The 143,755-nt window shown below is 46.2% G+C and overlaps 3 protein-coding genes and 1 non-coding gene across 4 annotated transcripts in view; 1 reads left to right on the top strand and 3 right to left on the bottom strand.

The window, feature by feature from the left end:
• Msh2 (mutS homolog 2) overlaps positions 1 to 17,636 on the top strand; it is a 37,978-nt gene extending 20,342 nt beyond the window's left edge. The window contains exons 5-12 of the mRNA XM_050146172.1: positions 3,833 to 3,956; positions 4,942 to 5,092; positions 6,251 to 6,348; positions 9,761 to 10,006; positions 11,085 to 11,289; positions 13,113 to 13,360; positions 14,641 to 14,816; positions 17,244 to 17,636. Of these exons, the coding sequence (XP_050002129.1) occupies positions 3,833 to 3,956; positions 4,942 to 5,092; positions 6,251 to 6,348; positions 9,761 to 10,006; positions 11,085 to 11,289; positions 13,113 to 13,360; positions 14,641 to 14,816; positions 17,244 to 17,411 (1,416 nt within the window). The 3' untranslated portion in view covers positions 17,412 to 17,636. The remainder of the gene's footprint in view (positions 1 to 3,832; positions 3,957 to 4,941; positions 5,093 to 6,250; positions 6,349 to 9,760; positions 10,007 to 11,084; positions 11,290 to 13,112; positions 13,361 to 14,640; positions 14,817 to 17,243) is intronic.
• Positions 17,637 to 54,261: 36,625 nt separating this feature from the next.
• Positions 54,262 to 99,485, bottom strand: Kcnk12 (potassium two pore domain channel subfamily K member 12). Its single transcript, XM_050146179.1, has 2 exons — positions 99,095 to 99,485; positions 54,262 to 55,163 (listed from the first exon to the last, which is right to left on the bottom strand). Exons 1-2 carry the CDS (start codon positions 99,483 to 99,485, stop codon positions 54,262 to 54,264), a joined length of 1,293 nt encoding a protein of 430 aa, XP_050002136.1.
• On the bottom strand, positions 78,430 to 78,502 carry Trnak-cuu (transfer RNA lysine (anticodon CUU)). The gene has a single exon. It is a non-coding gene; the product is annotated as a tRNA-Lys (tRNA).
• Positions 99,486 to 107,518: 8,033 nt separating the features above from the next.
• LOC126504018 (glyceraldehyde-3-phosphate dehydrogenase-like) lies at positions 107,519 to 108,430 on the bottom strand. Its single transcript, XM_050145996.1, has 2 exons — positions 108,300 to 108,430; positions 107,519 to 108,224 (listed from the first exon to the last, which is right to left on the bottom strand). Exons 1-2 carry the CDS (start codon positions 108,428 to 108,430, stop codon positions 107,519 to 107,521), a joined length of 837 nt encoding a protein of 278 aa, XP_050001953.1.
• Between the last annotated feature and the right edge of the window lie 35,325 nt (positions 108,431 to 143,755).

Here is a 143,755-nt window from a genome sequence, read left to right as displayed (position 1 = left end):
GAGATCCACCTGCCTCTGCCACCTGAGGGCTGGGATTAAAGGTGTGTTCCACCACCACCCAGCTTTTTGGGGGGGGGGTGTACAAATCTTATTTTAAAAATTCATGTATTTACTTAATTTAGGTGTACATATGTGTCTGAATTTTATGTGACATGTGTGTTCAGGTGCTTGAGGAGGCCAGAAGAGGGCTTTCCATCCCTTAGAAATGAAGTTAGAAGTAGGTGGCTGTGCCTTATCCGATGTGGGTGCTCCAGACTAAACCAGGCTCACCTAGAGGGCAGTCCTGAGGTTCCCACAGATGACACACGCTTGTGTCAAGGTGAGAAACTAAGCCACACAGCTGTCATGTATTGAACACTGTTCCTCCTTCTCATTTCTGGACTTCCACGGGAACAGGGTGGACTGTCCCTGCCCTTGCCAGTGACGTGTGTAGTCCAGCAGTTAGTGTTTCAATTCACTTTAGCTTCCTACCATCTGCAGCAGTAGCTGCTCTCTTACTGTTGCCCTAAATGTCTTAATATTTAATTTCCCTTAAAGTGTGTGTTTGGTGCAGGGGAAGTGCATTGTAGATGCTCTGTGTGATGCGCTCTCCCCGCAGTGGTGCCTGTAGCCTTCTCTTGGGTCTTGGATCTTAGGCTGTACACAGTTTCCTGTTGAATCTCTGTACGTGTGTGTTCGCGTGTGTGTGTGCATATGTGTGTACATGGTTGTCCTGTTGGTTTTTTCTTCATGCATTTCACAAGTGTAGTTGGTAAATTTGTATTTAGCTGGATTATGTATCAATTGTGTATATCTTCCCTGATTTCCTGGAAGTCACCCGCCCCGAGTTGCCCACCTGTGCTCCTGAGAGTGACTAAAGGCACGTACCACCACGCCCATCCCCAGAGAAGCTTTCAAGCTTTCCTCTCAGCCTGGGCGTCCAGATTTACTCGGGTGAAGATTTAGCTGTGACTGAAATAAGAACAGTGTGTGCGGCAGTGGGGACAGGCGGCTTAAACAGTGGCAGTGTGGTGGTGCTAAGATTAGGGCTTCAGTTTCATGATAGTGTCAGCACCGCCCAGTGGGGCAGACTGCACTCCTGTGGCAGGACCTGGCTCCTGTCTTGTGGCCCCACCACTGTTGAGCTTGTGTCCATCTTCAGGTGCAAGGGGACTCACTGTCTTTCCAGCCCGTCAATGTGCCGTTTATTTTGGAAATGGTATTCATGGCTTTTGCTCACATTCTCTTGGTCTGGATTGATTCAGAACCCCACACCTGGTTCTGAGGGAAGCTAGGAAAGATTATTTTTGATCTCAGTTATATGTTTTACTAAAAAAAAAAAGATCATTTCGACCACAATAGAAGCAGGGGCAGTAAAAAAGCCAGCAGCTAACATGGTTTTGTTTGCCGGCATAAATTGTAGGCGGTTGTTATCCAGACCCCATTATTGGTAGAAGGGGTTCTGCCTTCACTCTCCTCATTGTTGAGTATTAGTCAGGGCTGCTATCACTGTATGAAACACCATGACCAAAGCAGTTTGGGGAGCTTCATCATCAAAGGGAGGCAGGACAGGAACTCAAGTAGGGCAGCATCTTGGAGGGAGGCAGGAGCTGATGCCATGGAGGGGGCTGCTTTACTGGCTTGCTTGCTATGACTTGCCCAGCCCATCTTATTATAGAACCCAGGACCTCTTGGCCACCACAGTGGGCCGGGCCCTCCCACATCAATCACTAATTCCCTACAGCTGGATCTTATGGAGGCTTTTCTCAGTTGAGGTTTCCTCTTAGAGGACTCTAGCTTGTGTCAAATTGATGGGAACCTAGTTAGTAGTCAGGACTTACTATTATTATTTTGGTTTTTTTGAGAAAGGGTTTCTCTGTAGTCATGGGGGGGGCAGGCTGTGGTGGAAGGCTGCGCAGCGGGAGTTTAAACACTCAACCCCATTACAGCGCTCCCCTCTCCCTTGCTTTGCTGCTCATTTTAGGTCTTATGCCTACTCATTTAATGACCTTAATGCATGATATGCAAGAACTGCCTTGACAAAAAGGAATCTTACCCTTTATGTTTTTATATTTTTAGTAAAACTATAGTATATCTTTCATCTTTAAAAATATTCAGAATTTTAGCTTTTAGTATTTTATATAGTTGAAACATTTTGTTTTAAAAGTTTTATCCATTTTCTGCTAGCTTTCTGTAATTTGATTTTTATTTCTTATGTAGTTCACTTTCGGAATGTGCAGATGTGCTCTGATTAAGTGGATAATAATTAGGAGCAATTTGTTTCAGTCTTATTTAGTGAATATGTTTTTGTCGTCTTGTTTTAGAAAGTTGACTCACTCTCCTATTAAGCTTTTATGTGTAATCGTCTATTTAATAATTCTAATTCCTGGTGCAGATAGACTGCTTTTTAAAATGTTCCTTTGTAATTTTATTTGTTGAAATTTTAGTCATTTGTTTTTTTAAAAAAGAACAGTCATTAGGGTTGACGAGCTCTTAGCATCTGATTTAAGTGCCCGTTTCCATGGGGCCCATCACTTGAAACCAGTTCTACTTAATCTTCAAACAAATTGCCTTTATAAAGGTCTCTCACAATAAAGATTTGACAGTTTGATGTAGGTCTTGATAGTCATTTTTCATTACAGTTTCTTGTTAGTTAATAATAGGTGCAAAAGCCAGGCACGGTGGTGCACACCTTTCATCCCAGTCCTCTGGAGCAGAGGCAGGCAGAGCTCCACGGTGAGACTCAGTCTCCAAAGAAGTAATGTAGGAGCAGCGTACAGCAACGGTATTTAACAATGCCGTACTGGGTTTGACCCAGCATTCACTCACTCTCTCCCCACCCCAAAATGTGTTTTTAAATAATGAAATCCGGATGAACTTTTGGGACTTGTTTTGAGCTGAGGTCTCGTTTAGCCAGATTGCCCTCCATCACAGGTGTGCACTGCCGTGTCCAGCTGCACCGTATCTTTTTCCTGATTTTGTGTGTATGGTGTGGTATGTGTTGATGAGCTCCAGGGCTGCTTCTGGCCCTGCCCTCGGGTTGTAGGCACACATGCGGGGACTGGGGACTCAGATGTGTTTTTATAACTTGAGTCATCCCTCTAGTGCCTCAGCGGAACTTCAATGTGAAGAAAACCGGTTTTTAGTTTTTTTGAGATAAGAGTCTCACTGTGAAACTTTGTCTGGCCTGGAGCTCACTGTGTAGACCAAGCTGGCTTTGAACTCACAGAAATCTTCCTGTCTCTGCCTTCTGAGTGTTAGGAATAAAGACCAGTGCCACCATACCTGGCAATTCTAAAGGTTGTGGGGAGGGGGAGAGAGTATTTATCTGCGGGAGGGCAGCACCAGTGTGCTGATCAGAGGTCAGCTTCTGAGTGGAATCCAGGAGTGGAGCTCAGGTCTCCAGGTTTGGCCTGTAACTTGTAGCAGTTCTTTTACCCACCGAGCCATCTCGCCGGCACTCGCTTAGAAACAGTTTTCTAAGCGTGGTTGTTGTGGGTGATTGGGAGTGGGGTGCTGTGCCGAGTTAGAACTGTTAGTTGAGATTCTTCAGATCTTTGGTTTGGGAAAAGCTGCAATTTGACGATGGTTCGGAAATTGAGCATCCTTTAGTAGTAAGGGGAGCATTGGATGTGTGTCACCTTGTTATGTAGCTGTTAATATGGGTAATGCCTGTGTGTCTAGAACTCTTAGGCTACTAAAATGTTAATGAGTAGAAGGTTCTCAGTGTTGTCTGAGTGACTCAGGGGTGGCCAGTCACACCTTTACGTAGGTGGAAGAAATGACATGTCTCCTAAAATCTGTCCTCACCCATTTGTTTGTATGACTTGGCGACTCCTTGTTCTGTTTGTAGGTGGAAAACCATGAGTTTCTTGTAAAGCCCTCATTTGATCCTAACCTGAGTGAACTAAGGGAAGTGATGGACGGCCTGGAGAAGAAGATGCAGTCCACGTTAATAAGCGCAGCCCGGGGGCTTGGTAAGAATGATTCTTAAAGTGTTCACACTGGTGCCTGAGTCTTTGCGTTGTCACCCCGAGAGTCCCTGCTGATGCAGCTGGTGACTGTTGGGCACTGGAACATTCTGAAATGCTGTAGTGACCTAACTTTTACTTACGCACTGCTGTCTGCTGTCCTTTCTCTGCAGATGAGATCTGTCCATCGTTGTTGCTAGTAAATTCGGTTGCTGTTCTTCAGCCAACAAATTCCTGTATAGTATTTTTGGTTTTTAGTGTGGTTTAATAATCACTTTGAGTAAAATTGTGAGCAGAGGCTGTGATAGAAAATTTCACAAATCTTACATACATAATGTTTGCTTGCTCTGTGAAATTTGCTCTGCTTAACAAGAATAAAGCCTGGTTCTAGACTTTCATTGTCCAGTCGTAGTTTTGTTTAGAAGTAGCATTTGGCCACTTTCAGTTCTACCCCAATTTTCAAACATTCTTTGGTTACAGAAGCCTGGCCGAGGACGGTAGCTTAGTGATTAAAGGCACTAAACCACCAAGCAGCCTGGTGGCTGTCCTGGGACCCACATGATGGAAAGAAAAACTGACTTCCATAGTTTGTCCACTGACCTTAGCACACAAACTGTCTGACACAGTTCCATACACACGCACGTGAAAATAAGTCAGTGTGAAAAAGAGCCCTATGCGAAACTCCTAAGCACGGACTGACTGTACCATAGCCATTTCCATCGGCAGCCAACATCTGGAGCTGTGTGCTGCCCACGACTGGTCTTCTGCGCCCTTGGGTGGGTTTATCCATATAAAGAGCATCTTCTTTCATGTTAGAGGCCAGCATTCGTAAGCGTCCCAGGGAAGTGGGACGCGCATCTTTCCTGGTGAGATGATAATTTGCGGTGTGTTGCCCTGTCATGAGTGTGTTGCATTCTGATGCAGTGGTTTTGACCATCTACACTGGAAAGAGTATGTATTGATGACCTAATTGTTCTTTCTGATCATAAAGGATTGGACCCTGGCAAACAGATTAAGTTGGATTCCAGCGCACAGTTTGGATATTATTTTCGTGTAACCTGCAAGGAAGAAAAAGTCCTTCGCAACAATAAGAACTTCAGCACCGTGGATATTCAGAAGAACGGGGTTAAGTTCACCAACAGGTCCGAGAACATGATGCTCTCTCAAGCTTTTGGTAGTTGATGGGTTCTGATAAAATTGAATGCCTTCGACAAAGAGTTTTTACTTTTATTGTTCACTGTTTTTTAAACAAGAACTAAGAGTCAAGCTTTGCTTTCTTCCAAGAAGCTTATCATATATTCAGCTCTGTTAGCTGGGAAACATGCTTGTGTCTGGAGTCCCAGTTCCACAACGGCTGGGGGATCGCAGTGAGTTCAAGTGATCTCATTCAGAATGAGATCCCACCCAAAGCAACAAAAACAGAAAGACTGTTCTCCCCAACTGTCTCATTGTCTTCTAAAAAATCCAGATAGGTTGAATAATTAATTAATGTTTCTGTGTTCTTTGAGCTAGTTTCTCTTGTTCTGCTTTATTTTTGTCTTTTTTTTTAAGTTTATATCTGTTTTTTAAGTTATATTTAGGTATGTGTGACTGCACATGGATATGTACATAAGGATCCAGAGGCCTTGGATCCTGTGGAGCTGGGGTGTTAGGTGGCTATGAGCTGCCTAATGTAGGTGCCAAGAGTTAACTCTGGTCCTAGTAGAGCAGCAGGCACTCTTAAATGCTGAGCCATTCTCTGGCCCCTCATCTGTCTATTTTTCTAGGAAAGTCTCAGTATCATTTACCAAGTAGAAAGAAAAAAATCCTGAATGTATACATTAGTGAAGGGAGATATTTAACTGCATTACTGGGTCTATTCACTATGTATTATAGCTATTTTATGTTTGCTACTGAAAAAAAATTTAATTTTTTTCTTTTAACTGATCTTAGGAAGTTTTGGATAGACTTATTCATAGATAAAAAGTTTCTTGCTTTTTGCTTTTTTTTTTAAAAAAAAAATTTTATTGGATATTCAAGACAGGGTTTCTTTGTGTAGCCTGTTCAGGAAGGAGCTTACTATGTAGACCAAGCTGGTCTGAAACTCACAGAGATCCTCCTGTCCGTGCATTTTGAGTGCTGAGATTAAAGGTGTGCATCCCAACACCCTGCTTGGTTGCCCATTTTTCTACTTGTATTTCCATTTTTAATTTTCATTGTTCAGATGCTTCGTAAGACAAATATGAATATAGTTTGCGTGATGCACATTACTTCTGTCAAAGATTTTGATATTTTTAATAATGCCATGTTTTGATTTACAGTGAGCTATCTTCTTTAAATGAAGAATATACTAAAAATAAAGGCGAGTATGAGGAGGCCCAGAATGCCATTGTTAAAGAAATCGTCAATATTTCTTCAGGTAAATTTAATAGAGCATTGAATGTTTTGAATATCACCTGCTTTTTCTTGTTTAATAGAAAAGCATCAGGACGTTTGAAGATAGTTTTGCTTCTGTTTTAATTTTTTATTGTTATATTTATTTAATCTGTATTGTGGATGCATGTGTGCTTGTGGAGGCCAGAGGACAACTTGTAAGAGTTGGTTCTCTTTTCTGCTATGTGGATCCAGGGATTGAACTAGAGTGATCAGGTGGTCAGGCATTTTCTGCTCAGCTGTCTCACTGGCTCTCACAGTATCGCCTGTCACAGCTCGTTTCTTCACTCCTTAGCTGAAGTGTCCTTTTGCTGTACCTTTCGAATGCTGAGATTGACGGTGTGAGCCACTATTCAATGTTTGTGTTAAATCTATCTGTAGGTTCACACCGTAGGGTATGGGAATGAATATCACTGAAAAGTGAATACAGGTTAAACAAGACCAGCTGTTGGGAATTCATAGATTTTCATAGTCCTGTTATGCCATTGGGGGTGGTATTTTTTATTTGAAGGGGCAATGTGACTCACTATGTGTTACCAGCCTGGGAATGACGTGAGTCTGTTTAGTGTTTGGTGGGCAGTGATGTGTGTTAGTTTGAAGGCGACATAAAAAGGCTCTGTTCAAGATTAAGGGAGACCTGAAAGGACAGTCCAGCTAAGTCAAAGGCCCAGAGGGGCAGTTGAGAATAGCCGGGCAGCGGGAACACTACTGTAAGATGCTGGGACACCATCGTGGTCTAGAGCTCACGGCAGGATGGAAAAACAGGAGGATGTTTTTTTCTGAGGGCTGTGTACTGAATTGTTTAGGAATGATGAATCTTGAAAGACTGTATACATGTTTAATTCTCTAAGTTGTTTTACTTTTTGAGTGTTCATAATAAAGCAAAAGAAACAACTTAAGGTTTATTTTAATATGCTGCATGTATTGGTGCAGAAATGAATGGGGTGGTTTATGAAGATTATATTCTTGCTTGATGATATCAGGTAACTGAAGCACAGTAATTAAGTTGATTTGTGTTCTTGAGTCTAATTTGCATTTTGAAGAGCACTATAGATGCTGTTTATTTCAACCGTGAGTCTTCCTCCAAAACAGAACAGAAGCTGTTCTTCACCCAGCTGGTAAAGGTCTGGTTTTAGTCTCTGAATCTGGGGATTCGTATCATTCGCCATCAGCCTGAACTAATGTGACTTCTTTAAAATGCGGTGGACATAGAAATTCCTTTCCTGTCCCTTTCTATGGGTTCAGTTTTTGACCCAGGCTAGCCTCAAAGTTGAGAAAAGATGCTTTACAAAAAGTATAAGGCTTGTGAAATGGATAAAGATGCTTGCTTTTGGCTGTGCGACCTGGGTTTGATCCTTAGGCTCCACACGGTGGAAGGAAAGACCTGACTCACCAGAAGTTGTCCCCTGATGTCCAAATTTGTGCAGTGGATCATGGGTGCACATGCATGCTCACATAATAATAAATGCCTATTTTTTTAATTATAAAAATTTTATTTTATTTTGTTTTAAGATAGTTTAAAGTTTGAGATAGTTTATACATTGCAGGCTAGCCTTGAGTAGTTGATCACCCTCTTGCCTCCCAAGAGTTGAGATTACAGCCCTAGTCAACCCATGCATGCAGGTGTCTGCAGTGGCCGGAAGAGGGCATTAGAACCCCTGGAAATGGAGTTCCAGATAGTGTGCTACCCAGTGTGAGTGCTGGGCACTGAGCTCAGGTCCTCTGCCGGAGCAGCCATTGCTCTTAACCACAGAGTCACCTCCCCAGCCCCAGTGTGGTTGAAATCTTAACAAGTTTAAAATACTAAGGAGTGGGAGTGTAACGCAGCTGTAAAGAGAAGCTCGCCTAACACGCACAAAGCCCTGGCTTTTCCCTACCATTTCAAATTAAGTATATTTTAGTAAGTTCTACATTAATGGTTAATTAATTTCTAGAGGTTCTTACTGCTTTCTGATAATACAGTGTGACACTTTCATTTCCTTCCAAACAACAAAACAGGAGTGTAATTTTATAATACGAGATGATTATTTGATTTGGCCATTTTTAAGTTAGTTATCACCAAAACATTACTTTTATGTAGAACAAGATAATGAAAAATGTAATGTTGGGGCATGGTGGCAATGCTCTTTTTTTGTTGTTTTGTTTTTTGTTTTTCCAAGACAGGATTTCTTTGTTTAACAGCCCTGACTGTCCTGAAACTTGCTCTGTAGACCAGGTTGGCCTTGAACTTGCAAGAGATTCTCCTGTCTCTGCTTTCCAAATACTGGGATTAAAGGGGTGTGCCACTACAGACCAGTTGGCACACACTCTTAACTTCATAACTCAGGTGACAGAAGCAGGCAGATCTCCGAGTTCAAAGCCAGCCAGCCTGGCCTAATACAGGAAGAGCATAATCTAAAAAAACACAAAACTTTAAAGCAAATTTCCAGCCATTTAAACAGAAAATCTTATGTATTCTTAAAGTTGAGCTTTTTCCTGGACTCTCCAGAAGCACTGCCATTGGTAATCACATGATAGGTCATGAGACATGTGGGTTTGCTCTGTCAGCCACTCCGCTCCATTAGCATTTAGAATCCGCTGTCTTCACGTCTTTTTTCTAGCCTGTGTTAGGGAGTTGTCGTGATGGCATTTAGGTGTAGGGCTATGGCAGAGTGGGAACTTAAATGTGTGCTAATGGCTGTCGGGTCAAACTACGGAGAAATCTCCTCTGCGTGTACCAGTTGAACAATTGAAACTCAGCTAATATTCTTACAGTGGCTGGCACATTTCTTTTTTTCTTTATAAAATATTTATTTATTTATTATGTATACAATTGTCTGTGTGTATGCCTGCTGGCCAGAAGAGGGCACCAGACCCCATTACAGATGGTTGTGAGTCACCCTGTGGTTGCTGGGAATTGAACTCAGGACCTTTGGAAGAGCAGGCAATGCTCTTAACCTCTGAGCCATCTCTGCTGGCACATTTCTTGTGATCCTAACTCTGTCATCGTTGCTTTCCTAAGTTTCCCAGCATTTAGGGGAATGTAAGGCTAGAAAAACATTTAACACCACATTGAGTTTCAGACTTTTTTTTTTTTTTTTTTTAGAAAAGATATTTATTTCATGTGCATTGGTGTTTCGCCAGCATGTTTGTCTGTGTGAAGGTGTTGGGTTCCCTGGAACTGGAGTTACAGGCAGTTGTGAGCTGCCATGTGGGTGCTGGGAATTGAACCTGGGTCCTCTGGAAGAGCAGCCGGTGGTCTTCACTGCTGAGCCAATTCTCTAGCCCCAAGTTTCAGGCTCATTTCATTATAGCAGACTTGTCAATTTTTTAAATGGCCTTGAGCTAAACTTTGATCCTAAGGTGTATCTTTGCTGTTTGATAGTCCTGTGTACATGTCCCGCTTTGTGTTTTCACAGGCTACGTAGAGCCGATGCAGACGCTCAATGATGTGCTAGCTCAGTTAGACGCCGTCGTCAGCTTCGCGCACGTCTCAAATGCAGCACCCATTCCTTACGTCCGGCCGGTCATCTTGGAGAAAGGAAAAGGAAGAATTACTCTGAAAGCCTCCAGGCATGCTTGTGTTGAAGTCCAAGATGAAGTCGCGTTTATACCGAACGATGTGCACTTTGAAAAGGGTGCCCAGACGTTCCACATCATCACCGGTAAGGGGTTTGTCTTTGTGTAGCCTGGCTGTCCGGGAACACAGTTCTATGGCTTCGAACTCACAGAAATCCACCTTCCTCTGCCTCCTGAGTGCTGGGATTAAAGGCGTGCGTCACCAATACCCTGCTGGTAAAATTTCTTTAAGGAGGGGAGAAAAGTCACAAACCAAAAACCTATATTTTGGGCTTTGTGTGAAGAGTTAACACTTCCTTAAAGCCCTGGAATGGAAATAATGTGTTATAAATGATGAAGGAAGTCTCTGTTTCTGACGTTAGAGAAAGAATGCATTCTCGGGTTGGTAATGCTTTTAGATCCTGATTAGAAGGAAAACTTTGGGGTGACTAAAGTGTAGGAGACAATATTGTTCCGATAGAAACCTTCCGTTTCAGTTGTTCGGAGCATTTAAAAGAAAGGTTGTTTCACCCACAAAGCTCACCAGAGTCAGTGTGTGGAAGATTGGACCTGTTTGCTGGAAAAGCTTGTGGTAGCTCCATTTAGAATGAGCTGAGCTGTCTGGAGAGAGAGTAACCAGATGCGGAGTCTAGAAGGCAGGAGGGAAGTAAGAGTGCCACAGGTACTGGGCACGTGATGCCTGCATTCTGTCGCTCCCTGAGTGCGTATTTAAATCATGTAACCTAACCCAAACAAGGAAACCGTACGTTTGCCAAAAGAAGGGTTGTGTACACGGAGTTTAAGTGATATGAGGAGTTTGCCCAGGCTGATTATTCATTACCAGCCTACTTATTACTATTGACTATCGGTTGTGTCTACTTCTGACACCATTAAAATAGTCTGCCGGTATCTTTAGCTGTGGTAATATATGTAGATTTGCCGCAGTCAGACTCCAGGTTAGCTGTATATTTCACGAGCTTTGTGTAGGCTTGTTGGTAGAAACGGTAAGAACATTGTGTTTGGAGGCTGTGGACAGTGACTTTGTGCATGTGTTCTTGATGGCTTTTGTGTCTTCTTTGGGTATCATTGTGACTTAAGTAATCTTCAGTTATAGTTTTGAACTACTAGTGTCTTGTTAGTGAAAGAAATCAAAAGTCTTGCTTTTTGATATAATTCATTTTATAGGTCCCAACATGGGCGGTAAATCCACATACATTCGTCAGACTGGGGTGATTGTACTCATGGCCCAAATCGGGTGTTTTGTGCCATGCGAGTCAGCAGAGGTATCCATTTTGGATTGCATCCTGGCTCGAGTTGGGGCTGGTGACAGTCAGCTAAAAGGTGTCTCCACGTTCATGGCTGAAATGCTGGAGACTGCGTCTATCCTCAGGTATGTGTGTGGCCCTTGGCCCCATTCTGTGTGAACCACGTTTACGGATTCATCTGTAAATGAGATAGGCTTTCTTAGTTTGGCAATTGTTTGCCTGTGAGCTGTATGTACTTTCTATGATCTTAAAAGGGTGACTGGAGCTGGGCCGCCTGCTGTCCCGCTAATCTGGAGACAAGGGGTGACTCAATCTTGGTTGCTTGAGTCCAGCTTGGGCTCCATAGAAAGTGTCCAAAAACAGAACAGGGGAAGCAGCTTGTAATCTTTTAAAAACAAAGTTCCTGGACCAGAGAGACGGCTCACCAGTTAGGAGTACTTACTGCTCTTGCAGAGGAGCTGGTTTGGTTCCCAGCACCCACATAGCGGTTTCCAGCTGTTTGTAACTCTGGTTGCAGAGGTAATACATGTGCACATGCCTCTGGCCAGTATGTGTTCCTGTGTGTCCGTGGGGCACATAATACACCAAGCACATACAGATACACCACCTAAAATAAATGCTAAGTTCTTACTGTTCCTAGTGGTCGCCTCTGCTTTCACCTCCACTGTTCACAACATCTAGAACCTTCTTGTCCTTTATTCAAATCCTTTCTCTTCTTTAAAGTTATTTTATGCGCATGTTGTTTTGCCATTGGGTGTCCGGTCCCTCGGAACTGGAGTTACAGTTGTAAACTGCCATGTGGGTGGTGGGAATTGAACCCAGGTCGTCTGGAAGGGCAGTCAGTGCTCTTAACCACCGAGCCACCTCTCCAGCCCAGTCTTTAACATTCTAATGGTGAAAATACTTCTTCCCTGATGGTTTTTACAGTCATGGTTTTGTTTGCTGTGTTTCCTACTTTGTGAGGTTGCAGTTTAACACTGAGTGGTTTAGTAATTGATCAATACATCTATATCTACAACTTTAAAAAAGAAAATGAGATAGCAGTTGACAGAAAAAGAGGTATGTTGTGGGAGTTGCGGGCCTGCTTTTCGTCCCGCCCAGCTCCCGCCCGGCTAGCTTTACACCAGAAATAACAACACACAAACTGTATTCTTTTAAACACTGCTTGGCCCATTAGCTCTAGCCCTTACAGGCTAACTCTCATATCCCGATCAACCCATCTCTAATAATCTGTGTAGCATTAGTCTTATCGGGAAAGATTCAGCATGTCTGACCTGGCAGCTTGCTTCATGGTGTCTGCCTGGGAGAGGGGAGCATGGCCTCTGAGCTCACTTCCTCTTCCTCCCAGCATTCTGTTCTGTTTACTCCTCCCACCTATGTTTTAACCTATGAGGGCCAAGCAGTTTATTATAATTAACCAATGACCTTCCTCCATCAGAGGTAAACGCAGGGAGTGGTGGTGCACACCTTTAATCCCAGCACTTGGGAAGCAGTGGCAGGCGGATCTCTGAGTTTGAGGCCAGCCTGGTCTATATAACGAACTATAGGATAGCCAACACTACAAAGGATACCCTGTCTCAAAAAACCGAGAGAGGGGGTGTGGGGAGAGATAACACACATATCAACCCCCTGATGTGGATTCATGTGTGCTGTGTCCTGTGTTCAACAAATAATATTCTGCTGCAGACTCCCAAGACCTCTTTGTCATCCCTCTTCTGTGATGATCCCTGAGCTACATTGTGTGTGTGTGTGTGTGTGTGTGTGTGTGTGTGTTTGAGACAGAATTTCTCTGTGCAACAGCTCTGACTGTCCTGGAACTCTGTAGACCAAGCTGGCCTTGAACTCACAGGGATCTGCCTGCCTCTGCCTCCAAAGTCTGGGATTAAAGACGCGTGCCACCATGCCAGGCTTCAAACTACATTTTATGTCCTGTAATTGTGCATTTCAGATCAGCAACCAAAGATTCCTTAATAATCATTGATGAACTGGGAAGAGGAACATCGACTTACGATGGGTTTGGATTAGCATGGGCTATATCGGAGTACATTGCAACGAAGATTGATGCCTTTTGCATGTTTGCAACCCATTTTCATGAACTTACAGCTCTGGCCAGCCAGATACCAACCGTGAACAATTTGCACGTCACTGCACTAACGACTGAAGAAACCTTAACTATGCTTTACCAAGTTAAAAAAGGTGGGCACGCGCAACTCGAGGCAGGAACTTACTGCCTAAAGTGGTATCTGTCATCACATTATTTCTTCTCGATGGTTATTGTTGTTTTTTAAGGACACACTTACTGCTGGTTGTCTAGAGAAAAGAGTAGTATACATTATCTGCATTACTGCATCAGATGAAAAAGGGGAAATGGGTTTGGTTTATTCCAGTTACAGATTTAGGTTGGTGCTGTTTTTTGAAGTATGTGTGTGGAGCAGACTGTTGACATGGTTTGTTTTCAAAGGATCTACGTTCTTTTGATCTGTGTGTGTGCGCGAGCACCTTGTCTGTGTATGGGTTAGTGCACATGAATACAGGCAGAGTCCAGCAGGAGATGTTGGATGGCCTCCAGCTGGAGTTGGGACTTGTGCTGGGAACTGAGTTCATGTCCTCTGGAAGGGCTGTCCACGCTTTTAACCACTGAGCCATCTCTGGCTCTTCATGTTTTTAAGGTTGTGTTCTGGAAACATGCTCATTTGAACGTGGTGAGTCAGATTCACTGACAGTGTTAGTAGTGGCTCTGTGGTGTTTGTCTGCTGCTGTGGCATAGGTTTAGAAAAGCTGGTGGGTGTGGTCCCCCTCCATGGTGCTGACCTCCCGTGAGGCATCAGGAAGCTTCTTTATCATAGTGGGTGGTTATTTCACCAGTCACCAGAATAAGGTTTTTCACACGTCTGACTTCCCATGAACATGTTTTTGTTCTTGTTACTGCTCACGTAGTCTTGATGTCCTCTTAGTTGTTTTTGCTGAATAGGAATTACTTTGAGTTGCCGTGTTTGCATTATTGATATTTGTTAGAGAAGACAGTATTTGTAGTAGATCTAGCATTCAGCACGAAACTCTGGTTCTGCTTTTGTTGTCTGTGTGCTGTGCACTACAGAAAGAGAAGTAAGTTCACCCTTGTTGTGGGTGTTACGTCCAACTGAGCAGTCCGGCTTTAGGTAGTGTGTGAGATAAATAAGTAGACCTAGTTTTTTAAACAGTTGGTGCATAATTGAGGCGCTGCAGCTTTGTAGTGGTAGCCTCACTCGTCCTTAGTGCAGCCGCACAGCCTCTGAGCTCACTGTTCCTCAGGTCGAGTGCGCTCAGCGCCGCAGTGAGAGTGAGGATGTGAGTCACGTCATTGAAAGTTTCCTCAGAGTGTCCTGAACCGCTTGGCTATTGCATTTAAAATAATCTAAAATACATTTTCTAACAGGACAATAAAAGGACACTCCATTAGCATAGCTGCTGTGTCTTTCCACCCTGATTTCCTGCAGGTGTCTGTGATCAGAGTTTTGGGATTCATGTGGCTGAGCTTGCTGATTTCCCGCAGCATGTAATAGAGTGCGCCAGACAGAAAGCTCTCGAGCTTGAGGAGTTTCAGAACATTGGAACCTCACAGGGACGCGATGAGATGGAGCCAGCCGCCAAGAGATGCTGCCTGGACAGAGAGGTTGGTCATCTGGGCTTCAGTCACTGCACCTCTGTTGTAGATATTGGGACCACAGTGAGCTGGGCTTTCCCCCAAAGGGATTTCAGTTCTTGCTCTTTGATCGGTCTTAACTGACTCTCATATCTTAGCATAACCAAAAATATCCCAAGTTGGTTGTTGTTTGGGTCGTATTGGTTTTTGACATAGGGTCTCACCATATAGCTTTGGCTGGAATTCCCCATTTAGACTGGGCTGACCCAGAACTCACAAAGATCCACCTGCCTCTGCCTCCAGAGCGCTGGGATTAAACATGTGAACAACCATATCTGGTTCCCAGCTTTTCTCTTTATTTTCTGTGCCATCTTCCTTTGTATGGATGGACATACAGGAGCTGGAGAAAGAGTCTCTGGAGCCAGCCCCTGTCACCTCACACTGCCCCCAGCCCCTGTCACCCCACACTGCTCCCCCAGCCCCTGTCACCCAATGGCCCCAGCTCCTATCTCACCATACTGCTCCCCAGTATCATTTAAAGTACTAAATTTGATTGTAGAAATAAGGAATATAGAGAATTAATTTAAATATATGTTAGTCTAGATTAAGTTTTACAGCCGTAGATGTCCAGCTAAACTGAATAAGTAAAACAACAGAAACAGTTCCTGCCCTTCATTTTGTTTAGAATATATTTAATTAAGAGAAATGGCTGTGTCTCCGACTTATTGAGGAGCTGTTTGTGGGCAGAATGTTTGTTCCCAGAGAGGCTCTTTGTTGAGCCTTCTGAGTTGGTGGTCAGATTCAGATGCTCACGCAGTGCTGCGGCAGATGTCTGACTCATCTCCGCCCCTGCCTCCCCTGGCAGCACTACGGTGCTGTATATATTGGGGAGACTCTGACTTGGCGTGTCTGTAGTTTTACCCAGCGCATGTTTTTAGGGGTAGATGGTTGCTATACAAAAAGGACAGCCATAACTTGCTCATAATTTTAGATGTGGAAAGCTGCCACCCTGAGCATGGAGTGGTTTTGAATCCGCCTTCCCCTTGATGTATCAAACTCAGAGATTCTGATGGTTGGAACCAGGCAGTCTGCTCCATGTAATTCTGGTTTCCACGAAAACCGAAACCATGTACTTCTGTTAATAAGATATGCTTTGAAAAGTTTTAAAGCTAAAGGAGACAACATTCTTACTGCTGTTAGTATAGGGTTTGTCTTTGTTTTTTAGAAAGTACGTGCAGGAGTTTGAATTCCCCTGGGGCGGGGGTGGGTGGTGGTAGGGGGACAGAGAGAGATTGTGTGTGCCCTGGTGCACATGTGCAGGTCAGGGGACAGCTGACATGGGTGGCTCTCAGCTTCTGCCATGTAGGTCCCAGAGATCAAACTCAGGTGGCCAGGCTTGCCTCTGCCCTCTGCATCATCTTGCCAGCTCTGTCTACGTGATTTTTAGTGGAGAAGTGTTTCTTTCTTACTAGTTAGACATCTGCCGCTTACCTATAGATGCTTGCTGGTGCCTGTCTGATAAAGGCCACTGTGTGCAGCTCCAGTAAATGACACAGTGCCTCGCCTGCCTTCAGACCTGCAGTCAGTCACTTGGCTCCTCAGGACAGATGTGTGAAGTTGATAATAGCCGCGTTTTAGAGATGGAGAGTGTGACTTAAGGAGCTTGCCCTCAAAGTAACAGCCATGTCCTTTGTACAACTCTGAGCAGTAAATAGAAATGGAAAGATCCTGTGTACATGCATGTGTGCACGTGTGCATGTAAGAGAGAATTTCAGGTTTATACTAAAGTGTGCCTTATAATCCTTAAATTCTTTTTCCCTGAGATTAAATTCCATGTCAGTTAAAGCAGAGGGCTTGAAGAACTACTAAATCTCAATTCCTTATCATCTGAGAATAAAATATAAATATCACTAGGCCTTTAATCCCAGCATTCAGGAGGCAGAGGCAGAGGCAGGCGAATCTTTGTGAGTTCAAGGCCAGCCTGGTCTTCACAGCAAGTTCCAGGACTTCCAGGGCTACACAAAGAAACCCTGTTTTGAAAAACAAAAAACAAAACAAAAATCAAAAAGTATAAATATCTTATTAATGACTTGCTTTGGAGACATTCATAGCAACCAAGGGTTTTGTGAGTCTAAGAATTGCTTGCCCACTTAATATGATAAAAATGTTTGCTAAACATTGAGTAGCTCATTTAGATCAAAGTTAAAGAGTTCATTGCTCTGGCTGGCTGGAGGAAGAGTGCTTGCTGCTTTTCCAGAGGCCCCAGTTCGGTTCCCAGCACTCACATGGGTCATGATCTATAAATCTAGCTCCAGGAGACCCAACACCATCTTCTAGCCTCTAAGGGCACTCATGGACATATGTCATACAGACACATGAATAAGAAAAAAGTTCATTACTGCTGAAAGCAACTTTAAACAGACGTTTTAATGATGGTGGGACATGGGTGTTTTTCAGCAAGGTGAGAAGATTATTGTGGAGTTCCTGTCCAAGGTGAAGCAAGTGCCCTTTACTGACATGTCGGAGGAGAGCGTCATGCTGAAGCTGAAGCAGCTGAAAGCCGAGGTGGTCGCAAAGAATAATAGCTTCGTGAATGAAATCATTTCACGGGTAAAGGTCACATGAGAAAGCGCCAGCGGCACAGAGAGGGCAAGGATGAGCTCGCCATGTGTGGCTCTGCCGTGCTCACCATCGGGACTGGGAGAGCGGTGTACCCAAGTTTTTAATGATACTTTACCTGAAAATGTCTTAAAATATTCTCAAGTTGAGATCTGTAACTGGGTCTAACGGGCATGGGCAACTTTAAGCAACATGGAGAATTTTATAAATAAAGTCATATAGTTTGTAGAATTGGTGGTGCCTTGTGTTTCTTTGCAATATGACTTGTATACATTTGCCCTACTGATATTACCTATATGATGGAGGAAGGTCATTGGTTAATTAAATAAAGAAACTGCTTGCCCTGATAGGTTAGAACATAGGTGGGTGGAGTTCAGAACAGAATGCTGGGAGGAAGAGGAAGTGAGCTCAGAGACCATGCTCCCCTCTCCTGGGCAGACACGATAGCTCTGCTCTCTGAGGCAGACACGATTGAACTCTGACCCAGGATGGAAGTAGGCTAGAATCTTCCTGGTAAGCGCACCTCGTGGTGCTACATAGATTATTAGAAATGGGTTAAGAGGTTGAAACTAATGGGCCAAGCAGTGTTTAAAAGAATACAGTTTGTGTGTTGTTATTTCGGGGCATAAGCTAGCAGTGTGGGCGGCCGGGGTGCTGGGGACGTAGCCCCGCCGCTCCTATTACTACACCTATAGGCTTTGTACAAAAACATCTCAAAACAGAGGCCATGAATATCTGTACACATACATAATAATTAAAAGAAAATTAAGCCAGGCGGTGGTGGTGCACGCCTTTAATCCCAGCACTCTGGGAGTTTGAGTCAGCCTGGTCTATACAGCGAGTCCCAGGACAGCCAGGGTCACACAGAGAAACCTTGTCTTGGAAAAAAAATAATAATTTTAAGCCTAGCATGGTGGTGCACACCTTTAATTCCAGTATGTGGAGGGGGGGGCAGAGGCAGAAGGCTCTCTAGAATTAGAGGCTAGCCTGGTCTGCATAATGAAACCCTGCCTCAGAAAAATCCCTATATAACTGATTGACAACAAAATAGGCAAGAGACCTGCATAACTGTCTTTCCCGAGAAATAATAATGGAAGATAAGCCAGTGAGAAGAGACAGAGTGAGACAGTGAAAATCACGCGAATCGCCTGGACAGTCTGTGGGGCCACTGGCAGTGGGACCAGGATTTATTCCCTAGTCCTTGAACTGGCATCTTGGAGCACATACTCTTTGAAGGGATACCTTGCTCAGCCTAGATATGGGGGGAGGGCCTTGGTCCTTCCTCGAAGTGAAGTGTCAGACTTCATTGACTCCCATGGGAAGCCTTACCCTTTCTGAGGAGTAGGATGGGTAGGTGGGGAGGGGGGAAGGTGGAGGAAGCGGGAGGAGGGGAGGGAGTGGGAAGGGGAAAGCTATATAAAATTAGACAAGATTATATTATTAAAAATTCTTAACTGAAAAAAAAACATGACCCACTTGACTATGAGTTGGGATGGTTAGAGTCAGGTGAGTATTGGCAAGGGCATGAGGAGACGGAACTCTTGTACACCTGTGGGAGAGGAAAAGCTCTACCCCTTCGGAAAAGCAGTCTGGTAGGTCCCCCAAGCAGTAAAAAGCTGGTTCCTGTCCTGGGTGTCTGTCTAAGAGAAAGAAAAACATCACAACAAAATTGGCACACAAGCATCAAGATTTTCAAGAGTGGAAGCCGTCCCAGTGTCCTGGCAGAGGGTGAGTGTGTTAATAAAGTGTGGTCTGGCTGCTTGATGTTAATCTGTGTTCAGAGAAGCAGTGGTACATGGGTAAGATTGGGCGAGTCCTAAAAATGCCGAGTGTGAAGCCAGTCACAGGGGTTCACACTTGGTCTGTTTGTACATTGAGTCACCTGCCAGAAATAACTTGATAAGTAGTGGTCTGGGGCTGAGGTTTGGGCTCAGCATTTGTGAGGTGCAAGTTTAGGCTGGGGTGTACACACTTGTGAACACACGGGAACCACTGGGTTGTAGACATGAAATGGACAATCATGGTACCTGAGCAATGTGAATACAGGTCACTTCGCCCAAAAGACGAGGTAAGTAGACGGCTGTAAACATAGAAAGGTTTTCAGCTGGTCTAGGTGGCACTTGGGGACAGGCAAGTGGATCTGAGTTCACAGCCCGTCCTACATAGTGAGGCCAGAGCTACGAGATCAGACTCCCTCCCCCAGGCACAATTCCATGCCAAGTTAACTCCTGCATCCTCCTCCAGACATGACTAGTTCCAAGTGGCAGTGCCCACTATTGGTCAGGATATGAGGGGGCACTGTTGCTGGGCATAAGCTTTGTAAAATGCAAATCATGCCCCAGCATTCTCTCTAAAATGTCCTGTTCCCAGGGGGGACATTAGAATGTTCGTGCTACCTAAAAAAGGGTGATTAGCTACAGCCCACAAAGGAGCAACCACAAACCTTGAAACAGGAAAGAGTTCTTGCCCTGACTTAAATGCAATGTATTCATTATCATTTGTTTGTGTGTGTGGTGTTTCTACTGCATGGATGTCTGCATCACATCATGCATGGTGCCCATGGAGTCCTGACAAGGGTGTTGGAGCCTTTGACTCAAGCTCCAGACAGGAACCACTACGTGGGTGGGAACTGGGTCCTCTGGAAGAGCAAGTGCTTCTAACCATTGCACCATCCTCTCTAGACCAGTGTAGAATGCCTGAGTGAAGTGTGGAAGTGTACCCACTGCAGGGTACGACGAAAGAAGCAAACGGTCAAGTGAGCCCCGAGAGCCATGCTGGCAGAGTGGGCCTTTTCCCAGGGCGTCTGGAGAGAGCGTTCCCTCAAGTGCGACTTCGCAGGTCTTTTTTCATCACTGTTCAGTCGTGCAGTTTTGTTTCAGACATGTAAACTTTAGTGTGAAGAGAAATTGAAAATGAAGCCTAACCTTTAAAATAGTTTACTGTGCTCTTTTTCTTCATCGCTGACGGATGCTGGCTTTTCCTTTTTTGAATACCAAAAGCTCGGGAAGAAGGCCAACTTGGACAAAATATGTGTGTGGCTTGTATTTTGAGACGGGAGCTTCCAGGCTGGCCTGGAACTCTAGATCTCCCTGCCTCAACCTCCCGAGTATTACGCCATGACCAACTGTAGGGCTTGTTTTGTTTTGTTTTTACAACAGTCTCACTACAGTAACCCTGGCTGTCCTTGAACTCATAGAGATCCATCCACCTCTTGAATGCTGGGATTAAAGGCATGCGCCACCATGCCTGGCTCAGCCAGAAATTTTTACATAATTCGAAAAGCAATTTTTAAACTGAGCTGAAATATTTTCATCCCTTGGATGGCTGCGAAAGGGTGTTTTTAGATTGCTGTACGGAAGCATGTTGAAAATGGAAATCAGCTATGATGGTTTTAGTTGTTAGGACTACAAGAGACGGAGGAGCTGGTACTGAGTCCAAGAAAACATTTAGTCTGTCAAGCTCTAACAGCCAGGCTCCTTCCATTTATCTAAAAGAAGCTTCGTTTTTAGTTTTAAGATACTTTTGAAAAATGATTAGGATGCCAGGGACTGGGGCTGGACTCCTACACATGCTAACAAAACAACCTGGCCTTTGCTTAGAGGCCCCTTCCTTTTGGGACCTAAAACAACCCGAGTTCTCACCTGTCAAAGACTGCATTGCACCGGAGAGATGGCTCAGTGGTTAAGAGTGCTGGCTGCTCTTCCAGAGGATCTGAGTTTGACTCCCCGCACCCACATGGAGGCTCACCACTGCCAGTAATTCCAGTTCTACGAGTTCCTAGGCTTCTCGTGTCTTCATACTCTTACAGATAATGTACACACACACAATTAAAAAATCATAAAAGTAAATCTGTATTTTAAAAAGGCAATCTATACACATCTTTAGCTGTAATTTGGTGGGTTTCCTCCCCCCCCCACAGTTGAAATATTAACCAGTAATTCCAGAAGAAAGCAAATTTCTTAATGTCAAGATTACAGACCCAATGCTAGTTAGCTGGAAATCTGTTAGCATATAACCATGTCTCAGAAAACACAGTAAAATTCCTTCCTAAGAGCTGGGTGGTGGTGGCACGCTCCTTTAATCCCAGTATTTAGGAAGCAGAGGCAGGTGGATCTCTGAGTTTGAGGCCAGCTTGGTCTACAAAGCGAGTTCCAGGACCACCAGGGTTACACAGAGAAACCCTGTCTCGAATGCCCCACCAAATCCATCTAAGATGTAATTTTGTAATTGATTATACTTTTCCTCAAAAAAAATTTTTTTTGGGTTAAATATAATGAAATGGATAGTGGAAGGTGGTGTGTGTGTGTGTGTGTGTGTGTGTGTGTGTGTGTGTGTATTTAGATACATTAAGTTGCCAGCTGTACCAACTTAGCTGGCCGGGTGACAAGGGTAGGTATATTTAAAGAATAACTTGTTCCCCTCCAAGTCTCCGTGTTCCACATACTAAGCACATCCTGTGATACTTCTTGAGTATTAAATACATCTTCTATCCTTGGTCTTTCTGCATTTAGCTCTTTTGGGGAAGTGTGTTTTTACCCTTAGCATATGGTAGGAGCTGCTGATTCAGTATTGAATGGATCTGGAAGCTTGTTAGTTACATTCTGTTGATTAAAATGGTGTGCAGAATAGTCAGGAAAAGCCTGTCCCTGGTCTGAAATAAACATTGTTAATTAGCTGTGGAGAACAAATGAGTAAAGAGACTTTTCACACAGATTCTGTATGTTTGGGTTAAGGGAGGGGGTGTGTGTGGTCAGGCAAGAGAACGGAAATGCCCAGAATGGCCGAGCCTTAGCGTGAAGCTGGCATGCAGCCCAGCCTGAAAGAGCAGCTCCTGCCCGATGCCCCTTCTCTGTGTCCGACAGAGTTTTTATTGCTCTGCATTAGAACGTATACCTAGGCTGTCACCACCTGTGATCCCAGTACTGAGAAGGACCCTGAGTTTGAGGCCAGTCTGGATTTATATAGGAAGATTAGGCTAGCCTGGATTATATAGGAAGATTGAGGCCAGCCTAGACTTATACAGGAAGATTAGGCTAGCCTGGAGTATATAGGAAGATTGAGGCCAGCCTGGATTTATATAGGAATATTAGGCTAGCCTGGATTATATAGGAAGATTGAGGCCAACCTGTGCTTATACAGGAAGTTTGAGGCCTGTTGAAGACCAGCTTTGACAAAACTCACATGCTCCAGGGTAGGAGCCTGTGGATTAGAATTATTAAGCAAAAGGAACAGAGATAATAGAGAAATAAGAGACAGAAACACAGAACAGCATCAAGAGGGACAATGACTACTGAATCTGCCCTGTTTATTTTCCACACGCTCCGTACTTCACTCCAAAAGAGGAAGAGGCGGGGAGGGAGGCAACACGCTTCTTAACATGATGAAAGGAATAGACTTGGATTCTCCGACCTTTGGTCCAGGTGGATGGATCAGTCTCAACACCCAAAATACCAATTAATCACACCTCAGGTCAGAACCTCTCCTTTGTAGCCACACCTGCTGTCTACAACTTTGGAGAGGGCCGGAGAGATGGCTCAGTGGTTAAGAATATCGCCTGCTCTTCCAAAGGTCCTGAGTTCAATTCCCAGCAACCACATGATGGCTCACAACCATCTGTAATGAGGTCTGGTGCCCTCTTCTGGCCTTCAGGCATACACACAGACAGAATATTGTATACATAATAAATAAATAAATATTAAAAAAGAAGATTAAAAGGAATATTTAAAAAAAAAAAAACAACTTTGGAGAGCGAAAATAAGCCCAAACTCTCCTCCAGTCAAGATGGAACAGGCTCACTCACACACATCTGTGGGCCTCACAGAGGCCAGCCAGAGCTACTTGGTGAGACTGTCTCAAAAGACTAAAACCATCCGGGTGGTGGTGACACATGCTTTTAATCTCACCACTCGGGAGGCAGAGTTAGGCAGATCTCTGTGGGTTCGAGGCCAGCCTGGTCTACAGAGTGAGTTTCAGGACAGGCTCCAAAGCTACAGAGACACCCTCTGAAAGCCTCTCATCATCATGCACAGCCCATAAAGAATGTAGGGGTGGTAGCTCCTTTTACACAGCCGCTGTGGCGAGTCCATCTTCCTGTTTGCTCAGGAGGGAAGTAGCCTTGCCTTGCACTGGCCACAGCATTTCCTTCCATCCCTACGGGTTACGACACAGTTCAGAACACGATCAGATTCCAGTCAGCAAGGTTTTACTTGAGGATGTGGTTGACCAGCCTGAAGTGCCCCCCTGCACATAAACAGTCGTATGGGACAGTCAGGAGAGGGAGAACCTTATGATGGTGGTGGAATGTTGCCCAGCTTCATATGGACGGTCCTAACTTATTTTCTTGAGCCCAGACTGGCCTCTGACTTAAGACCCCTTCTGCTTCAGTTTCCCTAGTTCTGGGATTATAGGTGTGAAACATGCCTTTCCCTACCCAACTCACTCATTGTCTAGACTCGGTGACCAGGACACTATGTTCTAGTCTTTGATTCATCTTGATGAGGCAAAGAAAGAAAGAAAGGAAGAAAAAAAAAAAAAAAGAAAGACAGACAAAAATTCCCTTAAGTGGTTAAATTCAGAAGGAAAAAAAAACTATCTGTAAATAGTTCTGATTCTAAAGAGGATCACAGTAACAGATTTGATTGTCCAGAATCTACTGGTAAATGCAGCCCTAATAAAATCTACAAATTATCTTGGGTGGAGGTGTATCTATAGCCCAACTGAGAATAATTAAATTTAAGGCAGTTTAACTTTTCAGTTCAGTCACTGCCCTTCAGGTTTAAAATATACCGCCAGGACCCTTTTATTCATTCATTTATTATTGATCTATAGCTTCATGTAGCCCAGGCTAGCCTCAAACTTGCTGTGTAACTGAGGCTTGATAGGTTTTGAATTCCCGGTTATTCCACTGCCACTGATGTAATAAGCCGATTAAACCAAACTAATGCACCAGGCTTAATGAACAGAGCAAAGCACTCCTCGGTGACCCTCAGGAGTGCAGGAGGAATCACATGGCAAATATGGCATCTTATAAAGCCTCTAGGTGTGGTTTTGAGTAGCCCCAAGGAGGGACTGACTTTTGGCAGGCTTTCTCAGGGGTAAAGTTTGAGGAGGGCAGCTCCATGGGAGATGCTGCTCGGGGTGCGGAGGGTGGGGTCTTGATGTGGGATGCTGTAAATATGTTTTATTACCATTGGTTGATAAAGAAGCTCCTTTGGCCTATGGCAGGGCAGAATATAGCAATGCAGGAAATCCATGCAGAGATAGAGGAGAAAAGAAGATGGAGCCAGAGAGACACCATGTAGCTGCAGAAGGAGAAAGGCCCAGAACCAGTAAAGCACAGCCTTGTGGTGCTACAGAGATTAATAGAAATGGGTTAATTTAAGATATAAGAGATATCTATGTAGAAATATAGTTTCTGTGTTATTATTCAGATCTGGGTGGCCAGAAAATGAAGGCACTGTCTCTGCTTACAGGGTCTGGAATGGGGTTCTGAGATGGAGGGTCCAAACATCCCAAAGCTTTTGGGTATATATGGATATCAGTAGGGCTTCCACCTAAACAAGGATGACCTTGGACTTTTTTCTGCCTCTACCTTCCAAGCAATGGGGTTATAGGGTTATGCCACCACGCCCAGCTTATGTGATGCTGGGGATTGCACATTTTCTGTAGAGTGCTAGGCAAGAACTCTACAACTGACAGCCTCCATTTTTTACACACTGATTAGGTTTAGGTTTTAATATTTATTATCAAGCATACTGGGATGTTTTATTGCAGAACATTGTCTAGTTCAGTCGTATTTATCAAGAAAACAACTCTCCATGCTGAGTCCTTAATGTCCTAACATGGATTCACAATTTATAGAAACGGTTCACAGTAAATACTTCCCCAGGGTCTGAGAAGGACTCTAGTTGTTTAGGGGGTTCCTCTAAAGACTCCTTAAGCAATAGTCTTAGTTACTATTGTCATGACAAGACGCCATGACCAAGGCAACTTATAAAATGAAATGCTTAATTTGGGGACTCACAGTTCCAGAGGATTAGAGTCCATGACTATCATGATGGGAAGCTTGGTAGCAGGCAGGAAGACATGGTGCTGGAGCAGTAGCTGAGAGTACATTTTTTTTTTTTGACAGAGTCTTAGTATGTAGTTCTGGGACTCAACTATGTGGACTAGCCTGGCCTCATACTCACAGAGATCCACCTGCCTCTGCCTCTTGAGTGCTAGAATTAAAGGTTTGCACCACCATGCTCAGCTGAGAGCTCACATCTTGATCCACATGCATGAGGCAGGAAGAGCTAGCTAGGTGTGAATGGTGTGGACTTTTGAATGACACACTTTCTCCAACAAGACCACACCTTCTAATCCTTCCCAAACAATTCTACCAACTGGGGACCAAGTATTCAAATATATGTGCCTAGGTGGGCCATTCTCATTCAAACCACATTCAATCCCCTGGTCCCCATAGGCTTGTGGCTATATCATAATACAATATGCATCTAGTCCAACTTCAAAAGTCCCTAGTATTCCACAGTCTTAACACAGTTTAAGAAGTCTAAAGTCTCTTCTGAAACCCAAGGCAATCTCTTAATTATAACCCTCTGTCAAATCCAAAAAGCAAGTTACAACTTTTAACATACAGTGGCACAGAATACATGTTACCATTCCAAACAGGAGGAATAGAGACATGGTAAAGAAATATTGGACCAAAGCAAGCACCAAACCCAGCAGGGTGTCCAGCGCAACTCAGGCTTCACTTTCACAGATTCATGTGTAGTGATATTTCATTTGTATTTTAATAAATAAAGTTTACCTGAAGATCAGAATGCAAAGCAGCCACACTAATCAGCCATACAAGCCAGGCAGTGGTGACACACACCTTTAATCCCAGCAGCCACACTAGTTAGCCATAGAAGCCAGGAGGTGGTGGTGCACACCTTTAATCCCAGCACTAGGAAGGAATATAAGGCGGGATGAGTCAGGAACTCACTCCTTTTCAGTCTGAAGATTTCACAGAGGTTAGAACTCTAGTGACTTGGCTGCTTTGCTTCTCTGATCTTCATGCTGAACCCCAATATCTGTCTCTGGGTTTTTATTATTTGTGCTATATTCATGAAATGGTCTCTCAGAGCCTCAATGTAGGGACTCTCTTGCCACATGCCTGGCCTTAGTGACTCCCCTTAGCCATAGAGGATGATTCCACAGCCCCCTTTACTTGTGCATCCTATATCTAAAGCCAGAACCTCATGGCTCATTGTTGAGGGAGCTGCAGACTGCATTCCTGCCACCCAGCTCCTGGCCACCTGGCTAGCTTATGCCCCGAAATAACAACACACAAACTGTATTCTTTTAAGCACTGCTTGGCCCATTTCTATTAATGTGTGTAGCACCCCAAGGTGTGCTTACCGGGAAGATTCTAGCCTACGTCCATCCTGGGTCGGAGCTTCATTGCATCTGCCTCAGAGAGCAGAGCTATGGCATCTGTCTGAGGTGTCTTACCTCACTTTCTCTTCCTCCCAGCATTCTGTTCTGTTTACTCCACCCACCTATGTTCTAACCTATCAGGGCCAAGCAGTTTCTTTATTAATTAACCAATGACCTTCCTCCATCAGCTCATGTTGCCAAATTTGGCTGCCTGGTTGGGATGGAGCCTGGCCTCTCTTTGAGTCACATTTGCATAGGTTTTCCATCACTTCCTTAGGCATTTTCTTTTTAGGACTTTGATGCTTAGTTGGGTGGGGTCTTGCCCTGGGGCAACACTTCCATTATTCTATTTCATGGCAGGCCTCTAAACATTAAATTTCCTGGTGCTCCTCTTCTCAAACTGCACATTTTATTTCTTTTTGCCCCACTTGCTCATTTTCATTATAGACCTGCATAAGCATGACCACTGATTATTAGGCTGTCTTGAAATCTCCTCTGCCAACAAAATTAGTCCAAACCTTTTAAATTTAGCCTCAGGCAGATTCTTAGGACAAGGGCAGAAAGTAGCCACACTCTTTGCTAAAACATCACATGACCAGACATTGTTTCCCTCTGAGACCTCTTGAGCCAGGCCTCCATAGTCCAGACTGTTCTCAGCACTGCTTTCTTTCAAATTCCTATTAGAATGGCCTGTTAAGTTTCACTTACTTTCAATTGCTTTTCTAGTCCAAAGTCCCAAAGTTGTCCACATCCCTCCAAAAAAATATCTCTGCCACGTCTATCACAGAAATAGCCCAATTTCTGGTACCAACTTCAGTCTTAGTTACATTTCCATCATTGTGACAAGACATCACGACCAAGACACCTTATATGTGAAAATATTTAATTTGGGGATCTTGGTCCCAGAGGGTTAGAGTTTGTGACCACCATGGCAGCAGGCAGGCCTGACATTGAGAGCTCACATCTCAATCCACATGCTTGTAGCATAAAATCCAATTGATCTGAATAATAAAAACTCAGAGTCAGCTATCAGGGGGCAAAAGATAAGGGATCAGAAAAGCAAAGCAGCCAGCTACTAGAGTTCTTATCTCTACCAGTGCTCAGACCATAGGGGTAGTCCTGTCCCTACAAATCCTCAGACTAAATCTCTCTATGTAACTGCAGAGTGTGTTAGTCTCTATTAATCCTTGGACTGCCCTGAGCTCTGTCTCCTCCTGCCTTATATTCCTCTCAGCCCAGCCATATCACTCCTGTCTCTGCCTCCCTAGTGCTGGGATTAAAGTCATATGATCCCAAGTGCTGGGATCACCTTTGTGTGAGCTCTGTTTCTCCTTTAGACAGATTCAATCTTGTATAGCCCAGGATGGCTTTGAACTCACAGAGACCTGTCTGCCTTTGTCTCTGAAGTGCTGGGATTAAAGGTGTGTGCCACACCACTGCTTGGCCTCTATGGCTAACTAGTGACTTAGCTTTGCACTCTAATCTTCAGGCAAGCTTTATTTCTCATAGCATAAACAAAATATCACCACACATGCATGAGGCAGAAAGAACTAACTGGGAATTGGCAGCAATCTGAAACCTCAAAGCCAGAAGCATAGACAATGATAGAGAGTGTAATGGTTTAAGTAAAATGCTGCAGGTCCCTGAGTGGCAGCAGGCAGTGGGTCTCAAGACCACTGCAGGCCATGAAGGCAGCTGTGTCCCAGGCAGGAAGCCATGTGGCAGGTGAGAGACTGAGACAGATAGGCACACCATGCAGAGTGAAGTTGGAGATTTATTTAGTGGGTTATGGAGGGGAAGGAAAGAAGGGGGAAGAGCAGAGAGAGAGAGAGGCAGAAAGAGAGTGAGAGAGAAAGAAAGGGACTCAGACTGGAAGCTGAAGATCAGCTTGCCTTGGTAAAGGGGGGGGAAGGGAGGAAGTGGGTGTGGCTTGTATCTTAAAGGGACAGGACAGACCATTATAGCAAAAATACAATGTTAGCAGTGTTTGGAGCAAGACACAGCGAGGTCCTCAAATCTTGGGAGGCCATGTATAATCTTCCTCAAACTCAAGAAAGTTTCAACCAGCCTGGAGGGAGTTGCCCTGGCCTTCTTATAATTATTCTGCTTTGAATATGTGCAACTGATGTCTGAGCCACACGAGCCAGGGCACAGCAGCACTAAAGAGAGCAGTAGTGGAGCCTGTTCTGAAGATTGCCTTGGTCTGCAATCCCTGCTTCTCTGGGTGACTTTTAAACTTGTCCCCACCCCCTTGGTTTTCTTCCCTCTTCTGTAACCTAAGACTGGATGATTAGGGTTCTCAAATGCCATTCTTTCAGGACTGAGTTAGTAAGGGGCAGAAAGTACCCAAACCTAACAGCAATTCAGAAATGTAAAACAACACTAGCCAGGTGTGATGGCTGTTCTTGGTTGTCAGCTTGCTTACATCTAGAATAAACTACAATTCAGAATTGGAGGGCACATCTGGGAGAGATATTCTGCCTGGTTTGAGATGGATGAATCCACTCTTCGTCTGAACTTTTGAGGTAGGAAGACACAACTCTGATTCGGATCTTGAGGTGGGAAGACACACCTTTAATCTTGGCCACACCATCTGTTGGCAGCCTATGGAAGGACATGGAGGAAAGTTTTGCTCCTTACTTGGTACCTTTGCCTTGCTAGCACATCCATCCCTTCACTGGCATTAGAGCCCATTCCTTTGGGATTCCAGCATCTGCTGAAGACCAGCTGAGACACCCAGCCTCATGGGACTGAGCAACTACTAGATTCTTGGGCTTTCCATTCACAGCTAGCTATTGTTGGATTAGTTGGACTGCAGCTTGTAAGTCATTCCAATAAATTCCATATGTATGTACATATATTTATATATGTATATATACATATTCATTTCATAAGGTCTGTGATTCTAGAGCAGCCTGATTAATACATTAGGGTTGAAGTATAGGTTCTGGAATACAGCCTTACATGAGATTTTTTAGTTCATTCCCCAGCTTCACAAAATAAAACAAAATAAAAGCCCATTAGCCAAGAAAATGGACCTTCTGTCATTAGTTTGACACCTGGGAACCACATGGTGAAAGAGAACAGACTCCAGCAAGTATTCGTCTCATTTTCATGTGTATGTACACACACACACACACACACAACTAAAAGGAAACCTGAACCCTAAATAATAATAAAACATATAAAGGATATGTTAGAGCAGAAGGTGATCTTTTCATGCATGTATGTGTGGGTTATATGTAAATGATATTAAACATGGGTGCCCATAAAATTTTTCTGGTCATCAGACCTAGGAAAGCATTCCTCCTCCGAACTACATCCCAAGTACTTATCCTTTCTCTGTGATAAACCACTCAAAATCATTTCTTCCAGCTTTTTGAGATACAATTGCTTCTGAGAGACGCAGCCCACAATTGCTACATTCAGTCCCCGTGCTGTTGAGGAGTGCAGTAAGCTCTTGCCTATCAACTCTGTCAACCTCCCCCAGCTCTTTCCTTCCTTGTGCCTCCAAGCTGCTGGTCACGACATCCACTTCCGTGAACCAGCTCTATCGTTGGCTGGGAGTGAAGCCACCAGAGACTTTCTCTTTCTGTGCCTCCATTGTTTCCTTTATAACAATGGTGTCTGGTTTGTGGTGAGCCTGGGTCATGGTAGTGTACTCCGCACATGTCTGCTGTGAGTTCTATTCATTTGCTCACACAAATGTAAATATCAGCAAGTGTTAGGATAACAACAACACTGGACTGGGGGAAGGGTGTGAGCATGCAAATCTGCTACTCTTTGTAAGAGAATGTCTAAAATTGGAAAACAGCCACATATGCATGCTACTGAAAACTAGAGATGAAAAGCTAGAGGGCTGTGGGGAGAAGGTTGGAAGTGGCAAAATATAAATAAATAAAAAATAAAATAAACCCTAGGTCTTTGAGGTTGAAGGATATTTGCAGGATAAGCAGTCAATGGGACAAATTTCAGGCCCAATTCAGTTCTAGGCCAGGTTCTCCTATCAGGGCCAGGATATCTGAATGGCCTTCCCCACTACATGCCCACCTGTGGTTGTAAAGGAAGAAAGATCTTAGACCCTAGAATCACAGCTGGTCCTGATGATTCAGGACTATAACCCTAGCCAAGCTGGAAACAGAGGCAGGAGGACCACAAGTTCAAACCCTGGCTGAACTGCAGAGTAAGTTTGCTTATGGTTTCTGTTGTCGGGATGAAAGCGTGATGAGCATTTACATCTCATATTCTCCTGCAGAGGGAAGTCAGGGCAGGAACCTGGAGGCAGGAACTGAAGCACAGGCCACGGAGTCACGTTCTTACTGGCCTGTTCAACCTCTGCCTTCATATGCGCCCTAGGACTACCTGCCCAGGTCTCACAACACCAACAAAAGATTGGGCCCTCCCACATCAATCACTAGTTAAGAAAATGCCCTAAAGACTTATCCATAAGCAAATCTTATGGAGGCAATTTTTAAATTAAGTCCATTTTCTCAAATAACCCTAGCTTGTGTTAAGTTGACATAAAATGAGTTATCACAAAGGTCAAAGCTAGTTTGGGTAGAGATATTATCCCTGAAAGGAGAAGTGTTGGCTCAGGACCCCCAAAACCAGGTTCTCAGACCAAGTTCTCGGCACAAAGGAGATTTATTTGCCCCAGAGGGACAAAGGGTAGAAAATAAGAGAAAAAGACAGGAACTAGAGGTTGAGGGAACAGGGGAAGGTAGTAAGAGAATGGGGCAGGGGTGTTGTCAGGAGAGGGAGGAAGGATACACATGTGTGCGTGCACACACAAGGACTGCCTCTGCATAGAGAGGAGACAGATGTGCATGCTCACACAAGGACTGCTCTGCACAGAGAGGAGACAGATGTGCGTGCACACACAAAGACTACTCTGCATAGAGAGGAGACAGATGTGGCATACAAGGAAAATGGCAGTTTATAAAGGCACAAGGAGAAACCCAATGTTAGGATGAAGTGTTTAATTTTAATTGGGCATGTTAATTAGGCAAAGGGTACTTTTGATTGCTGGACTTCAATACTTTGATAGCTGGACCTTGGTAGTCAGCCTCAGGAGGAGGAAGTGGCCAATAAGGGAGACAGACCTTGATGGCTAGCTTCAGGATTGTAATCTAATGACTGTTAGCAAGAGAGAGATAAAGGGGGGAAGGCAGGGCTTGCCAGAGCATTGGTCACGCTCCAGCTGGTCAGGGTCCCTTCAATCACAAGTTTTAAAAATGGGCCATAATAAAGCTCAGTGGTAGAGTGTCTATTTTGTATATGAGAGGCCCTAGGTTTAATAATCCTCAATAGCAGAAAACAACCAATATTAAAATACACCCCACAGAAATGATGCCATTCCACAGACTAGAGCCTCCTTGGTGGATGACCCAGGTTTGGATGAATAGAGAGCAGAAAGAGTGCAGAGCCTTCACATATTTCTCATTTCACATTATTTGAGCTTGGGTAATGGGGCTTGAAATAGCCAGAGGGCACCACAGTCTGGACTGAGACTTGCTTTTTGTGCTTTAGCTAAACTTGTAATGGTGGATTCATTGCAAATTTATCAGCATCCTGTATCATTGTAAAGCTGAGCCAGCATCCCTGTATCCTCCTGCAGCTATCTAAACTGCATTCCTTCCTGTAATAGGTCATGGAGGAACTGGTGGACCAGGGGCTTGTGAAAGCCCTGGGCATTTCCAACTTCAACCACTTACAGATTGAGAGGCTCCTGAGAAAACCTGGACTGAAACATAAGCCAGGTAACAACCAGGTAAGTTCCCTTTGGTGAAATTATGTAGGTGAGTCTTCTTTCTATGTGTTGCTTTCATTGGTTAATTAATAAAGAAACTGCTTGGCCTGATAGGTCAGAACATGAGTGGGTGGAGTAGACAGAACAGAATGCTGGGATGAAGAAGGCAGTGAGTGAGTTGCCATGCCTCTCCTCTCCGAGATGGATGCAGGTTAAGATCTTACCGGTAAGCCACAACCTCATGGTGCTACACACATGAATAGAAATGGGTTAATCAAGATGTGAGAGTTAGCCAGTAAGAGGCTAGAGCTAATGGGCCAAGCAGTGTTTAAAAGAATACACTTTGTGTGTTGTTATTTCGGGTGCAAAGCTAGCTATGCGGGAGCCAGGTGGAACGCAGCCTGCTGCTCCCTTCTACAGAGTGGCGCCCAACGTGGCCAATTAAATCCACTTAAAAACCTAAGATAGCTTAATTTTAAATACAAAAAAACCCCAGAGTTTAACACAGCTTTTTGCTGTTTGCTAGGGTGTGCTGTAGAGAAATTTCCCTGACTCAGCAGCAGGAACAGGAAAAAAGCTGCGGTTTTAAAACGCCATTTCTTGGGCTGTGCTGCCATCACAATCTCTGTCTGGCTTCTGCCGGAGACAGAGCTTTTGAATGGAGCAGTTGGAGTCAAGTGCTATGGCTTGCTTGATGACAATGTGGACTGCTGTGTGCCTGGAACTGTGTGTGGCTCAGGGGCACCAAATGGCTCTGAGGCAGGAGCTGCTCAGCTCCACCATGCTGAACTGTGCCGATCTCAGGCAGGATCTAACATAATTACCATAATAACAGCGCAGTTAAGGTTTAGACTGGGCAGGACACAGGCAGTACCATATTACCTCTACATGGTGCAACTTAACTTTTTAAGAACTGCTTAGCATTTTAAGAAATGTTCCTGGACAGTAAAAAATTACAGATTCACAATAGGACAGATTCAGACATAAAAGACCTGTAAATGGGTCACAGTGTTGGATGAATGTATGTAGGCTTGGGAGAGAGAAGAAAAAGAATGTAGAGAATAAAGTTAATGCCTTTAAAAAAGGGTAAATTCTTTAAAGAGACAGAGTACAGATAGATAGTTATAGATTAAAAGAAATAAAGAAAAATAAGCCACATAAAAATAGACAATTCTCAGAGAGCCTGGATTCTGTGTATTATTGTGTTTTCTTTAAAGTTTTTGACTGTAAAGGAGTAAGTACAGAGAGACATTTCATTATATGGGCTGTCAAGCTAAACCAGAATGGATATCATAAGGGTATGACTTCAGAATTTGGATCTAAGAACATGATGCTTTGGAAAAGAGTTTCTTCTTTTGTTTTCACAGAGGATGAGACCCTGTGGATTGCTTTTATCCCAATATGGTATGATAGAACACGCCCTTCTGAAAGGTTGCTGTGAACACCCTCAAAAAATTACTCCACTCAACTGCCAACTGAGATGAACCTGGCACACAGGTTACACCATGAAAGATCTGATTAACAGCACCCCTATTCAGCACGAAGCAGTTTGGAGAGAAAAAACTGCGTCCATATTCCCAAATATTGTTTATAAATGTTCTTTTACATTTAAAGGGGGATATGATATAGGTATGAATAATTTGCATTGGTATGGATTTTAAGGTCAATTTTGTTATATGTATATGTATTTCTGATATTGAGTAAGGTATTGTGATTGTGTAGTTCTTTTAAAAATGTAATATATAATTAAGAAATATAGGTTGTTAATGGATAATCATTGATAATAGTCAATCTTGTTGTTATGTTAGTTAGATTTTCTAGATATGTAGAGATATATTTCAGTTAGATAGACATTCTTCATATCCATCAAAGACTACAGAATATGGCATTTAATGTTTTAATAACTTAGGGCTTTTCAAGACAATGAGACATGCCTGCTCCTGGCAGCACCAATCTACTTCAAGAGGAAGATGGGCATTGAAGAGGCTCCTTATGGACTTGGTTAGCCATTTGGGCAAGAAACTGCTCTTGCCTGGACTGTTGCATAAACTGGACAGAGAGAACCTGCAGAGAGAGGACTTCTGAACTTGCTTAAAGGAGAGATGATCATTTGGGGTTCCTGATTCATGAAAGAGTCTGTGAGACATTCTGCAGGACACAAAAGATAGTGACTAAACTGCCTTTGAAATTTCCTGCTTCATGGAAATGTCTGCTGGATACTATGGGCCTGTAGGCTGAAGATGGATGCCCCAATGGTACAAAAGAACTTTGGGTGACTGTCCAGGCAGTGAGATATCTCTCTCATTTCTAGAGTATGGAAGTTGCTTATTTCTTGTTTACTTAGGTAATATTATATACTTCTGGAGTCTTTGATGGAGTTAAAGAATAAATAGTTATATTTCCTTAGTTATGATCAAAGATAAAATAGATATAAATATTGTAACTGTAATTCTTGCTTGATAACTATTTTTTATATGTAATTTTACTATGTTAAAGTTAAAGCCTTTCTTTTTTGTTTAAACAGAAAAAGGGGAAATGATGGAGGAGGGTCATCTGTCTATGTGTTACTCTCATTGGTTAATAAAGAAACTGCCTTGGCCCTTTGATAGAACAGAAAATTAGGTAGGCAGAGTAGACAGAACAGAATGCTGGGAGAAAGAAGCAGATTCAGGCAGATGCCATAGCTCTCCTCTCCAAGATGGATGCAGGTTAAGATCCTTCCCGGTAAGCCACCACCTCGTGGTGCTACACTCATTAATAGAAATGGGTTAATCAAGATGTGAGAGTTAGCCAGTAAGAGGCTAGAGCTAATGGGCCAAGCAGTGTTTAAAAGAATACAGTTTCCATGTAATTATTTCAGGTGTAAAGCTAGCTGGGTGGCAGCATTCAGCCCGCCACTCCTACTACAGGACAGTACAAACTGAATATGATGGGTCATTTTCGTAAAAAAGAGGACACAATTTTAGGGGGATAGGAAGATGAGATAGATCTGGGAGGAACTCATAACATAAAAAATAGATGTCTGAAATTTTTAAGGATAATAGATTATTTTAAAAGAAAATGTCATTATGTGAAATTGTAGCCTACTAATTAAGCATTCTTAATAATTAAAAACTAATCATTAAAACTAAGGTATATTCTAGTTCTACACAGAACATTGAAGTCTATGGAGCAAGACTGATCTCTTCCCCCTTCTGTTCTCTGCTGTTACTGAAGAAAAGATCTGCTGTGACTCTCATTGATAGCCTGCTGTCACCCACATTGATTGCCTGCTGTCACTCACACTGATGGCCTGCTGTCACTCACATTGTTGGTCTGCTGTCACTAACAATGATGGTCTGCTGTCACCCACATTGATGGTCTGCTGTTACATAGATGGCCTGCTGTCACTCATGTTAATGGCCTGCTGTCACTCACATTGATGGTCTGCTGTCACTCACATTGATGGTCTGCTGTCACCCATATTTACATTCTACTCACTATATTTTGTAGCTATTTAAAATGCCCCCTTAAAATTTTACATGTGTAAATAGGACCCATTTTTACAAACCAAGAAGGACTGGATTCTCCCATCTTTTATTGTCAGAAAATGAGGTGTGCAATAGGAGAAAGCGATGTAGGTGGGTCTTCTATCTATCTGTTGCTTTCATTGGTTAATTAATAAAGAGAACTGCTTGGCCTGATAGGTCAGAACATAGGTGGGTGGAGTAGACAGAACAGAATGCTGGGAAGAAGGGAAGTAAGGCAGACGCTATAGCTCTCCTCTCCAAGATGGACACAGGTTAAGATCCTTCCTGATAAGCCACCACTGCGTGGTGCTACACAGATTACTAAATATGGGTTAAAGCAAGATGTGAGAATTAGTCAATAAGAAGCTACAGATAATGGGCCAGGCAGTATTTAAAAGAATACAGTTTCTGTGTAATTATTTTGGGTAAAGCTAGCCAGTGGCTAGGAGCTGGGAGGCAGGAAGCAGCCCACAGTTCCCAACTACAGAGTGGTGCTCCAACGTGGTAAACTGGATCCATGTAAAACCTGAGAGAGCTTAATTTTAAATAAAAAAAACCCAAACAAACAGAGTTTAACATAGCTTTTTGCTGTTTGCTAGGATGTGCTGTAGAGAGATTTCCTGTTTCAGCAATAGCAGCAGAAAAAAAGCCGCAGCCATTTTAAAACACGGCTCCCTGGGGTTGTGCTGCCAGTACAAACCCTGGCTATAAAGCATTTCAGTGGCTTTTATGGGACTGGATGTTGTGTTCCTGCACCTCCAGTTTTGGATTTTCTGTGGTCTAAGCACTTTTATTCTGATTCCCCTGAGAAGAAATAGTCATTAGCTTATTACAATGTTTTTTTTTCTTCTTTCTGGCTGTGGCTTCTGCATAGGTTGCCCACTTTGTTATTTCTGCTCTTCACTAACTTACATTATAGTTATTTGCTTATTCTTGCTCAGTGAGTTGATTACATCCAATCTTGGAAAGAGCTTTCATTTCTTCTCTTATTCATATATCTGTGACTGGCAGATTCCTCTTCCAAGAATCGTTTCTGTTCACAAGTCCTTAATAATCTCATCTGGTCCTAATTTTGCTTTCTTTTAATATCCAGTATATTGAACGCTAGGACCATATCATGTAGGTACTAGATGTGTATTGGCTGAACAAACATGCAAAATGGCAACATGGAAAAACCCAGGTTATATCTGAAAGACTCTGTGAGTTTAGTTGTAGAAAGCATACAGATTCTCATTTTTAAACTTTTTTTGTGACTTTTATAAAATTTAGCCTTTGACTTAAAACAGTAAAACAATAATTAGTGGAGTAATATAGAAAAGACCATGATCTCTGTGGTTATTCTAATTTCGTTTTAAAGTTTTTCTTTTATGTGCAATGGTGTTTTGCTTGCATGGTTGTCTGTGTGAATTTGTTGTATCCTCTAGAACTGGAGTTATAGGCAACTGTGAGCTGCCATATGGGTGCTGGGAACTGAACTGGGGTCCTCTGGAAGAACAGCCAGTGCTCTTATCCTCTGAGTCATCTCTCCAGCCCAAAGTTATTCTAATTTCTAAGAACTGCCTCACCTTAAAGCCAGTCCTGTAAGTCAGACAAATGTTAGAGCTTTTAGATGTTACGGTTTCTATTTCTTCCTATTTCAACCGTTGAGTAAACTTCCCTGTGCATTTACCTACTCTGAGGGAAATGGCATTAAGTGAGACATGGCTTACAAGTTCCAAAACTTAAAATTCAGCAGAAAGAATTGTTCTTCTGCTCCAACACTGCAGCCTGTAGTGACAAGAGCCAAGAGAGAGAGTGCAAGAAAAAATAAAAGAGACAGAGAGATCAGTTTCCTCTGCTGGGGATTCTGAGCACACCCAATAGAGGAAGCGTTGCCTCAAGACTGTGTAGGAATTCAATAGTGGGAAATAAAGGCAGAGTATTGAAAAGCTCAGGGGACAGCATGGGGAAGTGTGGAGTCAGGAAATTGTAGGAAATGTTGTGATGTAGTGAGATGCTGTTGCAGGAGCTCCTTCTGCTCCTTCAGCCAATAACCGCTGAGATACCAATCCATTAGGGTGTGGTCTCTCTCTCTTTAAAAAGTGGCCACTTCCCTCTGCTCGCTCTCTGGCTTCTGGTTCCTCTTCTGGTGACTAGGCTCCTTTCTTGATTGTGCAGAGGGTTGTTGTCTGGGATGGTGATCTGTAAGTTTTTCCCCCTTTAAATAAATAACCATTCTATTAATCATAATTCCAAACTGGTGTGGGATTGTTTGTGACTTACGCCTTCATCTGGCGCCTGAACGTCCCCCCCCCCCCCCCGCTGGGCTTCCTGCTACCAGCTCGGTTTAGCACAAGCCCTTCCTCAGCCATGGCCTGTGCCCTGCCTCCCCATGTGGATTTAAACTCCACAGGCCCACAGAGTCTCTGCCTGCCTGGTTTGCTCTTTTCGGAGTCATTTTTTAAATCTCCCTTGCAAGCACAGCATTTAAATGGTGGGAACCAAGCCGGGTGGTGGTGGCGCACGCCTTTAATCCTAGCACTCGGGAGGCAGCAGCAGGTGGATCTCTGTGAGTTTGAGGCCAGCCTGGTCTAGAAGAGCTACTTCCAGGACAGGAGCCAAAAAGCTAAGGAGAAATCCTGTCTCAAAAAAATCAAGAAAAAAAAAAGTGGCACAAACCAGAGCACAAGTGGTTGCCGGAAGCTACAACCCCTCAGGGCCACTCTGTCTCATGGAGGCATACACCACTTCTGGATTGCTCTTCTCTATCCCTGGATTCTGTGTTTCTGGTTCCGTGTATGGAATTGATTAAATTACATTTACTTTGTTGAGCAACTCGCATTTCTCAGTTTTTAACAAATACTAAGGCAGATTCTGAAACAGGACCCAGTTTTCATCACCTTTGCAGAGGTTCTAGTCGTGACTTGGTAACAGCACCACCTGCTGGATAATAGGTAATATGGCAGTTTTCATTTCCAATGCAAATTTTACTGCTTTGTTTACTAATACAATGGATTATATCATGCAAGGTTTATATGACCTTGTATGGGGATACCTTAATCTACTGGTTACTAGGTTTCAGTTTTCTTTTCAATATTCTATCATTAAGGAAGAATATGGTACTCCTAAGAACCATACAATCTTTACTAGAAACTCATGCAGATCAGGAGATTCAGGATTTAAGAGAGACAATAATAAAAAGATTTGAAATGATTGAAGAAATTATTGGAGCTGGTGAACAGAGTAAGAAGGCACAAGGACAGGATACAATGCCACCACCAGCTATTAGAACTGGCTTACTCAGGGTTTTAGTGACATACCCTGTACTTTATTATGACAAAGCGTCAACTTCTAAAGGCTCAAAGGGAGTCAGAGAAGCTATATGGACGCCAATAGGAATGAATGATCTAAAAGAAATTAAGCAAGCTTTTGTTAATTATGGCTTGCACACTGCATATGTTAAGAAAATGATAAGAACTTGGGCTTCTAATGTCAGAGCTACCTCCCATGATTTCCATCAGTTAGTGTCTGCAGTTTTAGATGATGGACCTTCCTTGATGTTTGAAATTTATTTCAGATAAGAATCCAAGCATATGGACAGCAATCAAGAGCAAAAGGTGTGGAGGTTTCCCAAGATCAAATTCTTGGTGCAGGAGAATATGCTGATCCACAGGTCCAAGCTCTTTATGACGAAGAAGTACTGTCATTATGTCACAAGGCAGCCTTGAATGCTTGGAATAGAATACAAGATCCAAGGGGAAAGGGTCGAATCATATGCCAGGATTAGGCAGGGACAGAGAGAACCCTTTATTGACTTTTTGCAAAGATTAATTAAGGCTCTGGACATAGGGGTAACAGACCCAGAAGCTAGACAAATACTTCTTGAATCTCTAGCTTTTGAGAATACAAACATAGATTGCAAAAAGGTAATTGGGCCTTTAAGGCCTAGATCAGCACCTATGGATGAATGGATTCAGCATACAATGAATGTTGGGACGTTTGGCTATAATGATGAATCTTGGGTAGAAGTGATTTCCAAATCAATGAGGAGACATCAAACTGCCAGGTGTTTTAATTGTGGTAAATTAGAACATCTGAAAAGGGATTGCAGGCAAAGAATTTCTAGGAATGATATCTCCTCTGGGAATGACAAAAATAGGAGACCTCAGTCTTCAGGTATATGTAGGAGATGCGGTAAAGGTCGACATTGGTCCAACGAATGCAGGTCAACAACAGACAGACAAGGCAACCCAATACCATTGGGAAACCCCTTAAGGGGCCTCTCACAGGCCCCCAAGCCAGAAGTGGCCCAGTCATTCCCAGTCACAGTGGAGAACGTGCCTCACCAAGAAAATTAAAGGCTCCAATTTCTGCTGTAAAAAGTAATCCTGGTCTAAATGATGAATTACATGTGGAGGATGAGTCAAAATCCAGGACAGAGTAAACCTATATTTTGGCAGACTTCTATTAACGATCAAAGACTAAAGCTAAGAGTATATATAAATAGCATTTTTATTGAAGGCTTATTAGACACAGGTGCGGATGTAACTATCATTACTCCAGAATCTTGGCATCCAAATTGGCCTCTTCAAGAGGTAGATGTTCAGTTCCTGGGAATTGGAACCCTATCTCATGTAAAACAAAGCACAAAATGGGTTGAATGCATAGGGCCTGAAGGGCAAATAGGAAGACTAAGGCCATATATAGCCAATATTGCAATAAATTTATGGGGCCGTGACCTGCTATAGCAATGGAATACCCAGATTAACATTCCTGTCATTCCAGGAACTCATAATTCTGGGAAGGATATGATGAGGTATTATGGAAAAAGGTCACCAGCCATTCAAGCTGTACAAGAATATACAGCAAATACCAAACCTTTAGAGGTACCAACAGCCCTACCTTTAAAATGGCTAACTGAGAAGCCAATATGGATCAAACAGTGGCCTCTAACTGAAGATAAATTACAGGCTTTGGAACAGCTGGTTCAAGAGCAACTAGATGCTCACTATATTGAAGAATCAACCAGCCCTTGGAATTCTCCTGTGTTTGTTGTAAAAAAGAAATCTGGTAAATGGAGAATGGTGACAGATCTAAGAGCTGTCAACAAGGTAATTCAACCTATGGGCCCACTACAATCTGGAATTTCTTTGCCTTCTCTATTACCAAAAAATGGCCTCTTATAGTTATTGATTTGAAAGATTGTTTTTTACTATACCATTACAAGAAAAGGATAGAGAAAAATTTGCCTTCACAGTGTCTACTTATAATAATTCTCAGCCTACTAGGAGATATCAATGGACTGTCCTCCCACAGGGTATGCGCAATAGTTCCACATTGTGCCAATATTTTGTAAGTAAGCCATTGGAAATAATTCGTAAGCAATTTGCCAAGTCCATAATTTAGCATTACATGGATGACATCTTTTTATCTGATTCAAATAAAGATACTTTAGAAAGGATGTTTGAAGAAGTAAATAAAGTCTTGCCTAAATGGGGATTACAAATTGTCCCTGAAAAAATTCAAAAAGGAGATTTTATTAATTGCCTAGGTTACAGAATAGGGTTAGAGAAAATCAGGATGCAAAAAGCACTGGTTACGGGTTCTTAATGACTTCCAAAGATTGTTAGGAGACATTTCCAGTCTACGAACAGCTGTTGGGATAACACCTGATCTAATAGTTCATTTAAACAAAACCTTAGATGGTGATAAAAGTTTGAATAGTCCCAGAAAACTGACAGCTGAAGCAGAAAAGGAACTGACAATGATTGAGGAAAAATTATAGGAGGCACATGTGGATAGGGTGAACCCAAATCTTAGCTGCATCCTAGTCATATTGCCTTCCAGAATTTCTCCTACAGGGATTTTAATGCAGAGGGAAGATATTATTTTAGAGTGGATATTTATACCTAATAAACCAAGAAAAAATTAAAAACTTATGTGGAAAAAGTCTCTGAATTAATTATAAAAAGTAAGCTGAGACTTTGTCAACTATCAGGTATAGACCCGGCAGAAATTATAGTGCCTTTTATTACTGAGGAAATAAAAAACTTATGGGAAGACAATGAACCATGGCAAAGAGCTTGTGCTAATTTTTTGGGAGAAATTAATAGCAACTATCCCAAAAGTGATAGACTTAACCTCATAAAGAGAACTTCTTGGATTCTTCCTAGAATTGTACATGATGCTCCAATAACTGGAGCCCGTATGTTTTATACTGATGCAAATAAATCAGGGAAAGCAGGTTACAAGTCAGATGAATTGAGTAAGGTGGAACAAAGCCCTTATTATTCTGTCCAGAAGGCAGAATTATATGCCATTCTTATGGTGCTAAGGGATTTAAAGAACTTCTTAATGCAGTTACAGATTCACAATATGCAAAAAGAGTTATCTTGCATATTGAAACCACTGGATTTATACCAGATGATACAGAGTTGACTTCATTGTTTATCTAGGTACAAGACAAAATCAGGAATAGGCTTTGTCTGATGTACATAACATACATCCGGTCCCGTATGGGTCTGCCTGATCCTCTAGCACAGGTAACACTGAGATTGATCAATTATTGATTGGAAGTGTGTTGCAGACCTCAGAATTTCTTAAAAAGCATCATGTCAATAGTAAAGGCCTAAAGAAAGAATTTTCCATTACATGGCAACAAGCTAAGGACATTATAAAGAGATGTCCTACTTGTTCTTTCTATAATCAAACACCATTGCCTGCAGGGAGTAACCCAAAGGGTACTAAGAGAAACGAAATCTGGCAGATGGATGTGTTCCACTTTATAGAATTTGGTAAATTAAAATATGTACACCACACCATAGACACATATTCAGGTTTTCAATGGGCTACTGCCCTGAGCTCACAAAAGGCTGATTCAGTAATCACACATTTATTGGAAGTTATGGCCATCATGAGTATACTTGCACAAATAAAGACAGATAATGGTCCAGCATATGTATCTAAGAAAATGAAACGCTTTTTTAATTATTATAATATAAAACACATTACAGGTATACCAAATAATCCTACAGGTCAGGCAATTATAGAAAGATCAAATCGTACTATAAAGGATATGCTGAACAAACAGGGACGGAAAATACCCCCAGAAATATATTGCATAATTCTTTATTAACCTTGAATTTTCTTAACACTGATGAAAAAGGAGCAACAGCGGCAGAAAGACAATGGATAATGGAAAAGTCTGCTGAACTAAATCAACCGATTTATTTCAAAGATGTTCTGACCTCTCAATGGAAGCCAGGAGATGTGCTACGTTGGGGAAGGGGTTTTGCTCTTGTTTCCACAGGAGAAGAAAAATTGTGGATACCATCAAAATTAATAAAGGTTTGATTTGAAGAGGGGAAACCTCTTGGAAAGGTGAAATGACAACTCATCCACAATGATGATATTCATACAGGTGGTAAGAAAAACATATAGAATGGGGGCAGGGTTCTGTTCTTATCTCCACAGGAAAACACTCATCTTTGAAAAATTCAAGGGACCCTGGATGTTTGGATACTGACAGATGGAAAAATACCTGCCCAATAGGGACTATCAAGAAAACTGAATAGGTTCCATAAGTAAAATATACTAAATCATATTTCTAAATTTATAGAGCTGGTTTTGGAGTTGGACTCTGGCTCAGTCCCTCTCTAATTCCAAGCCTGTTGTTAAGAGAAAAACCCAGAGTTTCTGGAGTTTCTGTCTCATGTCATGAGCCATGATATGGGACAGAAAGAAATATGAGTTTAGAAAACATCTTTGCTTTTCTTCATATCTATCATACCTTTCATTGAATATATCTATCATGCCTTTCATTGAATATATGTATGTCTATATATGTCTATATGATTAATGTTTAAGTTTTTCACAATGAACAATGAGTTTTTCCTACAGTGACATTTGAAGTTTCCAGGAAGAAGATGGAGCCCCATAACAACAACTCCTCCTGGTTGATATGACGTCATGATATGATAGTGCTACTACAAGACCTGTTTTGGGTACCAGCTGCACAAGACGACCCCAACTTGGTTAGCTGAAATGGTGCACATCTTGTACAACATTCTGGCCAGACCTCCACGAAATACTCAGAGACTATTTGCAATTTTTAAAGACATTGATCTTGAAATTTAACCATCATTTTACTTCCACAGGATCCCCCAGAAAGAATGTCGTCCCCATGGCAGCTAGAAGTAATTCTAGAGGACGACGTCCCCTCTCCCAGTAAAGTTTGTCTTTGGGTTTAGGGACATCATTTAAGGGTTGATTATAATTAGTATATGGTTGAGGGTTGGGGGGTTAGGGGAGGAATTTTATAAGCTCAGGGATCTTTTGGGAAGAAAAGGGGATAATTGGATGATGAGATAATAGATTTGTAGTTGTGAGTTACTGTTTTTAGACAAATATATTGGTATCGATTCTTGTATATTGATACAAAGTTAAATTATATTGACTATTGTATGCATGCATGTTTCTACCTCTGTTTAAAATATTTTTTATGTATTGATATATATAGTATATATTTACCATATTGCAGTGTACATTTCTACCTCTGATTAAGATACTTATATATTGTTTATGTATTGATATATATTTACCATATTGCATTGTATATTTGTACATTGTTTATATTTGGAGGTCATATTGTCCTCATTTATTGCACAGTTGTTTATTTTCTTAGTCTTTAAGTTAGATAGGTATTGAGAATTATATAGATCAATAGTCATCTAAGCTTGACATTTATAATTAGACTAATCAGGTTCTTTAGATATATAGAGATTATACTCAGTATAGATAGATAGTCTTCAACCTCTTCAAAGAGCTGTAGAAAATGGCCTTTAATATAACTCAGTTTCATGGTAGTGAGACACAATTGCTCCTGGCAACACCACTCTATTCCCGAAAGAATGTTGAGCACCAAAGACACTCCACCTGGAGCCTTTCTTTTTGGCAGAACTGGCTTTTGGGCAAAGAAATGCCCATACCTCAACCACTGACAGAGATACAGAGCATGCATCAATAGATAAAACAGGACTGTCATATCATGCCAAGACAGGGTAAGATAGTTTTGAAAAGTTTCTTGCCTTTGAAAATGGTATGTCAGTTATGTTAGGCCTTAGCCAAAGTTGGTTGCTTCAATGCTGCAAACGTGACTTTGGGTGATTGCCCAGGTAGCTAGTTGTCTCTGTGATTTGATGCATGTTTTGGAAGTTGTTTGATTGAACTTCCTAATTACACAGGTAACATTATTTCCCTTCTCAGATCTTCGATGGGGTTAAAGACTATATAAATGTAGTTACTTTCCTCTCATGACTTGGCCAAGTTATTTATTATACAAGACTTAAGCTAGTTAGAATAGGATATTTGTACTTATTGTATATAATTTCATAGTAGGTTTAGAACTCTCTTACTTAAACAAAAGGGGGAGGTGTTGCGGGACTTCTTCTGCTCCTTCAGCCAATTGGGGCATGTTCTCTCTCTCTCTTTAAAAAAGCGGCCACTTCCCTCTGCTCACTCTCTGGCTTCTGGCTCTGCTTCCTGCTACTAGGCTCCCTTTCTGATTGCACTGAGAGCTGTTGTCTGGGACGGAGATCTGTAAGTTTTTCCCCCTTAAATAAATAACCATCCCATTAATCATAATTCCAAACTGGTGTGGGATTGTTTGTGACTTATGCCTTCATCAGTGGGTGGATAGGTGAGTGGATGGGTGACTAGTTCTGAATAATCAGGCTTGGTACAGGAAAGGACTGCAGATCCACAAGGAAAGGAAGAAAGGAACTGGTACTCATTGTCTGTGCTGGACACTGGCACTTTATAAAGTTCACTGCAGACAGTCCCCACACAGAAAGAGTTGGATAGGATTGTTTTCTCATCTCAAGATATTAAAACTGGTTGCTGGGCAATGGTGGTACATGTCTTTAATCTCAGCACTTGGAAGGCAGAGGCAGGTGAATCTCTAAGTTTGAGGCCAGCAGAGTTCCAGGATGTCCAGAAAAACCCTGATTTCAGAAATCTAGTGGGACTCTGGTCCGAATCAGTGTGAATGAAAACACCCACTATGTTATAGCTTAAACCTGCAGTGTCTCCTCCCTCCCCAAACATTGCTACTTTACGTCATATTGTGGAGGAAATAGATTTCTGTTACCAAAACAAAGGTGGACTCGTGGCTTCCTCAACTTGACATTACACTTTTGCACGTGCCTTCTCTGGGAGATGGCTGAGTACGACCCCATCTTTTTTCCCTCTTTGGGAGGCTCCTTTGTTTCTGTGACAGGCCCAAATAGGCCAGGAAGTATATTTGTCCTTATACCTGAGGTATAAGGACCTTGGCCTTTGAAGTGGATGTTTGGTCATTGAGCGCATCCTCAAAATAAAGGACCAAGGCTGCCTCTCCCATCCTAGGGAGTTGGCGTAGCAAGGGCCCGCAAGGTCCCAGGCTCAGAATGCTTGCATTGGATCTTGGAATGCACAGAGGAGAGGTGTTTCTTCGGTAGGCTGGAGAATGATGGGATGACCTGATCCTTGCCAATCTTCATTTACCTCCACCTGCAATTATGCAAATGGATCTTTGTGGGTTCTTCTCTGCCACTGCACTCCACAGTGAGTGACTGAATTGAAGGGGCATAAAGTTCTGCTTTGTGTCTTTCAATGACCCCTAGGCCTAGGTTTTTATGTAGCTGTGTGGAGTGTGTGTATGTGTGTGGGTACTTGGGCCAATGCTGGCACGTGTGTAAGCATACGTGCCCCACGGTCTTGGCAGCTGTGGTGGGAGGGCACTCCAGTTATACACGGTCATGTCCCTAGACTATGGATTTATACTCATGTAAATTGATGGGTGACCAGATACTCTGGCTGTGGGGTATGGATGTGAATGTATGGATGCATATGATGAACACTGCCTGGCACTCTCCTGGGGACAAGGGAGAAGAAGCCATTTGGAGGTAGAGGGGCCACAGTAGGATGTGAGAGTTGGAGCAAGACATCTACATCAGCTCCTCTGCCCCGAGGTTGCCCCTGAGTTCAGGCTTCCTATCTTAGCGATCTGTCTGTGACAGAGCCTCTGGAAGGACAGACACCCTAGCCTGTGCTGACCAGGAGCTGGGACTGTTGCACATGGTGCCTGACAAAGCTTCTCAAGGGAGAAAGTGTATTTTGGCTATGGTGTGTGGGTGCCACCCTCTTAGTGGGGAAGTCCTGTTAATAGGAGTGAATGGCCCTAGTTGTACTGGTCAGAGTGACAGTCACTGGTCACATTGTAGTCACGCTGGGGAAGCAAGGGAAAGGTGGCTGCTCTTTTGTTTTCTCATTTTTATTCTACCCAGGACTCCAGTCCGTGGGATGATACCACCTATGCTTGTTCATCTTCTACAGACGTGCCCAGAGGTGTGTCTCCTAGGAGATTCCAGATCCCAAATGGACAATGAAGTTTAACCATCATGTGGTGGTTGTGAGTGACATGTAGCTATTGACCACACATGTCTACTGCAACTGAAGATTGGGCATTTTGAAAAAGTTTATTACATTTATTGTGTGTAGGGTAGGTGGGAGAATGCATGCTACAGTGAGTGTGTGGAGGTCAGAGGACAGCTCGTAGGGGATCCAGGGATCAAACTGCGGAACATCTTGCCAGTCCAAGACTGGAAATTTAATTTTAATTTAAATCCATGTAACATAAGTATCTGTGTGTTGCTTGTGGGGCCTTTAGGATAGCACGTGTCTAGAGAACAATGCTTTATGTGACCCCTGGGGTACAGAAACGGAAGAGACCAAGAACCTGGAGCTTGTGCTACTCTCTAGGCTGTGGGATGATGAAGCTTCACTCTCAGCAGGGAGCTATTCTGTTCAGAGTGGGCTTGCACCCAAGTGACTGGTCCTGCTGTACCCAGCCAAAGGAGATAGAGATGGGATAAATTGTTCGAGCTAGACAGACACTTGGTAGATGCTGCTACATGTGGTTCTTGTCAAGAACCCCTGAGACCCCTTGCACTTCTCCCTTCTTCCCTTGGCCATCAGAGCTTTAGGGTGACAGAGACCAAAGGCCAGCCCCTTATTTGACATGAGAAAAGAACCCTACTCTAGTTCACTCTTGCAGTCGTGTAGAGGCAGAGCCAGGTCAGAAGTGTTGACGGTCCCTTGCCGTCCAGATACCAACAGTGCTCTGTGAATGAACCCCTCAAAATGAAGCAGTGTGCTCTCAGTAGTGGACTAGAGCAGGGCATGAGGGGATCGATGGCTCTGTAGTTCCTGTGGAGGCTGAGGTACCCCGAGTCCAAGTGCTTACAGCAGCCTGTGTAAGTGAGACCTTGTCTCCAAAGAAACTGTGTAACACAGTGTAACAGCCAGTGTAACAGTGAGACCTTGTCTCCATAGAAACTGCTGACCAAATAAGCACTGGGATGTAAACCATCTTTGCCTAGTGGTAGCTAAGGTGTCCTAGGGGAGTGGTGTGCCACACATACACATAAATCTTCATTTATGTGTATGTGTGTGTCATTCTGTGTGTGTGTTTGTACATGTGCGCAGGCACCCACAGAAGTCTTCTGAGGGTATTGGATCCCATGGGTTCAGAGTTACAGGAATTTGTAAACTACCCAAATGGTGTTTAGTATATATTTTATACCTGCTGCCTGCAGTGGTTTGAGTAGATTTGACCCCATAGACTCATGTGTTTGAATGCTTGACCCTTAAGGAGAGGCACTATTAAGAGGTGTGGCCTTGTTGGAGGAAGTACGTCACTGTGAGGTCTCATATATGCTCATGCTATGCCCAACACAGTGTCTCCTTCTGCTGCATGAGGATCAAGATGTAGAACTCTCAGCTCCTCCAGCACCACATCTGCCTGCACACCACCATGCTTCCTGCCATGACAGTAATGGACTAGACCTCTGAACTGTAAGCCAGCCCGATTGAATATTTTCCTTTATAAGAGTTGCCATGGTTATGGTGTCTCTTGACAATAGAAACCCCAATTAAGACATTGCCTCTAAACTGTTTTTGCTTTACAAAACAGTTTTTGCCTTACAAAACAGGGGCTGGAAGTCTAAAAACTATGTTTCCCAGAATCCCTTGGCAGTTTCCTTCCAGACAGGCTTGTTGACAGGGGCACAGTTGCTGGGAGAAGAGATGGTGACAAGACAGACACTGAGTCTGAATCCCACCAGCAATAACAAAGAGGTACAAACTTGGCCTTGCCATGAGCTTTTAGAGACCCTGCCGCAGCAGCACAGTGTCTCCCCTCCCCCCAGCAGTCCATGGCTAACTTGAAGAAAAGTGGTTTTCAGATCCGCTTGCAGCCATGTTAGGTCATATGACAAGTTTGGTTTGCTAGAGAATGAGTGATGTGTGTTGTCTAGGAGCCATGGTCTTGAAGGGAGGCATCTGTCTAGACCTTTTCCTTGCCCGGAATGTAAGTGCCTTGATCTGTGGGATGGTGGGGAATAGGCAGATATGGCAGGGACGCAGACGCTGAGGGACTCTGTGCTGGAACTCCTTCCTAGAAGAAAAATAAACCTCTTACCTGTTGTTAGCTAGTAGAATTCTTATTTTGAATTTCTGCTAGCAGAGTCCAATTTGCTCTCTAGCATTTATGAGGTATGACCCCTGAAAATTAGGTATGGCAGCCCCATTCCCTGGATAGGACCTGGCTTCAGCACTTTTTCACACATACTTTGGAGGATCAAGTGTGCAACCAGGTTTGAGAGCATGGTTGAGGTTCAGTTCATTCCCTGACTCTACCAACCTGGGCTCAGGCTGGGCCAGGGGTAGCTCTAATTTGCAGTCATATGTCTGGAGAGGCCTAGACAGGCAGTGTGAGCAGGAAGTCAGGAGGAGGGGCCTGGGCAGGCAGTATGAGCAGGAAGTCAGGAGGAGGAGGCCTGGGCAGGCAGTGTGAGCAGGAAGTCAGTAGGAGGGGCCTGTACAGGCAGTGTGAGCAGGAAGTCAGTAGGAGGGGCCTGTACAGGCAGTGTGAGAAGTAAGAGGAGCTCTGACCAGACAGAAAGCAAACAGCACAAAGGGTGGCAGGCTGCTTTTTATTCATCAATAATTTAAATACCCTTTAGTTGTCTCTCAGCAAAGTGCTGCTCAGAGGAGAAAGTGTTGTTTCCAAGTGCTATAGGCTCGCCTGCATGCTGGAACCCCTCCCCAGAGAACGCAGCATAAGGAATGAGCTGTCAAGCCAGGGCCAGCTTCTTTGGGAGGAGGGACGGGGGTCTCTGGTCAGGTTGGTGCAGAAAGGCCATCGCTTCTCCTCAGTGCACAGTGAGGCTGGCTTTGCTCTGCATTAGGTGACGTCACACGGCAGGATGCCTGCTGGTGCCAGGGCTTCTCCAGGGACACCAGGTCCAGGCCACATGTCAGTGGGGCCAGGAATGGCTTCAGAAGGTTCTTCCCACTCTACAGGAGGAGCCTTCAGGGTCACCCAACAACCCTAGCGATAGACAGACAAGCCCAGCATCTCTTCTGGAGGCTAAAGTGCCCTGAGCTGCTGCGTGGCAGGGCCTCCCAGACACTGATAGAGATTTGTGCTTTTCTTTTTCCCTAAGGATGTAAAAGGTTACACTAAGATAGACCCAGATGGCCCACAGGCCCTATGGTGGCAGACAAGATGGGGTGCTGTTGGTATCAGTCCCCCAGAAACATCTCCTCTGTTAATAAGGGCACAGGTGCCCTCACCCTAGAACCTGTAGGAAGAGGAGCCTGCTGGGAGTCTTGGTGACCAGCTATTTTTAGAGGTGGGCTTGGAATGGGATGCTGGCTTCTGTGTAACACATAAACACATGCACACTGTACACAAAACTCCTTGACACAGAGAGGAACAACACCCGAGGAGATCTCTAGAGAATTAAACAGGGAAATTGTTTCTTCTTCAAGTGGCCCCACCTGGGAGGGCCCCTTGAGGAAAGGGCTAGTGGCTGTTTGTAAGGCTGCTGTGCATGGGTACACCTGTGCATGGCATGCAATGGCCAGGGCTCCCTGTTGCTGCTCTAGGGCTGAAGGCCTGAGGCTGCCTAGCCCTTAGACCATCCCACCAGGACCTTGGGCTTCATTCAGAAGACACAGGGGCTGACTATGTGGCTTTAGTGAACAATGACATGGACAGTGGCTTCTTTATCTGCTCAACTTTAAGAGGGCCTGGGGCTCAGCCCCTGGCTTCTGTGTTCTGTGTGGCCACAAAAAGAAGACAAAAGATGATGGGAATCCTACTGTGTCATTACAGGAACCCACAACCCAGTAGGACACTGTGAATGTGGACCTGAGGTTAGGCAGGTGAACGGCAGCCCACAGGAGTTGAGAACATTGGTGAGCTGCCAGTCATGGGTCAAACTAGACCATGGAAGAGATGTTGCCATCTAAGGACATGGAGCCCTTCCTAGGAAAGGGGCCCTTAGCAATGTCATTGTTTCTAAATGATAGGGGAGCCTATTCTTGCTTTTCCGAGTTCTCTTAAATAAGAAGTCACACCACATAACTCTATTGCTCCATCAAGTCCCCTGACCTGGGGAGCCCCAGCTTTTCAGGAGCCCCCAGGCATCTGGGCCACTGAATCCTTTGGCCTGGGCAGAGGAGAATGATAGGGTGTCATACCACATAGTGGGACTGAGATTGGTGTGTGATGGGGCCCAGAGGGACAGGAGCAACAATGTACATGTGTCACTGGATCCTGAGATACTTGGAGGACAGACGTTTCTCTGGGACGTCATGAGAGGGAAGGGAAAGAGGGGGCTTCCTTTCCCTGCCCCCTCCAACTGTGCCTATGCTTCCTTGAGAGGCTTTGCTCTAACCGTAGCCAATTGCTTTCTTCCAAAACCAATGATGCATAGGAAAGGAACTGAAAACCCGCTAAGGCTGTGCGGTATAGGCAACTCAGGGGAGCCTCAGAAGCATGGTGACAGAAGAGGCTGCTAAGGAGTGCTTAGTGTTCTCTCCCCTGGAGGAGGATCCTGGTGGTTGTTCCCGTGCTCCCAAGGAGGCAGGATTCCGTGCAATGCACTTGTCAGAAGGGTGGTTTGGATGTCTTATCACATGGTGACTTGGTGGCCGAGCCTTAGTCCCACTGTGCTGCTGCCAAGCCCCCTCCCAATGGGCAAACTGCTATTTTGTCTGGTCCAGATGCCTCTGCCACGGGAATCTCTACATCCCCCTCTGGATGGCTCAGCTCCCCAAGTTATTTCCCGTTGCCTAGGTGACATCTCTAATTGAATGCTTTTTAATCTGTTTCTCTTTTAAAGGGATGAGCCTGGTGCCTTACGTCCAGGTCCTGTCAGAAGCTCTATACTGGAGACTTAAGTCTCTTAACAGTGTGTAGTTACTTGCTGGGACCAAAGCCATTATTCAGATGTTAGCTTATGGGCTGGTTCTGATGGACAGTCGCAGTAGATCCTGGAAGTATGACTTCTGGAGGGAGTCTCACCCTTGAAGATTTAGTAAGACTGCCTCTCTCCTGCCAGTCCTACCTCACTGGTTTTTTACACCAGAATAAAGCCCATGTTTAGAGACCAACCCCAAACCAGACTATAAATTACCCAAACTAACCCCACCCCGTGCCCTGGGTTTTTTTTTTTTCTTTCTAGCTGAAACTGGAAGGGGAAAGAAGAGTTCAGCATTCAAATATGGTTTTTAATGTTATGTGTGTGTGAGCGTATGTGTGCGTGTGTGTGCATATGTGCACACACACTCTAGGCACATCTGCCAGGGAGACAGATAGTATTCAGGTGATAACGCTTGCAAAAATTCCTACCAGAAGTGTTGTCACGCCATGAACGGACACTTTTCTTAAATGGTGACATTTCTTTAGATGAGAAAAAGGCAGAGGTGTGTTCCTTCACAGCTTTCAAATTCTGCCATTTCAATGGAGCCTTGGGTGTCTGGACTTCCCTCTGCAGAGCAGGAGTCTGGGGGGTTCTGTCCTTCAGCCTGAGGCCACTCTTCAGAACATCACTTTTATCCCACCATCCCTCCCATCTGTAGGTTCTGGTATCTCCATCCCTCCTGCCTCCTCCACCTCCAGTGTAGAGTATGCAGAGAAAAATAGACCCACCTGGTTATTTGGAGACCACACAGGGCTCAGAATGTGCCTGCCCCTAAACACTATGTGGTAGGCACAGGAGTTTAATGGTCTGACATTTGCAATATGGCTGTTTTGGCTTCTGGTGCTGTAGCGCCCTCCTCCCCTGTGGGGGTAGAGGGCAGAGCCCTGAATCAGAAAGGAGGTGGATGGGGGCTGGGCGCTGCACCTCTAGGCTCTCTAAAAGGGGGAAAGAGTTGAGCTGGCCAATAGTAGTTAAGAAGACAACAATAACAAAATCTTATCCGAGACGAAATAACCAGTCCTGATTAGTAGTAACAGGAAGCGGCCCTGCCGGTGAAGCTTGTGACTGAAAAGGTCGGGGGGGGGGGGCTCATTTCTGAGATCTCCCCGAAGCACAGAGCAGGACTCCCAGTCAGAGAGCGCCTCTCCCTACAGGTCCCTCTGAGTTTACACAAGAAGAACTCACGAAGTGGACTAGCTGCGGGCTGAAAAAGGCCAGCTAAGCCCCTCACCACTTGCAATTTCCAAGTGTGGGGGGAGATGCCACCGACCGCTGGTTGGTGCTGTTTCCTCTCATTGCATAATACTACACCGTTCCCGGTGTGTAGTGGCTGTTCTATATATATACACGGGAAGGCAACATATGGCGCTCCCTACCCCCACCTGTCAAAACTGTGACTATATCACTTCTGACGACCAGAAGGAAGCTGCTAGGCCGGGCCAGGATTCTAAAGGCTGAGGAGGTAATTCAGAGCCATGAAAGGCGGCACCATATGCTTCGGGGTTGCCAGCTGCTTATGCGCATGGGGAAGGCTTTGGTGCCTGTCTGCAAAGCCCAGGAATGCACTGGCGCGGGGAGGGGGTAGATTTGGGGTGCCACTTTTTCTCTTTTCCAGGAAGAGAAATCTGTTGGCGGCCACGATTCTCCAAGAGGGGACTCAAAAGATCACAGTCTCATCTTAAACTTGCCCTTGATAACGTCAGGCCTGGCCAAATAGTATTTCTTTAGAAAACATTTTTTTGTTTTTGTGTTTTTTTTTTTTTTTTGTTTCGTTTTTATTGGATAAAGATTAAGAAAGCGCCATCTCGGAGAGAAGAACTGAAGCAAACCCGCCCTACGGCGCGCAGCCCGAGCAGGGTCCGCGGCGCTGGGGGCGGGCGGCCGCTCTACCTGGAGGCGCTGGTCTCTGCCAGCCGGTTGTTCATGATGCCCAGCGCGCCCACGCCGCCCGAGAAGCCGTTCTGGCGTGTGTTGACGCACACGCTGCGCGGGTAGCCGTTGGCCGTCTCGGACAGCTGCTTCTGCAGCAGCGCCAGCGACACCTTGTTGGACGCTGTGAGGTCGCGCATGGAGATGAGCTCGCCCGACAGGCGGCGGCCCTCGGCGTCGCTGTCGCGGGTCGCGGGGTCGGCACCTAGCGCGGCCAGACGGCGGCGCAGCCGGGAACCCGGGGTGATGGCATTGCGCCGTGACAGGGGCGCGCCGGGCACCGGACAGCAGCGCGTGCAGCAGCGGCAGCTCAGCTTGCGCAGCATCCAGTTGAGCACCTGCTTGATGAGGATGGAGATGACGTTGAAGAGCGAGTAGATGCAGCACACGCCGAGCAGGATGAAGAGAAAGTTGCCCAGGCGGTAGAGCCCCTGGTTCCGGTAGGCGGCGTGCTGGCTGCTCACCAGGTCCCCGAAGCCAATGGTGCTGAAGGTGACGAAGCAGAAGTAGAGCGAGTCCACGTAGTCCCAGCCCTCCACGCTGGTGTACATGGCCGAGGCGCAGCATGCTAGCAGCACGGCGAACAGGCCCAGGATGAGCAGCACGTGGTACACCGAGGGCTTCCAGCCCGCCAGGCTGTCGGCCTCCGACAGTGCGGAGCCACGACGGAAGGTGGGGGGCAGCAGGCCGCTGCGGCGCAGTTGGCGCTCTCGGCAGGCGCGCATGATGAAGGCCAGCAGAGAGATGATGCGCTCCAGAAAGAGGTTGAAGAACAGGATGGTCCCCGCACAGCCAAACAGTCCATATGCGATGAGGAAGGCCTTCCCACCCACTGTGGCTGGGGTGGTCATGCCGAAACCTGTGGAGATAAGAGTCAGGGTCAGCTAGGGCAAGTAGTCTCTATCTGGTGCGAGCACTTGGCAGGCGAATACAGATGCTGCGGGATCAACCAACTTCTGTCTTAACTGATTTAAATCAGGTGGGGGTAGGACAGTGTTTGGGTGGAAATTTCACCCCAGACCCCTGGCACCCATATATCCAAAGAGTCTGAAATGTTTGGGTGGAAGTTCTGTCCCAAGCCCCCTTCCCTGGGAGTTGCTTCAGTCCAGACTCCACGCCTGAGAAAGCCCGCCAAACGATGACCCCTCCCCAGAGATGCTCAAGACCATTCCCACAGGGTATTTAAACTGCCCCCCAGAGAACAAACACGTGGTTTTCTGGTCTTCCTTCCCAGTTATCTCTGGGGTTTGGAAGGCCACCCGGGAGTGTTGATATCCATTAAACATGGACTTTTTCTGATTCGGTTTGATTTGGTCTGATTTGGATTATTGTGTAGGGGGAGAGGTTTATTGGGGTGCAGAAACTTTCCATCTGGAGGTCCCACCAAGGGGGGCTGTTTTTCTCACTGGCCCAAGGCCATGTGTACGGAAAACACCTCCTCCCCACACCTGCTCTTGGTCGCCAGGCTATGATCGGCTTCATCTAGGTAAGTTCTGATTTCCAAGTCATTGTCTTTAGAGGTTCAGGGCCTCATACGATTTTCAGGCTGTCCTATTGAAGACAGGGCTGTGCCAGGCACCCGACCTGACCAGGACAAGGGCTCACCTTGTCCCTATGGAGTTCTTTTATCAGGAGACATCCTGTTAAAGTATTTCTCACACCCCTCTGTTTTTTCGACCCAAAGTCTACCACAGTGGACACATTGCTCTAGGCTGTGAATCCTGGCATGGACTTGAAAAAGTCCACTTACAATTCGAGGCCTGATCTCCAAACACCATTGGGCTGCCTTTTACAAAACCTTTTTAAATTGGGGCTGACACCTTATGTCCCTTAACACATAAAAGTTTTTGCCGGTGTGAAAAAAACCCCATATGCCCGTGGTTTCTGGATACTGTGCTCCTGCTCCCCCTCCCCACCCCTCTCCCCACTTCTCTTCGCTATTTGCTGTTTGTCTGCATTCCTGGCATGTGATCTGTCTCACTGGGATCCTCCCTGTTCTCCCACTCTGAGCTGCATAGGTGTTCCGTCCTTGTGTTTCTGTTCTCCCTCACAGCACCTGCTGATCTGGCCCTCAGTGGGATGCCTGTGTGCTTGCCTGGCTCCTGCAGCCTACGCCAGGATTTCAAAGTTGGTCTGCTGACACAGTTTCCTGGAAAAAGGTTTGTTTGTCTGTCTGTTAATATATATGTTTAAATAATGTGGCCACAGTATGCCTGTTTTATGTCTGTGTGTTTGTTTTAAAATCTATAAAATTTGTAACTCCAGATTACAACAGCTCTGGAAAAAGACTAACATGTGAATAGCCAACATTTTTGGTCAAGGTAAAGTGAAAACCTCAGTGCCATCTTTGGTAAGAATACCCACATGCCCTGGACCTACCAAGGACACATTCTGCCTCCAAAATTCTTTAACTTACTAAAATATTCCTTCTAATCTTTGCCTTTACTGACATTGGTAAGCTGTAACTGATTGGGTAAACTGTATGTCTAAATTTAACGTCTATGTCTAATTTAGATACACCTAACAGATAATGGTACCCTGATTCTCAAGTGTCTTTACAGATCTGAGAGTATGGCATTTAACAAAAGAGCTTCTTATGACAGAGACATGCCAGCTCCTGCAGCATCCTGTATCTCTTCCAAGAAGATGCATGGCTGAAGAAGACCTGTCTGGAGGCTTGCCTTTGGGTATGGCAAAGCCACCCATGCATCAAAAAGCTGCCTTCCACCTCAGCTTCCTGGACTGGGGGGATCGATCATCTCATCCTGCCAAGACAGGTAGACTGAACCCTACCCCCACAGGAAAATCTTCAGGCCTCCTGGACTCAGCAGCCAAAGGCAAGTACTGCTTCTACAACTGGTATTCGCCAAAGACTATGGAGAGACTTGGGACTTCCTGTGTACAAAAAAAAAAAAAAAAAAAAAAAAAAAAAAAAAAAAAAAAAAAAGCCAGGTAGTCCAGGATGGCTGCAGATTTACTATGTAACCAAGGCTGGAACCATGGATCCCTTATTCTATCTCTACACGGTTGGAATTACAGGTGTGAGACACCATGTCAGGCTAAACATAGCCATACTGGATTTACTAAATAGGCAAACAGGCTTGACAACTAGGACACCCCCACTCCCGCTCCCTGCACACCCCCAGGTATCTGAAAGGCTAGCAATTTGCTGTGGGAGCACATTCTGCCCCTTCAGCCAATAGCCTTTAAGATACCAGCCCACTTGGGTGTGGTCTCTGATTCTGTAAAAAGCAGCTGTAAAGCCTGTGCTCACTCTCTTGCTTCCTGCTCCCACGTCAGGCTGCTAGACTCTCTTCTTGTTTTTGCAGAGGACTGTTATCTAGGACAGTGATCTGTAAGTTTTTCCCTTAAATAAATAACCCTTTTATTATTCATAATTCTGAACCGGTGTGGGATTATTTTGTGTCTTCCATCATCATCTGGTGCCCACTGTTTGGTTTTAGAAACTCCGGCTCTGCTGCATGCCAACAGGCTTGGAGCATGCCCGGCTCAGCCCACCTCAACCACAGCCTGTGCACACGGAGCCAGCAGCTCATTTGGATATGGACCTCTCACTCAGCGGTGGCTTTTCTTGCTACAGACCGGCCATGGTTCTTCATATTATTTCATTACACACCTCCAAGTGGCTTCCAGTCCCTGTGCGCTTGCCCTGGTGCTGTGCCCAGCTGCCATGCACTGCATGAAAACTCAGGTGAGATACAGGCTTTCCTGGGTGCCTTCTGTTATCTTGTTGTCCCTGTACTCCTGTGACTGCTGACCAATCAGAGCCCACCGTGGTGCATTCAGTCTGTGATTTCTGTTAAATAACTATTTTTATTTTATTTTATTTTATTTTATTTTATTTTTTGAGACAGGGTTTCTCTGTGGTTTAGAGCCTGTCCTGGCACTAGCTCTGTAGACCAGGCTGGTCTCGAACTCACAGAGATCCGCCTGCCTCTGCCTCCCGAGTGCTGGGATTAAAGGCGTGCGCCACCACCGCCCGGCTAAATAACTATTTTTAATCTAAGCATATCTCACATCATTTTACTCTAAAATCAGATTCAGACCAATTACATAACTCCAGGTGCACTGCTAGACCCAGCTGGGTTCATTTTTTAGGTAGCCCATGATACCTACCAGCAGGTAATGGTTATTATACCTAATTCAGCTGATTAAACCACAGGTAAGATTTAATATCCAGAATATAAATCATAAGTTTCTAAATTAAAAGGGTAATATGTCAGACAACCTGACTGTCCAAGGTTTCAATAACCTCTTTACTTACACCATGTATGAGGTTTTACAAGACTTATATGATGTCCCTTCTACATCACTATTTTGATTCTGGGGATCAGTCTTGTCCTCAATATCTTTTTCTTAAAAATATGGTTTGACAATAGGGCTAAAAATGAGGTGTTTTAGAAATGGTACAGTCTTTACAGACTGAAACCAAGCTTCTCAAAAAAGAGGTCGGAAATCTGAATGAGGATACAAACAATTTAGCTAACAAAACTCAGTCAACTGAGGTACTTTTAGAAATGATACAGACTGATAATAATTTATTTAAAGGAAGATTCAGCATGCTAGAGAAGGATACAGCCAATTTGGCACATAAAACCCAATCAATGACAGCGGATGTTGAAACATTATTTGAGTACAAATATATTAATTGGACTCTGTCAAAGGGGTATGACAGATTGACTGATAAATGTCTCTCCAGGAAGGTAATATGCATGCTATGAAGATTATGTCCAAGGATGAGACATTATCTCTACTAGACAGACTTCATACTTTGGAATCCTCAAGGAGGGCATTATAGCAAAACACTGGACAGGAGATCCAGACTTTACAAAAGGCAGTGGTAAGTAGATGTGAAAAGACTGAGGAACAGATTGAATTTGATCACCAGAGACAAAAAGTACAAAGACAAAATTTAACCTCATCAGTACATAAAAATCTCCAGGATAGCTTCCCCAGAGTTCTGCCTGCTTTTCCAGTAATAACATCAGAAAGAGTACATGGACCCAAATACCTAAGGTTGTCAAAAAATATTCATGGGAGCCCATACGTATGACTGATCTAAAGGAAATTAAACAAGCAATTGTAGCTTACAGACTACATTTGTCCTTTGTTAGGGAAATGGTCTTCCAGTAACAAAGCAATGCCACAAGACTGGGCTCAGTTAATCTCAGCAGTCCTAGAAAGTAGAACGCAGTTACTTTGGTGGTGCTTTTTTAATGAAGAAGCTAGATTTTTAGAGCAACGGGAAAAAGCAAAAGGACTTGATATTTCCTTAGATCAAATTCTAGGCGAGGGACTTTACTCTGATCCTCAGGATGAAGCTCTTTATGATGACCACACCTTGTCCCTATGCAGCACAGCAGCTTTAAAGGCTTAGGACAGAATTCAGGAACTAGAAAAGAGAGTTGAATCATATCTTAGGGTTAAACAGAGTCAGAGAGAACCTTTTAGTTACTTTTTACAAAGACTAACTAGGGCTGTACAAATAGGGGTAACTGACCCAGAAGATAGACATATATTAATTGAATCTTTGGCTTATGAGAATGCCAACATAGAACAACATAGATCAGATCAGCACCCATGGATGAATAGGTCTTGCATACATAAATGTAGAGACACTTGACTATAGTTCTGAAGCTTGGGTAGGATAAGCAATTTCCAATGGTAAGACATCAAAATAACAAATATTTTAATTGTGGTAGAATAGGATATCTGAGAATGGATTGTAGACAAGGGATTCCTAGGAATAATGTCTCCTCTGGAAATGGCAGAAATAGGAGGACTCAGCCTTAAGGTGTATGTAGAAGGTGTAGCAAAGGTTGATATTGGACCAATGAATGTAGGTCAATGAAAGATAGACAAGGCAACCCAATAACATTGGGAAACTCCATGGGCCAGGGCTCTTGCAGGCTCCTATGATGAACATGGTCTAATTATTTCCAGTTACTGTGGAGAACATGTCTTTCCAGAAAATTTAAAAATCCAATGCCTACTGTTAACAATACTGGTCTGAATGATGGGTTAAATGTGGAGGATGAGTCAAAAACTCCAGTAGGACATAGGAAACATATATTCTGGAAGACTTCTATAAATGATCAGAGACCAAAGCTAAGAGTGTGTATAAATGACATTTATATTTAAGGTTTATTAGACATGGGTGTGGATGTAAGTATCTTTACTCCAGAATCTTGGCATCCTAATTGGCCTCTTCAAGAGGTAGATATTCAGTTCCTGAAAATTGGAAACTTATCTTGGGTAAAACAAAGCATGAGATGGGTTGAATGCATAGGGCCAGAAGGGCAAATAGGAAGACTGAGGCCATATATAGCTAATATTGCAGTGAATTTGTGGGGTCATGACCTATTGCAGCAATGGTATACCCAGATTAACATTCTGCAGCCCAAAAAACTTATGTTTCTGAGGAAAATATTAGAAGATATTATAGATGACAGACACCAGCCATTCGGGCTGTACAAGAACACAAAGCAATTGATAAACCTTCAGAGGTACCAACAGCCCTACCTTTAAAATGGTTAACTGAGAAACCAATATGGGTTAAGCAGTGGCCTCTAGCTGAGGAAAAGTTGCAGGCTTTAGAACAGCTGGTACAAGAGCAACTAGATGCTCACCATATTGAAGAATCTAGCAGCCCTTGGAATTCCCCTGTGTTTGTTGTCAAAAAGAAATCTGGAAAATGGAGAATGGTGACAGATCTTAAAGCTATCAGCAAGGTTATTCAACCTATGGACCCTCTTCAATCTGGAATTTCTCTGCCTTCTCTGTTACCAAAGAAATGGCCCCTCATAGTTATTGATTTAAAGGATTATAGTTTCTTCAGTATGCCTTTACAGAAATGGACAGAGAAGAGTTTGCCTTCACAGTGTCTACTTATAATAATTCTCAGCCTACTAGGAGATATCAATGGACCATCCTCCCAAAGGGAATGTTCAATACTTTGTCAGCCACCCATTGGAAATAATACATAAGCAATTTCCTAAGTCTATAATCTACCTTTACATGGATCACATTTTGTTATCTGATTCAAATACTGATACTTTAGAATGTTTGAAGAAGAAAAGAAAGTCTTGCCTACATGGGAATTACAAATTGCTCCTGAAAATTTCAAAGAGGAGAGCCTGTCAATTACCTAGGTTACAGAATAGGTTTATAGAAAATTAGAACTCAAAAGGCACAAATTAGGAGAGACTGGTTGCAGACTCTTAATGACTTTCAAAGATTATTAGGAGACTTAATCATCACTATACTTTTGCAGGATCCCATTAAGAGAATATTACTCATATGACAACGGGAAGCAATTCTAGAGGATGATGCCCCCATCCCAAAAATGTTTGTCCTTAGGGTTTGGAACACTGTTTAGGGGTTGTTATTACTTGTACTAGATAGTGGGTTGCAGTGAAAACTATGTTTGTTCAAAAAAAGGGGGGGATAATAATAGTGAGTAATAGAGTGAATACTTGTGAGCTATTATTTATGCATAATTACATTGGTATAGTTTTTGTATATTGATACAAGTTCAAATTATATTTGTTATTTTTGTTTACATTATTTGTACACCTATGCAAAGTTATTCTTTCAGATTGTATATATTCATGTTTCTACCTCTGTTTAGGACATTTCGTATATTGATACAACTTTTAGGATTTGTTGTTGTTGTTGTTGTTTTTTCGAGACAGGGTTTCTCTGTAGTTTTCGAGCCTGTCCTAGAACTAGCTCTTGTAGACCAGGCTGGCCTTGAACTCACAAAGATCCACCTGCCTCTGCTTCCCAAGTGCTGGGATTAAAGGTGTGTGCCACCACCATCCGGCTATAAGATATATGTTCATATTGCATTATTTATTACTTCTACCTCTGATCAAGATACTTATAGATTGTTTACATTTTGAGGTCATTGTCCTCATTTATTTCACATTTGTTTACAGATTATTTAATATTCTAACATGAAGTTTTAGCCTTTAAGTTATACAGGTATAAAATATTATAGGTCAGTAGTTGTTCTTGTTTGTTGTACATGCAGTCACATCAATTAGGTTCTTTAGATATATATAGGTTATATTCTGTCTAGATAGGTAATCTTCAACCACTTTAAGGATCTATAGAACATGGTATTTAAATAACTTTGGGTTCTATTGGCATTGGCATGAGACATGATTGCTCCTGACAGCACCAATCTATTCCCAAGAGAATATTGAGCACCAAAGACACTCCACTCTGATGGAGGAAGGTCATTGGCTAATAAAGAAACTGCCTTGGCCCATCTGATAGGGCAGAATTTAGATAGGTGGAGTAAACAGAACAGAATGCTGGGAGGAAGAGGAAGTGAGCTCAGAAATCATGCAGCTCCTCTCAGAGCCAGATGCGATGAAGCAAGCTGCCAGGTCAGACATGCTGAATCTTTCCCGGCAAGCGCACCTAGTGGTGCTACACAGATTATTAGAAATGGGCTAAATTAATATGTGAGAATTAGCCTAGAAGAGGCTAGATATAATGGGCCAAGCAGTGTTTAAATGAATACAATTTGTGTGTTGTTATTTCGGGGCATAAGCTAGCCAGGTGGCCAGGAGCTGGGGCGGCAGGAAGTGACCCGCAGCTCCTTCAACACCACTCGGAGTTTGTTTTCTTCTTGGCACAATTGGCCTTTGGGCAAGGAACTGCCCATGCCTCAACCACTCACAAAGAACATGGTATCCAAAATGGATGAGCAGGACACAAAGAAAAAAGTGTCAAATCTTGCCAAGACATGGTAAGATGGTTCTGAAAACTTTCTTGCCTCTAAAAATGGTCTGTCAGTTACACTACAAAGTTGGTTGCTTCAATGTTGCAAAATGAGACTTTGGGCGATTGCTCAGGAAGCTAATTGTCTCCATCATATATTGCTCACTTTGGAAGCTGCTTGATTGTACTTCCTGCCTGCTTAAGTAATATTATCTCCCTTCTCAGGCCTTCGATGGGGTTGAAGATTAGATAGTCGTAGTTATTGTACTCTTACGATTTAGCCAAGCCATTTCCTATACAAGACTTAGGCTCCTTAGGATAGGATGTTTACTAAAACATTTAGCATACATTCCTTGCTTAATATTGTTTATGATGCTTGTAATTCTAATTATACTTGATATCTGTTCCTAGTGTATATAGTTTTGAATTGGGTTTGGAACTCTCTTATTTAAACAAAAGGGGGAGGTGCTGTGGGAGCACATTCCACCCCTTCAGATACCAGCCCACTTGGGCATGGTCTCTGATACTGTAAAAAGCAGCTGTAAAGCCTGTGCTCACTCTCTTGCTTCCAGTTCCCACATCAGGCTGCTAGACTCTGTTCTTGTTTTTTCAGAGGACTGTTATCTAGGACAGAGATCTATAAGTTTTCCCCCTGAAATAAATAGCCTTTTTATTATTAATAATTCTGAACTGGTGTGGGATTATTTTATGATTTCTGTCATCAGAAATTAAGCTGGATATTGGTGGGAGATACATTTAAGGTATTAGAGTCATTGTGTGCAGTGTTCTTTCACAAACCCACAGGCCACTCATGGTTGTGGGAGGCTATCAAGAAAACAGTCAGAGGCTAGGTGGTGGTGGTGGTGGACACCTTTAATTCCAGCACTCAGGAGGCAGAGGCAAGTGGATTTCTGTGTTCAAGATCAATCTGGTCTATAGAATGAGTTCCAGGATAGCCAGGGCTACACAGAGAAATCCTGTGTCAAAAAACCAGAGGTGGGAAGGGGAGAGAGAGAGATATCAGAGGAAAAACAGGCATCTTTCTTCCTAGCTTGGTACTGGCTGAGGCTACAGGAACTCACATGTACCTGCACAACTGTTGGATGGAATGTTGGGAGAATTCCAGGACGACCTACAGTGTCCTGAGTCTGAAGCTGTGCTGGCCAGCTGACTGGTAGGAACCTGACAGGGGCACTTGCACAGGCAGGGATGGAAGGGGGTAATGGTGGGAGCAGTCTTTACCTCAAAGGTGGCACAGGCTGGATTTTAACACAGTCCAAGGCCTCTTCCTGCCTCAACTTCCCTGTGGTGATGCATACCACTGTGCCTGGCTTACTGTTACTATTGGGATCCATCCAAGGGTGGGGAGCAATTTCTCATTTAGCACAGCTAGCTTCATAGTTTCTTTCCCTTCACTGGCCTCAGCTTCACTTCTGGCTTTGGGTTCCCTGCTGGGTCCATCTAGAAGTAAGGACCAGCTTTGTCAATCTTGAGAGACAGATGATAAATAGATAGGTGATAGATAATATAGATGATAGAGTATAGAGAGATGATGATAGATTGATAAATAGATAGATGGTAGATAGATAGATAATAGTTGTTTTTAACTAAATCTCAATCGTTCAGTTTTACCAATAAAGACTTGGGATCCAGATGCTGGGGTGAAAGCCTATTAGCTCAGAGAGGGAGAGAAAACACCCAGCTGACCTTCCTCCTCAGCCAGCGTCCCAGAAGGCTTTTTCCTATGCCATCTAAAAAAAAAAAAAAAAAAAAAAAAAGACTCGGGGCTGGAGAGATGGCCCAGAGGTTAAGAGCATTGGCTGTTCTTCCAAAGGTCCTGAGTTCAATTCCCAGCAACCATATGGTGGTTCACAACCATCTGTAATGAGATCTAGTGCCCTCTTCTGGCCTGCAAATATATGTGCAGGCAGAACATTGTATACATAATAAATAAATAAATCTTTAAAAAAAAAAAGACTCCTCAAACTGATTGTCCCTCCCATCTCCTTCCTGAGCATCTCTCTATCCGTCCTCTTACGCTATGTTTTTTTTTTTTCCTGTCAACTGGTTGCTTGCTAGGCCTCTTGACCCGTGGTTGACTTTACTTAATCCGGTTTACAAGATTCAAGCAGAAAGCTCTTGGATTAAAGGTATGTGCTAGAGCTGATACACACCACAACTAGAAGCATGCTTTTCTAGCAAATAACAAAATCTCGGGATTCGCAGTGTGCTCAAATATCCTGCTATAGATAGACAGATAGATACGACTGATAGATGCTGGAGATATGGGCCTGTTGGTGGAAAAGCTGAGACTGACAGCTTCTCTTCTGGGTTTGTTGCTGCTTGTGGTTGGCCTAATTTGAAAGGCAGGAGTATTTAGCTTAGGTCTCTGTGGGTGCAGGGCTGAGTATCCATCTCACTCCAATGCTCAGTGACTCTGGATACAGCGGCAGGAACCAGCCAGCCACATGGCAAAACTACCCTACTCTATCATCCTGCCTGGCTGGCTTGTCTTTGGGGGGCTCTGGGATGATTTTCTCTGTTTAATGGCAGGAGACTGTTGTGATATTTTATTTGTATTTCAATAAATAAAGCTTACCTAAAGATCATAATGCAAACCACTAGAGGTCAGGGAATGGTGGCACACACCTTTAATCCCTGGACTCTGGGAGGCAGAGGCAGGCAGGTCTCTGTGAGTTCAAGGCCACCTGGTCAACAAAAGCTTGGTCCAGGACAGCTAGGACTGTTACACAGAGAAACCCTGTTTTGAAAAAAGGAAGAAAAAAAAAAAAAAAAAAGGAAGGAGGTGAGACAGGAACTCACTGGAGTGTGGAGTCTAAGAATTCATGGCGACAGGATCTCACCCTTTCAGTGTGAAGATTTGGTAGAGGTGAAAGTTCTCTCTAGTGGTTGTCCTTGGCATCCACACACCCAAAGAGTCTGGAATGTTCCGGTGGAAGTTCCACCCCAAGCCTCCTCCCCTGGGAGTTGCCTCAGTCCAGACTCCACCTCTGAGAAAGTCTGTCAAAAGATAACCGCTCCCCAGAGAGGCTCAAGAATACTCCCACTGGGTGTTTAAACTGCTCCCCAGACCACTAATATGTGATTTTCCAGTCTTCCTTTCCTGACTCCTTTCTGGGGGTCTGGAAAGCCATCTGGGAGCATTTGCATCCATTAAACCTGGGCTTTTTCTAATTCAGTTTGACTTGGTCTGATTCGGATTATTGGGTTGGTAGAGAGGCTTATTGAGGTGCAGAAACTTTTCAGTTGGCTGCTTTGCTTTTCTGATCTTCAGCCTGAACCCTAATATCTGTCTCTGGGTTTTTATTATTCGTGCTACAGGAGACTGAGGGGTCAGGAAAGCTGGGAAAACAGGACAAAATCCTATGGTGCAGACCCCTGTTTTTCTCTCTTGGTGGTGAAGGTGGAAGCCAAGGCCTAGTGCGCTCTGTGGTGAAGATGAAATCCGCTCCTTCCCGCTGAGCCACAGCCTTGCCCGGAGGCCAGTGCTTTTGGTAGGTGGTGAGCAAAAAGCAGTTCCCGGGAGCTCTGAGCCCTGGCGCAGCTTTCCAGCTGGGGCTGGCGTCAACCCCCACGCCGCGCCTCAGGCTCATCTCTGGGATTAAACTCTTCTCTCCTCACCAGAAACCGTTCACCAAAATGAGTTATTAAAAGCCGGCTAACTACTTTTGCCTCCGGGTAGCTCCCGTTTAACAATCTCTCCTGGGGAGCAGCTGTCAAAGGCAGGCCCCGTGGAGCTGGCGGGAAGATGACTCATTTACATAGAGAGTCAGGCTCCATCCTGCCCCCAGCTCCATCCCTGTCTCTCTGGTGACTAATCCCCTTCAAGGATGAGATCACCCCCCCCCCCCCCCCCCCCCCCCCCCACCCAACAAAAGAGCAGAACCCTAACCTCAGCCCAAGACTTTGTGTGGAGACAGTCAAGGCCTTGGCTGAGGTAGAAGTGTGGCCAGCAACAGCCCGGGGTTAGGAGCAACTAGATGTGGAGAAGGACCTGCTCCCTGCACAGCCCACTTCGGAGCACCATGGTGGAGCTCCAGTGACCCGACCAGAACTCAGGCTACCTCTGAGAGTGAGACAAGAGAAGCCCATGTAAGAAAGCAGGTCTTCTAAATAAACCCAATTTACATGCTCAATAAATGTCCGTTTCATCATAATGTATCTCGAATTTTCCATCCCTGAGGGGCAGGATTTTTAGGAACACAGTGGTTCTAGAAGGCGAAGAGTCTTGCTCAGAGCGGAGGAAAGTTAAGCGCTGCTCAATCAGGTCATTAAGTATGTAAGCACTCCCTGCCCACCTGTGTAGCCTCAGGCTGCCTTGAGGGCCTCCGTGTCCCCCAAGGAGAGACCTGGCACTTAGGGAGGGGGCGGAGCTCCGAAAGGCTAGCTGCCAAGCCCTCGGGGATGACTTGGTGATGCCCAGAGGCCAGTCTTGGTCTTTTTGACTGTGGCGTTCTGACTGCACCCCCACCTCTTTGCACAGAAGGTGGCCCGTCGACTGTTTATGGTAGAGAAGAAGACACAATGGACTCAGACCCACAGCTTCAAAGCGACGTCCAGAGAAGTACCAACAGGGTCCACAGAGAATCCTGTGCTCGCCTGCCAACCTGCCGACATGACCATGCAGAGGCTGGCAGACAGGCCAAGGTGTTCATCAAAGCAACTACCATAGCGCCTCAGAGTGGCTCAGCACCGAGCCTCCCTCAGAGCCTGGCAGGGGTCAGCAGGGGTGGACCTCTAGGCTGGTCTGGTTCTACGTGTGGATTTTACTCTCAGCTGTGGTAGAGGGGAGGCCAATACTGGTGTAGAGAGAGGGAGTGGAACCCCAGGTCTGGCACCCCACTGGTACCTTTGATGTGCAGCCCAGGGTCATTACACAGGCTTGGGGAAGGAGCAGGTGTGGAAGGAGCCCAGGCCCCAGTCGTGATGCCCAAATCTTTCCCGTGGTTCTTGAGGTCTTTTTGACTGAGGTGTTCCGTACCTGACCGCACCCCCTTTTCTCTGCACAGAAGGTGGCCTGTTGGCTGTGTGCAGTAGATGAGAAGCCACAGCACACAGGTGAGAGAATGCAACTGATGTCGCTTCAAAACGCATGCCCAGTCAGGTATGCCCAGTTGTACCACGCAAAGAGGCTTGCTGCAGTCAGGGTGCCTGCCCTGGGTCTGTGGCATGAGTTGGTACTATCCTTTGTGTAGAAGGAGACAGAGGCTGTGGTGGTTTGAACAGGCAGACGAGGAAACTGTATTTACAGGAAATAACACCGTGTGTGTGTGTGTGTGTGTGTGTGCGTGCATTTGTGTGTGTATCTGTGATGGAGGTCAGCTTGAGGTGTCCTACCTCAGGAGCCATCCTCCTTGTGTATTGAGACACTGGGAACTGGGTCAGCTGATTTGGCTAACTGACCTGGCCTGTGAGCTCCAGGGATCCTCTGGTCTCCTCCTCACCTACCTCCACCCCCAGGCTGGAATTACAGGCACAGGCCTGGTTAACACAGGCCCTGGGCTCACATTCCTCAGGCTTCTTTTACATACTATGTCCCAGGACCATCAGCAGCATTTATTTTATTTTATTTTATAATTTTCTGACAGGATCTCACTATGCAGCCCTGCCTGTCCTGGAACTCACTCTGTAGACCAGGCTGGCTTTCAACTCACAGAGATCCTCCTGCCTCTGCCTCCCGAGTGCTGGGATTAAAGGTGTGTACCACCACACCTGGCACATTTTTAATAGTTCTGGACACTGTGGAGAAAATTGTCTATTTTATCCGATTTAGTTATCACTGTAATCAAGTAAAGACAATGCCATTGTCCCCACTGAGCAGACAAGGAAATTGCATCTACAGGAAATAACACTCGTACAAGACTCCTAACTTCCTCAAGTGTGAGTGAGCATTTGTCTCCTCCCTTTTGAGTCTAGATCTTTTGATTATAGCAGAGAACTATTGGAGGCTATAACAGTTAATGCTCTCAATCAAGGCTTATCTTGATTAAAGGGGGGGGTCACAATTGCTGTGTTGAAGATGATTGCAGAGGGTGGAGTGGGGAATTCAGCTTCAAGGTGGTGTGTGTGTGTGTGTGTGTGTGCGCACATGCGTGCGCTCTTGTGCATGCATATGCACACACGCTTGCACTTGTGCACATGCGTGTGGACATATACATGCATGGAAAAGAGGAGACCCAGACAAGGCAGTAGCCAGGAGGACATAAGGAGCCAAATAAGGCCACAAAACAGGAGAGGACAGACTCAAAACCTAAAGGCGTTAGGAGGTTAAAAACGGAGAAACAAGCTGGTGGGCAATTGCAGCACTCGGGGAGGTAGAAAATCGGGTTCAAAGGAGTTCAAAGCCATCCTCTGTGACATGAAACCCTAGCTCACAAAACCAAAGCAGAACAACCCAAATGAAACTAAAAGCTGAAATAGAAGCAAACAACAAAAAAGTAAGACCAAAACCTCCCAGTTCTCTCAGAATTGGCAGCTGGCTCAGGGCATGAGAGAAGGTGGTCTCTGGAGCAGTTCCCGGAGAGTCTGAGGGCACCCAGACACCACAAGTGCCACTTTGCCTAAGGGAGGCAGAGTAAATTGCCCACGTACTGGGAGTCGGTGGCTAAACCACAGGCCCTGGGGCCAGGGATTCCAGTCAGCCACCACACCTCACAGGGACCTTCAGCCAGCCACGCCTCTTTCCTCGTCTAACAGACGGAGCCAGGTTTCGGGGGGTCAGCAAACAGACCCTGTACGTCACAGATGGAGAGTAGACATCAATAAATATGACTTGTCAGCCTATTATTGAGGTTGGGTTCCTGCAAAGAGCAAAGTAGAGAGGACCAGGCCGCGCCGGCAGACCCCCAGTTTACGGAACACACTACAGGTGGGGGGCGCCATTTTCCTGGCTCAGCTATGCACCCATCTGTTGTCCGCTTTCCTAGTGTTATAAAGAGCCTACTGTGTGACAGCCACGAGTGAGACTGCTGTGGCAAGGGGGGTGGCTTAGTATCTGGCTGGGGTGAGAGGGACACTACCTCCACACTTCCGGTCTCCAGGAGATTCTAGTGAGGATAGGCAAAGAGTCCCACTGCTGGGAATTCCAAATGCCATCTCTTTTTTAAAAAAACATTTATCTTTATGATTTGTAAATGACGTGTTTATGTGTGTCTCTGTGAGAGTATGTGTACAAGCGCAGGTGCCTATAGAGACCAGGAGAGCGGGTCAGATCTGGAGCTATGTGCGGGAACCAAACTCAGGTTCCTCCACCAGAACCGTACCCACACCTAACTGCTGAGCCCTCTCTCTAGCCCTTCTGAGCACCGAGCGCTGTCTCTGTGTCCAGACGGTGTGAGGGGTTAGCTTAGACAGTCAAGTGGACACAGTGTAGAATCATCAGGAAAGGACAGCTTGGCGAGAGATGGGCTGGATTAGGTTGGCCCGAGGGCCCGTCTGCGCTGTGTCGTCTTGATGGTGTTAATTAGTGTGGGATTGCCCACCCCACTGTGGGAGGCACTATTCCCTAGGCCAGGGATCCTGGGCTGTTTAAGTGTTGAGAGGAGGCCAAGCACAAGCAAGCATGCACGTGTTAATTTCTTTCTGCTCACAGATGTGGGTGTGTCTAGTTGCTTCAAGTTTTTGCCTTGACTTTCCCACAGTGAATGGTAACCTGGGATTGTAAACCAAAATAGGCCCTTTCTTAAAGCTGCTTTTGTTAGGGTATTTTATCACATAAAACTAACACAGCTGGGTAATCAGAAAATAGAAACTGTAGACTACAGAAATGCAGTCTCTGTGGTTTAATGCTAGCTCTTCTGCCTTCATGAAGGAACAATAGGGGCATCCACTTCTGCAAAACCAGAGGAAGGCATGGCTCCAATGTCCTATAGTCATGAGATTCCCTCCTCAGTACCTGAAGTGTTGGTTCCTGTGACACTTGCTCATTTTGATCCTTTTGAGAAGCCCCAGCCTCCCTTTGGCCCAATGTGACCTATGGGTGGTTCAGAGCAGAGCAGCAGGGAGGGGTCCTTGCCATGCTGGGTCTCAGACTTGGTCCTCTCTCACCGTTTTCATCCTCCTTCTGCCTTATTCTTTCCCTCCAGTCTACAGGAGCCAATGATGAGCAGCCGTGGCATGCTCACAGTGGCCTCTGAAGCCCATATCAGGCTGAACTGTGTTCCCCTCCAATTCACATGTCAGGGTCCCAGCGCTCTGAGTGTGGTTATATTGGTAGACAGCTCCTTTGAGACCAACAAGGGCAACAAGAAGGCTTTTATCTGATCCTGTGAGAGAAAGCCATGAGGATCAGCTGTGGGGAGACACAGACAGACAGAACCATCTATAAGCAAAGAGGCTTAAGAAGAAACTAAACCCTTGACCTCAGTGTTAGCCTATGGTACCGTGAGCTGCCTGCCCACACTGTCATGGAACAAAATCAGATCCACATGGCCGGCAGCTTGGTTGGCTGCAGGAGCCCGCTTGGCCAACCCTGGCCACTGTTTCCCCGCAGCAGCAGAGGCAGCAGGGAGTCCAGGAAGCAAAGCTTCATTCCAGAGCCTTGATCAGGAGGCTGTGCTTATATTTATCCCCCTAACTGCAGGGGAATGTTTACACCCAGAGAAATGCCCTCCCCTGTGAGATGGGGCATCTGCTTCTGGCTCCTCCAGGTCATCATCATTGGGCCACCTCCTGGAGGCTGATGGAGGCTGCTCTGCTCAAGGACGGATGCCGCTGGAAACAGGTCCAGCTCTGCTGTCTTTCAGGGTCATCAGAAAGGTCAGCACTTTGTGAGTGCTCAATAAACAGGGCAACAAAATTTTTGCTCTTAAAAAAATGAGTGTAAGGGGCAGGCAAGATGGCTCAACAGAAAAAGGCACTCGCCTCCAAATCTGCATTCCATCCCCAGAACGTATGGTGGAAAGAGAACTGACTCCTCCTGAAAGTTGTCCTCTGACTTCCACTTGCCTACCACAGCAGGTATGCGCATGCATGCTAATATATATGTATATCCACACACTGATTAATATAGATGTATGTATATACACATATATGTATATACATACTATGTGTATGTATGCATACTAATATATACATTTATGTATGTACACATGCTAATATATGTATATATACTAATGTATATGTGTATGCACACTAATATATATGTATACACACATGCATATACACGTACACACACACAGCAGGATGGCTTAGCAGGCACAGGTGCTTGCTACCAAACCTAATAAAGTGAGTTCAGTCCCCAGGATCCACAAAGTGGAAGGAAAGAACCAACTCCCAGCAAGTTGTCCTCTGATCCACACACATGCATTGTAGCTTAAGTCCCAACCCCCAAACACACACACACACACACACACACACACACACACACAAAATAAGTAAATGTAATAAAAAGTTTTAATAAGAGCTTACACAATAAATTCTTTTTTAAAAATTGTGTGGTGTGGCAGCACATGCTTGTAATTCTAGCACCCAGGAGGCAGAGGCAGGAAGATTGCTTTAAATCTGAGGCCTGCTTGGACTACAGAAGAAAACCCTGTCTCAAGAAAACAGGGGCTGGAGAGACGGCTCAGCGGTTAAGAGCATTGCCTGCTCTTCCAAAGGTCCTGAGTTCAATTCCCAGCAACTACATGGTGGCTCACAAACATCTGTAATAAGGTCTGGTGCCCTCTTCTGGCCTGCAGGTATACACACAGACTATTGTATGCATAACAAATAAATAAATATTAAAAAAAAAGAAAACAGTAAACGGAGTGAGCAAGATGACTCGGAGAGTAAAAGTGCTTGCTGCCAAGTCCGAAGACCCGAGTTCAATTCCCAGTACCCACATGGTGGAGAAGGAACTCCTGAAGTGGCTCTCTGACCTCCACACACATATGTAGTAAGCATGTGTGTGCACATACGCACAAGAAAATGCTGTATGTAGTACATATGTGTGCATATACACAAGAAAATACTGTATATAGTACATGTGTGCACATACACACATACATTAAAATGCTGTGTGTAGTACATGTGTAGCACATGTGTAGTATGTGTAGCAATACACAGATACACATAAGAAAATGCCATAAAAAGCTAACAAATTACTTTCTTTATATCTTGGTTAACTGTAAAATGCCTTTGCTTCTTTTGACACCATGTCTCATGTATCCCAGGCTGGCCTTCAACTCTTGATGTTCCTGCCTCCACCTCCTAAATGCTGAGATGACAGACAGACGTTGATCATAATGTCCACTACACTCCCTACCCTTTGCTTTGCTTCTCTGAGGGCAGGTGGATTCTAAAGTCCATGTCTTGTTATGTAGCCTTTCAGCCAGGATGGGCTGTCAGGAGCCTACAGGGGCTGCAGCACCGCCACACTGTGATGGGTAAGAGGACCAATGCTTAGTGAGTCCCCAGGCTGCTGCTGCCTTCCAGCACAGCCAGTGCCTGCGAGTCACAAGCAAGAGCAGACTGCCAAGGCTGCCAAGTTTCTGCACCAATGCACGAAACACACTTTCACTTCTAAATGAATAAGAGCACAGCAGAAAGCCAGCTCGCCTGCAAGCGCAAAGTTCTGGGTTCAATTCCTAGCACGGTGTAAACCAGGAAAAGCTCAGGGCTATAATGCCAGCACTTGAGGGGCAGAGGAGAAAGACCAGAAGTTTAAGATCACCCTTGGCTATAAAGCAAGTTTGGGGTTAGCCTGAACTGCCTGAGACCCAATCCCCAAAACAAGCAACACAACACCCACCATGCCTGTTCACAAGTAGGCATGAAACTATAATCCTTTACAAGGAGTAAGCTGAGGTAGAAGCTTTAAAAAAATTAATTATCTTTATGTGTATGGGTGTTTTGCCTGCATACATGTCTGTGCACTATGTATGTGCAGTGCCTGCAGAAGCCAGAAGAGGGCGTGGATCCTCCTGAACAGAAGTTACAGATGGCTGTTAAGACAAGGGGTGAATGCTAGGGACTAAATCAGGGTCTTTGAGCTCTTAACTGTCGGGCGTCGCCAACCCTTGAGGCACCTGTAACTAAGGAACCAGCAGTGGCTAGGGCATTAGATGGTAGTACTCGTAACAGCCACCACTAACTGTCCCCAGCAAGGGCAGGTGACAGCTACACCTTTCTAAACCTGCAGTCACTGGCCTGTGACGCTTCACTGAAGCTCGAGTGGCCTTTGCAGTTTTAGACCATTTAAATGCACGTTTCATTTCTCACACCAGCTAGGTAGGCCATACTGTGACCCTATCTTCAGATGTACAGTCTGAGGCTCAGGCGATAGCACAGGGGATTGGTGGAGTGGGGTCAGAACTCGATCACGGACTCCACTGTGGCTGAGCCTCTCTATCACCTAGAGACCTCAGAGCAGAAATCTGGAAGTGAGGAAAGCTCAGCTGAGCTGCCAGGGACTTTTGCTTTAAGACTGGACACTCCAGAGGGCGGCAGGGCATAACTACTCTGTTGGTTCTTCCTTAAACAAAAGTTGAACCAGGACAGCCATGAGACCCTGGAACTACTTGTGGTCTGGTCCCTTGGGAGCCGGCCATGGGGAAAGACATCCCCTTGCCCCCCCCCCCCCCCCCCCGCTGTGTCTGAGTCTGAGGTTCGGAAAGGGGAACTTAGCATTTCCAACTGAAGCTTCGGCAACCTGGCGTCAGTTCTCAGAGCAGTTTCTGTGACTGGCAGGAAGGTGGAGGTCCCTCCAAGCTGCTGGTTCACCCATACAGGTTCTAGGAGCAGGTATTCCCAGATGTGCTGAAGCCCCAGGCCTGCCCCACCCCACCCCACCAGAGAAAAGCCAACAACATTCTAGAAACATACCCTCACTCTCACTTTTTCATGGGTGTGTCTATGTTTGTACATGTTCATGTGTGGATGAGTGCATGTATATACATATGTGCATGTGTATATGGAGGCCAGAGGTCAGCCTCAGTGGTCTTCCTTCCTTTATCACTGTCTACCTTGTTTTCTGAGATAGGGTCTCTTGCTGGGACTGACGTCTTGCCAACTAGGCTAGACTGGCTGGCCAGCGAGCCCAAGGGGTCCCTCTGCTGCTGCTTCCCCAGTAATGGGGTCACAAATGCACTGCATTGCACCCAGTTTCCTTGCATGGATCCTGGGGATCAAACTCAGGTCCTCACGCTCCAGCTGCGCCAGCTCCCTGCACCCACTGGCACATCTTCCTTTTGGACTCAGGGTGCTGAGCACCCTGGGCCCTCCACCATGACTGGGATACACAGTGTGCCAGCTCTCACCTCTTCAATTGCCCTGTGCTCCCGCCCTGACCTCCACACATGCAGGGGTGCCCACAGCAAACCTCTGGATCATCTTGACTGGGGTTGCCTTCCCTCAGCAAGATGGCAACCTGGATGAGTTTGCCTTCTGCTGTGTCAGCCACTGAGCTCTGGACCTTCGAGATTCTGTGTGAGGCAGCAGCTGGGCAGCCTTTCTTCCTCACTGGGTTCCTCTCAGGCCCAAGGATAGTCACACCATTGTCCCAGTGTCCTTATCCAGACACGTGGGTCCCGTGTACTTTTCTCCCATTTGAGTAGCTCAGACTGCAAAAGCTATAATTTCCCAGGATTTGTTGTAGGTGCCCTTTGTTGGCAGACGGGGGCCGGGTATGAGCACTCTGTAATTTTCCAGCCCTCTAAATGGCCCCTCTGGAGCTAACACATATCATGCGCCAAACATAGCCCACCCCCTTTCCCACCCCCAGACAACCCAATTACTCATAGTCCTCACGAGGGCCCTCCTGGAGGGTGGGGAGGATGTCGATGAGATAGGCCTTAGGGAGGGGATACATGTACTCATGATGAACCATGGTAAACCCTCTCTAAGGAATACTATGCAGCTAGCAAAAAGAATACTTTGAAAAACACATGAAAAACAATATCCACATTTTTATCAAGAGGGAAAACTCAGAGGTAAATCTCTAGGATTCTTATAGTAATAGAAGAAGGGCATTTCCCACCCTTTTTCCTTTTTGGCTTTTTGTCCCTTTAAAGATAGGTTATTACATTTTATTTACTTATGTGTATATGTCTGTGAACATGTGTGTGCAATGAACGGTCAGATAACAACTTTTGGGAGTTCTCTTCCCACCTGGGGATCAAACACAGGTTTTCAGGCTAGGCAGTTACCCACTCTTGTTAGCCCATTCTTTGTTTTTGTTTGTTTGTTTTTTGAGACAGGGTCTAACCCTGTAACCTGTCTGGCTTGAAACTCACTATATAGACCAAGCTGGCGTCGAACTCACAGAGATCTGCCTGCCTCTGCCTCACGAGTGCTGGGATTAAAGGCGTGCGCCACCATGCCAAGCTATGACTTATTGTTTTTTTTTTTTTTTGACTTATTGTTTTTAATAATGACAAGTCTGGGTGGGAAGAGAAGCCATACATGAGTAAGAAGATAACAAGGTTGTGGGGGATTTACTATCACAGGCCAAAGTCAAATCAGAAAGGAGGCTGAATGAAGCCCAAGTGACCAGGCAGCTTCCTCAGAGGGACTCTCACAGACTTGGAGTTCCATATAGGTGGCTAAAGCTGAGGTTCCAGCAGGGTAGTGGCTATACTGAGATCTGGCAGGGCTGGGGCATGCAGTTTCCCCTGGAGCAAACAGGGAGCCTCTATCAGAAAAGGCAGGACACTGGTTGTCTTCCTTTGGTTCAATCACTGATAAGTAGTTTTAGGTCTCTAAATTTGTCATTTAGAGAGTATCAACTTTGTCATGGGGTAGCCATGGTGTCAGCCACGTCTGTTTAATCTCTCAGATCTGTTGCTGGCTGACTTCTCAGAAAGTCATATGACCTACCTTTAATTTTTTTTTAGATTTATTTATTTTATATGTATATGCACTGTATGCTTGCCTGGTAGCTTCAGAGGCCAAAAGAGGGCATTGGATGCCCTAGAATTGGAGTTATAGAGTGCCTGAAGCAAAGACCTGTATTTTGAGATCTGCATTTTGTTTACAGCCCTCTTAAGCTCACAAGTTCAGTAAAATATTTACCTCTATCCCCTCTGCAGGGTCTAGGAAATCAGCCTGGCATCTCCTAGTGAGACCTGCAGACACCAGGCTTCAGAAACAATGAGCATTTTCCTTTGTTAGTCAACAAGCACAGACCCTCAGTGTTTACTTACCTGAATTCCAGCAGACCTGACACATCTCCCCTCCCCCTTGCCCGTTTTCTATTTAACAACTTCTGAGGCTATAATAAACAATGGTTTGATCAGAAACACTGTCTTGCCGTCATTTCTCGTGTCTCTTGTTCCTTCCATTCCTCTCTTCCAGGTTTATCAGGGACCACGGTTCGTATCCCGCTGGCCGGGATAATAGAGAGTTGTGAGCTGTCGCGTGGGTGCTGGGAACCAAACCTGGGTCCTCAGCAAGGACAAGTGTTCCTAATGGCCGAGCCATCTCTGCAGCCCCCACATCCTATCTTTGTTTCCGTTTCCTTTGTCTGTGGATAACCCACGCTGTACCTGCCGTCACAGGATGGAGATGAGGGAGTAAAATGAGCAACATGTGCAAGTTGCTTTGCACCGTGCGAGTACCGTGCGAGTACCTTCTGAGGCCGACCATTGTGCTGGCAGGTGCAGAGCAAGAGCCACTGGCTCAAGGCAGAGGCTGAGATGGAGGACAGAGGTTGTAATAAAAATACCTGGCTAAATTTCAATTTAATTCTTGTTTTCTTTGGACAAATAATTTACTCAGGGATGAGGCCAACAGGTAGCACCACGTAAGGGCTCCCTTGGGAAAGAGCCCGCTTAGCACCATGATCCAGGTACAGTGACAGCTTTATTAGGGAAAACTCTTCGGAAGCAAGTGTGCTCCCTACACTCTGTTGGCTCCCACGAAACTGATGTGGGATGTCCGTCTGTATATGTGTTGCTTTGATGTGGGAGTGTCATATATCAATCTGTTGATTTCATTGGCTAAGCAATAAAGGAACTCCTTGGCCCTGATAGGTTAAAAGATAGATGGGAGGAGGAAACAGAATAGAATTCTGGGCGGAAGAGGAAGTGAGGTCAGACTCTGCTCTGCTCCCGGAGAGACCCGACAGCTCTGCTGGAGCACAGACCATGCTCAGCTCTCCCGGGTAGACGCGATAGCTCTGCTCTCTGAGGCACACGCGATGAAGATGGATGTAGGCTAGAATCTTCCCGGTAAGCGCACCTTGGGGTGCTTACACACATTATTAGAAATGGGCTAGTCCAGGTGCGAGAATTAGCCTGTAAGGGCTAGAGTTCATGGGCCAAGCAGTTCTTTAAATGAATACAGTTTGTGTGTTGTTATTTCGGGCATGAGCTAGCCAAGCGGCCGGGGTGTTGGGGACGCAGCCCCGCCGCTCATATTCCAACAGATGGCGCCCAACGTGGGGCTCGAACCCACGACCCTGAGATTAAGAGTCTCATGCTCTACCGACTGAGCTAGCCGGGCCCGCTCATATTCCAACATTGCTTTTATTGGTTGATGATTAAAGTTGTTTTGGCCAATGGCCTAGCAGAGTAATGCTAGGCAGGAAGTCCAAACAGAGATAGAGAGTAGGCGGAGTCAAGGAGACAGCATGTAGGTGATTATTCGGGTCTGGGCTGCCGGGAAAGGCAAAAGCAGTCTCTGCTTACACAAAACTGCAAATGGGGCTGGAGTCCCGGGCTCTGCTGATCTAACATGGAGTCCTGGGCCCTGGTGATCATGGAGTCCCAGGCCCTGGTGGCCATGGAGTCCCGGGTCCTGGTGATCATGGAGTCCCGGGTCCTGCAGTTACATATTTATGCAGCCCTGTGCAAAGCCTCATGTGTCTGCTACACACTTGAGCTCTTTGCTTCCAAATGGACTCACGATGAGGAAGGATGCTCTTACACGTGTAGCTAAATTAATTCAGGGACTTCAGAGGCCATATGCATTTCTGCTATTACTTAGTGGAAGTATACATAAAATGACTCCCTGGCTGTGGGAATATTTCTACCTCCCTAGGACTTCTTCTTGGAGACAACCCGTCCAGCACTGAGCCATACCCTGCTCATCTGAGCACTTGCTTTATCTATTATCCCTCTTCCCTCTTCAGACCATATTAAAATGGCCTATCAGCTGGCAAATCCCAGATTTGTACCTCAGTCCCAATCTGTCCTGGTCCACCCTTTCCCACCTCTGTAAACAGCAAACCAGCTTGTCTTTTTAAATTTTGTGTACAAGTATTTTTCCTGCATGTATGTTTGTGAGCCACATGCATGTAGCATCTGACAGGCCAGAGCAGGCTGGAGATTGGACCAAGGGCTTTAATGCATGTGAGGTAAGCAAGTGTGAACAGGTCCACACAGCCAGTCCATTACCTGCTGTTTTCTCTTTATGGCCTGTTGCCCCTCTTCCATGACTAGAATGTTTCAGTGGGGCATCCATCTCCATGCCCATTGCTGTATCCCTAGGGATTTAAGAATGTGCACGCGGAGGACATCCAGCGAACACTTGATGAGCAAACAGATAACGGGTCGTGTTTTCTGGGTGCTGAATTGGAACCCGAGGTCTGATAATTGTTGTGGAAAATGTAGATGGGCGATTAGTTTAACACCCGCCCTGCATCCAAACTGCAAGATTTTCTGAGCTCTCTACTTCTAGCTCTTTAACCCATAATAACATTTGGTGCCAGTTTTGGTGGAGCCTATTGCTTTAAGGTGCAGTTCTAACCTCTGTGCAGAGGATGGGAGACTTCAGAATGTCATCTCCAGCCACGGGGAAGCGGCGTCAGAGCCACACAGATGTCCAATGACACCTGAGTCCTGGAACAATGGAGTGGGCTTCTCCCTGCAGGCTCTGCATCCCTTCCCTCCTCCACACTTAGCCCTGGGATGGGACAGGGTCATGAGCTGATAGAATTCATCAGAGTACCAGCTTGCAGTAGGCATCTGGGGTGCCCTTCAGCCATAAATGACTATAAAAGCAGAAGTTTTATGGAAAAACATTAAAAGAGAAATAAAGCAGGGATTTAGATGCGGGTAAAGGAGAGTCTAAGGGCAAAGGCTCCATGAATTCAGGTCATTGTTACATGCCGGCTTCTGCTACATCACAGTCCTGGTGCCTTTCTCTGCAAACACAGGAGGCTGTTGTCCTGAGGCCCTGGGGAGAGGGAGGCAGCTCTGACCAGCCCACTTTGGAGGAGGAAGTTTCCTCTGAAGGCTTCTCCAGGTGCACTGTGGAGAGATCCTGCTAGCCCTTGACAGGGATCTTCATATGTGATCTTTTTTGACCTCTGAGATTTATTTTATTCTCTCTGTCTTGTCTCTGTATGTGTGTGTATGCCTGTGTGTGGGCATGTGCACACGTATACAGGTGCCTGTGGGTGGGCATGTGAACACGTGTACAGGTGCCTGTGGGTGGGCATGTGAACATGTGTACAGGTGCCTGTGTGTGGGCATGTGCACATGTGTACAGGTGCCTGTGTGTGGGCATGTGAACATGTGTACAGGTGCCTGTGCTGGCCAGGGGCATTGGATCCCTTGGAGCTAGGGCTGCAAGTTTGGTGTTGGGAACTGAAATTCTCTATGCACTTCCAAAGGCTCCACCAGCCTCCAGCTCCTTCCCTCCTGGGCTGCTAGATCACTTCCCTCAGTCTGTGTTATTTATCTGAGAGAACTCCCTTGACCCTGGTTAAGCCCCACACCCCCTTACACACAAGGCCACTATGAGAAAGATGTGTACAGCGTCTACATTCCATCTGCCTGATTCCACTAACTGCCCATTCACGCTGTAGCTAGACAACAGAACCCTCTGAGCCACTCAGAACCCACAAAACAATTCACAGTGTTAACCTTTTTGAAAGAGTGTGGGATCACACAGTGGGCCAGAACTAAATATACAAGCTAAGCACATGCCACTCAAAGAATGCAAAACTGCCAGAGACACGCGGCTCTTGATAGAGAGGGGACAGCTGGCAGTGGGCTGCCTTAAATGTTGGTAAACAGCTGAGACAAGTGATTACACAATTACTTGGTTGTTTCTAGGCAATCTAGATGCTGATGGTTTAAGCTAACTAGATTGCCTGACTGCATGGCCAGGATGCTTCCCTACAACACTGGGAACTTATAATGGCTCCTGCTTCAATCCCACACGTTTCTGCCTGGCCCTCAAGGTCTGCCATTAAGACAATTGCAGGTTGTTGCCATTTATCATGCTTGAGGAGGTCTGCCCTTGGCCTCGCTGTTCTTCAGGCCTGCTCACCCTGTCAGACGTGGTGGAAAGCAAAAGACCCGGGATTAGGCTCCTTGGCCATGATCTGGATACTCCCTGTATGATCTCAGCCCAATTGTGTATTCATATGAGCACAGCCCCATCCTAGAGTGTACGTTAAATTCAAGGGCCAAAGCATCAGCATTCACTGTCTCCTATTATCTGCCACCCACCATGAGACACAGTGCTGTTCCCACTCCTGTTATAGATGACAAAATGGGAACTGGATATAGTACCAAGGGCCTGTCATCACAGCATTTTGTGGGGGCACAGGTAGGGAGTCAAGGTCACCCTTGGTTACCCAGTGAGTTCGAGGCTGGTCTGGGATACACAAGACCCTCTCTCAAAAGGAAAGAAAAGGAGACAAGCAAGGAGAAAGAAGGTGGTTCACTTGCAAAGACAAGGGGTTCAGTGGAAGGGGGAGAAGAAGAAAGGAGAAATAGGAGTGAGTGGGGGTGGGTGATCAAAACACATCACATACGTGCTGGGGAATATCAGCTTAAGATGTGTTACATTTGTGTATGCTGTGGAATATTTGTTTAATGGTGCAAAGATATGTTGCATTCTTTTTTGTTGTTGTTTTTGTTTGTGGAGACAAGGTTTCTCTGTAGCTTTGGAGCCTGTCCTGGAACTAGCTCTATAGACCAGGCTGGCCTCGAACTCACAGAGATTTGCCTGTCTCTGCCTTCTGAGTGCTGGGACTAAAGGTATGTGCCACTACCACCTGGTGTGTTGCTTTCTGTTATGTTACATTTGTCTAACTCTGTGAAGTTGTATTACTTTGTCTGTCTAAAATACCTGATTGGTCTAATAGAGAGCTGAACAACCAATAGCAAGGCAGGAGAGAGAATAAATAGGAGAAATCTAGGCTTGAGAGATGAACAAGTAGAGGAGGAATCAGAAAAGGAGAAGGAGAGGAGGACGCCAGGGCCAGCCACCAGTCACATAGTCATTTAGTCAGCCATAGAGTAAGAAGGGAAGAAAGATCTATAGAATAAAGAAAGACAAAAAGCCCAGAGGTGAAATGTAAAAGAGAAACGGGTTCGTTTAAGTTAGAAAAGCTGGCTAGAAACAAGCCCAGCTAAGGGCAGGCCTTCATAAGAATAAGACTCGGCATATTTATTTATTTGGGAGCTTGGTAGTGGACCACCAAAGAGTAAAAAAAAAAAAACCAACTACACACACATGTACAGAACTGTCAAATAAAAGCAGAAACACCACCCCATAGAACTCTGAAAGCTCACTCATTTGTTCTGCCAACTCTAGGCAGTGGGGTCTGAGGAAGAGGTCCTTGCTCTCAAATGCAAGAAGTAGGTGGGAAATGTGTCTAGGATTTCATTTCTTCGTTTATCTGTTTTCTTTTTTGTTGCTGTTTTTCTGTGACTAGGATTCCTGAAAAGAATGCATGCTCTTAGGGCAAGCAGTAAACAAGCGAGAAGGGTCTATAGTTAGGGAGCCGGGTGATAGTTTCGCTCTAGACAATGAGGTGTGAGTACAGTTGAGAAGCTAGCCCTCTGTGGCTCACGGGGCAGTGCGCAGTGTGCCCAGGATTAAGAAAGTAAACGCTAACTAATGTCCTGAGGTTTAAGAAGATGTCCAGGCTTGCTGAACATAGCGGACAATGAGGACTACTGAGAACTCAAGAACAATGGCAATGGGTTTTTGATCCCACTGCACGTATTGGCTTTGGGGGAGCCTAGGCAGTTTGGATGCTCACCTTACTAGACCTGGATGGAGGTGGGTGGTCCTTGGACTTCCCACAGGGCAGGGAACCCTGATTGCTCTTTGGGCTGATGAGTGAGGGTGATTTGATTGGGGGAGGGGGAGGGAAAGGGGAGGCGGTGGCGGGGAGGAGGCAGAAATCTTTAATAAATAAATAAATTAAAAAAAAAGACACTAGGAAAAAAAAAAGAAGATGTCCAGGGCGACTACAGTGACTCAAGCCAAGGAAAAAGCAGCACGAAGGTCCAGCAGGACATCGGGGAGAACATGATTTGGGGCAGCGGGAATTCATTGGAGGATTTCAAGCCAAAGACTGGATTGACCTGACCTGTGTTCTTAAAAATCTTTCCTAAGTTGGGCACAGTGGCTCATAACTGTAATCATAGCACTTGGGAGATGAATGTAGGGGGTCAAGAGTTCAAGGGTAGCGTTGACGACATGGTGAGTTGTTGGCTACCCTGGGCTACATCAGATCCCCTCCTGCCCTTTTGAAGGGTATCTTTAGTTTTGGAAAACAGGCTGTCAAGAAGCAGAGAAGAAATTAGAAGCTAGAACAGGTTAGGACCCTGGCAGTGTTCTGTGGAAGCCATGCAGAGGGTGGAGGACCAAGGCTGACGAAGAGATAGATGAGAAGAGGGGATCGTGATGGGTTTTGCAGGTTGACCTGGCAAGATTTGATAATGGATTGGACATGGAAAGTTAGGAAAAAAAAGAGTTGGGACAACTCTGTGGTGTGGGTGATGCTATTAAGGAAAAGAGAAGCAAAGGTGGGAGCCAAGATTCTGACTTTTTACATAGCTTTTGCTTGTCTTGTTTTTGAAACCAAATCTTACAATGCAGTTCTGGCTGGCCTGGAACTTGCTACGTAGGTCAAGCTGACCTTGAACCTTAATCCTCCTGCTGCTATCTTCCAAGTGCTGGGATTACAGGTGTGTACCCACAAATCTGGTTTTTCTTTTTTTCCTTACTTTGCAATGGTTGGTTATTGCAAGGGAGTGGATAGAACCTGTCAGAGTGAATGGAGAAAAGTTTTGCTTTAGAGACATCAAGGAGTCAAGGTCTCGGCTGAGTTGTCCAGGGTGACTGTCCAGGAGTAGAAATAGATTCAGTGAAGGAGCAGAGGGCAAGTGACAGGACCACAGTGCTAGAGCACAACCGAAAACCACGGCTGGAGTCCCCGGCCCTCACCACTAGCACTCTACACACAGGCTCAGAGTGAGCTGTCTCCTGATGGAGGAGTCCTCATCCTTAAACTGCAGGCATGAATAATACATACCTACTGTGCATACAGCGCTCATCCAGGAGCTCTGCGAGGCTAGTTCTCCCAGTCAGGCCTCAGCCCAGTCTCTGCTGGGCAGCTCCATAGCCTGCAAACAGTCTGACCTGTTGGATGCTCTTCTCAGTGGCCTTGTAGGTTGTAGATATTTATTGCCTGTGAATTTGATCAAAGGGACAGAGGCTTCCCCAGGCATTAGGGGCTTGCAGGGCAGTGAAGTAGAGTGTATGCAACCACTGGCTTCAAATTCTGTCCATTTTTAATTCTGGAACAGCTGACTCGGAGCAGCCCGTCATGGAGCACTCAAATAGTGGGGTTTTCTTTGACAAAGTCAATTATTATATTCATTTTTCTTCCTCCCTCCTTCCTCCCTTCCTTTCCTTCTCCTCTTCCTTCTTTTATTTTAAAGGTTTTTTGTTTTTCTTTTCTTCTCCTTTTTCTCCTTCTTGTCCTTCTCCTTCTCCTTCTTCTTCTTTCAGAAAGGTCCTCATGTCCCCCAGGTGAGCTTCACACTCATTGTGAAGCCGAGGATGACCTTGAGTGGACCTTGAGTGGATTCTGCCCAGCTTGTCATTTGGCTTGTAAGTGGAGGTCTCCATGGTTTACTTTTTCTTTAACAAGCACCCAGGTAGACAGGGGAATCTTAACCACTTGTTCAAATAACCATTCATTTCAAGACTATATCTGGAGCCATGTGTCAGGCTTGCTTTAGTGGGATGAGGAAAAGGCCAGAGCTACAGGCACTTCACCTTCCAGGGACCCATCGTCTGCAAAGAAGACAGACGCTCACTGGTGTCATAGTGAGCGCGTACCTAACAGAAAGTGAGGGGCTGAAGGCAAGCATGCTGGCAGGGTTGGGCCTGAGGTCCCACCACATCTGCACCGATGTGGGCACGGGTGGCTGTGTCTCCTGCAGGCTTGGCTAACATGCTACCCCAGCTTTCTAAGGAAGACGAGAACCCTAGGATCTAAACTCTCTAGGCCTCCGAAGTGCTGCTCCCCGTGGTGAATGCCAATGTGTCTTCTTCTCCCTCCTGCAGGAACAATCCTGCAGCATTTCTGGCAGGGTCTGGGGTGAGCAGCCAATCAGGCTTTCTGAAGGCACTCCGAATTCGGAGCAGTTGGCAGAGGGGAGAGAGATCTCGGCCATTTGGAAGGGAAAAGGGAGAAGGCACACAGGCTGTGATTCAGGGTTTGCGTTGATCTCCACTGTAACTTTCCAGAAAGCTGGGACACCCAATTCCAATAAAAGCTTCCTTGAGTATTTCTGGAGGCATCGTGGAGGTGCTGGGCTGTGTGGGTGGATGTGGCTTTTCTGGGTTTGTGGAATTATATTTTCTTACGGATAAAAACTTCCATCAGATTTGTGAGCCAGTGTCCACCCATGTGGTCTGTCCTGAGCTGGTGAAGGCACAGACAATGTAGGGGTTAGAGAGGGAACAAAGAGGGGGCGCTCATGGCTGAAGAACACAGCTAAGACCAAGGCATGACTGGACTCTAAGGCAACGAGAGAAAAAGGACCAGACGTAGATAGTCTTGTTCTGGACTGAACGTCCCCCACCAAGCACAGAGGAGGGCGGGGCAGGATTGTGGGCTGCTGCAATCCTGTCTCACCAGCAATGGTTTCACTCTGGCGATTCTGATGTGGTCAGGCACCTTTATGTCTGGAAACCCCGAAGCAGGGTCAGGACAGGACCCATCAGACTCAAAAGTTACAAAAACTGCATTGCCAGCCAGGATAGTGCCAGATGACCGAGATGGCTGCCCAGATGCACCCCTGCCATCTTCAGAGAGATGAAGCCAGTGACCAGACAGAGGTACCAAAAACACGTTCGGCTCCACCAGCCACGGGGGTGGGACTGGGGGAGGAGGGTCCCGGGTGGGGAGCACAGCTTGCGGTTTCCCTGCAGTCCAAGTTTTCCATTCATTCATGCAATCATTCCTTCATTCATTCACTCTTTCCGTTCACTCAACACGTGTTGGCTAACTGTGTACTTTGTGCCGACACGCTCAAGAGCAGTAGAAGCCATCATGTGTTCTCACTGTCTCTAGGCAGAACCCACTTCATGGCAGTCACTCAGCACGCCGATACCAGTCTGGTCACGATCATTTTACTAGGTGCAGTGGGGATCCGCACTGCTAAGACAAAGCTGCTGCCATGGAGAAAGAGTCACACACAAAAATCTGCTAGGTCACGTGTCTGCTTTGCACACAGCCATTCTCCCTGGTGCAAGCGTACGTGAGAGTGGGGAAAACTGGCATAGATGGGGGATTAGCACATGTCTGAGGGGCTGGGACAGGTGCTTCCTACCAGATACCTCGAAGACCAAGTTCAATGGGTAGAAAACGGGAAGGCAGAGCAGGGCCTTCTAGGTGGAGGAAACAACATGAACTCTGGTCCAGCAGCCTTCTGGCTGTGAGGGGTGTGTGGGTGGATGGAGGAGTTGGAGGTGCAGTGAGGAAGGGTAGCCCAACAGTAAGGCTGTAGAAAGGATGCACGGACAGACAGACACACAGTTTCTACAGTGCTCAGCAGCTGGGCAGGATTTGCCTTAGGATGACCTTGAGCAGACTTTCCCTTGAATCAACCCTTGGGAGACGCACCAGGCCTGCCAGTTTTGTGGCCTCCTTTCAGAGGTGTGGGCTGTGGGATGGCAAGCAGGCAGTCCTTGCTTCAGCATAGCCCTGGAGGCTAACACAGCACAGCCAGATCTTAGCGTTCCTAAACTGTGCTTCGGTCCTGCCTGAGAGTTCCTTCCTCACCTCTCAGGCAGGGCCGTGGGTCTTCCCATGTGGTAGCGCATAAGCTGGGAGCAGCAGTTAAGGTCCTGGGCAGTCAAGACCCCAAATCCTTGCTCTGCCAGGACTGACTTGCATGACGGTTGTCACTTAACCTCTCTGAGCCTGCCTCTGCATCTACAAAATGAAAATTGTTTTTCCCTGTCCAAAAAATTTGGGAAGGCTTCTGGGAAAGCATAGATGAAGACATCTGTGATAGACTGACCAGATGACAAACAGTAGGAAGGGGAGTCAGACAAGGAGATGATAAGGGTTTGATCATTACCTCCAACCCCAGAACTCAGGCCCTGACTGCTGGCATAGTGGTCTGGAGAGAGGAGCTGCTGGGGTCTTGATACAGTGGTCTTGATACCAGATCCAAGGGAACAGGGAAGGACCCAGCTGGGCCAGAGTTTTCTCTGTTACCTTCAGTGCCACAGCCTCTTCCAAGACTTGAGTACTGTCAAGAAACAGGAAGGTGGGAAGGACAAGACTACTGATGGCTCTGTGGAGGTTGGGGGGCAGAAAAGCACTGGGCTCAATCACCTCGCCCTTTGCCAGATCATGGATGATTAAGGCATTAGATGGGGCCTGAAGATGTGGCTCAGTTGGTAGGGTGCTTGCCTGGCAATCACCCTTGGGAGATGAAAGGGGGAGGATCATGAATTCAGGGCCATTCTCAGCTACATAGCAAGTTCGGGGTTAGCCTAGACTACATGTGACCCTGTCTCCAAAAACACGTAAGCAGCTGGGAGGTGTAATGATATTTCATTTGTATTTTAATAAATAAAGCTTGTCTGAAGATCAGAGAGTAAAACAGCTACCCTGGTCAGACTTATGGATCAGGCAGTGGTGACACATACCTTTAATATCAGTAGCCACACTAGTTTGCCATAGAAACCGGGTGGTAGTGGTGCACATCTTTAATCCCAGTCCTAGAGAGGAACATAAGATGGGAGAAGACAGTTCTCACACACAGACTCATTCTGAGAGTCCTGGAGGCAGGATGGCCATCTCAGACTGAGGCAGAGGTAAGAACCAGCAACTGGCTGTTTTGCTTTTCTGACCTTCTGGATGAACCCCAATATCTCTCTGTGAGTTTTTATTAATTGTGCTACAGGGAGCACAATTAATCCCAGCACCCAAGAGGCAGAGGTAGGTGGATCTCTCTGAGTTCGAGACCAGCATGGTCTACAGAGATAGTTCTGTGTAGCTAGTTCAGCTAGGGCTGTTATACAGAGAAATTCTGTCTTTAAAAACTGAAAAAAAAGAAAGAAAAAAGAGAAAGAGAGAGAGGAGGAAAGAAAGAAAGAAAGAAAGAAAGAAAGAAAGAAAGAAAGAAAGAAGAAAGAGAGCTCAAATAAAAAAAAAACTTTATTAAGAGTATCCTTCTCAGCCAGGCATGTAATCCTGATACTTGGAAGGTAGAGGCAGAAGGATGAAAGATCAGGTATTCAATGTCATCCTCAACTATGTAGCAAGTTCAAGGCTAGCCTAAGCTACAGGAGATTTTGCCTTAAATGCAAAACAAACCAAAACACCACAATGTAACAGCACAGGATTATAGCGTGCCCTAGACAAAGGCCATCGCTGAGTGGCAGATGCCACTCTAGAGGTGTGGCAGAGATCCAGCGGGCCCTGCACAGGGTGGCGAGGCTGGGGGAGCCACAAGGGTAGCCCAGGACTCACCAACTAGGCATGACCAACTCTGGTAAGCGGCTGTGTGGCTGTGGCCTCACCAGGGGTGCACACGGATGAACCCTTTCAACCTTCACAGCAGTTTGGGAGCAAGAACCACTTCTTCCTAATTTTGAGATGTGTCCTGGCTACTTTTATGTCAACTTGGCACAAACTGGAGTCATCTGAGAGGAGGGAACCTCAACTGAGGAAATTACTCCATAAGATCAGGCTGCGGCAAGCCTGTGGGGGATTTCCTCAATTAGTGATTGATATGGGAGGGCTCACCCCAGTGTGAGTGAGGCCACCCCAGGCTGCTGATTCTGGGTTCTATTATAAGAAAGCCATGTGGAGCAAGCGGTGAGCAGCTCCCCTGCATGGCTTCTGCATTGGCTGCTGCCTCCAGTTTTCTGCCCTGCTTGAGTTCCTGTCTTGACTTCCTGAAGATGAACTGTGATGTGGAAGTGTAAACCCAATAACCCTTTCCTCCCAACTTGCTGTGATCATGGTGTTTTAGCCCAGCAACAGTAACCCTCTCTAAGGCAGAAACTGTTACCGCGGCAGGGCATTGCTGTGACAGACTTGACCATGTGTTTTTGAGAGAACCATGGAAGGACATTGGGATGGCAAAGCCACTGAGTATTCAAACCTTGGTGAGCAGTTGTGTGGGAGCTTGGAAGATGAGAATGCTGAGAGAAATGCAGAGGATTTGAGGCCTGTGGAGTTCCAGACGGAAGTCTGAGAGTCATTAGAGACTCTCCCAGGGTCTTTGTATATCTGAATTCAGAATCTGGTTCTGGTCAGGTGATGCTGAAGTGTCAGCCAGGAGTAGCAAGAGACCAGCGCCACTGAAGGGAAACCTTTGTGTTCCCGGGACAATTGACCCTCGTTAGCTGAAGCTGAGAAATTAGCTGTGATTAAGAAGAGACCAATGCTGGACAGCGGAGGCTGAAACCTTTAATCCCAGAACTGGGGTGTAGTGTGAATTCTAGCTTGAAAAGGCTGAAAGATCAGAGAAGTAAAGGAGACAGTCACTAGAGAGACTTTTTACTTCTACTGAATCCTCATTTACCCCTATCAAATCCCCAGCTGAAGGGGACAAGATCCTGTCTCCATGAATCCTCAGACTGAATGCTTGAGCTCCAGTCTCTTCCCGCCTTATATTCCTCTCTCCACTCAGCCATACCCCTTCTCGTCTCCACCTCCCTTGTGCTGGGATTAAAGGTGTGTGCCACTGCTGCCTGGCCTCTATGGCTAACTAGTGGCTAGCTCCACACTCTGATCTTCGGGCAAGCTTTATTTGTTAGATCACAAGCAAAATATCACCACACTGGGGAGGCAGAGGCAGGTGAGTTTGAGGTCAGCCTGGCCTAGAGAGCAAGTTCTAGTACAGCCAGGGCTACACAGCCAGGGTCCTGTCTCAAGAAGAAGGAGACCAGCATCACTGAGGTGAAGTCTGGGAAGTATTTCCTCAGGTCAGCACACAGAAGCTGTGTTTCAGAGGTGGCTAAGATTGTCTCTCACACTGGCAGCTGGACTTAGTAGTATAAGAATCATGTAGGTGGTATGCTGGTTCTAAAGGCATAAACGGGTCATTGTGCTAGTTTGAATGTAATTTGGCCCCTACAGGCTCAAAGGGAGTGGCACTATTTGGAGGCGTGGCCTTGTTGGAGGAGGTGTGACACAGTTGCTTCTATTGCCTGTAGAAGAAGATGTAGAACTCTCAGCTCCTTCTCCGTCCAGCACCATGTCTGCCTGCATGCTGCCATGATGATTACGGATTGAACCTCTGGAACTGTAAGCCAGCCCCAATTAAATGTTTTCCTTTATAAGAGTTGCTGTGCTCATGGTGTCTCTTCACGGCAATAGAAACCCTAACTAAGACAATCATGGAAAAGAGCTGAGGTCTTGTACTGAGACGCCAGGAGAGACCATTGGTGAAGGTCTGGTCTCAGTGGCAGTTAAGCTCAGGAGAATACAGAGGTGTACTACAGAGGAGTTGAGCTTTGGCATCATGAAGAGAGGCTATCGGTGAAAGTGCAGCATTGTGGAGATGCTAATACCACGGGATAATGACCGAGAACAGCAGCAGGGGAGCCTAGGAGACAAGCTGTGTGCTGCAAAGGGCAGAGCTGGAGGAGCTTAGGAGACGGGAGTGGATCCTACACATTGACATTCAGTTATTTACACAGTTGGAGTTTGGCTTTGCTTTGATATAATTATGACTGTGCCCTGGTTCTTCCCTCTTGAAATAAGGAAGTATTTAACTTCCATTTCATCTTTCATTTTTCTAGGAGCATACAGTTGAAAGACATTAAATGTTAAAAGACTTTGGGTTTTAAAAGAGACTGGATATTTTCAGGGGACCTAATTTTTAATTGCTAAATTTTGTAAAAAAGTTTATTTATTTTTATGTGCATTGACTTTTTTCCTGCATGTATGTCTATGTGACAGTAACTATGTGACTCCCTGGAACTGGAGTTACAAACAGTTGTGGGCTGCCGTGTGGGTACTGGGAACTGAACCCAGTCCTCTGGAAGAGATTCCAGTGCATCTTACCTGCTGAATCATCTCTCCAGCCCTTAATTGTTTGAATTTTTAAAGCCCACGAGACTTGCAAGTTTGTGAAATATTTTATATTGTGATGTCTTTATTAATATGTGATCTTGGGGATGAATAAAAAAGGAAGGGTTATGATTTAACAGTGATGTGTCTCTGTGTCAAGTTGATAAGGGATCAGTTATACTGAACGGTTTTATGTCAACTCGGCACAAGCTAAAGTCTTTGGAGAGGAGGCAGACTCAATTGAGAAAATGTCTCCATAAGATAGGCTGCAGGCAAGCCTGTAGGGAATTTCCTCAATTAGTGATTGATACGGGAGGGCTCACCCCAGTGTGGGTGAGGCCACCCCAGGCTGCTAATTCTGGGTTCTATAAGAAAGCAGGCTGAGCAAAGTATGTGTAGCAAGCAGTGAGCAGCTCCCCTGCATGGCCTCTGCATTAGTGCTGCCTCCAGTTTCCTGTCCTGCTTGAGTTCCTGTCTTGAGTTCCTTAAGATGAACTGTGATGTGGAAGTGTAAGCCCAATAACCCTTTCCTCCCAACTTGCTGTGATCATTGTGTTTTAGCACAACAATAGTGATAGTGTGTGTAGAGACCATCAACATATGTGTGTATAAAGATTTATTGATGTATTTATTGTGTGTATGAGTGTTTTTCCTGTACTATATCTGTGTACCACTTGTATGCAGTACCTACAGAGGCCAGAAGAGGGCATTGGATCTTCTGGAAATAAAGTTCGAGATGGTTGTAAGCTATCTTGTGGGCACTGGGAATCAACCTCAGGTCTTCAGCAAGAGCAACAAGTGCTCTTAACTGCTAAACCATCTCTCTAGTTCCAACCTTCCTCCTCCTTCCTTAAGGGAGTCTTTGGCTGGCCTGGAACTTGCCAAGTAGGGTAGACTTACTGGGCAGCAAGCCCCAGGCATCCACCTATCTACACCTCCCCAACTCTGGGATTACTAGTGCGCGTGAGTCACCATGCCCAGCTTCATGCTTCTTAGTTCCATGATTTATTTATTTGTTTGTTTATTTTGATGTGATGTACATTTGGTTGTTGCTATGCTAAGCAAGTACATGATCTACCACTGAGCTGAATTCTCAGATACTTTGTGTATTTGGAACAGGGTCTGACTACATAGCTCAGACTGGCCTTGAACTCATTATTTAGGCCCATACTGGGACCAAACTTATGACAATACTCTTGCTTCCACCTTCTGAGCACTAGAACTGCAGGTGTGGACAACATGCCCAGCTTAGGAGGCATTGTTATCTTCACTTTCCAGAGACTTAACTGAGCTAAGGAGTTGTAGTAGCTGTTTCCACTCCAGTACTCCACAGTTTGGAAGGGACAGAAGCGAACTGGGCCCTAGGCAAGCAGCTGCAGCTGGTGCAGCTAGCGTGGCCCCAGCCCATACTGAGGCTAAGGGAACAGTCCTCACAAGTGTGACAGCATCAGAGTAAGGGACTCAAGCGATTCCTGTCACTCCCTTGTTTAAAGGTTGGAAAGACTGAGTCACCTGGTGGTGATATGCCCAGCCCAAAGCCACACAGTCGCTGACCCTGATTCCTGCCTCCACAGTGTTGTCTGAGGCCCAGAAAGTCTAGGCACAGGGAGGAGGTTTTGAGAAATGTGGACCCCCAAGGTTCTACCCTAGATCTCCTAGCAGAAACTGCAGAGAGAGGAAACTCAGTGATTCCTCTGTCCTGTACAACATGAGAGGGACTGCATGGAGGACCCTGTCTTTCTAGTCTACAACATCTGTCCTGAAGACAAGGGATTGTAAAACTTTACACTGTAAGGCACTGGGTTTCCTACCACAGTCACCCCAGCATGAGTCCTCTGAGACCCAGGGGAAGCAAATGGAGCCAGTCATTCTAGGGCCCAGGTATTCATGTCATCAGTGACCCACTGATGAGCCAGTTTAGTTCTGTCCAAGCTCAGACAAGTGACATTTAAAGTCAGGGTTCAAAACCTCCTTGCCACAGCCACTGTCCTCTAGAGGAAGTCTATAATTGGAAACTGTGCTTTCCTTTAGCAAACAGAGCCCACCCCAGAAAATGCTGCTACCAAGAAGCCATGCTTAATTCTGTTCTTTTGTGTCTAGAATTCCTTCCCAAGCTTTCTCCGTTCTATGTGGATGAAGTTGCCCACATGGGGTGCCATTTGTAGTCAGAGTCTGCAATTCATTTCCCAGTCGCCCAGACCCAAATAAACACACAAAACTATATTAATTACAACACTGCTTAGCTGATAGCTCAGGCATATTTTTAGCTAGCTCTTGCATCTTAAATTATCCCATTTCTATTAATCTGTGTATCACCACGAGGCTGTGGCTTACCAGAATCTAGAACTTGGGAAATGAGTTCTAAGCCAGCCTTGGCCATATAGTAAGTTGCAGCCAGCCTGGGCTACATAGCAGGACTGTCTTAAGGAGAGAGGAGAGAGAGTGAGTGAGTGAGAGTGAGGTCAAATAGTAGCTGGCATCTGAGGGTAATGCAACGGCTGGAGATCTTACCTTGAGCTCTAGTCAGCCCAGCTTTGCTACAGTCTATCTATCATGGCTCTGAATGGCTTTTGTTGACAAAATGTTCTTCTAAATGCTTAGAGAAAGCTCTAGAAGATCTTCATGGTACTTGCAGCTATAAAACTTGAAGGGCGTTTTTTGCTCCATTCGACGGGGGCCCTTGGCCAGTGTCAGCACTGAGTGGAAGAATGCTCCCCATCAGCTGCCTGAGACCCAGAAAGATGAGGGTCCAGATGTTCCTCTTCTCTTAGTCTTTGATGACCTGCAGCTGTCCCCATCTGTTTCTTCTCGTCCTTCTCGCAACCAGTGCTCCCATAGGAGGTGGCAGTGGAGGCTGAAGATGCTATCAGCCTAATGCAGCGCGATCCTAGAGAAAACCAAGTATCTACGTGGCCTGCAACCATGGAACAGCGGATGGCTGTGCGACCTCTGTGAGGCTTTGTAGAAGCAGAGACTCACCTTAGGGAAGAGCCAACAATTCCTCCCTCTAAGAGGGCTGGCCAGAAGCTGTGAAGACAGCAATACCCACTGACTCAGCAGCTTCACTAGCGGTGCCCACACTGACTCAGCAGTTTTCCTGCTGGAGACTCACCCCGAGGAGATGCTCAACAGAAGGAACAGGCCATATGCATCAAGATGCTCACTGTGGCATTACTCGAAATAGCCCAGGCAGGGAGCCACCCAGCTAGCCTGCAGCAAGGAAGCATCAACTACAAAGAATATTATGCGCCTATTAAAAGCCACATGTGCAGGGCATGTGGAAACATGGGCTTGACCTTGATGACACAACCAAGGGAAACAGTGCCCCATATCGGTTAGGTCCTCTGTTTTCTTTCCTGCAGGAACCCGCAGACATGAGAAGAGCTGTGTTGGAGCAGGGTTATAGTATGGGAGACTTCTGTCTGAATCACCTGAACGATCACTGTTTACTGTGGTCTGGGTCAGCTATGAGGTGTGTGTGGGTGGGGCGGGGGCACAGAGAATAGGAATGCATTTCATATTCATCTCCAGATGGATGTCAGACGCAATGTACGTCTCCCCAGTATCCTTTTTCCAACACAGGCAGTTAACGAGAGAAGGAAATGAGCTACGGCAGCCCCCCCTTCACTCCAGGTGTCAACCCCACCTCTGGTTCTACTACCTACATGCTAGAAGAAACCCATATGAATCGTGGTAGTGACATTTGGTCTTATAATGTCTTAGTTTACTCTGCAGAAAAAAAAAACATTTTAAAAACTCATGTTTTTGTTTTTTTAAAGGGAGGGGTAGCAAGTGGAGGTAGGACTTGTTACTAGCCTTGTGACCAAATAATCAAGTGTGCCTAGTTCTGAAAGCACTGAGCTAAATCATGCAGAGCCGAAAGCGACAACTCTCGTACCTACCCCATATCGTCTCTACTGGCATGATTTTAGCTTTACAGCTAAAAATCTCTGCCAGGAAAACCTAATAAAAGGAAGCAAAAATATTTCTGTTTCGACCAAGCTGCCATTTGAGAGACTTTTAAATATGTTCTCCTGGATGTGTAAATCTGACAGCAGACTCATAATGAGAGCCCCAAGGGAAAGCTTCCTTTTAATCTTTTCAAAGCAAACCAATAAAGCAGCCTTTAAGATGTGAGAGGACGGATTAATACTCCTCAGACTGTTCTGAGTTTCTCCAAGCCAGAGTGCTGCTGCTAAGAACGCAGCCGGGACCTAGAGGACTGAGAACTACAGATCCCAGATGACGCAGGTAGCCGTGTATCAAAGGCCATGCTGGCGTCCGCCTTGAATGCTGTTGCTTTGGGTGTTTGTGAAGTGGAGGACTGCAGACACCAACATGTTCGTATTAAACTAAATTTAATCCCCCACCCTGCAGGAAATATGTCGTCACCGGGAGTGAATGGGAGAAGCAGGAATTACCCAGGGTTTCAGATCTGTGTGAGCAATCGGGATGGATAATCTGGAGTAGAAAGTGGACTTGTTAAACATCTTGCTTGAGCTCCTCAGACTTTCAACTACAGCTGAATAATCACAGGCGCATTTCCCCATGGGGTCCGTGCTGTGTGAACACGTGTGTGCTTACACAGTTGCACGATGCCCAACCCAGGATATGGAGCCCTGTTCAAGCCAAATGTTAGGAGAAATATTCCCTCTCTGCGATGTTCCTTCTGACCTTGAATGCGCGTGGCCAACCTGAACCTTCCTCTAGACTGCTTACTACTGATGGTCAATCCCTGTCCTTTTTGTTGCTTCCCCTGAATATGTGCCCTTAGGAGTGAGAGTCCTTGACCACACTTCTCCAGAATGTCGCCTGCTTGCTAGGGCCCATCTCTGATTTTCTGTAGTTTGTATTGACTTTTTGCCTATCTATGGCCTACAGCAACTTCTAACTCATCTGCCTGGAATATCTGTGTGACCCCTTTGAGCTTTTTCTATACTTAATCAGTTGCTGGCCTGACTAGCAAATTAGTTCCTATCTTAGTGTCATATTTATGCATGTATACAGGCAGGCAGACAGACAGACAGACACACATACAAGAAGATACACATTATTAGTATTTCAGATTCCAATAAGGATATTCCCACTGCTCTGTGTATGAAATTACTGTAAAATACACCACACAAATTCAGCTCTGGATTGAGGTGAATCCTTCATTAACCATGCGACCTTGTATAAATCTCCTAATACTATACCACACAGGCTTGACCAAAGGTCTCTTCTTTCTGGTCATCTGTAGTGAGGATGGCTAACAGATGATGTATCTCAGCTGCTCACAGTGAAGCATGCTTATAGAACATGTAGAACAAAGTTAACCTTTCAAACCATAGCACTGGGCCTGACACACACAACACTTCAAGTTATGACATAAGTGAAGGGTTGTCTATACTAAAACCACACAGATCATTTATCTGAGCCAGATAAATACCAAAAGTCCTCATTTCATTAGGCGGGGTATGTAGTTGAAGCCCTGAATCCCACACTGTTGCATGAATCACACACCCTGTGGTGTTCGTTGACCGAGTAAAACCCAGAACATGATAGTCTTCCTCTTCCCAGATGAGGGGCAGACTAGAGGACCCCAACTATCCATCTATGACTGAGCTTTGGTCCCCTGTGTGGTTGCTCCCACAACTACATCAGTAATAATAACAACTGGATGTTTAAAGGGAAGGGCATATATAAGCAGAAACTTGCTGCCATATGTAGGTCTGCACTGAAATCTCAATCAAGTACATCTTTCACAGAGAAGGCTGAAAGAATAATCACGCTGGCTGGGGACTCAGCAGAACTTACTGGCTGACATTAAGAGGACCAATTTAAATCACTATCCCCAAGTGTCGCAGCAGGCAGGCAGCTGGTAGACACTACACATATGGCAGTTTTGATGTCCCCGCAGAGGGCCAGTTCAATCCTGAGCCATCCATAGTCTGGTACTAGCATTGGCCTGCAGATTTGGGAAGCAACTTGCTAGGTCCTTGCTAACACAGCCACAAGCTTTGGTGTAGCCTGTCGACATTGCCTGCCTACCCAATCCTGATGGTGGATTAAAGACTGAGGCATGAAACAATTTCCAAACAAGAGGGGAAGCCCCCGAAGCCCGAAGGACAATTGATGCTCATGAGAGACACAGAGTGAGCACAGGTCACAGAAATAGTCTCTTTGGATAGATTCACAGACTGTAGGGGAAGAGAAACTGGCGACACCTTCCGCTTATCTTGCAGTTCCATCAGGAAGCTAGAACATGTCACTGGGAGAAAGATAGTGTGGTATAGGTGTACCTATATGTAGAAGAAGCAACGGGGAGTGTTTACGAGAAGAGTACATGTCAACAATGAACTATAAATACATGATGTCATCCTCCAAGATTAAGCATCTTTAGTACTTTTAAAGCACTTAAAAAAAAACCCTCAAGTTGCTATAGCAACTCGATGCAGCTCTTAAAAGGGGATTTTGAGGGGGGGTCATTTTATATCTTCAATCACCATAACAACATGATATATTTTTAAAGGGTATTTTTATCTAATCTGTGTAGACTTTGGACTCAGTCCATATTTGCCTTTTCTATTTAAAATAATCAGATCAAGCATGACACGGGGGGGGGGGACGATTGGAGGCAAGGGAGTGCTTTCACGGATGTACATACACACAGGGAGAGAGATGCAGAGAGACCTCCTCCTCTGTGCACATCCTGAACAAACCTGCTACCTCTCTCCCGGACTCCAAGGCAGCAGTAGGCAGGAGTCCATGCCCCTCACTCTGAACTGGCACCAGGAAAGGGTGTTTATAAAGTTCCTCACTTCTTTGCCCTGAAAGTGCAGCCCCTTCTTCCCCAATTGCACCAGCAGAAAAGAATGTCTTCGGATGACTAGTGTGACCAGCAAGTGCTTCTCTTACCCTGAGACACAAAAAGGAGTGAGTGAGACACAACCAAGTCTTGTCAAAGAATATCTCTTCTGCTCTCTGTTTAGCTAAGAAGGGGGAAGGTGGCTGTTTCCTATGCTTCCAAACGCCTGAGAAGAGGAGTAGGTGGGAGGGGGTAGACACAGAGGCGGCTGGAAATTCTCTCTCCAGAAGGAGCGCCAGGCGACTTCAATCTAGCTGAAAAGGAGGGCTGGGGTCTCAAGAATCTGCACATTTCCCCCAAGGTTAAGCAAACGTGAGCTGTTTCTACCCAAAGCATAACGTAAAGGCGACTATCCCATGGCTGTCCTTCGACACCACTCTTGATTGCGAAGAGGGGAACAAAGACAAGAGGTCAAGAAATCGGAGAAGTTAGGGGTGTGGGGAGGGGACAACCAAGGTGAATGGTGTAAAACAGCTCAGGGGAAGGACTGGCTTGGGAATAACGGACTTTACTGTGAGGGGGTGGGGCAGTGTGATCAGGAGAAGAGAATTGAGGAGGAAATAAAAACGCTAGGAATGAACGAAGAAATGGCTTTTATAATCACCTGCTGAGGATAGTGAGGCCTGGGTGGGGTGGGCAATAGCAACCCTTGACACAAGCTCTCTCTCACAAACCCCCTTACAGAGCCCAACACCAAGAAGCAGAGCCTGGACAAGGAGGGCTCAGAGTGCTTGGCACCTAGCTGCCACACTGATGACGGCTAGAGACGGGTCATCTGGGCCACCTTTCGCTCCGAATGCAGGGGGGAAAGTAGGAGACCCAGGGGATGGAGAGCGAGACAAAAGTAAGCAAAGGGTATCAGAGAGGGCCCATCCTCAGATCGATGGAGAGGACAGCGAGTGACAAGCGCGCAGAGGAAAGACGCGCGGGACGCGCCGCCTACCTATGGTCGACACCACGGTACCCACGAAATAGAAGGCTCCGGGGAAGTCCCAGCGCGGGCGCAGGGCGTCGGCACGGACCCCGGCGGCCAGTGCGGCCTCGTAGTGCCGGAGGAAGGCGCGCAGCTCCGGCTCTGCCACGCCGTGCGCCGCGCTGAAGTTGCGCAGCGTGGCGCCCCAGCGCGCCCGCGCCTCCGCCTCGCCCGGGCTCTCGAGCGCCGAGAAGACGGTGGCGCCCGCCACAAGGTAGAGGCCGATGAGCGCGGCCAGCAGCACGAAGCGCCCGGTGTCCTCGTTGAGGTGCGAGCGGCGGCAGCAGCAGCAGCAGCAGGAGGGGCGCGGCAGGCGGCGGCGGCAGCGGCGGGGCGGGGGCCGGGGGCTGCGGGAGGACATGGTCCGCAGCTCAACCCCGGGGCTGGGGCGGCGCTCGGAGCCGGGGCCGTGACATCCCCGCCGTAGGAGCAGGAGCGTGAGGATGGTGGCCAGAGGTCTGGGGCCGCCGCGGAGCCCCTCTGCAGCCTCCCTGGAACCGGGACGGCAGGGAGCCTCCGCCTCCTGCCGGGCGTTCAGGCCACACACCGTGGGTCGTGCGGCCCAGCGGGCACCCGGGTTGGAGCGCTTCTCTCCGCTCCCCGACGCCTTACAGCCACCCGCAGATCGTCACTTGCTACCCTCGGGCTCCGGACTCCGAAGCTAGGCCAGTGCCGCCCGGTGGCCGGAGTCCACGGGGCCCCGGGCCGCATACTCCTCTCCGGACAGGCCTTGGGGTTGCGGACAGGTTGAGCCCTGGAGTCTGGACGCCTAGTATTGGAACACGGTGGCAGGGCACAGAGATAGTCCTCTGGAGCGTCCCATGAGGTTGCTGGGGCTCGGTGGCGCCTAGGCGCAGCCTGGCAGGCGGTCCTGTTCCACCGCTGGGACTGAGCTGGCGTTGTCGGGTTGGGAGCCTCAGAGCCGAGCCGAGTCCTCCGGGAAAGCGGTCCTTTCCCTTCCTTGCTACCACCGAAGAGCTACCCGGCACGGAAAGGCGGAGTCACCGGAGCACGGGGCGGGGTGTTGGGGAGGGGTGAGTAGGGAAGGGAGGAAGGGGTGGAGAGTTGGGCTGCTGCGACGCCTCCGGGTCGTTCTGGTGGCACCAGCGCGTCCCACCGGAGCAGGTGTCCCACTGCGGTGCTGTCTGTCAGCGCGCTAGACAACCTCGTCCTTCCTTCCCTGAGCTTGAGCTCCGGAATCTCTTCCTTCCTCAAGCCACTGGGAAACTTTGCTCAACTTGGCGCTTTGAGGTCTCAGGGGCTGCGGGGGCTATGAGAGTCAAACCCGACTTCCGATTCTCGGGCTCCAGCCTGAAGTTTAAGTTCCCTTTGCTCGCTCTTTTGTTCCTGAATCCAACCGCAGCGCCCGGACTCCGGCGAAGTCCTCTCGAATAAAAGACACGGTTTGGGAACCGAGGACAGACTCCGGGCGCCAAGGGAACCAGGGCGTCTGCTCCTCCTCCCGACCGAGCAGCCGGCCGGCGTCAGCACCGCGGACAGCGCATCAGTGCCGCAGACTCGGGTGGGAGGCTCTAGGCTGCGGGGGCTTCGCCACCCCGGGCGAGGTTGCTCACCCGATACTGTGGTGCTCCCCAGACCCTCCCTGTTTCCCCTTCTACCTCCAGATTGTCCCCTACTCCACCCTGACGCAGGTGCGGTGGCCGAAACAGCGCGTCGCCAGGGTGCGGACGCTGCGGAATTGAGACGGGAGGAGGAGTCACGCGCAGGTGGGGGACTTGGGGCCACCAGAGCTGGAGGATCATAGGCCTGACACTGCTGGGGCTTCTCTGCTACCCTAGCTCACCCTCCCGAGGGACGGGAGTCTGGATATACCGCGGGTACGGTGGAGGGAGATGAGGGTAGAAGAAACTCGCTAGGAGAAACGGTGTGCTTTGGAACGCCCTAGGGAAGCCTCCTCCGCCCTACATTGGAGGGGAAAGATAGTGAGTGGTGCACACAGTCGCCAGTCCTTCCCTGCCCGGCTGAACCCAGTCTGGTTGAGGTCATAAAGTTGTGCAGCAAAGAACGCTCTCGATATAGACAGATAATACTGCCCTCTCTGGGTAGCCAGTCTCTTTTTTTTAATCCCCTTCCCTCTTTCGTTGGCCGCGAATAGGATCCTGATAACGATACGATATAGATAACAGGGAAGGGAAATACTGATGGTGACTTCTTAGACACTCCAGGTGTCTGCGAGAACTCTGGCAAAACACTGAGCTGCCTCTGTCTTGCTCCCAGCCCAGGGCCAGGCTCGCTAGCTTTCACCATAGGAAAACGCCAAGCTAAGATCTCCTCAAAGTGGTCCTTGAAGCTTGGTGGTACTTAAGGTGGACCCCTCACTGAACAGCCGTGAAGCTGGGATTCCCCCACCCAGTGTAGAGGCACAAACTGGCACTGGGGGCTGGAGAGGTGTGGAATGCTGAGTGGCACCTGTCTTGGGATGTGGGTTATGACTAGTCAGGGGTAACGGAGGCTTGTATCTTAGAGACGCTGCTCCATTGTATGGGTAGAGGACTCCATGCTCGTTGATGTGCACAGATGGGGAGAAATCCACTCCACCGCCGCCTCCAGGCTTGGATAGCTACTTGCGGTTTAAGGAGGAAACCGCTTATCCTCTGAGAGCCCTGAGCGCTCTGATTCACTGTGGAGCACAGTGGGAGCTTTATCCAATCGCCAACCATCGCCACCGCGAACTGCTGTTATTGCCAACTGTTCTCTTCCCAAGTCTTTGTCTCCCCTCAGATTCCTGCAGGAGTCACCACAGCTGACTGTTGCCCCAGCCAGCGGCTGTAGACAGCAACCTCTGGGACTGAACTCCACTTGCCTGGTCAGCTGGAAAGAGCCTTGACAGGTGTGATTTCACGAGATGTCTATGGAAGCTCCAGACACAGCTGAAAGGCACTGCCAGGCCTCTCCCGGCTTTGCCCAGATTCCCAGAGTGGGGATGGCATGTTTGACTGCAATGTCCTGTGCCTCTGGGTCCAACTCCTTGCCTAGCTGGCAGAGGGCCCACCCTGTCCTCCAACCTGTGAGTCTAGCTTGATTAGCAGAGAACCCTTGGCATAAGTTTCAACACTGAGTGACAAATCTCCTGATGTAATAGAGAAATGATGAGTTCCCTGCTCGTAGATGTGGGTCCTTTAGGGAACCAGCCCCGTGATAGATGTGGCTTTTGCCCACTAAATCAATATCTAAGCCACTGACTGTGCCAGCTGGCTATCTTCAGTGATTTTACCCAGCCCAGAATTGTCACGACAGCCCTAGAGATAGGGCTTGCTGTGGCAAAAGTCTAGTCATGGGACTCTGATGCCTCTAAACCTCACTCTCAATGATTCCTAACATTATACAAAATTGGTGTTTAAGTCTTTGAGTTTGTGGTTCTGTGCCTTTAATTATGTGGTCCCCAGAGTTAGGGGTAGGGGTGTCTCATCCTCGTTTTTCCTACCGCCTCTTACTCTTTAAGCAAGCTGTTTCCAACCCGTTCACCAGACCATGCTTACGCGGTGGGCCCCTCTTCTTCAGCTTGTCAAATGTCGAGTCAGCTGAGATTTTCTTTTCTGATTTGATGTGATTGTGTGTGCACACACATCACGTATGGGAGTTGGTGCTCTCCTTCTACCACGTTGGCTCTGAAGAGTGAATTGAGGTCATCAGGTTTAGGACCAAGCTCCCCTCCAGCATGGCCTTGCCAACCCAGATTTCCTTCTTCTCATAAAGCTTTCCCTTCGTAGGAGATTCTGACCCAATTACTTTGATGCTGTCATTTCAACCCCAACCTTCTTGTATCTGTCATGTACTCAGGAACTTCAGACAGGACAAATGGATGGACACAACTTCTCTTCCTTCTTCCACTTCCTCTTTTCTTCCTTCCTTTCTCTCTTTTCTAAGAGGAAACACAACGCTGGAGTGTTAACCAGGAAAACTGGGTAAAGCCAGGTTCAAACTCAGCTGGCATCTTCATACAGCTAAGAGACACAGAATTTTGTATCTACCACATACAGAAACGCTGACAGTCATAGCGGTAGCAAGTGGGAACTGTTAGGCCAGCTAATATGTGAAAAAATAAAGCATAGTATGTCTATGCAACAGAACACCCAGCAGTAAGTGGGGTGGAGCACTGACATGGGCAATAACATGTAACAGTCTTGAAAGAATTGTACTTACAAGGAAAAAAAGGATCACAAAAGACCATTTATTATGAATTCTAGTTTTATAAGAATGTCCATACATGAGTCAATCCACAAAGACAGAAGCAGCTTGGTGGTCACTTTGGGGTTAAGGATTGTGGTGGTTTGAAGAAAATTGCCCCATAGGCTCATAGGGAGTGGCACTATTAGGAGGTGTGGCCTTGTTGAAGTAGGTGTAATGTTGTTGGAGGAGCTAGGGCCTGACCTGAGGTCTCAGATGCTCAAGCCAGGCCCAGTGTGGATTTGTCTTTCTGCTGCCTGCTGCTCTGTATATAGAACTCTCAGCTCCTTCTCCAGCATCTACCATATTTGTTTACACACCTCTATGCTTCTCACCATGAAGATAATGAACTAAACCCCTGAAACTATAAACCAGCCCCAGTTAAATGCTTTCCGTTATAAGAGTTGCTGTGGTCATGGTGCCTCTTCACAGCGATAGAAACCCTACAACAAGGGTGGATGAGAAGGAATGGATGGTTTCTGGATGAAGGCAGTGGAAATATTCTAAAGTCGATTGTGGTGCTGATGTATGATTTTATCAAGAGACTCAAAAGCATCCAGTTGTGTATTGGAAATTTTAGAATTACAAGTTATGTGAACTAAAGCTCAATAAAGCTGTGTAAGAAGCAGAAGGGTAATTGATTTGACAAGTTGTTATTTAAAAAATAGTAGAACCAGGCATGGTGACCCATTTTTGTAATCACAGCATGCAGAGGGTGAAGCGGTGTGGTTATGAATTTCAGAACGGGTTGGCTGCATAGTGAGAATATGTTACAAACAAATAAAAACACACACCCCCCAGGAAAATAATCCCTCTCTCCCTCTCCTTCCCTCCCTCCCTCCCTCCGTCCCTCCCTCCCTCCGTCCCTCCCTCCGTCCCTCCCTCCCTCCCTCCGTCCCTCCCTCCCTCCCTCCCTCCCTCCCTCCCTCCCTCCCTCCCTCCCTCCCTCCCTTCCCTCTGTAGACCAGGCTGGTCTGCAACCCACAGGAGATTCACCTGCCTCTGTCTCCTGGGTGCTGGGATTAAAGATGTACACATCCATACCCAATGAAAAATGATTATTAAAAAATAAACTAAGTAGTGTAGAGGGGGCTGGTGTAGCTCAGTTGATTGAGAGCTTGCCTCCTGGGTTCAGTCCAGCCACTCCATAACACCCTGTGATGGCACATGTCTGTAACCCCAACAGAGGCAAGGATCAGATGTTCAAAATACATGATGAGTTTGCAGCCAGCTTGGGCTATACATGGTTCTCTCTCAAAACCAACAAAAACGTGGAGAATTTGAGCCAGTTTAGCTGTGATAAAGAGAAAAAAAATGATTATAAAATTTAGTTTGAACAAAGGAATTTGTTCCAGAAAATGCTTTCTTTTAAAAATTAATCTGTGTTGGCAAAATTTGTTAGAATACTGCATTCCAAGCAGCAGATTTAAAATGTGCTGGATGCCTCCAGACCTTTTTGCTCTCCTCAGAACTGCTCAAACACTATTATCTATAGTTCTTTACCAGTCCTGGAGGTCCGCCCCTCTCTGAAGTGCAGCTGGTAAACTTCCTCCCATTCTGGGGCTGTTCGTTGCCTTGCTTCACGGACTCTTTCTGTCTTCATTACCATCTGTTGACACTGGAGTTCACGCCTTCATCACTTCAGCGTCATAGTATAGTTTGAGGTCTGGTGTTGTGACTCCGGTATGGTTCTTATGCCTTAGGATTGCTTCGACTATTTGTGGTCTTTTCTGGTTCTATATAAATACTTTTTTTTTCTAGACCTGTAAAATATGACATGATTATTTGATAGCTATTGCATTAATTCTGTATATTAACTTGGCAGCATAAACATTTTCACAGTATTAATTCTGTGAGTTAATATTCAGAAATATTCAGGAACATGGAATATTTTCCCATCTTTTAGTACCTTCTGTGATTTTCTTTTTCAATATCTTTCATTGCAGAGACCGTCACCTCTTTGGTTATTCCTAAATACTCAATTTGAGGGAATTAACTTGGATGAAATATTATTTCCAATTTACTTACCAGAGAGCAGACTGTTAGTATAAATGAAGGCTAATGTTTTATATGTATTGATTTTTTTCTCTCCCACAACTTCACTATGCTTATTAGGCCCAAGGGTTTTATAGTAGACTCAATAAAGAGAAGGAGAGAATCATGCCATCTGGAAGCGGGGCTAATCTGCCGTCTTCTCTTCCTATTACCCCTTCTATGTCTTTCTCGTCTGACTGCTGTAGCTAAGATTTTGAACATTATACTGAATAAAGAGAGTAGGGCGGATACCTTACCTTGTTCCTGATTGTAGAGGAAATGCTCTCAGTTTGTCTCCATTTAATATAATGTTGGTAAAGCTTTGCTGGACAGAACCTTTACCATTTTGAAGTGTGTTTCATCCACTCTTAAAATCTTCGGAGCTTTTTATAATAAAAGCATGTTGAACTTTGTCAAATGCCTTTTCAGTGTCAACTAAAATAATTACATTGTTTCTGTCCTTGAGTTTGTTTATGTGGTGTAGTACATACATTGATTTATGCTTATTGAACCAACCTTGACTTTCTGGGACAAAGCCCAATTGGTCACAATGTAAGCTTTCCTTAATCTGTTCCTGTGTTTGGTTTGTAAGTATTTTGTTTAAAAAAAATTGCATCTATGGTCATGAAAGAAATTGTAGTTGTTTTTATTTGTCTTTACTTAGTTTTGGTATAAAGATGATACTGACATCATAGAATGAATTTCTTCATTTTCTGTTTTGAGGAAGAAGCTTAGAAGAATTGGTGTGAAATAGCAGTGGAAAAGGAAGGAGTGGATTTGGGTAATGGGCACAAGTGATGAAAGAATATGGAGCTAATTGTTTTTCTAGTTCTAATTCTGTCATGAATTTTTTTTGATTTGGTTGTGGATACATGCATAAAATATATTCAGTACTGAAAGTGTAAAATTCCGCGTGAAGCTTCACAGCCTCTGTTTCGATGCCAATTGTAACTGTGTCTGAGTCCATTAAGCTCTGCAGACTTTGGCTATGGCTAATGTGGGTGTGTCATGCTTTATTTGGAAAGGTTTTTTTTTTATAATAAAATTTATTTTTAAAAACTGGAGGAAGTTGGTTGTCTCTAGCCTGTGAAAGGTTGCTTATGTTTCCTTCTTGGCTGTTCAAAGGTCTTTCCTACATTGCCTTGAAATTAGGACTGTATTTTCTTCAGCGATTTGGCCAACGTTCCTTCTTGCCAGTCCCACAGAATGGTGGAGGGGTAAGCCAATGGGTGGGGTGGCAGAGACAATTAGCTGATCCAATGTGTGGCCAGGGAGACTTGTTAAAGAGAAGGGCATGGAAGGGACAGACTGTGGGCTAGGAGCTACTTAACAGCCCCCTGAGAAGAAATTGTTCTGAGGAAAGAGAAAGCTGGCCAAAGCCTGGGGGCTCACACAAGGGCTAAGTGAGTGGATGTCATGGGATATAATTGATGACGGGTGTACCGTAGCTCTGACCTCCTGGAGTCACTTGTCATCTGAAGACAAGGTGAAGCCTCAGTTTATGACCAGAGAAGAGTACATCCTTGAGACCCAGTGTGGATCTTCATGGGAAGCGGTATCCGATCAGCAATAGATACGTAGTGTCACAAGGGATGCAAGGTCACGGGCAACCACATAGCACTTATGCTGTCTTGCTCCTGCACTGACTTACGGTTGTCACTTAAAAGGGAGGGTTCTTAGGCCGAGCAAACCTCATGTGGAAGGTGCTGCTGTTGATTATCAGTGTACCTGCCAGTCTAGCTGTGCTTTTGACTACTGGATGTGGGATATCCAAGTTCCCAACTGTTGTTGTAAAACTGTAATTCTCCCTCTAAATTTGTCAGTGTTTATTGTCGTGCGTTCTGGGGCTCTATTATTTGGTGTTTATATTTCAGGAGAGTTAGGCTTTCTTAATGAATTTACTCTTTTTTTTTGAGGGGTGCAATGAACTTTATTGATTCAAGAGAGTAGGGTTCCCTAAGCCCCTCCTGCTATTCTGGGGGTCTGGGATGGAAACTGTGAGGGAGATGCTCAGTGTCAAGGGTTGAGTTAGGACAAGGACTGCTCAGCATCCGAGGGCCTCTCTCTTGCTGTGTCCTTGCTGGGATGGGTGGTCCAGGGTGGGCTTCTTACTCCTTGGAGGCCATGTAGGCCATGAGGTCCACCACTCTGTTGCTGTAGCCGAATTCATTGTCATACCAGGTGCTGTCGTACCACCCCAGCATCGAAGGTGGAAGAGTGGAAGTCACTGTTAAAGTCACAGGGGACGACCTGGTTTTCAGTGTATCCCAGGATGCCCTTTAGTGGGCCCTCTGATGTCTGCTTCACCACCTTCTTGATGTTGTCATACTTGGCAGCTTTCTCCAGGCAGCATGTCAGATTGATGACGGACACATTGGGGGTAGGAACGTGGAAGGCCATGCCCGTGAGCTTCCCATTCAGCTCTGGAATGACTTTGCCTACAGCCTTGGCAGCACCAGTGGATGCAGGGATGATGTTCTGGGCAGCACCACAGCCATCTCGCCACAGCTTCCCAGAGGGGCCATCCACAGTCTTCTGGGTGGCCGTGATGGTATGGACTGTGGTCATGAGTCCTTCCACGATGCCAAAGTTGTCATGGATGACCTTGGCCAAGAGGGCTAAGCAGTTGGTGGTGCAGGAAGCGTTGCTGACAATCTTGAGGGAATTGTCATACTTGTCATGGTTCACACCCATCACAAACATGGGGGCATCGGCAGAAGGGGCGGAGATGATGACCCTTTTGGCCCCACCCTTCAAGTGGGCCCCAGCCTTCTCCATGGTGGTGAAGACACCGGTAGACTCCACAACATACTTGGCTCCGGCATCACCCCATTTGATGTTGGCCAGATCTCGCTCCTGGAAGATAGTGATGACCTTCCTGTTGATGACAAGCTTCCCATTCTCAGCCTTAACTGTGCCTTTGAACTTGCCATGGGTGGAGTCATACAGGAACATGTAGACCATGTAGTTGAGGTCGAAGAAGGGGTCATTGATGGCAATAACGTCCACTTTGCCAGAAGTGAAGGCAGCCCTGGTAACCAGGCTTCCAATACGGCCAAATCCGTTCACTCCGACCTTCACCATCGTGTCTCTGGAACGAGGCTGGCACTGCACGAAAAGAAGCGGCCGTCTCTAGAACAGGGAGGAGCAGAGAGCCATGAATTTACTCTTTTATTAATATGCAATCTTCCTTTCTCCTCTCTCTCTCTCTCTCTCTCTCTCTCTCTCTCTCTCTCTCTCTCCCTCCCTCTCCCTCTCCCTCTCCCCCCCCCTCTCTCTCAAAGTCTACTTTGCCTAAGAATAGCATAGCTACCCAGCTCTCTTTTAGTCACTGGTTTTTAAAAGATGTCTTTTGGGGGCGTGGAAAGATAGCTCAGTGGTTAAAAGTGCTTGTTGCTCTTTCAGAGGAGCCGAGTTCAGTTCCAGCACCCACACCAGGCAGCTCACCAGCCTGCCACACATGCACACACATGCATACACGCACACACACAAACACACACACATCTTTAAGAAAGAATTGCTTTTTATTCCTCCAGTACTAGGGATTGCACTAGCTGCGCACATGCTAAGTACACGTTCTACACTGAGTTGCATGGGCCACATCCCCTCCCGCATATTGGGATTGAACCCAGTCTCCACACATGCTTGGCAAGTGCTCTGCTCCTATACTGTACCTCAGCCCTCAAGGAATATATTTTCTATTCTTTTACTTCTAATTTGTATCTTTGGGTATTAAATGACTCTCTTATGAATTGCATATAGTTGGATAGACTCGGAGTTTTAAGAACAAAAATAACTTAAGGAATTTCTTCATTGTCCAGTGATTCCCTGATGAGCTTCTTTATTTTTTTAGTGTATGTGTCTGTGTGTGTGTGTGTGTGTGTGTGTGTGTGTGTGTGAGATGAAACCCAGGGACTTGCACATGCTATGCAAGAACTCTACCACTGAGATAGCCCCTAGCCTCTTCCTGGTGTTTTTAAAATAACTAATTAGTAGATATTTATTGAGAACGCACCAGATACAAAGCAGCATACTAGGTAGTGTACACAGAGCATGGAACCCTGGCTGTTTGCATGTTCCTAACAAGCTTTGCTCTTCTCAGAGCCTGTCTGGGGACAACACACATGTATGAAGCATTGAGAATTGTGTCTCAGCACATATGGCTCAGAGCTGTCTCTGTCTCTACGCTGCTGGTCATGGAGGACAGAGCAGAGAGCCTGTGGTGAGGGCTGAGTAGAGGCAGTTAGAGATGGCGGGACGGGGGGGGGGCTGTGGAGTGGGCCTGAGGGTAGATAAGAGTGTGACTGGAGGGAAAGGAACACCCAACCGAAAGGATTGTCCTAGGTGCAAGCGTGGAAGCAGGAAAAAGCACACGGAGTTCGGGAATCTGTGATGAGCAGATGACTGTGTTGGAGGGACCGGCTTGCTGCTTTGTCATGTGTGGCCCCATTGGCCGGGCTCTCACAGAGACTTCAGGACTTCAGTGAGTGCAGCAACTCATTCTGTAAAACCCCCTCCAGGAATGAGAATCAGGTAGCTCATATTGGTGGACTTGTGCTGGATGAAACCAATTTAGGTCAGATTTTCAGGGTCCCCACATGCATAGCGAGGTCAGCTACACCTGCAGGCAGGAAGCCAGATGAATGAGGAGTACCCTGTGTGGAGTCAGGGGCTCTGATCCTAAAACCTGTCGAGAGCTTTGGTTTCCACATCTGTCTGCGGGAAGAATGCGCCATCTTATTTTTATGTCGCCATGGTATCTGTGTATAAGTGGACCCCCCAATTGTCCCTGCGGACAAGAATCCCAGGGTAGAGAAGAGTCTTAAAGGCACTGAGGGCCAGTTTATCTCAGTCTTCCATCCAGACAGCTGAGGAGTCCCTGTCCAAATAAGTCCATAGGAGTCAGTATTTCCATTGAGAAATGGCTTTTAAATGCTTGCTTCAACCCCCTCCTCCCTTTTCTTCTTCTTTTTCAGTTTTTCGAGACAGGGTTTCTCTGTGTAATAGCCCTAGCTGTCCTGGCACTCACTTCATAGACCAGGCTGGGCTCCAACTCACAGAGATCTGCCTGCCTCTGCTTCCTGAGTGCTAGGATCAAAGGTGTGCACCACTGTGCCCAGCTACTTATTTTATTTTTAAATTTATTTATTTATTATGTATACAATAGTCTGTCTGTGTGTATGTCTGCAGGCCAGAAGAGGGCACCAAACCTCATTACAGATGGTTGTGAGCCACCATGTGGTTGCTGGGAATTGAACTCATGACCTTTGGAAGAGCAGGCAATGCTCTTAACCACTGAGCCATCTCTCCAACCCCCAGCTACTTATTTTATTTAAAATCCTATCCATAAGTAAGGACATGAAGCATGTATTGATTTTATTTTGTCTCAAATAGATTTTGACATTACTTTTTAAAACCATACGGCCCGAGAATGCTGCTTAGTTGTCTGACAGCTGCCTAGCATGTGCAAGGCCCTAGGTTTAATCCCCAGGGTTGAAAAATAAATAGAAGTAGCTAAAAGCAGTCAAGTTTCTACTGCCACTCAAACCCCTAATCACGGTATGTGGGAGGGTGAAGCAGGAAGAGCTTGAGGGTGGCTTAGGCCACATTGTAAGATCCAGGCATTTGAAAATTATTATTACTATTGATGTGTATGCGATGCTATTATTATTACTGCTGTATGCGTGCAATGTTATTATTAATATTATTGTTGTTGTATGTGCGTGCAATACTATTATTGTTATTGTCGTGCATGCAATTCTATTATTATCATTACTGTTGTATATGTATGCAATGCTCTTATTATTATTACTGTTGTCTGTGTATTCAGTGCAGCCAAAGGACCACCGTTGGAAATTAGTTTCTCCACCATAGGATGAACTCAGGTTCATGTGGCAAGTGCTTCTAATGATTTGAGCCACCTACCCTGCCCTTTTAATCAGACTGCTAATTGCCATTCCGACTCATGTTTTCAGCAAAAGAATGATCATTTTATTTGAGTGTCGGCAGGTCCTATTAAAATGCCCTATTTGGGGGCCAGTGAAACAGCTCAACACATAAAAAGCCCCTGCTACACAAACCCTCAGTGCAGAGATGTGACTCCCAAGAGTCACCTCTGGCCTCTGCCTGCACACAACCACATTCACACACACACACACACACTTAACTAAGTGAAACTTAATTTTCTGCATGCTTTAATCTCAGCATTCAGAAGCAGAGGCAGGTGGATCTCTGTAAGTCTGAGGTCAACCTGGATTACATAGAGATTTCCAGGCCATCCAGGGTTACCTAATGAGACCTGTGACTTTCATTTTCCTTATTGTTACAGACTGGATGCTAGGCCTTGTGTACGGCAAGCGTGTGCTCTGACCCTGGGCTACATCCTCAGTCCCTAGAGGACAGTGTACTCTTAAATCTGAGCAAAATTGTTGCGTGGATTCTAATTGGTCCGACTAATAAAAACCTGGATTCAGATATGGGGGGGGGGTAAATGCTGAAAGATCAGAAAAGGAGCCAGCCACTAGAGAGAACTTTTACCTCTAACAAATCCTCAGACCAAAAGGGTGAGATCCTGTCTCCACAAATCATCAGACTACCGTCTCCACCAAACCTCAGACTGCACTGAGCTCCTGTCTCCTGCCTTATATTCCTCTCTCTGCTCAGCCAAATTCCTTCCAGTCTCCACCTCCCGAGTGCTGGGTGTGGGACTCCTGAATATTGGGATTAAAGGTGTGTGCCAACACTGCCTCTAGTGGCTTAGCTCTGCACTCTGATCTTAGGCAAGCTTTATTTGTGAAAATACAAGTAAAATATCTTTACACAAAACATCAAGGGAAATTGCAGAAATGTGCTTTTTTACCATTTCTTCTCTCTCAGTCACGCTTCCCAGAATGTGGGCAGAATGGAGGAACAAAATTATGAAAACCTGTATGCTTCTTTTACAGTGGAGAACGGGTCTTTACTTGGCCCACAGCCGCATAACCACTTTTACCAACTGTACATCTGGATAGTCAAAGCTCTGGGTTAAATGAGTCTGAGGTGGAGTTTTGGATCCTCAGGTAACTCCTCCACATGCTTCTGGCTCTCTATCTCCTTACCCAGCCTTCCTTCTTCTTTTCCAATGTTATCCTCGAGGTGGACTTGCTTGGGCTCCACCCCACCCCTGACTGCTCCATATACTTGCAAGTGGGAGAGATGAGAAGTCAGTAGCTGAGAACAAAAGCAGAGAGAGAAGACCAAGAGAAAAAAGCTGAGTCCCCGCAGCTGATACTGACATCCGGATGAGTTGGAAGTCTGAGAATATCAGACCGACCTTTTGCGGGAGATTGGGCAATCGTTTTAGCCAGAAAACTTTTATTTTACTTTTTATTTACTAATTTTTTTTTTTTTTTTTTTTAGATAGGGTGTCACTGTGTAGTTCTGGCTGACTTTGAACTTTTGACACCTGCCTGCTTCTGGCCGGGAACTGGGATTAAAGGTGTGTGCTGGGCAGCTTTTGACAATGGGGTGAGGTGCCCAGGAGCAGGAGTAGAAGGGATACAGGAGAAAGTGCAGGAACAATGGGAGTCCTTGTCTTTACCTTGACTGTTGCCTTGAGGGAGTCTTAATCCAATGGCACTACTGGCATATGCTAGAAAGTAGGAGGTGGGCCTTGTGGAAGGAAGCAGGTTCTTGGGAGAATGTTCTGGAACTATGTAGTCTGTCCCTGCTCCTTTCATTCTTGCTCTGCTGCTTCTTGGCCTCCGTGAAATGACCAGCTCCATCTCAACTCCATGCTGCCGAGTTCTGCCTGGAGACAGCAAAGCCAGCCGTGGACAGCAACCCCTGACTCCAGCAGCCTGAGTGAGTCTGACCTCCTGGAAGGTCCTCCTCTCAGGCGGTTGTCACAGTGACCAAAGGAAAAATGAACAAATGTACAGCAAGGGTTTCTTCTTGAGCAGAAAGCCTGAGTGAATTTACTCTTGAACACAATTACAGTCTGGGAGAGACATCCTCACTGTTTTGCGCATTCATTCCACTAGAGTAAGAAGTCTAGAATATTGTGACCTGAGGCTAACTAGCCAGCACAGCGCCTGTGTGGTCCTACCCTGGAGCTACCCTACCCTCGGCTTCCCTGGTGAGCAGATCTCTGTCTAGAAGGCCCAGGCTGGGTGGGGGAAGAAGCTCCAGGGAAAGTCCTCATTTCAGAGGCTCTGTTCTCTCTTCTCCAGGGGCCCTGCGTTCCTTCGGAATGTTCCAGTTTTATCTGCTTGCTTCTTTGTCACCAGGCAGAGTAGCCCTGTGGGAGTGGGTGAGGTTAGGCCTGCCAGCTACAGGGCTTTGCAAACCCTATAGGGATATTCCGGGGGAAAGGGAGAAGCCTGGGTTGTTGACTCCAGCCAGTTACTTCAAGTCCCGTCCCTCCACAGTCCAGTCTCCATGGCTTGTTTCCCTTCTGACTTTTGTTTGGCCTGTGCCCCTTGCTTGGCTCCCTCAAGTCCAGAAGGGTAATTCTGCCTCCTCCTAGGAGCCCCTAGGGTCTGTCCTTTTGGACCTAACCTACCTTAGCTTTGTCTGCTTCTTTCCTCACACCCCTTACCCCTGCACTTGCTGCCATGCCCTAGAAACAGTCTCAGTTCACCCAATACGCACAGCATCTCCATTGCCCCTTCCTCCCTCGTTTCTCCTGGAAGACTGTGTCTAAGCACAGCAGCAGAAATACCTTTGACCCCCAGGCTGGATGATTCTGCTGCTGGTGGTCTTTCTCCCAGAATGGATTTGACCTGCTGTGAACCAACACTCAACTAGTATCAGCCTGTGTGGGTATTTCAACAATGAGAAGAAGGGTCACATGACAGGCTCCCATTTATTTACGATTTCCATAATCCAGGGAGACAGAAAATAGATTTAGAAAGTATGTTCCCAGAGTTGCACATTCTTTTCCTCCCAATGTGTTTTGGTATTTGTTAATTCAGCAAATAACCAAGGAGTTCTCTGATCAGGCAGGGAATTTTATTTGCTTGCTAAAGAGTAGGGAGAAGTCATGCATGAACATACCTAAGACTGGATTCAGAGACTGCGTTCATGCAGTCATTAGAGATTTTTATGGAAAAGTGTTGTATGACAACAGTCCTGAGAGGATGGGACATGTTTACTCATCCTCGACAGGGAGCCAACAACAGATCAAAGGAATGATATACCATCTAAGTCAAACCCAGTAAACCAGCGAATTTATTAGGGTTGTTTACAGGAGCATGAATGACTCAAAGGCTGCTTCCTCACTGTTTACCCACTCTAACGTGGCTCATGGAAGCAGTATATCCACTGTAGTGTGGCTCACAGAAGCTGTAAACCCACCCTACTGTGGCTCACAGAAGCCGTATACCCACCATAGCATGGCTCACAGAAGCTATATACCCGCTCTAGCATGGCTCACGGAAGCTGTATACCCACTGTAGCATGGCTAATGACTCACAGAAGCTGGAACCCTGGTGCTCTCCATGAAACTTGTAGGTACCTTTGTAGATTGGAGAGTCTCCTCATCAGCCCATCTTGTAAATTTCAGGGACTTCTGAGACTTGTGAGTTGTTTACTTCCCATGCAAGTTTTTTTTTTTTTTGGATAGTGTTTCTTTGTGTAGCCTTAGCTGTCCTGGAACTAGGTCTGTGAACCAGACTGGCCTCCGAGAGATCTGCCTGCCTCTCTCTGCCTTCTGGTGCCGGGATTAAAGGCATGCACTACCACCTCTAAATCCCACTCAAGTCTTAAGGAAACTTCCTTCAGGATGGAATGTTTCAACTCAGAGGACATCACTACACAATAAGAAAGCAGCAGACTTCCAGGAGCCACGGTGCCAAATCTGCCCCAGTTTCAGCACGGTCAGATCTGGCATGGTGCTAGTAGAAGTGTTTTTAATCATTGTAACAGAATTACACTTAGCTGAGCATGGTGGCAAATGCCCATGACCAACCACAGAGCTTAGGAGGTGACAAGAAGATCACATGTTCAAAGACATTCTGGGCTACATAGAAGGGTAAATAAATGAACAGGCAAATAAATAGAAATGGGAGGAGATTCTGGGGAGATGGCTCAGAGTACACACTGGCCTTGCAGAGGACCTGGGCTGTGTTCCCAGCACATAAGTCAGGTGGTTCACAAATTGCCTGTAAGTCCAGCTCTGAGGATTTTGACTCCCTTCTCCCAACTCAGCAGGCACCTGCTCTTACATGTACAAGCCCTCACTTCATACACACATAATTAAACAATAATAAAAGTAAATCTTTAAATAGGAAAGGGGAATGAAAGAAAATCACTGATTCTAACAAGCATGAGAAGGAAGATCCTATGCTTTCTTCCTTGTAGGGAAAGGAGTGTAAAGTAGCCTGATGCTTATGTAGGAATGAGAAGAACTTTCTTACCATCGAACGAAGTTCTAAAACGAAGGAACACTGGGTAGATTAACAAGGGAGAAAGGTACCTTTGCAGATTGGAGAGTCTCCTCATCAGCCCTTAACTGCTTGTGTAACGTTGATGGGGGGAAGTCTTAAGTATCTTGTAAATTTCAGGAACTTCTGAGACTTGTGAGCTGTTTATTCCTCACACAAGTTTTATTTTTTTTGAGACTTGAATTCACAGACACACTCACAAGACACACATACATACCCCCCCCCCCACGAGCCACATAAAACAAGGAATACAAAGAATGCCAAGTAGGTTCAGACTTAAGAGTTCTATACAGCTGGGCCTGGTGGCACAGGTCCAAGACCCAACTACTTGGAAGACTGAGGTAGGAGAATGGAAAGTTCAAGACCTACCTAGGCTTCATCGTGAGTTCAAGGTAAGGATTAGTGAGTCTCTGTGCGAAGAAGATAAAATGTACAAAGACACTCAGGGTGAGCTTGGTGCTTGGATGCTGGGCTACCCTGCTTGAGGCTTTAGGTTCTGTCTCCAGTGCTGCAGCCAACGAGCCACCAGTCCTCGCCTTCTCCGCAGGGAAGGGGGTGGGGATACAGGCAATTAGAGTGGAAGAAAACTATTTTTCAGGGAGATGAAGAAGCTGAAAGGGCAGCCTACGTGTGAAGGGCTCTGAAGAGCTGTTTTGTCCTAGTAAGCACCATCCTAACACTGACCTTTCTCCTACCTGCTTTCTCTTCTTCAGCCCCCAGGCCTCCTTCTGTCTCTAGCACTGTGGAGTGAATGGCTTAGATGACACACGGCCATCTAGAGAGCTTCTACCTTCAGAGTTTCTACCTGAGCAGGAAAAACGGCAACAGAAGGAAGGAAGGGAGGGAGGGAGGGAGGGAGGGAGGGAGGGAGGGAGGAAGGAAGGAAGGAAGGAAGGAAGGAAGGAAGGAAGGAAGGAAGGAAGGAAGGAAATCTAACCCCATTGATCATTGATCCAAAACAACAAACCAGTTGTTTTCTTTTCTTGAAACAGGGTCTCATGTGTCCCAGCCAGTGTTAAACTGACGGTCCTCTTGCCGCCGTCTCCCAGGTGCTGAGGTTATGGTCCTGCCTCACCTCAAATTTCATTAGCAATGAATGAACTGAGGCGCCATCTCCAGAAAGGTGAGAAAAGCTACTTTGATGCACTTTGACAGTACAGGGAAAGTCCAGCTAAAGCCAGAACAAAAGGTGCATTGGGTGCCCCTGGGTATGATGTTCCAGCACTCCGGGCAGTTTGAGAGGGAATTGAGAGCCTGGAAGACAGCCCCATCAGTCGCAAAGTGCCCACTGCACCAACATGATGACCTGAGTTCAGTTCCCAGCACTACTAGTGGAAGGGTTCTCATCCCAGTGACTGGGGATGAGACAGGTGTATCCCTTCAACTCACTGGTCCGTCTGCACAGCCTCATCAGTCCCGTCTCAAAGAGACAATGGGGCAGAGGGCTCCTGGGAGTCACACTCAAGGCTGACTTCATGTACATGCAGGAACACACTGGGAGCTGGGGTGGGGTTGGGGGCTGGGGTGGGGTGGGAGTGTGGATGGGGGTGGGGTGGGAATGTGGGTGTGGGTTGGGGTGGAGTCGGAGTGTGGGTGGGGTGGGAGTGTGGGTGGGGGCTGGGGTGGGGGAGTGTGGGAGGGGGCTGGTGGGGGGAATTGGAAAGTCTTAGAAGCTACCTCAAAATCCAGAATCAAGGTTTTTCTCATTTTCTGTGGTTTCTTCCCCAGCTCCTTTGTGAAGAAAGAACTTCTAAAAGAAATGCAAATGTCTTGCTCCCCTCCAGCCTTGGGCATTTTATTAGCCAGGAAAATGAACTGAAAAACTTCTTTAAAACAAACACAGTGGGAGGATGCGTGTGACCGTAGCACTGGGGGCACGGATGCAGGAGGACCAGGAGGACTAGGAGTTCAAGGCTGGCCTGGGTTACATAAAACCCCGTCTCAAACATAGAAACAAAGAAACAGAAGGTCCTTGTCTTGCTCGCTCGTCTGAAGGGTGACACTTTATCATTGGCCTCTGCTGCTTACCATGGTACCAGGTTGTAACGGCATAGCTCAGTATTTTATCCCTTTACACAGCCGAATAATATTCCATTGTGTGGACATACCACAGTACCTATTCACCACTGACAATCGGGGTGTTTACACCTTGTGGATTTTTCTTTTCCCCTCATTATGTAGCCCTGGTTGGCCTAGAGCTCACTCTATGGACCAGACAGGCCTTGTGCACCCTAAGGGCCTGGCATGCAGATATGAGCCACCACACCTGGCTTCCTTTCGGGTTTTATTTTGGTGGTGGTGGTCATTGAGACCGAGGACCATTGCGTGTGCTGGGTAAAGGCTCTACCATGGAGCTATCCCAGTTCCTCATTATGTATCTGTCTACGATGCTTGGCAGTAAACCCAGGCCTTGTGCCTGCCAGGCAAGGACTCTGTTGTTGAAAATGTCCAGTTTCTACTTATCTGTGTGTTTATTTGTGTTTGTGTGCTGGGCACCAACCTCAGGACCTTGTGCGTGGGAGGCTATAGATCCCAGTTTCTTGAGCTATAGATCCCAGTTTCTCTGGGGTATTGTTTACAACACTGCCAGAAACATTCATGTGTATTTGCTCGGACACCTGCTTTCAGCTCTTTCTAGTATCTGCCCAGGAGCAGCATTAGTGGATCACACAGTAATCCTGTATTCAGTGTTTTTGAAGAACTGCCAGGCTCTTTTCCACAGTGGCTGAGCACAAATCCCTTTTTTATTGCCCCATTTGGTAACTGCTTCCTGCCACAGTTGTGTCTTTTTTTTCTTTTTTCCTTTCTTTCTTTCTTTCTTTCTTTCTTTCTTTCTTTCTTTCTTTCTTTCTTTCTTTCTTTCTTTTTTGTCCCCAGGGCCTCCAGCCAAACATCCCTCACTAATTTGAAATTTCCCTAGGCTAGCTTTCAACGGAGCCTGCCACAAGTTAGAGTTATCTGAGAGGAGGAAGCCTTCCTCGAGAAAATGCCTGCAGCCAAACCTGTGGGGTGATTTTCTTATTTAGTGATTGATAGGGGGAGGGCCTAGCTCATTGTGGGCGGGGCCGTCCCTGGGCTGGTGGTCCTAGGTTCTGTAAGAAAACAGGCTGAGCAAGCCAGTAAGCAGCACCCTCCATGGCCTCTGCATCCGTTTCTGCCTCCAGGTTCTTGCCTGCCCTGTGTGTCTGCCCTCCCTTCCTTCAGTGATGAACAGTAATAGGGAAGTGTAAGCTGAGTTAACCCTTTCCTCTCCCAACTTTCTTTTGGTCACAGTGTTTCACCACAGTAATTGAAGCCCTGTCTGAGACACTCGGAAAGGCCACTGCTGGAGAGCCAGGTCCCAGGACAGTCTCCCTCTTCAGTTCCCGGGAGAGGCACGTATGCAGTGTCTGCCTTCTCCACAGCCTCCCTAAGACGTCATTGGATGATTGAGGTGAAGTCAAGGTCGGATTGAGGCTATGGGGCCGTCGCCCCGTAGACCCAGACTCTTGGGTCTGAGATGAACAAGGTACCAGCCATTCGGCGTCATCACGTGTGGGGCTGTTGATAAAGGTGCTGGAGTCTGACGCACAAAAATCGAGTGCTGCCATCCTTCCTATATTATATCACCTCAAGATGATAATATGGGGGTGAGGGGCGTTGCTTTGGGACATCATTAGATCATGAGTGCCCATCCCCTCTGGATGTCCTTAGAAAAGAGGTCCTAAGAGAGCTACCTGGTTCTCCCACCGTGTGCGGACCTGTGAAGGACGCATCCTCGGCTAGACAGAGAGCCCTCACCAGACATGGAGTTTGCTAGCTCATTGACCCGAGACCTTCTAGTCTGCAGGGAGGAGAATTGTCTGAGGTTTGCTAACCACCCTCTTTAAGGTAGTGTGCTACTGTAGCTGAGGGAACCAAGACACTGACTGCCTGGGGACCTTGGACCTTTGAACTCCACGTCACCAGCGTGTGACCCCAAGCAAGTCCCTTCTGTCCCTGGGTCTCCACAGGCTTGTGACCTGGGTCTTCATTCTGCCTTGCTCTCAAGCCCTGCCTCTCGTCCAATCTTCCTGACGGCATATGCTAGTCCGCTGAATGGAGACACACAGAAGGCAGACCACGTGCTGGCCCCTTTCCCAGCATGGTGTTTCCATCAGCTGACCACCGGGGTGGGCGCGGGGAGGCCCCTAGGGCTTCTCCCTCAGTCAAACCTGTGGGTAGAGGGCAAGCAGTGGCTACAGCAGGAGATGAAACAGCTGCTTCTGAGTGAGTGAGGCTGAGACCCTTAGCAACGCTGGAGCTTCCTGTCTCAGGGCTCAGCCAGGAAGCATTGAGACCCCGCCCCCCCCCCATGCACACCCACTCAGGGGCCTTACAGGGCTGGCAGCAGCACCCAGGTACCCTTCCTCCCTTCCTCCCCAGCGCTGTCATAGAGCCTGCGCCCTGTGGCTCCACGTCCTCTGGAGAAATGCAGCTCCATCTCTAGTCTCCCAATCAAATGTTCACTCAGTTTTGCAACAGATATTTAATATGCAAAACAGCTATAACAGAGTAAGTTTTTTTGTAATAATTGCTTTTATTATTGCTCAACATTTATAAATCCAAGACGTGCAAATGACAACTTTGGAACAGTGGTTTTTATGATGGGTTTTAATCTAATCTCTCGAGTTGAATTTCGCTTGCTGCCACATGGCGCAGGCACTCTACAGCTGAGCCACATATTCAGTCCATATATGTATTATATGCATGTATACATCTATATAATTCATTTACTTTGCGGGCAGTGGGGATTGAGCCCAGAGTTTTGTGCATGCTAGCCCTCTACCACTAACCTGTATTCCTAGCCCTAACCTGGAATTATGAGTATGACGTGACAAGAGGCTAAAATGTGCTCTTTGTGGAAGCGGGGGCAGCCTGTCATTTGAGAGCATTCTTGTCATGGCTTTTAAAGAGCCAGTTCAGTTGCCTTAGAGCTCATAATTCCTGGTATTTCGTGTCCCAGCCTCTGATGTCTTCTTCAGGAGCCATGGTTACATGGCTGCTGACCCAGGCATCGCTTTTACTATGGGTGCCAGCAAATGGGACTTGGTAATGAAGAACAGTGGACAAGGCTTTGAGTGGGGAAGGCTGGGGCAGCTGTGTTCCTGTTGAGTATGGACTATGGTGTTAGTCAGGATGTGGTGATAGCCAAGGTAGGCGGGTAACTGAATGAGCTCTAAGTATTTTCAACCCTGAGTTTAGGACTTTTAAAGAAAGCTTGTAAGGGTTGCAGCCTCTGAGGGTTTTGTGTCCTGTCATGGAGGCACCTTTGGGCTGTCATCACTGAAACCATCTGCATTTCTCCAGTCAGGGCAGAGGATACAGCACCCTGGAAGACAGTAAAAGGGGGATACACCATGACCACATCCATAAAAGGGATGCAGTCTTTATTGATGAATTCAAGGCATCTTATGCTTGGCACTGTCTTGACGCCCAAGCATCCTGCCCTGGGTACATTAATAGATATACCCCAATACACACCCTGTGTGAGGGGGTCGGGTGTGCATTTGGGTATATCTATTAATCAACCCAGTGCGACCAGGACTACAATCTGTTCCTCAGGACATGGCTACGGATAGGCCAAGGTTAATCTAATCTCTACTAAAAATATAGGGCTGGCAGAGCCCAGTTGCTCCTTCCTTCTCATTCTTCCAGTGAGCCAGAGGGAATCCGCCCATGATGAGTCCCCTGGTAATGCCCATGTGTGCCCTTCTGCATGGATAGAATAGCCAGCTGTCTCTGTGGTACATAAAATTAGAAAAGACAGAAGTTGTAGCCGGAGCTCCATAGCAGACCTTGCCTAACATACATGAGACACTTGGTTCAATTCTCAGCAGCATGTGTGAGCACACTCTCTCTCACACAGACTCTCTCTCTCTCTCTCTCTCTCTCTCTCTCTCTCTCTCTCTCTCTCTCACACACACACACACACACACATTCCAAAGTTTCCCTCAATGTGATTCTCTATTGTACCTGACAATTATCATTAGCAGGCCTTACCTTTGAGGTTTAATAATCTCAATTGGATAAGTATATGGCGAAGGGATGCTGGCACACTTGAAGGTCATTTTGTTAATGTTGTATTTCTCTCAGCTCAGAAGGTAGCGCAGTCCGCCTTGACCTCTGGAGCAGGTATGGGGCAGGCATGTGGAAGTCCTCCATGTTGCTGTCTTCCCCGTGCTGCGAAGAGACTGGACAGGCAGGGGAAGGGTTGGCATGCTGTGTGTGGCTGCTGTGGATTTTAATTCAATTCAGTCTGTATGGCTTACTGACTCAATGTTGGGAAAACACAGCACTCTCCTGGGAGGAGAGGTGTTTGGTATAAATAGAAGGTATTATCACTGCCAGGCGATTGGGGGACCTCATGTTGCTAGTAACAGCTCAAGCAGCCGCTGGAGCTCTAGCCGTGGGCTGCAGGGCATCCAGAAGCCTGCTTAGCAGTCACGCAAGGGAGACCTGAACAAACCCACATCCTCTCTGGACTCTTAGCGTCTTCCTTGCTGGGAAAATAGAGCTGTCTTCATTTAGCTCTCTTTGGCTCAGTCATCCCGAGCTACTTCCAGGGCACCCTTGATTGGGTCCTTCCCACACAGAAGAGGTAGGGTGACTGGGAATGCCGCTCACCGCCCTCTGCTCTGTCTTCCTCTGATTAAGCACTTTTTCGGAGCTTTATGGAAATCCACCTTACACACCATCCAATTGACTCATCTAAGGGTAATCCCAGCCACTAAGAAGATGGAGGCACAATCAGAAAGTTCAAGGCTAGGCAGTTTAAGGAGACCCTGTCTCAGAATAAAGCACAACGAGAGGACTGGGGATATTGCTCAGTGAAAGGACACTTACCTAGTGTGCTAGCTAGTTTATGCCAACCTGATACAAGCTACAGTCATCTGAAAGGAGGGAACCTCTGTTGAGAGAATGTCTCCATAAGATCAGGGTGTAGGGCACTTTTTGAGTTACTGACTGATGGGGGAGGGCCCAGCCTATTGTGGGTGATGGTCCTGGGTTCTATAAGAAAGCAGACTGAGCAAATTATGGGGAGCAAGCCAGTAAGCAGCAACCCTCCATGGTCTCTGCATCAGCTCCTGCCTCCAGGTTCCTTCCCTGTTTGAGTTCCTGCTCTGTTGCTGGAGGCTGTTGTTTTGTTTTTAGTCACTCAAGCCCAAAATAATTACACAGAAACTATATTATTTGCAATAATGTTTGGTCAATAGCTTAAGTATATATCTAGCTATCTCTTACATCTTAAATTAACCCATTTCTATTATTTTATATGTTGCCACGAGGCTCATGGCCTACTGGCAAGATTCTGGCTTGTGGCTCATGTCTTTCTCCTCTGGTGGCTACACAGCTTCTCTCTGACTCTGCCCACTTTTTCCCAGCATTCTGTTTAGTTGTCCCGCCTAGCTCCATTCTGCCCTATCACAGGCCAAATCAGTTTCTTGATTCATTAACCAATAAAAGCAACATATATGCAAAAGGACTTCCCGCACCACTACTCTGACTTCCTTCAGTGGTGAACAGCAATGCTAAAGTATAAGCCAAATAAACCCTTTTCTCCCCAACTTGCTTTTTGGTCATCGTGTTTCATTGCAGCAACAGAAACCCTAAGACACCTAGCATGTATAAGGACTGAAGTTCAATTCCAAGACTGCATATGCACACACACACACACACATACATACATGAATATGATTTAATGTTTTTATTCTGTTTGCTTTTGGATTTAAGTTCTAAAGCATCGACTGGCCTGGAACTACATATACAGCCCAGGTAGATCTGGTACTTATAGAGGTCTCCTGCCTATTCTAAGCGCTGGATTATAGGCATGTACATCATGACTGACCTCAATTTGGTGGTTTTTAGCAAACTGGCCCACAGTTACAGAACTTTCCATCACCCACACTCTTAGCTATCTCTTCCTCATTTCTACCACCATCACAGTCAATCGCCTTTCTGTTCCCGTCTTAGTCAGTGTTCTATTGCTGTGGAGAGATGTCGTGACCACATCAGCTCTTATAAAGGAAAGCATTTAATTGGGGCTGTCTTACAGTTTCAGAGGTTTAGTCCATTATCATCATGGCAGCAGGCAAGTAGACCTGGTGCTGGAGAAGGAGCTGAGTTTGGCTTGGACTTTTGAGATTCTAAAAACCTACTACCAGTGACACACTTCTCCATGGCCACACCTACTCCAACAAAGCCACATTTCCTAACTTCTGCCAATGGGTGCCACTCCCTAATGACCAAGCATTCAAACATATGACCCTATGTGTTATGGATGATTTGCTTACACTGTAAAGATGTGTTTCTGCCAATGGTCCAAAAATCCAGGAGTTGTTCAGTTCATGAGGCTGGATGTCTCAGCTGGTCTTCAGTGTAGACAAGAATCCTGAAGAAGCAGGCTCTAATATCAGTAGGGATGGATTTGCCAGTGAGTGAGAGCCAGCAGGCCAAGAGCGGTAACTTCCCTCTTCCATGTCCTTTATACAGCAGAAGGTGTGGCCCACATTAAAGGTGGATTTGCCCACCTCAAAAGATCTGGACTAAAGGTCTATGTATCTTCCCAGCTCAGAAGACTCGGCTTGGGAGGATGAGGCTGGAAGTCTCATTCCTACAGGCAAACCCTTATGTCTGTGGGATTGACAGGAGCATATCTGAAATTACAGTTATAAGAATGAGAAGCTGAGCACAGAGGTTTAGAGTAAGGGGGCAGGTGGGAAGAGCTACTGAGGGAACTGGGAGGCCAGCATACACTTTGGTATCCTAAGACACATCACCAAGAGCCATTTGCCCTTTCTGCCAGTGATAAGGAGATGGCTCCTTTGGTAGAGGGCCACAGGCACCAGAATTTGGGGGAGTGGAGTTTTCTTTGGACCTGACAATGGCTTTCCACAATAGCTCCTGTGGGCACCCTCAGACTCTCTTGCAAAATAGCCATTCTCCACCTGTGTATGGGGCTCCTGAGCACTTTGCATACCAGATGTTCTGAGTGGAGAGGAAAGGGAACCCAGTGCAGTGCATCTGCATCTTGACTGTCATCAGAAGGCTTGCTAAAAACTAAACCATACTCAGAACCACCCCTTAAATTCTGACTCAGTAGGTCTTGGGGGAGGGGTGACATTTGCAGTAAAAATAGTTTCCCGGGTGATGGTGATGCTCTTGGACTGGGGACTGCAGCAAGCTTTCTTGTTGAACTATCTTTGAATCACCAGCCTCCAAATAATGATACGAAGACTTATTATTAATTATGAATGCTTGGTCTTAGCTAAGACTTGTTCCCAACTAGTTCTTATAACTTAAATTAACCCATATTTTTTAATCTATGTTCTGGCATGTCGTTTGTTACATCATCTCTGTACTGCCCATCCTGCTTCCATTGGGTCTGACTGGTGACTCTGTATTTCTTCCTAGCTCATGAATGTCTAGGGGGTTCTGCATAGGATCTACCACTGTGTGGAAATTTGAATGTAACTTGTACCCATAAGCTCATAGGGAGTGGCACTGAAAGACCTGGATAAATCCAGACCCCTCTAGCAGGAAAAATAGAGCCAAAAATCTAGCAGGAAGAGAAGAGCCAATAATCTAGGTTAGCTGGTTCAGTGACTCTCAGGAACTAGCTGAAGATAAACTTAGATTATAACCTTGAGAATAATCTTGAGAAACAGGGAGCTACCCCCTTGTGATTATCACTGGTATTTTCAGAATTTTTAAATGATCAATGGAATTTTTGGAATTTTCCAATGACTCCCTCCCTACCCACTTTGGATTACTGGCTTGTGGTTTCTTCCCGTAAATACCCCTTCTCCCAGCTACTCAGGGTCGAACTCTCTACCCCTGCATGGGAAATGAGTTTTGGCCCCAGTGCACTGGTTCCTGTTCTGTCAATAAACCTCGTGTGATTGCAGCAAGGACGGTCTCTCGTGAGTTCCTGGGGGTTGTGTTATCCCGAGACTTGAGTGGGAGTCTCCCAACTCCGGAGGTCTTTCAGCACTATGAAGAGGTATGGCCTTGTTGGAGGAAGTGTATCACTTTGGGGACAGGCTTTGAGGTCTCATGTATGCTCAAGCCATGCACAGTGTCTCAGTTCACTGCCTGTTGTCTGCCAATCAAGATGTAGGACTCTCAGCTCCAGCACCATGTCTGCCTGCATGCTACCATGTCCCACCGTGATGACATGGACTAAACTTCTAAAACTGTAAGGCAGCCCCAACTAAATGTTTTCTTTTATATAGGTTACCATGGTCATGGTGTCTCTTTACAACAATAGGAACCCTAATTAAGACACCCCATGTCTGAGTAGTTTTTTTGTGGAGGCTAGAAAAAAATGCAGGTCCATTTCCACCTTGTCTGACAGTCAGAGACTTTGGAGATTGACAAGCATAGTTGCAAGTCCCAACTCTAGAGGTGAATGCTTGGTACTTTTGAAATTAAGATAGGCCATATCATCCTGAAAGGTGGTCAGGATATGCAAACATACTTCTGCTTCCTCTTTTGTAACTATGAGGTCACTGGGGGAAAGGGCGGTCTTCAGCATAAAGTGACCTGGAGCACCTTTGCTATTTAAATAACAGGATGCTAATGATTTGATGTCTCAGAGTGATAAAGTGATTGACTGTGTGAGTAATCCTTTGTATCACGTTAATAAAGTCTTCTGTTACTTTCTACCCCAGTTATATTTGGTATAAAAGCTGTGGAAAAATAAATGCAGGGGTGGGGGAGGATTTTCAGAATTTCAGTCACTGGAATGCACTCCCAATACTTTCTTATGTTTTCTGTCTTATTTTTTTATGTGTCTTCACAGTCTTTACTTATATTTCTTTAATTTCCACTCTTCTATCCTGATAAGAAGTATTTTGCTGAGGCCGGTCCTTGACAGTTTTTCTTCTGTCATATTGACACAGCTCGTCATTGATTGATGTATCCAGTTCATTGTGGTTGATTGCTATTCCTGAGCAAGTTATAAGAAAGCAGGCTGAGCAAGCCATTAGCAGAACCCCTCCATGTCCTGTGCACCAGCTCCTGCTACCAGGTTTCTGCCCTGTTTGAGTTCCTGCCCTGATTCTCTATAGCAATGAAATATGACCTGAGAATTAGTAGCTGAAATCAACCCTTCCCTCCCTGAATTACTTATGGTTATGGTGTTTATCACAGCAATAGAAACCCTAACTAAGATACCCTAGAAACCAGTGGAGAGCATTATCAGATGGGGGTGGGCTGGACTGCTGTGACAGATAGGCCTGGCATGAAGTAAAGGGTTATAGAACATCAACATTTCTCTGTATGAGGGAGAGCCATGACAAATCTTGAGTGGGTATTACCAGACCCTCTACAGGACCAAGTTGATTACTTCCCAATTTCAGGGAGTGTTGATTGTTTAGAACTTCTTGCTTGACTCCCTCCCTTTCTCATGGGAGGTAGTCTGTAATGGTAAAAGTAAAATGCTGCCCCCCAGGGGCACAGTGGCAGAAACCCTGCATGCCCCCAAAGTGGTGGCAGGGAGCAGGTCATGAGACCACACTCCAGATCCCCAAAGTGGCTATAGGCAGTGGGCTACAGGTCCTGAGAGAAGCCAGTCCCAGGCAGGGATGATACAGTTCCCCAAGTGGCTGCAGTGGACCACGAGGGGCAGCAAGTCCCACAAGGAGAGACAGATGGATAGGCACATCACAAGACCAAAGGCGGCTGGTCTGGGGCAGAGAGCCGCATGGCAGGTGAGAGACAGATGGATAGTTACACCATGCAGAGCGAGGTTGGATATTTATTTAGTGGATTATGGAGGGGGAAAAGGGAGAAGTGGAGAAGAGCAGAGAGAGAGAGAGAGAAACTGAGAGGAGGAAGGGGAGAAGTGGGGAGAAGAGAGAGACAGGAGCTGCCTCATCAAGAGAGATGGAAAGAAAGGGACTCAGGCTAGAAGCTGAAGATCAGCTTGTCTTGGCAGATAGGGGAGGGAGTGGGCATGGCTTGTACTTAAAGGGACAGAGCAGACCATTACATTTCCATCTCTCTTTTTTTTTTTTTTATAATAAAAAGGCGGGAGTTTAGGCACAGCAGGTTCAAGGAATTGGGGCAGCAGATTCTCAAGACTATTTCCTGCTTATCTGTTGGTATCATCTTGGGGAAGAACCTGAGAAAGCTGGGTGCTGGTCACACCTTGGTATAGCTGGTCTCTTTACTCCTGTCCAGTGTTTGTGGTATGGAAATATCTGGTGTCACTTACATCTGTTTAAGGTATTGGCAGAACAGAAGACAAAGTTAAGTTAAAAAAAAAATTAGGACCAGGGAATTGAGAGAGCTGTGTCTGACCTGTTTAAGGTAAATTCTTCAATTCAGCTCCCTGGAGCTCGCAAGAATTCTTTGGGTTTGTGAAAACAGAAGTTTTAGACATATACATTATATAGACAGTAGCATATTTATGTCAGAATGACTGTGACAGATATTTCTGCACAATGAAAAGTATTTTTAAGACTATGGAAGGCAGCATGAGAGAGATTTAATAACTTGTGCTTGTATTTTCCTGAAATTTGTTTGGTGAGGTTGTCCTTTTAAACTGACAAAACCTCCTAGCTGTCAAGTTGCATCAAAGATCTTTGAGAAGGATAAAATTTTACTTGAGTTATTGATTAAAAAATGACAGAGAACTTGGTTGGCACCTAGAGCCCCTCCTTGGGGTCCTTCATGGTTGCTGAAGGTCATATTTGCCTTTTACTGTTTAGCACAGGGCCTGCCAGAAGATCTTGTGGGCTAAGAAATCTGTAGGAAGACATCTCCCCTTTATAGGAAGAGTGTGAATCAGTGGAGAACACTGCAGGGCTTGTAGGAGAGCATCCTCTGCCTACAGGTGGGGTGCTAAAACCTGGCTGGATCCGGTCAAGGCAACTCAGAAGCCAGAGAGGCCAGAGACTACTCCAAGTGGCCTTTCATGGCTGGAAGAAAAAGGAAAGAAGAGAAAAGAAAAAGAGAAAAAAATTAGAGGGGCCCTGCACCCTCAGTTGAACGCACTGCACAGCGTGTGCAGTGCCAGTGCGGGAGGACTGACCCCGGGTCATCCAAACACAATTTCAGCTAAGGAATGCAATCCAGAGTTGAATGTCAGTGAAGGGATCAACCATAGCCATTAAGGCTGTGGTTGGAGGCATTCTCTCCCCCCTTCCTATTTCCAGGAACACTAGAAGATTTCCAGGTGTTCGGTGGTCAGTTCCTCAGGTTTGGAGAAATGGTTAAGCTGACCAGAATGGGGAAACTTCCAATTGAAGCTGGTGGTGTGCGTAGAAGTCACACTCAGGCGGACAGAATGGAGAACTGTTGTAAGGAAACCTGGTTCCCGAGCCCAGGGCTCCATGTGTACTCAATCAGCCAACGCGTGGGTCAGAGGAAATGTGGAGAGCCTATCTAAGTCATAGCTCCAATGTGATGGTAAAAGTAAAATGTTGCAGGTCCCTTAAGTGGTGGCAGGCTGCAGGTCCTGAGAGCAACCAGTCCCAGGCAGGGATGGCTCAGTTCCCCAAGTGGCTGCAGTGGGCCACAAGGGATAGCAAGTCCCAGACAGGGAGCTGTGTGGTGGGTGAGAGACCTTGATGGGGCAGTTGGATAGGCACACCATGAGACCATGCCACAGGTCTCCAAAGGCGGCGGCTGGTCCTGGGCAGGGAGCTATGTGGCAGGCAAGAGACAGATGGATAGGCACACCATGCAGAGTGAGGTTGGATATTTATTTAGCGGGTTATGGAAGGAAAAGGGGAGAAAGGGAGAAGAGGAGATAGAGAGAGAGAGAGAGAGAGAGAGAGAGAGAGAGAGAGAGAGAGAGAGAGAGTGAGTTAGTGGTAAAGTGAGGAGAAGTGAGAGACAGAAGCTGCATCTTCTAGAAAGATGGAAAGGAAGGGACTCAGGCTTGAAGCTGAAGATTAGCCTGCCTTGGCAGATGGAGGAGTTGGCATGGCTTGTCTCTTAAAGGGACAGTGCAGACTGTTATAGGGCCTGCTATCCTGCCTCAGTTTCCTCAATGCAGTAGTATGAAGAAACATTGAATGAGACTATTGCTTGACTATCCAATAGGTAAAGGTAGCTGTCTCCCCCATGTTGCTTCCCTTGCAGCAGCAGCCTGCTTCTGTGAAGGACCAACAGACTGGGAACACAAAGGTTCCATCCCTTGACTCAGTACAGGATGTCCACGAAAGCTCACCCTTGTTCCAGAGTGCCCATGAACCAGCAGATAGCTCCCATTCAGTGTCACTGAAGTAGAGTTTCTTTTTCCTTTCCTACTGTACCCAAGTAAGCGCCAGGGCACAGAATCTGTTCCCACCCAGCTGAGTGACCTAAGGCACAAAGGAAGTGTTTCTGCTTGGTGAGTAGTTGTGCCCTTTATCATTAAAGGCCCCAGTTCACCATCTAGCTTGTGTGTTTACCATCACTATGGCTAGGCCCTGGGTTGAAGGCAAATATGGTGATTTGGGAATAGCTCTTATAAGCTCATATATTTGATGAACTGTTTGGAAGTGTCAGGAAGGGTGGCCTTGTTGGAGGAAGTGTGTCACTGGTGATGGACTTTGAGGTTTCAAAAACTAATACTAGACCTGGTATTTCTCTCTCTCTCTCTCTCTCTCTCTCTCTCTCTCTCTCTCTCTCGCTCTCGCTCTCGCTCTCGCTACTGCCTTAGGATGTAAAACTCTCAGCTACTTCTTCAGCACCATGTCTGCCTGCTTGCTACCATGCTCCCTGCCATGATGGTAATGGACTAACCCTCTGAAACTGTAAGCAAGTCTCCATTAAATACTTTCTTTTTTAAGAGTTGCCTTGATCATGGTGTCTTTTTACAGCAATAGAACACTGTCCAAGACAGCAAGCAACAAGCCCTTCAGTGCTCAGGCTGCTGCACTGGGAAACGTATGCAATGCAGGGGCAGGGAATCTTAGGACACGGTCTGTAAGGGGCCATCCAACACAGAAAGGCCAGAAAACCTCCGTCAGCTGCATAGTCACAGAACTTGGAAAGAAGAGAGAGACAGTTGTGAATATGGACCTGGGTGGTCCCAACAGGCTTCTGCTGTGATAACAGCCCCTTGAAATGTCATTCATGTAGTGAAAACCCCTAAGGTTTTCTTTGAGGTCTTCTTCATGCTGGGCTCGACATACAAGCTACAAGACTGATTTTGCACACTAGGCCAAATGCCAACCATCACCCTATCATTTCCTTCTCACATGAGGAAGCTTAACCAGATGGACGTAAGATAAAGTAACAGAGATAGCCTTCAGCGTGCCCTGTAAAGAGAAAATAATTCCCAAACTTCAATTATTTTTTATTATTAGCTCCAAATTACTTGTAAAATAAATCTGTGAAATGTTATGGCACATCGTACCCAGCTTCAAATTGCAACCTCCCCACCCCAGAGTGCACTTGCCAGTGCCCAGCTGAGGGTGAGGGCACCTTACTTATACTTAGATCCGGTGACCTGTCCTTGGCAGTCTCAGGATGTGTGACTGAAGGCACAGCTCACAGTACGTTGACTATCCCCTCAGTCCAGCTTAGAGTCTATGACCCATCTTTGTCCTAATTTGGGTGCAAATGCTCTGAACTACTTTACCTCTTGCTGACCCTGTCTCCTGTACTCCTATAGCCAATGCTGGAGATCTAGCAGGTGGACCACATGGACGATGCTGGAGACCTAGCAGTTGGACCACATGGACGATACTGGAGATCTAGCAGGTGGACCACATGGACTATACTGGAGATCTAGCAGGTGGACTACATGGACTATACTGGAGATCTAGCAGGTGGACCACACAGATGATACTGGAGATCTAGCAGGTGGACCGCATGGACTCTACTGGAGACCTAACAGGTGGACCGCATGGACGATACTGGAGATCTAGCAGGTGGACCGCATGGACTCTACTGGAGACCTAACAGGTGGACCGCATGGACTATACTGGAGATCTAGCAGGTGGACCGCATGGATTTGCTTTGGCCTTCAGTCATCATCTCCAGTGTTCCCTGAATCCTGTAAGGTAATGTTCCACACATCTGAGACAGTGCCCACCTGCCTCTCCTCTGGATGCTACCTCTCCTTCCTCGAGTCCACATGCTTTCTGTACCCTGTTCTGCAAAAGGCCTCATCCTTCCTTGATGGGAGGATGGAAGCTACTTTGAGTGACTGTCTCTGTCAAGTCTAGAGTTTTGAAAGTTGCTTACAATGCACTTCCTGTTAACTGAGGTAATACTACTATATTCTTCTGTGGTCTTTGATGGAGTTGAAGAATAGATCATTATAATTATAGTTTTCCTTAGTTATGATAAAAGATAAAGTAGATATAAATGTTGTAACTGTAATTCTTGCTTGATACCTGTCTTGTTATATGTAATTTTACTATGCTAAAGTTAAAAATCTTCCTTTTTATTTAAACAGAAAAAGGGAAATGGTGTGGGAAATCCTTCTGTCTGTGTTGCTTTTATTGGTTAATGAATAAATTTATTTTGGCCAGTGGCTTAGCAGAATAGGGCAAGGTGGGAGTTCCAAGCAGATAGAGGAGGAGAGAGTAGGCAGAGTCAGTGAGATGCCATGGAGCCACCAGAGGGGAAAGACATGAGCTGCCAGCTGGAACCTGGCTGGTAGGTCACAAGCTCTCGTGGTAAAATATAAAATAATGGAAATGGTTAATTCTAGATGTAAGTACTAGCTTAAGTGATTGGCCAAGCAGTGATTTAAACAATATAGTTTCTGTGTGATTATTTTGGGAGTCTGGGCAGCTGGGAAACGAGCAAACGCCTCCCCCAACACATCACCAGTGCCACCTGCTCTCACTGACACCATGCAGGAGTGCTCCCTTTCCCTTTATACTACCCTCTTCTTAGTCTCTAAATCCTATCTTTAAGCCCTTCATTCCAGAATCACGCCTGCCTCTCTCAAGACCTCATTCCAGCCACTGGCTGGCATCCGTGACGGGGTGTTCAGGGCAGAAAGACATTGTTGAGATGGGATGTCTGTGAGCAAGGAGTCAAGTGAGGTCATATCCAGCAGCAGGGTCCTACCCAGCACCTCCAAAGTCATTGCAGAAGAGCCGTAGATGGAGGGTTTGCAAAGACCCGTCAGGTGTCCTCCACCAGGCCACGCCAGGGGCTTCCCTTTGGCCTCTGTGGTGGGTGTGCACCGGGGTGATAGCAACTGAACTGCCTCACAGCTGGCAAACTGCCCAGGTCAAGTAAACAACATGGAGGGTTTGAGCTGAGGAAGAGAGGAGGAGTCTCTGGGAGGAGACATTTTCCTGCTTGCCTGGGAGCACCAGGCTCCGTAGAGGACCCTCTACAAGTGCTGTGGCCTCCATGGCCACTTCCTTCTGTGTTTGGTGCCCACCCTCCTCTGTCTTCCCATCCGTCTCCGCTTTCCCTAGCGAACATAAAGTCACCCTAAGGAGATGGAAATGCTACTTACCTGACTTCTCTGTGTGAGTCCAGCTCTGTGTGTGTATTGTAATTCCAAACGGTACCGCGTGAACTCGTACAGTCAGTACACGTTCATCATTTTCATTCAAAAAATTGTCTTTTATAAAAAGAGAAAAGGAGAAAGCGGAGCCTCTGGGTGAGAGTTAAACTGACTGTTCACCTTGTCACTGAGCTGTCCTCCCTCCTGCACCGCATGGTCACTGTCCAGCTGTCACGCGCCTCACATCCCGTAGCCAGTTTGTTCAGGCCCTGAGATTTGCTATAACTTTGTTTGTTTTGTTAAAACTTTGCAATGTGTTAAAAATGGGCAATGGAGGCCAGACAGTGGTGGCACATACCTTTAATCCCAGCACTTGGGAGACAGAGGCAGGTGGATCTCTGTGGGTTCAAGCCCAGCCTTGTCTACAGAGTGAGTTACAGGACAGTTGAAGCTGTCACACAAAGAAACCCTATCTCAGGGGCTTTGACATCCCTTTCTAGTTTATGTGTGTCTGATCTGTTGTTTTCCCATCCTCCACTGCTGAGGGGCCTGGCAGGGGTTGCAGACATGGGCTGGGTTAGGCTTCCTCTGGATCAGGTCCCTGCTGTGGAGATGATTGGTGCTGCTCTGGTCCCCTGGCACTTTAGAGAACAGCTGTCTCAGAAGGACCTGCAGGCTGCTGAGGGTTCAGCTGCTGGAAGCCTAGCCTTCAGGACCTCTGACATGACTTTATTTGGAAATAGGATAGTTATAGATGCAACCAGCTCAAATGAGGTTATTCTGGAGTAGGAAGGTCCTTTGCTCACCATGACAGTGTCCTTACCCGAAGAGGATGGAGTCACCCAGGCCGTGTGACAATAGTAGAGGCTCAAAATAGGATTGATGCACCTAATGGATGAAGAAGGCCGAGGTTCAGGGATGCTTGGCCTTCGGCACTGGAGAGAGAAAAGGACTTGCCTGGGGCTTTTAAGTGATGTGCCGCTTCTCTGGTACTCTGCGTCAGACCTCCAGCTTCTAGGGTCGCCAGATGGTACCCTTGTGGCTTCCTGCCTCTCGGCCTGTCATGCTTTGTGTTGGCACCTGGTAACTGAGGTCAGCAGCTTTGCTCCCAGCATCCACTGAGAGAGCACTCACAGGGTTTGAGCTCCTCTAGTCTGTGGCCAGTGTGGTAGTTTGAATGAGATGCTCTCACAAGTCTCAGGGATCTGAATACTTGGTTCCCAGCTGGCAGCTGCTTAGGGAGAATTAGGAAGTATGGCCTTTGCTAGAGGAAGTATGTCACTGGAGGGGGGCTTTGAGACTTCAGACTCGTGCCGTTCCCAGTGTGCTCTGCCTCTCAGAGAGGTTCCAGATAAGAGCTCTTAGCTGTTCCTGCTGCTGTGCCTTCAGGCGCTGTCACAGAAGCTAACACTCTAGAACTGTGAGCCCCATTAAACACCTTCTTTTATAAGTTGTCTTGATAAATGGTGTTTGATCATAGCAATAGAAAGTAACCAATAGGGGGCTGGAGAGATGGCTCAGTGGTTAAGAGCACTGGCTGCTCTTCCAGAGGTCCTGAGTTCAATTCCCAGCAACCACATGGTGGCTGACAACCATCTGTAATGAGATCTGGTGCCCTCTTCTGGTGTGCAGGCATACATGGAGACAGAATGTTGTATACTTAATAAATAAATAAATCTTAAAAAAAAAAAAGAAAGTAACCAATATGGCCATTAAGTTCTGGAGATGTGCAGGTCACTTGTGTCCTTGGAAAGGTTTCAGTGTGCTGGTACACTGAGGCAAGTTCTGCCTTCATGTATGACCACATGCCTGGGATCTTGGGAAGATGCCAGATAATGGGGTCAGGGATGGGTGGAGAGCAGGTCTTTCCTGTGTCCCCTGTAAGGCCCAGTATGCCGATGAAGTTCACTCAAACTTAACTGCAGGATCTGTGCCCCTGCCAGGTCTTGGGAAGGTGTTGCTGTGAAGGCTGTGGGCTAGGGGTATAAGGCACCCGTATACCATTCCAGCACATCTGCAGCCTGAGCTAACGGCGCCATGCTTGTGGACTCCACTCACAGCAGCTGCGTGCACCTATACCACCAACTTCTCCACATCCTGCTGGGGAGTTGGCTCGGTAGGTGGCTGTGTTAGCATGAGGAAATGGATCCAGATTCCAGCACCCAAGGAAAGAGCTGGTGTGACGGAGCTAGCCTGTGACCCGTGGGCCGGGGCTTATGAAGGGAGCACAGAGACAGGAGGATCACCAGGACTAGCTGCCACAAGCCTAGCTCTAGGTTCAGCGAGAGACCCTGTGTTATGTGAATAATGCAGAGAGGGATGTAGCAGGGTGACCGATGTCCTCCTTGTACACACGCGTGCACGGCACACATGACTGTGCACACATCGTGCTCATGCGCTCATACACGCACACATTTTTTAAAAGCTCTAAAAGTAAAAATTAACAACAACAACAACAAACCCACCAGCTTCCAGCCAGGTGTGGCTGAGGCAGGAGGATTGCTGAGAGTTCACACCCAGTGTGAGCTACATATCAAGCCTCTCAAAAGCTAAGCCACAGTTACAAGCAGTGGATATATGCTGGTACTTGCTGCTCAGCCCGCTCCTTCCTCACTGTGCTCAGTAAGGTCACATAGCAGCCATTGTCCTTGACTCAAGCCCCAAAGCTTTCCACTCTGCTTCCTTTCTGATGGGGGCCTTTCAGAAAACGCAAGCCCTGGAGACTTTTAGACAGCAGGACACAGTGTGGATGGAAGTGCGGAGGAGGAGCCAGGTCCTCCTGGGGCCCGTCTTTGTATCTGTGAATTGAGAAAAGTCTCAGGGCTCAGTTCTGGTTCTATTTTTATCTCCTCTCAATTTTCAGTGGCTCAGGCAGGTTCTGGAAACTCTGTCAGCCTCAGTGGGCATTCATTAATGCATGCAATGCAGGCTCCATTGAAATTCCGATAGTGTGTGAGGTGAGGGGCTTTTCTCTGTTAGCTCAAGCCTGTCACGTCTCATTTCTTTCCTTTTTAAAAGCCCATAAACCACCTCCCACCTCCCCAGAAGGACCCTCCCCTCTTGAGTTAAAACTGTAGAAGGTTCCAGAAGCAAAGTGTTTGGACTTCGGATGGTACCTCTAGTAGGAAGGTCATGGGATTCCTTAAGTTATGGGAAGCCCACTGCCGGTAAAGGGGTAAAGGAGCATGGGTATTAAAATGCTGATCTACCTCTCACTATGAAAAGATATTTATATTATAAATCTCTGTGTAGCATCACCACCTCATATTGTCAAATACAGCCATGGAGCTGGGGCAGTGGCTCAGTGGGTAGAACACTACTGTACAAGCTTGAGGACCTGAGTTCAAATCCCCAGACTCCACGTCCCCAGAGCTGGACGTGGTGCAAGTCCCAGCTGTCCAGGAGAATCCTCGGGACCTTACCAGGCAAGAAGGGAAGAAGATACCAGTTAAACAACATAGACCCATCTGAGACAAGGTGGAAGGTGACCGGAGGTTGTCCTCTGAGCTGTGATCATACCTTTCCCCCAAATTAAGTAAGTTTAAATTTAAACACAAACACAGTGGAGTGTGGAGCTAAGACAGAAATTTCTGGCTCTGAGTTTCAATGAACGTTGGACTTTTGAGGTGTCAGACAAGTGAGTTCAACGCAGCCTATATTGGATTCTGTCTTTGTTAAATCTGGTTTTCTATTTTTAATACGTTTTCGTGCACAGGGAGACTTCAAGCATAGTATGAACAATACCCAAATCTTCTCGTATGAATGGACACACAGTATTCTTCCCACGTTTGTTTTCTGTTCTGTGGGTACATTTCTTGACAGTCGGCAATCTAGACATGGTGTCGGAGAGCAATTGAAAGGCTAGAATCACCAGAGAGTCAGTTTGCCGATAAGAGGCCACCACTGAGCTAGAGCAACAGAGTAAGAGGACAAAAACAACTGGGGATGTGGCTCGGTGACAAAGTGCTTGCTTAGCGCTAGGAAAACAAGGAACAAAGAAAATTATCAAGACTTGACCTGGGTGGGTAAAGTGAACCGCCCTTTAACCCCAGTGAACTGCACTGTAACCCCAGCATTTAGGAAGCTGAGGAGAGGGGTTGTGAATCTCAAGCCAACCTCGTCTACATAGTGAGACCCTACCCCAAAAACCTAAGGACTGAGGATCTGGTTCAGGGGTAGAGTAGTAGAGTACTTTTTTACAGCCCTGGACTTGATCCTCAGCACTGAAAAGAAAAAGAAAGACGATGAAAGGTGAGAGAGAACTTCTGTTCATTTCACAATTTCATATTAGTTCTATCTCTCTATCACTCTATATCTATCTATCTATCTATCTATCTATCATCTATCTATCTATCTATCTATCTAATCTATCAATCATCTATCTATCTATCATCTATCTATCTATCATCTATCTATCTATCTATCTATCTATCTATCTATCTATCTATCTATCTACCTACCAACCTTCCTACCTATTTACCTATTTTCTCATTGTCCTAGGCAATGACTCCCATGTCTTGCAAATGCTAAGCAAGTACTCTACCACAACCCCAGCCCGGCAGACATTGGACAACCTCTGTGTCGCACAGTAGCGTTAGCCCCTTTGCTCTCATTTTCTCCACAGTAAACTTCCCGGATGCATGGCAAGCTCCTCTGAGTGGTCTTGGCAACTCCATTAGACCCAGCCGGTTCCTCGTCTGTACGCTTGCCTTCTACCACATATGTTCCTCATTGCACCGTTTGCTAATTATTCACTTGTCTGTCTCATTCACACACTCTATTTTAAATAGTCAAGGGTTACGTTAGTCTTCGTTGTTGTTGTTTTTCAATGGTTTCCTTTTATCTTAACTTGGCTGTGGGTATTTCCCCGACGTGTATCGAAGGACCACAGAAGACATTGGGTCCCCTGGGACTGCAATTACAGATGGCTGTGAGACACCATAGGGTGCTCGGGAATTGAACCTGGGTCTTCTGGAAGAGCAGCCGGTGCTCTTGCTGACTAGGCATCTCTGGGCCTCTGGAGAAGAAATTTAATGCAGGAATGAGGAATGAGTGCAGGTGGGGGAGGGTCAGGGAGAGGCTGGAAAGATGGAGGAAGAGACCCATCCGGGGCAGGTTTGAAAGCTAAGTCTTGGTGACTGACAGTTGGCAATGAGGGAGAGAGTGGAGGCAGGCATGAGCACACCTGGTTCTCCACCCATGATTGCCGGCACTTAGCAAAAATCCCAGGCTAGGATGCGTTACTTGACTTGTAAGTTCTGTGGAGTGTTGACCCCGTTACCCTGGATTGCCAGTAGCTGCTACAGGCCATAGTCCCCTCCTCTGCTGCCCCCCCCACCCCCACCACAATAAGCACTTCTGGGGACAGAGTCCTTGGCAACACTGCTTCTTCACCACCAGTAGGGAGATGCCCGTGCTTTCAGGGCAGGCTGTGGCAGGCAGCAGGATGGACAGGCAGTGCCTTTCCAAGTGCGAGATGGCAGGAGCCCACAGGCTGGGCCCTGCCCTCCCAGGTGTCCACACCTGGCAGTGTCACTTGTCCACAGCTGCCTGTTTTCTTGCTGATGGAAGAAAAACAGAACCAGGCTTCTAATTAGCTCTGAGGGTTTCTGTCAAAAGTCACAGTTTTGGCCAACTACATTGGCCGGTTCTCATAACCTCAGCATGCTGCAGGCTGAAGCTGGAAGATTGCAAATTCAAACCAACCTGATCTCTAGAGTGAGACTCTGTCTCAAAATAAACAAAAGAAACATCTATTTCAGTGTTTCCACCCTTCTGGGTGACACAGTTAGGCCTGGTTCATTGCCTGGTGGTCCTGACACAGTGTGGGTCAGCCTGGTGTGCAGGGAATGTCCCAGATGGCCTGTCTGATGTGAGCACTCACATACATTAGAAGTGTGCTTGCATGCTCTGTAGAGCCTGGACTGTGAGGTTCCAAAGCAAACATCTGTGAGCACAACCTGAGTGAGTCTCCAGTTTGGGATGTGACTGTTGGTCACCTAGCATCCTGTGGTTACACAACACCCTCCATGAAGACAGGACCTCAGAGGCTAAGGAAGCTTCTTTTAGAGGTTTTCCCAAACAAAAGGACAAATCCACAGCCTGCTAAATCCCTAGACAGTGTCCTAGAGTCCAGGGGAGCTGCACACTGGCAGGAAGGCTGTGGAGGAGGGCCCCAGAGCTGCAGCATCCTGGGAACTGAGTCGGAAGAAGGGGCACACGTAGCTGACGAGGGTATTTGAGACCTGAGGGACCTGAACGCTATAACAAAAAGGCCGGGTGACTCTAGCGCCTGGATGGCAGATGGGCCTGGAAGCACAGGGAGAAGGGAACCATGAATGTCCGCTCAGTTCACAGGAACTGGATGTGGGGGAACTTCTGTCTGGCCCTACCACTGCACAGCCTGAACTAGGGCTAGAGGGAGAAGTGGGCTGGAGCAGAGGGTCTCAGTCAGAAGAATTGGGTGCTCTTTAGCATCGCTCCCCTCTGGAGTGGTCCTACAGGAGGCCATCTCTGTGGCCCAGAAATGCTTGCGCTGTAAAAGACACCAGTGTTTTTGGTCTCCCCAGATGAATTCACCTCTTCCACCCTGTTAGCTCTGAAATGACTATGCTTCCAATGCTGAGAAGATGGTGGCAGGGCCACTTTCCTGGAATCATGACTAGCCCAGAGCTGGCCTCAGAGCCACAGGGAACTGGGTACCAAGGATTCACTCCTAAACTGGTACTCACTGCATAGATTAAGCATCTAGAATATCGGGTTAATGCAGAAGGGGGTGGATTTCAGAACCAAGCTAATGCCGGGGGTGGAGGTGGAGACACTGACTTGATCGTGAATGATCCAGATAATTGCAGTGCTAGTGGTGCCCACCCAGCATGCCCTGGGGTGATAGGAGCCCATTAGTCACGTCTCAAGCAGGAGGGGCTGTGGCTGCCAAGGCCTGAGGCAGGGAGGCTGAGATGTGAGTCAGCCCCAGAGACTCTGACCTAGCGGCACCACCTCCCTAGGAGACTGGCGCTAGGCGCTCTGAATGCTAGACTTTTTCCTCTTGCTGTATCAGTGGGTGTGAGCACTTTGTCATCCCTTGTCATTAAGCCATCAGGTGTTCCACTGCAGACCAGAGCGGTGCCACCTGGTTCTGGTCAACAGCAGGTAGAGAGCCCTCCCCTCCGGAGCTTCCACAGACTACCTCTGTGTGAGCCTGAGGCTGGTGTGACCATGGGAGACAGAACGGCTTCTGTTTCTATGCTCACAGTGGCCAGCTCCGCCCAAGCCTCACTTTGTTCTTGGTTCATTTTCAAAGTGACCCCTAGCCCACACGGGAGGCCACTTCTCTAGTGTTGTGACAGGATCTAGACCTGGCTTGTGTATGACTTATGGAGCTCTAGATGTGACTGGTGAGGGCAGTGCCAGGTTCACCGGGTCCCTAGAGGGACAGTGTTAGCCCAGCGTAGACAGCAGTGCTTTCCGCTGAGACTCACATCTCTGTTCTGTCATTGTTTGTTTCTCTCTCCCTCCTATCCTCTCCTCTCCCTCTGTTCCTTCCCTCTTTCCTTCTTTTCTTTTTTTCTTTCTGTTGTCATTGGATTCTTTCTTTCTTTCTCTCTCTCTTTCTCTTTCTTTCTTTCTTTCTTTCTTTCTTTCTTTCTTTCTTTCTTTCTTTCTTTCATTTTTATGTTGGTCTGAAAGTCACCCACCTACAGCCTTCCAAGCTCTGCAGCAGCAGGAGCACACTGCAGTAGCTTCTGGTCCTAGGGTCTCCTCTCTTTTTCATAAGGAGAGGATAAACAACACTAAAGACCTCTGAAAAGCTGTTTGTATTACACATCCCCCCCCCCAAACACTACAGATGGTTGCCAATGCTGTTGGTTACCCCCACAACTGGAAGGAAGACCATGTTGCTGAAGATACCACATCCTAATGGCATCCATATGGAACATGGAGAAATCTAGCTGGTACTCACCCCCCCACCCCCAGGTAGCATCTGTAGTGCTAGAAGATGCCATAGATGCTACCAGAGGAGAAGAGAACGCATCTATCTCACCCAGCTACAAGCCCTGTGTAAGCTGTTGTAATGGCCTGCCTGAAAGCTATGGCCACTGCTGCAACTGTGTCGTGAATGCTGGGGAGTGACCAAACATTTTTTGTTTGGTTGGTTTTAGTTTTTCAAGACAGGGTTTCACTGTGTAGCCTTAGCTGTCTTTGGCTGGCCTGGAACTTGTTCCAGAGACCAGGCTGGCCTCAAAATCACAGAGATCTGTCTGCCTCTGCCTCCTAAGTGCTAGAATTAAAGAAGTGCACCACCACTGCCTGGTAATTAAGCACTTTTTGATTGCATTTAAGGCCCACTCCATGAGATGGAACCCACACTGTAGTTCAAGTCAAGTCACTGTAGTGAGGTCAAGAATCTGACACTATACAGGTCCTAGAAGAAAACTCATTACTCTTATTCTGCTAAATGAATATAGCACTAAAATCATAATGGCATAGTGTAATTGTCTGTCCTGTCTCTTTAAGAGACAAGCCATGCCAACTCCCCCATCCACTGAGGTGGGCAGATCTTCCTTCCTGCTTACGGCCTGAATCTCTTCCTTTTCCATCTCTCCCTTGAAAAGGCAACTTCTGCCTCGCTCCATTCTCTGCACTTCTCCCCTTCCCCCTTGTTTCTCTCTCCCACTTCTCTCTCTTTTTCTCTCCTCTCTCTCTTTCTTTCTCTCTGTGCCCCTCTCTGTTCTTCTCCTTCTCCCCTTTCCCCTCCATAACCCACTAAATAAATATCCAACCTCACTCTGCATGGCGTGCCTATCTGTCTCTTACCCGCTGCCTGGGATGAGCTACCTTCAGAGACCTGCAGTGTGGAAACTGTGCTGTCCCTGCCTGGGACTGGCTGTTCTGGGGCCCAGTGACTACCCTGGCTCAGGGACCTGCCGTAAGTTCTCATGGCCCACTGCAGCCACTCAGGAACCTGCAGCATTTTTAATTAATCCATTACATTGGTGCCGTGAGACTCGGATGGCTCTTCGACCCCGAGTACCCCTCCCCCCAGGGTTGAGATCTGGAACCAGGTATTTTTTTTCCATAACAACCACATGTTCCATATGCCTGAGTGTGATTTCTACACACACACTGGCTTCAGTTGGTTAGTTTTCCCCATTCTGTCCAGCTTAACTATTTCTCCAAACCTGAGGAATTGAGTCCTGGCAATTTTCTGGTATTCCTAGAAAAAGGGGGACAGCCCCAACCCTGGACAGTTGCACCCTTCACTGACATTTATCTCTCGATTGATTCCCTTAAATAAAATTGTGTTTGGATGGCCCCCGGGGTCAGTCCTCCTATGCTAACACTGCACAAACTGTGTGGTGCATTTGACTGGGGGCCCAGGGTTCCTCAGTTTTTCTTTCTCTTTTTTCTTTTTCTTTTCTTTTTTTTTCTTCCCCCCCCCCCCGGCTGTGTTGCTNTGCACAAACTGTGTGGTGCATTGGTCTGGGGGCCCAGGGTTCCTCAGTTTTTCTTTCTCTTTTTTCTTTTTCTTTTCTTTTTTTTTCTTCCCCCCCCCCCCGGCTGTGTTGCTTATTTTTGTTTTTGTTTTTGTTTTGGTAAATGCCACTTGGAGTGGTCTCTGGTCTCTCTGGCTTTTGAGTTGACCTGACTGGACTCAGTCAGGCAATAGCACTCAACCTGGGGTCAGGAGATGCCCGCCCTCTGAGTCCTGCAGTGTTCATGCCAATTTACACCCCACCTATAGGGGGAGATGTTCCATTATAGGCCTTGTGGTGTCACTGTTTTCACAGTTTCAGCTACGGGTAGCAAGCCATCCATGTCCATACCCTCTGGGATGGATGCCTTTTAGAGGCCCTAAAACCCCAGCCTAAATGCCCTACTTCTTCAGCTCCTACGCTCACTCCGCCAGTGTCCTGCTGGCTCCAATTTTAAGGGAGCTGTCTAACTACTGTCAGCGCACAGGCAAATGGAAAGAGTTTCCTCACACTGTCCCTGCAACTGCTACTGCTGCCAACAAGATTGGTCGGATCCACGAGGTGGCTGTTTTCAGTTGCAGCCTTTTGCTCCCTGCTGTGGCTTGTGGCATGGTGGCTCAGCCATAGGGTGGATCATGCCTCTAGGTCTCTCTTAGTATTAAACTTAAAATCCCTGCAGCTCAAAAATGGTGGCTTTTCCATACAACATGTGACCACTACTATTTAGACTGAGGTCAGGTGACCTTACGACCATCTTATCTGAGGTCAGGTGACTTTGCTGCCATCTTAACTGAGAGCCAGGTCACATGACCAAGTCTTTCCATCTTTACTGAGGTATAACCTGCCTGGTCCCCCAATTTACTTATGTTTTTATCTCTAAATTCCTCTTGCCGAATCTGTTGCATGTGTGTTTTGTGCAGTGGCATGCCTTTGATATGGCCCACCAAGAGCATCCACTTCACCCAATTCCTGTTCACTGTGTGTGTGTATGTTCATACATGTAACTTAAATGCACCTATGTTTACTGTTAAATGTTATAATTGTCTGTTCATTGCATCTCATTCCAGACTACAAA

The sequence above is a fragment of the Alexandromys fortis genome, unplaced genomic scaffold (genome assembly GCF_014885135.2).
Source record: "Alexandromys fortis isolate MF-2015 unplaced genomic scaffold, M_Fortis_MF-2015_v1.1 scaffold_42, whole genome shotgun sequence".
Classification (NCBI taxonomy): Eukaryota; Metazoa; Chordata; class Mammalia; order Rodentia; family Cricetidae; genus Alexandromys; species Alexandromys fortis.
This window is presented reverse-complemented; position numbering and strand designations above follow the sequence as displayed.

Coding starts and splice junctions, on each gene's coding strand:
- Kcnk12 (XM_050146179.1), bottom strand. CDS start 99,485: ATGTCCTCCCGCAGCCCCCGGCCCCCGCCCCGCCGCTGCCGCCGCCGC. Junction 55,164..99,094: donor TACCGTGGTGTCGACCATAG/GTAGGCGGCGCG, acceptor TTATCTCCACAG/GTTTCGGCATGACCACCCCA.
- LOC126504018 (XM_050145996.1), bottom strand. CDS start 108,430: ATGGTGAAGGTCGGAGTGAACGGATTTGGCCGTATTGGAAGCCTGGTT. Junction 108,225..108,299: donor CTCAACTACATGGTCTACAT/GTTCCTGTATGA, acceptor TGTCATCAACAG/GAAGGTCATCACTATCTTCC.